Source organism: Astatotilapia calliptera, chromosome 10, assembly GCF_964374335.1.
Source record: "Astatotilapia calliptera chromosome 10, fAstCal68.1, whole genome shotgun sequence".
In the NCBI taxonomy this organism is placed as follows: domain Eukaryota; kingdom Metazoa; phylum Chordata; class Actinopteri; order Cichliformes; family Cichlidae; genus Astatotilapia; species Astatotilapia calliptera.
This window is the reverse complement of record NC_137431.1, coordinates 23,514,403-23,635,913: the sequence shown is the minus strand read 5'-3', so window position 1 is coordinate 23,635,913 and position 121,511 is coordinate 23,514,403. Positions and strand designations below refer to the sequence as shown.

General features: G+C 40.0%; 3 protein-coding genes across 6 annotated transcripts; 2 read left to right on the top strand and 1 right to left on the bottom strand.

The window, feature by feature from the left end:
• The first annotated feature begins 846 nt into the window (after positions 1–846).
• dpysl3 (dihydropyrimidinase like 3) lies at positions 847–45,388 on the top strand. Of its 4 annotated transcripts, none has more exons than XM_026181654.2 (14): positions 847–1,364; positions 25,236–25,324; positions 26,502–26,686; positions 28,048–28,212; positions 28,365–28,426; positions 29,388–29,468; positions 31,604–31,672; positions 32,759–32,879; positions 33,649–33,805; positions 34,220–34,361; positions 35,167–35,337; positions 38,303–38,482; positions 40,098–40,251; positions 43,588–45,388. In XM_026181654.2, the coding sequence occupies exons 1-14, from the start codon at positions 999–1,001 to the stop codon at positions 43,680–43,682; spliced, it is 2,037 nt and encodes a 678-aa protein (XP_026037439.1). In that variant the 5' UTR covers positions 847–998; the 3' UTR covers positions 43,683–45,388. The 4 variants fall into 4 exon arrangements, with proteins under 4 accessions (XP_026037439.1, XP_026037437.1, XP_080163366.1 ...); XM_026181652.2 differs by having other exon boundaries at positions 40,098–40,269; XM_080307240.1 differs by lacking the exon at positions 847–1,364 and adding an exon at positions 10,080–10,320.
• Positions 45,389–50,318: 4,930 nt separating this feature from the next.
• On the bottom strand, positions 50,319–113,608 carry stk32a (serine/threonine kinase 32A). The gene is made up of 12 exons (XM_026181893.2): positions 113,419–113,608; positions 108,493–108,548; positions 106,450–106,601; positions 93,485–93,658; positions 75,840–75,877; positions 69,307–69,396; positions 66,436–66,539; positions 64,061–64,177; positions 62,870–62,995; positions 61,381–61,509; positions 53,266–53,330; positions 50,319–50,585 (listed from the first exon to the last, which is right to left on the bottom strand). Exons 1-12 carry the CDS (start codon positions 113,468–113,470, stop codon positions 50,468–50,470), a joined length of 1,221 nt encoding a protein of 406 aa, XP_026037678.2. The 5' UTR covers positions 113,471–113,608; the 3' UTR covers positions 50,319–50,467.
• Positions 113,609–117,812: 4,204 nt separating this feature from the next.
• Positions 117,813–120,167, top strand: cytl1 (cytokine like 1). Its single transcript, XM_026182706.2, has 4 exons — positions 117,813–118,069; positions 118,302–118,346; positions 118,579–118,725; positions 119,382–120,167. The coding sequence occupies exons 1-4, from the start codon at positions 117,917–117,919 to the stop codon at positions 119,424–119,426; spliced, it is 390 nt and encodes a 129-aa protein (XP_026038491.1). The 5' UTR covers positions 117,813–117,916; the 3' UTR covers positions 119,427–120,167.
• The last annotated feature ends 1,344 nt before the right edge of the window (positions 120,168–121,511 follow it).

The window sequence follows — 121,511 nt, the reverse complement described above, 5'->3', positions numbered from 1 at the left end:
CCCATGCTGTACCAGGATAAAATAAAATACCAAACTGTCATTATTCTGTCCACTTTTTATTAGAAGGCTGTTTTACTCTGACATATGTTATTCATGAGACTTACACGAGGCACAGTTATCAATATACTACAAAGTCCTAACGGAACCAGTGTCCTAAATTTGACCCCATGGAGATTTGTGGAACATGTAGATATTTGGCCGTTACATAATTACGTTCCTGTTTACTGACTTCTTTGACTCCTGCTTCCCTCGTTCGCCCTCTCGACTCAGCAGACCTGCCGCCTGAAAGCTGCGCGTCTGCCGCGCTGCTGACACGATCTTGTCTCGTTTGTGCTGGCCTAAGTATTCTAAGCACCCTGAGGTGTCGCCGGTGAGGGGGCCAGACAAGCACTTGAAGAAACATCAGCATGATCTCGCTGGGAGTTGTTTAAGCGCGCAAGTGCTGAACGGACAGCGCCAAAGTGGACGTCTTTCAGGACACCTGTAATACCTGCTAGGCGCACACCTGTGTCCGCTCAAGTTAATCTAAGTATCAGTGCATCAGCTAGAAGGAATTATATTTTGATTATTAGGTTAATTCTTACCTTTACAGACATAATACGTATGTGTGCATAAATATGGCGAGTGTTCTCTTTAACCAAATGTGTCCCGATCTCTTTCGTTCTCTTTTCAGTGTTATACTATAAACTCAGAGAAACAAAGCCTTCCATTAGTCTTAAGCCACAACCATGAGTGTGCTTGATTTCATTGTAAAATTTAAGATGAATCAAATACACATATATTACCTATGCATCAGGAGCCACTGCAGTACCACCTTTGGCTTTAATTCAACTCCTTCCTGCCTGACTGTCTGCTCAACACACACACACACACACACACACACACACACACACACACACACACACACACACACACACACACACACACACACAAAGAGATACACAGCACTTCAGTACTAGTTTCCCCGTCTTTCTCGGCCACTTGTGCAGGGCTCCACTATGGCAGAGCGCAGGAGAAACTGGGAGAAATCAGGGGACGACCTGCCGGTTTATCTCGCCCGGCCCGGCACGGCCGACCAGGTGCCCAGGCAGAAACACGGAGGCTTGTTTTGCAGCATTGAGGACGCGTTCGAGAGTAAAACGATAGACTTTGATGCCCTTAGCGTCGGGCAAAGGGGATCCCGCACCCCGCGGAGCACCAAACGGCTAACCGGTCTGGAAGCGAAGAGCCCGGCGAGTGACAGTAAGAGCTCCCCTGCTGTGGAAAGTCCCACAGCAGACAAGCAAGAACGCAAAGGCTCCCCTCAGATGAAGATCGGAACCAGCGGCGGAAAAGAAATATTGCAGAACCTGGAAGATGAGAAGGTAAAGAGACTAACTTTTTTTTTTTTTTTTTGCAACAAACTGTTTCAGCATAAATGACAGAGGTGGCTTCCACTGTGTGTCACTGTTTTTCCTACAAGTTCTCTGCAGCTACCCTGAAATTTTTTTTTTTTTAATTATGCTTAAATGAAAATGATAAAATTGTTTCCATTATAAGAGTCCATATTATAGAACTCGCTGTGTCCTTTAGTTGAGTTTTCAAGTTTGTCACTGAATAATCACAATGACATGCCATGAGAGCAAAAACTGAAATAGGAAGTCAAAAACTGTCCAGTCCTTACAATCTACAAAGAGTATAAGAAGCTGAGTTATCCATAATTCTGTTGACTGAATGTGCCATTATGCCACATCACTATGTAATTAAAGACACTATTTTGTTTGGAGAAATAACCTTGGTGTTGAAGTGCATAGAACAAGCCACAGAACGTAAAACAATCATGAAATAAATGGCATTAGGATTTTATGACTTAGCATTATTTCTTAGTAAAAAATATTCATTTGTAAGATTTTACCAAGAAACAATCAGCTGTGTCTGGGAAACAGCCCACTATCCATCCAACATTCATTAACTTTTGTTTTAACTGAGAAATTGTGCAATACAAACTACTTACCACTGTGTAGCATCCCCTCTACTTTTAACAAAAGTCCATAAATGTATGGGTACTGAGGAGACCAGCTGCTGGACTTTCATGAGAGGAGTGTTATCCCATTTTAGCTGCTCAACAGTCTTATCTCTGTCTTATATTTGCTCCAAATGTTTAAATTGGTCTGGACTGCATGCAGGCCAATTCATTACCTAGACTCCTCGAGTATTAAAGTTATGCCATTTCCATAGCTGTAGGATGCAGTTCAGCATTGTTTAGCTGTAATATACAGGACCTTCCCTGGAAAAGAAACCATCTGTATATACCTTTCAGCACTGATGGTGCCTTTTCAGATGTACCACCTACCAGTTCCACATGCACTGACACATCCATCATACCAACAGCAGGGTTTTTAATTCAGTGCTGATAACAAGCCTCTTCTGTAGTATGTAGCATCCATGTTTCACAAAAATAATATCCATTTGGCTGGCCACAGAACAGTTTTCCACTTTGCATCAGCCCATTGTATCATCATCCAGAGATGATGATGGTGTTTCTAGAGCATCTTCACATATGGCTTCTTCTTTGCATGACAGAGCTTTAACCTGCATTTGTGGATGGCACAGTGAACTTTTTTCACAGATAGGGATATTCCTCAGCCCGTGCAGTGATTTCCATGTCAGAATCACACCTGCCAAGGCCGAAGATCACAGTGATCCAATATAATTTTTTTTACCTTGTCTCTTGCATACAGAGATTTCTCTGGATCCTTTTACTGTGATTATGATATTAGATGATGTGAAAATCAAAGTCTGTTTGTGTGTTGAGGAGCATTATTCTGAAATCATTTCACAACTCGTAGAGGCAATATTTTTAGAAGATTCGTGAACCTCTGTGAACCTCCCCTGTTTACTTCTGCCCATGTTTACTTTGAAACCTAGTGGAAACCAACAAACAGTTGGTCTGTTCTCCTAATCAGCTTGGTACACCTAGCATACACCACCAAAGTACGGACAGGGCAAATTGAGCCTGGCACTGAGCCGTCAACTGCTCCAAGCCGTCACTGAGAGCTGTTCATAGCTCAACCGACTGTGATGGGTAGGGTTGGGTCAATGCCTTTGGCAAGAATGCAGGGATGGGCAAGAGGACCACCCCTTTCCAGTCCGGCAACCACCCACAGCAATCCCTATGGCCCAACAGAGCATGGAGCTCACTGACCCTTCTAGACCTACATGGTGGTTCAAAATGAGGACGCTAAAAGGTGCCAAGGAACTGGGTGGAACTGGGTACCCAGGCCTGCAAACTGTAAGCCGCTGGGCTCCCCTCAAGAACTGGGAAACTAAAGAGGAGTCGGCATCGCTAAGTTCTGAGTGACCAACGCAAACGGGCCTGATCGCTGCCACCATGCCAGCAATCAGGGAGTCAGTGAGTGGGGTGAGCCTACCGCTATAGCCTGGTAGCTGCAGAGGATACCGTGATACCCAGTTGAGGCCGAAACTACTGTAATGCCAAGGACAACAACCTGCAACTCCAGTACATTTATGTGCTGGGACACCCAAAAGCCAGTCCAGTGGCTGTTGACCCCACAGTCCTCGTCGACTGCACAAGGCATCTGTGAAGACTAACTAGACTAACTGTGAAGTAGATCTACCGCTTGGCCCTACTCCATGTTGGACAAGTCTCTCCACAAACAGAGAGCTTGGTGGAGCCCTCAAGAGACTACCAGTGTTGTCTTGTGGGACTGCTGCGAGCAGACCCAGGCTCAGCAGGTGCCGTTGGAGAGGTCTCATGTTTAGGAGCACTAACAGAACCACCTACACCATGGGAGCCATGTGGCCCATCAGGTGGAGATAGCCCCCAGCTAACCTGTGAGTGTAACCTGAATTGGTTTAGGAACACCCTGAAGGCCTGCTCTCGCTCCACAGTGAGGGACATGGAGTCCCTGATGGAGTCCAGGGATATGCCCAGAAATGTTGTGACTATTAAAGGCTGCTGCCTGCTCCTTTTCAGATTCAGGCACAACCCCATAGCCAGAACATGCTACACAGAGCTACATGGCTGCGGTATTGTTCTACTGATGTGGCACAGACCAGCCAGTTGTCTGAATAGTTCAGGACCCTGCGGCCCCTGAGCCTAATAGGAGCCAGGACAGCGTCCATGCACTGCATGAAGGTTTGGGATGCAAGAGAGATGCTGAAGGGGAGGATTCAGAATTCGAACACCTTGTCCTCGAATCTGAACTTCAGGAACCGACCGTGCTTCTGCCAGATAGGAATCTGGAAGTAGGTGTCCTTCAGGTCAGTGGTTGCAAACCAGTCCCTGACATTGATGGCCTACCTCACCTTGGGGACCATCAGCATCTTGCACCACTTGCCTTGGCTGTACGTCCTTCAGCTTTCCCCTGCATGTGTGCGCTATGTCTGTGGCTTCAGCTGAGGCCTGAGGTCACCAGGACCCCATGCTGGAAGAGATAGTCTCTCACTCCACTCCACTCCACTCACCAAGGTTACAAAGTAACCGTAAGATATGTTTTTTGTGTACTATTCTGAATAAATCGTGAGTGTACGACATTAGCAGATCATTGCATTCTGTTTTTACTTACATTTTACGCATCATATTCAGAACTAGGTTTGTATGATAAAGTAGAAGACAGAGAGAAAAAAAAAGGAGAATGACTGGAAAGCCTCAAAGCTGGAGAAATTACAATTTTTATCATATCATATCACTACAGGCTTGTGCCACTAAAGACATAAGTCCTGTTTTTAAAAAAAAAAACCCACAGAACTGCTTACTATGATGATGATGGGGCGATCATGGCTCAAGAGTTGGGAGTTCGCCTTGTAATCGGGAGGTTTCTGGTTCAAGCCCTGGCTTGGACAGTCTCGGTCGTTGTGTCCTTGGGCAAGACACTTCACCCGTTGCCTACTGGTGGTGGTCAGAGGGCCCGGTGGCGGCAGTGTCCGGCAGCCTCGCCTCTGTCAGTGCGCCCCAGGGTGGCTGTGGCTACAAAGTAGCTTGCCATCACCAGTGTGTGAATGGGTGGATGACTGGATGTGTAAAGTGCTTTGGGGTCCTTAGGGACTAGAAAAGCGCTATACAAATACAGGCCATTTATGATAGTGATGATGATATTGATATTTTACCAAATGTAGGAGTGTTACTGGGAACAACTGTATGGTTTACTAACAGGTGTAACTGCAGAGAAAGCAATTAAGAACCTTGTTTAGATTAAATATGCTTTATATTCCCAAAATTATATATATATATATATATATATATATATATATATATATATATATATATATATATATATATATATATATATATATATATATATATATATATATATATTATAAAGGTAGTGTGTGCTAGCAATAAGCATCCATATTCTATTGGATCGCCACAAAAGAACCAGTATCTAAATGAATAATGTTTTCTGTGTCTTAGTCTGGTGAAATACTCCTTTAATACTTAACGCTTCTTATATTTATACTTAATAATACTTATACTTATGTTACACTTGAACATCTTTGATACCTTTTCCATTATGCTTAAAGTCCTTACAAATTATTTGGGAAACTCTATACCGTTTAAATATTTGCATTTTAATTTTTGATATTGAGAAAAGGTACGTTTGTGTCTGTTATGTGTGATTAAAAATGACACAAGTCTTTCAGCACCATGGAGAGAGAGACACAAACAAAAGCACCACGGAAAGAATCCAGTGCTAAGTAAAGGTAATAATTACTTTATATTAGTGGTTCACAACCCATTTATCTGAATCAACCCAGTAGACCAGACAACACAACAGCACAGATGGAATTTTCTAAACTCATTTTATATAGTTATACTTTACGCTTAACTACCCAAAAGTGGAAATAAATTTTTCAGCAATTAGTTTATTTTTTTTTATTACTTAACCTCTTAACAAATTAATTCAAGTTATTTTACTGATTTCTGTACTACTTTCAGCTTACCATTGACTCTTAGCTATTACTTCCTACTTATTAGTTTTCTTCACGTAAGCTATTTATTGTCTATTTGAACTCTTTATCTGTGCTACTAAATAAAAAAAATCAGCTGTTGTAATTTAAGCTGGCTCTTTTATTGCTTTTTTTATATTTGTAATTATTCCTTTTTTGTTTAACATTTCTGCTTTGGTCGCACTCAATTAATAAATTTGAATTTTGTCTTTGGCAGATTACTTGAGATAAGCTTTTCACATACTTCATGAACTCCTTGTACCCCTAATTGGAATTTAATTAGAGTTACTCTCTAACTGTGCTATTAGAGAGTACAATTTATTTATTTATTTTAAAAAGGTTGTTTCTGAAGTGTTTCCATATTCTACATTCAAGGAAAGAAAATGATACTTGTAATGCTACTTTTTTGTAAAAAAAAATACATTGGATAAAGTCAATCCATCGGGGCTCTAAATGTATGAGTACTGCTTTTTGCCATAACATAAGTGTGGGACAAGAACTGATGATAATATTTGTATGTGTGACCTAGCAACTATTCTAAAAATTCACTTCATCCACTCTTAATTGACACTGGCTTAGAGCAGTACACTCTAGGCACCAAAAGATGATGATTCATGTCTCGCTCTCTGGCTCTTGTTCAATACACACACACACAATTTTGGCTGAGAGCAGTAGAATCACTGGACTAGACAAAGTGGTGTGATTACCATTTTGCCATTTCATCACCAGAATGTGGTCATTTATTGGCACACAAGAGTACTTCTTTGAAGCACGGACGGAGAAAACAGATTTTAAAAAGACCAGGAAAGAGTTAAGCAGATTACACAATAAGTTAATATAGAGCAAGATGTCATAGATTACAGACAAATGGAATCTAATAAAAGTCATTATGGTGATGTCAACTCTAGAATGAAATTAGTAGCACACCTTGGTAAACATTTTAAAATGATCCCCGCATAGTATGTTTGAGCTGAATTTCAGCTTTAAGGTTTGCTGTTATGTGCTACACAGCATTTAAGAGAATGTGGGGAAGTTCTGGCTGCTAATATACAAAGATTGGAAAACAATGGGATTGTCAGTTTACACTTTAAAAACTTTAAAACTACAAAACTCTCTGACACAGATTGCCTTTCTTGATGATGCAAGTCCTTCATCTTCAGATTGGTCACTAATTAAAATATGACTGCCTGCTGTTGTTTCTGCTGCACAGGCAGATCTGCACTCTTATCCAACTTTCATTTAACAGAGACTCAGCAACAAAGCAGTAGACTGACAGACCTTTGTGTGAGTAATGCAAGTAAACTGACTGAAGCTGTGGAGCTGTATCTCTTTGAGTACAGGTTTTCTACATGCTTTTTCCCCCCACCGTTGCAGTTAAATGGTGTTCCCTTTTTTGTTTACACCTCTGTGGTTCTAGTGCTGTTATTCATTCAGTCTCAGACAGTTTGAGACTAAGCTGCTGCACTCTACATTTATCTGCATTTAAATCTTCACATTATCCTTATGATATATTTGATTCCCGCCTTCTGAATCATTCCCGCCTTTAATTGTCTTAAAATACTGTAAAAAAATAAACATAGATTTCTTCAGCGTGGCATGTGGCCTGATACTGAACTGCAATATTGCTGCTTTCAGGGGACCAGATGATTCAGCAGAAACCAGCAGACAATAGAGTAAGGTTGTGTTTTTGTTTTCCCCCCCCCTGGTTTGGAAATTGTTAGAGGACACAGGGAAGGCAGGATGTGTTTATCCCTTTGTTATTAACTGGTACATTTAGCGTGCCAGTAAAACTTAACAGCATCTTTGTCTGGCAAACAAATGACGAGTGGAAAAGCTGCCCGTTTGTATTTTTATGACAAATGTTGTTACCCCTCCTTCCTATCTGATTACACCTGGTTCACTTTGATTTGAACTACAGTAAGTCATGATATTATTGACATTGTCATGCAAACTCTCAATATCATTCGTTGTTTTGTGGCTATGGTGAACTGAACTGCTCACTATGTGTTCCTGTGTTGTTCCCTGTTCGCTGTAGTAATACTGAACAATAACAATCATAATTATAGATTTTACTGGTTTTCCTCCTGTCTGGTGGGCTAATTAGTCCTGTGAGCTGCTGCAGTGGAGTGAATAATGGAGACTGGCTAACCAGATGTCCAGAGAGAGAGGAAATGGCTCCAACCCCATCTTCTTTTTTTTTTTGTGATGTCCTGCAGGGTGGAAGTCACATTGACACATGTATTCAGAAAGCATAAAACTATACATATACACTGACATGTAGACTTGTCTAAATTAAAACATGCACACACATGCTTCTTTAAGCTGTCACAGAGATACTCTAGGAACAAATGAAATAAGCACTCTACTAATGTTGCATATAACACTCAGTTTAGTCTTTATAATCAGCAGATAGAAACAGAGGATGTCTGTGCCTCCCTCTGGTTAAGTCTGAAAAATAACTCTAATTATATTGGGTGCAGTAAAGAGATGCTTTTGTATCATAAATATATTCAGTGTTTTGGGAGAATGAATCATAAAAGGGACCAAAAATAAACACTAAGAAGAATGCTGCTTCATATGTCTTCATATCGGTCAAGACTGAGCATTGATAGAGCCTTAAATGTTTAGAGTTAAGCAAAATTTTAGGAGGTTTAATTCTGCGTTCTGCGTAGCCTATTTGCTTTATCCTCCCCCCGCATTTTCAGAATTGTCCCACTACCACAAAACAACTCCAGATCATTTAGTCTTCTTCAATTCGCCAATGTCGTCTATATGAAGAGATCACATAGTGGCTGAGGTGGTCAGCATGATTGTGCTTGTGTGTAAACTGATAATATAATTTTATATGATTGTTGGGTAGTGAACTGGAAGCTTCTCACTCCATTCACTGTGGTGTGAAATGTGCTCCAACAGGCTTGATGACCTGACAGAGACTTTTCTGCATCCCTGATCTGTCTGCACCCTGTCTGTCTGTCAGTGTCAGCCGGTTAATGTGGTCTGCAGAGGTAGCAATCCTGCAAACTTGAGTGTGTAGCGCTGATGCATTCTCCAAGTCCTGGAAATGCTGAGGTAATGCCTTTCTGTCTCACTGCCATGAAAGGACATGCCAGGATGAAGGCCCTGTGTCTGCTTGTAGCAACAAAAAAAAAGAGAAAGATTTAAACCCTTATTTTTGTACAACAATTGGGTAGAACTGTGCTGTAAAACCTTCCTACATTACTCTGTAAAGCAATATTTAAAAAAAAAAGACAAAATGAAGCAAATGAAAGTATGATATATATATATACATATTTTAAGTTGCTAGTGTAATATAGACACACAAATAGACACACCCTTTGTCACGCACCTGCTTCTACATGCATGTCACTCTCAGGATCTCATTATGGCTGCATTAGAGCTGAGGAGGGGAGTGGCAGAGCGAAGAGGGACCCACTTTAGGTTCAAACAATGGAGACACATGGCTGGGTGGGAACATGCAGAGAGAGAGAGAAAGAGTGTGTGTGTGTGTGCAATGTTACGGGCAAGCTCTGTGACAGCTGCCACACCATTTTGCTCTTCTGTGTCCCGCAAAACAAAACACACAACCTCCTGGTTATGACTGATATAAATCTACAATTTCAAAGGGAATATTTTTTTTTCTTGCCAATAAATCTATTTAGCAGACTGGCAACATTTTAAACATCCAATATGTATGATTAACACACGGCAGTGAAGTCAGTGGACATGTTTAAAATGAGTAAATCTTTCCATTACATATTGTTTATAATAACGATGGTGATTTCTATCCCATGTTCCTTTGTTTCCTCTTAGTTCTGCCAATTTTCCCCTAATCAATCAGACCTCAGTGACTTCAGCCGTAAACACACAGGCGCAGACTACACCACAAACTAGTGCGCCTCAAAACCAGCTGCTTCAAGGACTTTGCTATTTCTCTCGGATAGGTCAGTGATGACAGATATTGGATACGCAGCACACTTTATGTAAAAAACAAAAAACAAAAACAAAAAAACAACGTGTGACAGCAGTGTAACGCAAAGAAGAGGATGCCTGCTGGAGGCTGTTCACCAGCTTCTCCACTGCGCCCTCCGGTGGAAAGATTGTGACATCACGCTTTCCAAACTGAACATACTGAGGGAGGGGCCGTGTGCCTGGACCACAGACGCTCCTATAGCACTCTGCGAGCCACTCCACATCGCACTGACAAGAGGGGCGACTATTCCTTGAAGCTCCCATCCAGGCGAGGGCCGCTGCAGCATCCATAAACGGAGGAATATCGCTTTTAAAAGCTCGGTATTTTTTAAAAAAAAAAGAAAAGGTGGAATCGAACAGAAGATGTCTTATCAAGGAAAAAAGAACATCCCAAAGATCACAGTGAGTAAAGAGTTATTTCTCCTTCACTGGCTGCAGGAACTTTGATGGCTGCTGCTTCAAATCACTGCAGAAGGTTTCAGCGTTTTTTTGCGCCGCTGCGATGGATCTTTGTCACATACACCGATGCAAGCTCATAGCAACATGAAAATGCTCTTTCTATTGTCAGAGCCGACTGCAGGAAGCCGCTGGAACAATGCGCGCAATGATATGGCATGTCTGGCTACCATAGTGACAGTCAGGCAGGGAGATAAGGCGTTTTCTTAAAGGTGTCCTGCATCCTCTTTGTTGAAGCGATCCATGCCGTTGTGCAGAACGGATACCGGCTCGCCCATTAAAAAAAATCACCGTGCATAACGGAGACTTTATGGTGATTTAAAATATGTAACTCATTCTTATATATTTAGAATAATGCAGTTAATTAGATTTATTCCCCTACACTCCACCTAGATTTACAGCGTAAAGATATTAGAAGAACGTGTCCAACCCTTGTGGGGCTTTTTAAGGCCCAGCCGGTCTTGTTCATGGGAGGATTTTGAACAGTAATGTTGATCTCATTTTTCGAATACCCTTCTTGCCATTTTGGTGCACAGTGATTTCATGACATACATAAAAGTATCAATGCACATTCTGGTCACAATGCCCTGGACGCTTGCAAATGACTGAAAAAGGAGGGGGGAGGGGGTCCTAAAAATAATGGTCACTTATTATACATGAACTCATTGTTTCGCCTGAAGCCCTTAATTGTTTTATTGCAGGAAAAAAAGCCCTCTCTGTGATTTCATAGGGGGGCCTCGGAAATCATAGACAGGGTTTGTCTTTCAGGCTGGTGCAGCAGCAGAGAGTGAGAGGGACAGGGGGAGAAGAGAGGTGGGGTAAATACACGCCCATCTGTGATAAGCTGGCCTTGTGAAGGGGTGCTTGTATTTCTGCATCACCACAAGGAGAAAGATTCAGGGTCGGCTCAGAGCATTCAGGGTGGAGCGGGGTGGGGGGTTGAATTCAGGGCAGACTGGTGTTACACAGCCAGCCAGCTGGGTGTTGGTGTGTGTTACAACTGCAGAGGAACCTCTCCCTCTCCTTTTTTTTCTTTCTGTGTGTGAGCATCTGAAACGCCTGTTTTCCAGCACTCATTGTTGAAGCTCAGGCTGCAGTTCGGGGTGTGTTGCTCAGATGTGGGAGACTTTGCTTTTTTCTTATCTCCTCAGCTAATTGTACACAATTACATTATTACTGTAAAATTAGGAGATGTCGATAATATATGAAAATCTATGAAAATAGTGAAGGCATGTTTAACAGTCACTAGAAGTGCTGCCAATTTGAATGACGATAACCGCTAAGGTAAAGGATGTTTTGTAGGTTTGGGGGTTTTAAAAATACAAAGGGAATGCTAATTGTGTCAAAAATACACACACATGCAGCAATAAAGTAACAGAAAGCATTTAGCAGATCACCAGCCAAAGTAACATGAGTAAGCTATGCTGGTTGATTGCCTCAAGATATATCATATTTGGTTACTGAGCTTGGTTTTTTGTGGATTTAGAAGAGCTCCAGCTGTAAGCGGCACATTAACACAGACTGACAGAAAGTACCACAATACAAGTTTTTCATGGACGTCCTAAAGCTGCTTCATGCAGTTTCAGTTGAAGGGGAGTAATTTATGATGTAAGCAACCACACTTTTCACTGTTTTATGAATTTAATTATAGTTTGATCTCAACATATGGGTGACTATTCCAACAATATTTAAGTGCTTTTGAAAAGTGATTTGAAACAATGTCTGGGTCAACCACTGAGTGGATTGCTCCCAAATCTGTTTGCGTCCAGTTGACAAGGTAGGGTGTACTACGTTCTTTCCTACATCCAAGTTATAACCATAGCCTCTAAGGATGTAGGGGAAAAACAGTTTGGCATATTGGAATATTTTGTGTGGCGATATTGTATAAAAATATTGATAATATTGATATTAATGAATGAATAAATAACAAATACTTGAAAATATATTAGACTAACAACAAGCGATGACCCTGGGCCAAGAGGGCTCGTCTTCTGCACCGTCATCCCGAGACAAGGTTAGTCGAGCAAACTTACCATAAATTGGCTGAAACGACCCTGGACACACTTAGCTTGACAGAGTATAAAATTTCCACTTGATCTTATTCAATTGCAGACTGATATCAGATTCATGGCAGACTGATTCCATCTTATGGCAACATTTATTGCAGGTTTTAGTGACAGTGTTGCTTGACAGTGTCATTTTGGAGCAAAAAAAACCCTCCCCCCAAAAACGACGTCGATAACTTTATGTTATTGGATAAAACCGATATTGACAAATTTTTGTTTTGAGGACATCATTTGCAGTTGAAAAAAGGTGATAAATTGCAGTAGATGTTATTGCAATACTATTGCAATACTGAGCTTATCACCAAATGTCAAAAACTGCAATAATATTGTATCGTGAGTGAAATATTGTGATAGTATCATATCGTCGGGGGTCTGGTGAGTCCCACCTCCAATAACTTTATGAGAAATGTATTTTATGTTCAACAATGTATGGACTAACAACACATGTTGTTGTTTGATTTGGAGTTTATGGTAGTAGTAGTTCCCCTCCAACCATTTGATCAGCTTCTTAGAAATGCAAACACACAATACTTGCATTATTGGTTTATTCAGACGCAGACAAGCCAGGAGAATTGAAAGTGTCACGTTGTTTCAGTAAAGCAGACTAAAGCAAGAACCTCTTGTTACAAGTAATGGATGTTTTTCAAATAAATAACAGAAGCACTGTTGTCTTTGTCTTTTCTGTATCTAAACCATAAACATGTATATAAAAGATGGCCATAGCCTTCTTGTCTGAGAGCTAAAGCCAGTATAGAGGAACTTGAATTCTTTGTTATAGCCAGCAAGGGACGAACTCTTGAGTTACAAAATGAGGTCATACTGTATAGAAGTTTATGAGGAAATGAGCCCATTGCTCACATGAGCCACTGGCCTTTCCTAATGAGTTTATGTTCTTAAACTAGTTTCAAGTCTTATTAAAATCGCATCATGTTAATAGACATTAAGTGGCTCCGCAGTGTAGTGGTTTACATATTTCCCAACAAGTGAAAGAGTCCACTTCAAATCCTTTTGGGGTTGCATCTGGTTTAAAAATCTACCAAATCAACCATGCAGACCTATCTGCTTTGTGACTCCTTGTGAGTAAGAGAGCAGCTGAAACTAAATTTCTTTGATGATAAAGCAGGTTATGCATCAAGGCATGGCTACCTTGTAATTGACAAATTGCTACTGTATGACCAGTCAGTTTCCATCTGGTTTCAAAAAAACAAGATGGCCACAGCCGAAATGTTCAGGCTGCGGCTTCAACACAGAACTTCCCCAACAAAAGGAGCCATGACCGTGGAGTACATCCACGTTTTATACAGAGTGTACGATCGAAATGCAGTTATGGCCCCAAACAACAGGAAACAACAGGCTTTGCTAATTACATGGAAGATCTACTATATACACAAGCAATAAAAAATGGAAATATAATGAATAGCAATTTATTATGCTTGGCGTAGTTAGCTTTTGGTTAGTTGGTTGGTTAATTAGTAATGGGGGCTACACAGACACCAGAGAACTACTTGTGTGCATATCATATCACTATGTTTAGATTTAAAAGGTGATTCTGCCCCATTGCTGCCCCAGAGGTTGGCATCTGTTGCATTAAAATAACCTTTTTTTTCACTGTAAGCCAGGAGTGTCCAACTCCAGGCCTCAAGGGCCGGTGTCCTGCAGGTTTTAGATATCACCCTGGGTCAACACACCTGAATCAGATGATTAGGTTGTTTGTCCAGTTACAGGCCTTTAACTCTGTAACTGGACAAACAACTCTTCATAGAGTTTTGATGCCATGGAATCATTGCGTTTGTAAGCTGTTTTCACATCTGTACTTCAACAGAGGTCCATTTGATGTTGTCGATGCTGGAGTATGCTGGTGTGTGAATATTGTATTGTCTGGTACATTCTTTAGTGGTGAGTGGATGTAGTGTGTGCTGCCTCTTAACCTGATTCCCTAGAAACTGTCTGAAGTTCGTGTGTGAAAGCCGCTATTAATTCTTACACAGGAGGACCTTAAACGCTCTACCTATTTCTAAGCCTCCTTCCTGACACCGACTCCTTATTTCCAAGCCTGTCCATTCTATTACAGCATTTTCATTTCGTTTGGGTTTTAGATCTGCCCTGTCACTTTTCTAGGTGTGGTCCCTTTTATTCCTTATACCCACTCACAGCAGCCACAGTGTTGTTCCAGGCGGTTACATGTCATCCGTAATCCCCTCCAGCTGGAGTGAGCATCTGTGGGTGAAACCCGTTCACCCTGTCGACGCTCCACAAATCAGCTCCCTGCCACACCAGACTGTACCGTCACCATGCAGACTGCAGCAAAGTGGGCTTCAGTGCAAACAAAATACCCCACGGCCACCCAGACATTGCCGCGCAACTCACCATGGAAACAAACATACAGTTGTGATGGCAGGAAAATACAGCCCTTCTTCGGTTTGTCATTGCGGGGATGTGTTTTGACACACATGCGCACAAACAGGCATTTCTCAAACTTCTTGACTGAGAGAGTTAAAAATTCAACCTGTCTGACCCAATCAGATCCAGATTGTTGCACGGTTACACTACTCCAGCCTATCACAAGATCAACATTCCAGACCTTAACTGGCAGGGGCCCCTGCGATTAATTTAGATGGATAAGTCTCATTGTTTTCACTTTTCCAGAATGTGAAAAAAAATCCTGCACACTTTTTGCTGAACAGTAAATATTTTTGACTGCTAGGCAACAGGGCTGCAGCAGAGGCACTGGTGCAGATTCAAGATGACTTCCCTCTTCCACTGGTCCCCGCCTGCCTCCCCATGCCCCCCTCCTTACAGACACGAGGATCTCTGCCACAGCTAATGGAGGTCTCCTCTAATGTCCTCCTCCTCCTCACCCCCTTTGACCTATTTTGTCGCACTCGAGTTTTCCAGGACCGTTCCCTTTCATTAAGCACCATGAAGGAGATATTAGTACTTTGCATCCCACTTTATGAGCGCTTCTCCCTCCAGTCCGGTGAAAGTGGAAAAAACGTGTGTGTCGATGTCAGCATAGTAGTAAGAACAACATCCTGCCGTCTATTTTTTATTACTGCCGGCTTGTGTAACAGAAAATGACAGCTTCCCGTGCAGTAATAGGCGTTTTATTTTTGGCACTTTGTTCTTTGTTAAGAGCTGAATGACAAGTTTGTTTGGATTTCTTTCCATCTGAACTTCACAGTGTTTTGCTTCCAGAAATATAACAGATCAGCACTTGTAAGAAGTTGTATCTGTAGCAGACAAAAGATCTCACTACTGACTGAAGTGTATCAAAAGAAAAAAAGCAGGTGGAAGGAACACATTTCCTTATAATTCAGATTTCTAGCATAATTTCATCAGCTTAGTTTAAAGAAAGGCATTAACAGCCTCTACATTTGTTTGAGCTGAGAATACTACTTGTGAGAGCGACTTTAGATAGTTGTAATGTTTGCATGATTCTTGTGTTAACGCTAATCCACCAGCTGGCCTAAATTAGTGATTAAGACAGCAGTTTAATCAGTGCCAAAGCTTTGAGAATAGGTCATGCGCACTTCATAGAGTGGGCATAAGTTTCTGGTAAAAATTGTGCTTAGATTGTCACCCGCAGGGAAACACAGTGTATTAATTATAAATTTTATCATATCCAGAAAATCTTCCAATAAAACTATATGTATAAAATATTATTTCTTCATTTCAAGCTGTTTCAATGCCACATTCAGGAAATAAACTGAATCATCTGAAAGCTTTTGTAATGTATTATTTTTTAAGACAAATGTAATTTAAGCTCTGCTGATTTGATGCTGAATTTTTTTAATGATTTATGTTTTTTGGCACCTGCAAGGCCAAGCTTGAAACCTGGATCCCCCGTAGCCGGTTACCAAGATTACGTGAAGTACCCTCAGAAGGTCTGCTAGATGATGTTAATGCAGCACTACGGACAATACCTACAACCACGATTACCGACACTAACAAGCTGATCTACAATACGGCAGCAGTGATCAGTGAGATGCTTGGCTACAAGTTGAACAGCCACAAGGGGCAGTACCCTCCATGGAGAAGGAGGCTAGAGGGCAAGATCAAAGTAGCACGGAGGGAGGTTAGCCAACTAACGGAGTTGCAGAAAGGTGCGACAAAGAAGGTGCATAAGAAATACAGCAAGCTGTCCATACCTGAGGCCTTGGAAACTGCCAAGCAAAGACTCACAGCCTTGGCCAGCCGCTTGAGGAGGTACACCAGAGAGATAGAAGGCAGGAGAATAAACCAGCTGTTCTCCACAGAACCAGCAAAGGTGTACTCTCAGTGGCAAGGGAACAATAAGAGAACAGCACCACCAAGGCTGGAGACGGAGCAATACTGGAAGAGCATATGGGAGAAGGACGCAACCCATAACGGCAATGCTCAGTGGCTAGTGGATCTGAGGGCAGACCATAGCGACCTCCCTGAACAGGGTCCAGTAACCATCACAGTGGCAGATATCCAAGAAAGGGTCTCCAGTATGAAGAGTTGGACAGCACCAGGGCCCGACATGGTTCACGCCTACTGGCTAAAGAAGCTGACTGCACTCCACGAGCGTCTGGCAGCACAAATGAACCAGCTGCTAGTTAACGAGAGACACCCGGAATGGCTAACCGAAGGTCGGACGGTCCTGATCCCCAAGGACCCCAAGAAGGGACCGGTCCCCTCCAACTACCGACCAATAACCTGCCTCAGTACTACATGGAAGCTCCTGTCAGGCATCATATCGGCTAAGATGAACAGGCACATGGGTCAATACATGAGTGGGACACAGAAAGGAATTGGCAAGAATACCAGAGGCGCAAAACACAAGCTACTGGTAGACAGAACAGTCAGCCGAGACTGCAAGACCAGACTGACCAACCTGTGCACTGCCTGGATTGATTACAAGAAGGCCTATGACTCAATGCCCCACAGCTGGATACTGGAATGCCTAGAATTGTACAAGATCAATGGGACCCTAAGAGCCTTCATCAGGAACTCAATGGGGATGTGGCGTACAACACTAGAGGCCAACTCCAAGCCCATAGCACAAGTCACCATCAAGTGCGGGATCTACCAAGGAGATGCTCTGTCCCCACTGCTGTTCTGCATAGGCCTGAACCCCCTCAGTGAGATCATTAACAAGACTGGCTACGGATACCGACTACGGAACGGAGCAGTTGTCAGCCACCTCCTGTACATGGATGACATCAAGCTGTATGCCAAGAGTGAACGAGACATCGATTCACTGATCCACACTACCAGGCTATACAGCAATGACATTGGAATGTCGTTCGGACTGGAGAAGTGTAGTCGGATGGTAACAAAGAGAGGGAAGGTAGTCAGAACTGAGGGGATTGAACTACCAGAAGGCAACATTGCAGACATAGAGGACAGTTACAAGTACCTGGGGATCCCGCAGGCAAATGGGAACCATGAAGAGGCCGCTAGAAAGGCTGCAACCACCAAGTACCTGCAGAGGGTCAGGCAAGTCCTGAGGAGTCAGCTGAATGGTAAGAACAAGATCCGGGCCATCAACACCTACGCCCTGCCCGTGATCAGGTACCCTGCTGGGGTAATAGGCTGGCCAAAGGAGGAGATAGAAGCCACTGACATAAAGACAAGAAAGCTCCTTACCATGCATGGAGGGTTTCACCCCAAGTCCAGCACCCTGAGGCTGTACGCTAAGCGGAAGGAAGGGGGCCGGGGACTGGTGAGTGTCAGCACCACAGTCCAGGATGAGACAACGAACATCCAAGAATACATTGGGAAGATGGCCCCAACTGACCGAGTGCTCAGTGAATACCTCAGGCAGCAGAAACCCAAGAAAGAGGAGGGAGACGAGGAACCATCATGGAAGGACAGGCCCCTGCACGGTATGTACCACCGGCAGATAGAGGAGGTGGCTGATATCCAGAAATCCTACCAGTGGCTGGACAAAGCTGGACTGAAAGACAGCACAGAGGCACTAATCATGGCAGCACAAGAACAAGCTCTGAGTACAAGATCCATAGAGGCTGGGGTCTATCACACCAGGGAAGACCCCAGGTGCAGGCTGTGTAAAGATGCCCCAGAGACAATCCAGCACATAACAGCAGGGTGCAAGATGCTAGCAGGCAAGGCATACATGGAACGCCATAACCAAGTGGCCGGCATAGTGTACAGGAACATCTGTGCCGAGTATAACCTGGAAGTCCCGAGGTCAAAATGGGAGATGCCCCCAAGGGTGGTGGAGAATGACCGAGCTAAGATCCTGTGGGACTTCCAGATACAGACGGACAAAATGGTGGTGGCTAACCAACCAGACATAGTGGTGGTAGACAAACAGAAGAAGACGGCCGTAGTGATCGATGTAGCGGTTCCGAATGACAGCAATATCAGGAAGAAGGAACACGAGAAGCTGGAGAAATACCAAGGGCTCAGAGAAGAGCTCGAGAGGATGTGGAGGGTGAAGGTAACGGTGGTCCCCGTGGTAATCGGAGCACTAGCTAGGCGAGTGGCTCCAGCAGATCCCGGGAATAACATCGGAGATCTCTGTCCAGAAGAGCGCAGTCCTGGGAACAGCTAAGATACTGCGCAGGACCCTCAAGCTCCCAGGCCTCTGGTAGAGGACCCGAGCTTGAAGGATAAACCGCCCGTAGGGGCGTGCTGGGTGTTTTTTTTATATTTATATATAACAATGCAAGTACAGTGCAGTATATACTTATACTGGTGTACTGACTTTCATAAATAGTAACTGTAAAAAAAAACTGGAAGGAAAACAACTGGTACACTTTGAGTACTGAATCGGCTGCATGGAGTAGTCCTTGCAAATGTGTAATTTCTAATAGTGGCTACTATTTACTGCCAACCCAGGGAGACCTTTCCATTTCAAAGAGTCGGTGCTGCAATAGTTATGCGATTGACAAATGAGGACATAGTTAGTGACCCTGGGAAGAGCAAGTCAAGATCAAGATCAACATCGTTCATGTCTCTTGTGCATATTCTGAAGAGCCAAATCCCCCCCCCCCCCCCCCACAAAAAAAAATCCCCCAAAAAAACCAGAATAGCATTTATCACCCTTCTAAGGTAAAATAAACATTTTCTTCTTATGTCATTAGATTTTTAGAAGTCTAAGGAGCTTGGAAAGAAAAGCGTCTGGACTTCTTTAAGTGGCTTGAAGACGTGGTTTTGTCTCAGTATGACCATTGACTCAGTCAGGAAACAGCTTAGTGACTAAATTATTTATTTTAGCACTGATATGGATAAAATGCTCTGTTTCCCAGTTTTCTGTAAACTCCAGTATGGTACATATTGAGAAATTAAGTTTATGCAAACAAAAAATATATTTTTATTATGACATTTTTATTTTCATAATAAAATAAATGACAATGAAACTTTACAAAAGAGGAATGAAGTACAAATAATTAACTAAAAAATAGTTTCTATAGCTGGCATATTTTGCCTTACCAGATAAAAGAAGGTTTAACAGATTTATATAACAAAACAAATACCAATTACTTACATTTTCCATTATGTTTATAACTTCAGCAGACAACAGGGCCCTTTTCTCTTTTTCACACACCTTAGTTTTCCTCGTAATTGCTCTCAACCTTTGTCTGCTCATACTGAAGCTCTTTCCGAAGCTGTTTGCTTCTACCTGGCTCTGAGCTTTAGCTAGCTTCAGTGTTAGCCATTTTGCCTTTGTTAGCTTCTTTAAAAATATCCGTGTAGGCATTTTAAGTGTCTTATTATGCTTGTTCTCAGAAACATTTACTTGTACTGAATAGCTTCCTAATGATAGCCTACGTTGGCATGTGGCTGTAAATGATGTGTAGATGACTGTTTGCTTCCAACCCTGTGCGTGCGTTGCGCATGTATGAAAGGGACCAGCTCATAATTGGACACATGGGAGGCTAACCCACCAGTAACCAGTCTGGGTCAAGAATGTTGTCAACCTGGAAATTCTGGTCCCTCACCAGTCGAATGATCCCGTAAGAGAAGAAGTTAATTCAAAACAGTAGCCAGACATTGTATTTTCGAAACTTAAATCAATGGCTATTATAGAAAATCCACAATGACTAGTCTACAGCACCTTTCTTCAGCTATGTGTGAGCACAGGCAACTTTGCTCAACAAAGTTAGAGAAAAAAGTAAAATTATGAGGTCTTCTTTGTCTTAGGACCTCATTAAGCTGTCTTTACTCTCCTTTTTGCATCAAGACTGTCAAAGCATGTTATTAGCCGTGCACTGAATCCACCATCTTAAGCCCGCTGTGGTTATGCAGTCCAATCTTAGACTCAGGACTCGTGAATACCACATTAGCCACTGAATGATATTTAATAGTTCTTGTCGAAGCTGCAGCAAAAAGTAACAGCTGTGGCATGAGTTCATTATGTGGACAGTACTGTCTCGTTAAAGATGTAACAAATGTTTTGGTTTATTCCCGTAACCACAGGATAGCACAGAGGGTTGGAATCCACCAGTGTCACTATTACAAAACCACATTTGTCTTGTGGTATAGACAGACTAACAGACAAAAGTTGGACTAAGAATTTCAGAAATGAGGTGATGAGCTATCTCCCTTCACTCACTACTTACAATTTTCTTTCTTGTATGTTGTTTTGATAATCATGAATGTGATGTAGAAAACACATTTTGAAATATTCCATATCTATTCTTTAACAATCTCACCCGCCATGATGTCACATGACATATATTTGTTATAATAATATGAGCAACATTGCTGTTTGTGGTCAGATGAAATGGTTACTGTCACAGTTTGTGGCTGTTTGTCACAGAATTGATGTAAAAGCCACAGTAAATGTTGAGTCTGAGTTTCTGTTAATGAAGTGTGATGAAGAAATGCCAGTGGAAAACGCGTTGTTTTTATTATGTGTCTTTAAAAAGGCTTGACAGTTTGGCCACGCATTCTGCGTCTAGTTCATGGTTTGTATTATTATTGAAACAATTTTTTGGGCATGCTTTTTGCTTTTTAAAAATATCTGTCTTGTTAGATATTGCACCGATGACATGAGCTGCTGGCATGAAGCGTTTCAGCATCTTAGTTTCCGCTGAGTGTAAAAAGAATCTAATGTGAAATGCAGTCCTGAGCAATTCAGCAATGGCCAGTTACTGGGTTGTAACGGAAATGGAAAGCTATTGATTGTTAAGTGATTGCGGTCTCCTGCATGTTGTCATCAGCCAGTGGCCAGAAATTGAAAAGGGTAAAATGAGTGTGTGTGTTTGTGTGCGTGCCAGAGAGAGAGGACGGGGGAGGGGGTGTAAGCACTTCAGTAAGTCACCCATGCATGATGGCACACCCATCGCTGCAGTATTATAAATCAGGTAAAACCTCTTCTTGTCTGATGCTGCTGATGTAAGCAGGTCTCTATCTGACTATTAATTCAATAATATTTATATTAGTGATTCTTATTCATGTTAATGAAACAGCAGTGACTCTTAACCATATGTTCCGAGTGATTAAAAAAGAAAAACAAAAAAACTTCCAATTTTAGAGATCCGAGGTAGTCCAGTAGCTTTTGAATCCTTGAGGGATTTTCTTTGAGTCTGGCATGGGACTCAAGGATGAACTGATTAGAACTGAGTGGGCGAATGTCAAAGCTACTGAGACCACAAAATAATTTTTTTAATCTACAAAAATCAGAGGTCAACTTCATTGATACATCACAACATTTTACAAAAACTAATGTCTCATATTTAACACCATAAGTCATGACCAGGAGACAAGATCAGATTTCAGATTTTGCAGAATCAGATTTGGTGGCATTAATTTTTTGTGGGCAGCTGCAACTAATGTATTTTTCCTTTGACTCATTACAAGCTGCTTTTCACCACCATTTAAACTGACAGCTGTAGAGCCGCAACAATTGATCATTAACTTGGTTAACATCAAATTCATCAGGAGCTGTCATTATAACAATAACTGAAAAATCTTTTCTGGGTTATGGTCATCTTAGGTTGTTGATCTGTCAAAGAATGTCAAAAAACGATGAGGAAAATACCATTTAGTCACATGCAAAGGCTGATTTTGTTACAATAGTTTTACAACATTGGGCATCTTTTGTACCTTTTTTTGATTAACTGACAAATTTATCGTCTGTTTCCTTTACTGGAATGCTATGAAAGTTGTCTGTGTGCACTCCCTATTCACATTCAGTAATGTTGTCATGTTAAATTATTATGACAGAGCACTCTTTGGAAGGCGTTCTCTCTAAGCTAATGAAGGCATTGAGCTTTGCAGCATGATCTATGCTAGTGTGGTGTTCCAGGAGTTGATGACTGTGTGTTGTAATGTGTTGCTTCAGGGTGTGGTTGCTTGGGAAGACTCTGGGTTCTGGTTCGCACTAGTCCATCACTACCACCACCACCACCTAATATGTGCAATCACTACCACACAACTCATGAATAGCCACATTGTGTGTCTTTTAGCTCAGCAGATATTCGAGCTATGTACACGATAATACTTTTATTTTTCCTGTTGTTATGTTCAAAGGAATTGCTGCAGTTTATTATAATGATGAAACTCTGGGTCCACGGCCAGGGGCTGTAAATTGTTGCACACATCTGCTGATGGGAAAATATGGTGTGTTCCTCTTAGCAGACCAAGGAAAGACCAAGTCTTGCCGTTTTAGAGACTGGGTATATAAATAAGGCTATATTTTTTGGTTTTCAGTGTAATGTCGATGCTTTTTTAAAAGAACTAATTCGATTACTAATCCATTTTAGTAAAAAATTAATAAATATAAAAAATAAAATAACTAATTATCTCGTGAAGGTTACACGGAAGTTAAATACTGCAGGTCGCAACAAATTTTTCAGTATTGATTATTTTATTTGTCATCTATTCGAAAAAATGTCACAAGTCTCACATCACAAGCTCCAACACCTGAGGATGACATGTGCAGAAGCCTTGTTTTGTCCTAAAAACAGTTCTAAACAGAAAAGAATTAAACCTATATCCTGATAATTAAAGCAGTTTTTTAAAATTTGTGAAGCAGATAAGTGCAAATATTTGTTGATTGTGCCTGAAATTCACTGGGTAATTTAACTCAGACATACTTTAAGAAACTGACCATTTATAGCAGCAATGAGGAAGCGGACAGGAGAATGGATTCTCCCAAATAAATATACCTTTGAACCCTATTGTTAAATCATAAGTGTAGAGCTCCACATATAAGGAGAAGATTGGGGTGGTGGAATGAAGTGAAGGGAAAAAAGCTTTGTCATGAAGTCATTGTGATAAGGTTATCCAAGGCTAAATTTCCTAAGGCATTAATATGTTCAATTACTTACATCATATTTGTTTTATTGAGCAAGTCCTGTATGAAGAAGATATCTTGCCCTTGCTCATTTTGTGAGCAAGGGCACGTCTGTAAACCCTTAACCCTGTTGTACAGTCAATTGTACATTCAACCAGTCAGCAAAGCCAGCATATCAGCGAAACCAGGCGCACCCTGTCTCTCCTCTCTTGCTTCTCTCCCTCTCGTCAACCTGTTGCCATGGCAATGGCCTGCTAGAGTCGGCCCATGGTGCAGCAGCAAATTGTTCTTGTCTGACTGTGTGGCGTCATGACAACACCCAAGTCAGGCCACAAAACATCAAAAGGTGTTGGCAAAAGGCTCCTCAGACTTAGTGTTGCTTTTTTAGTTTTACTTTGGAACATGTTCGTTAACACTGTAGGGATTATATAATATTTGCATTATTTTGTAACACAGATCAGAAATTGTCTGCTTTATGAAATGATTGAGTGATCAGTTGGTGATCGCATTCGGTCTATTGGATAAAATGATTACGCTGAGAAAAAAAACATTGACGGTTAAAATTATTGCGTAACAGAATCTGGATAAATGTGGTTACGATGTTAATCCATGACCTTAAAAGCGGCTTGAGCTTCAACGACATCAGCCTCCCAGATGACATCCCTGTCTGGAGAAATTTTCATTTTAAAAGAAGGGAAAGGTCTGCAAATTATGGTGATTTACTGGACCCCCTTTCAAGTAAAGGAGCAAAAGACTGAAGGATGCTGTTTAACCTCCTGACACCAGAGCTGTTGTTTGGGGAGCCTTTTTACTTTTTTCTAGCTATGTGTGAATTCTTTTTACATACTTTGTTACATGCATGTCCCCTTGTGAGAACATGCTCACAAGGGGACATTAGGTTTATTTTACAGCACAACACAAGTAGAATGAAGTGTGTGATGCAAACAAAGCCAGGATGTAATGTCCCCATGTGTGGATGCAGGAGGTTATAATACTCTGTACCCAGAGCTCTTCACATATATATGGGTCCATAGTCAGTTTATGTATCAGTGCAACCAGTATTTTGTCACAGATCTGACATGATCCAGATATTGAATGTCATGTAATCATCTGCCATCTGAAAAGTGGGTAATGAGTTGACACTAGTTGATGTTCATCAAATAAATGAAGACATTTCCTCCCAAATCTTGCTTGTTTTTCTGGGCACGCAGACTTACTGGGTGGTCCATATAGTTATGCTATGTGAGATGTGTTTGCTTGTGACACGGCCACCACACGTACCCCTCTCTAGCAGCCATGAATGAAACATTGTTCATATCCTGTGGGTGGAAAGAAATAAGGAGATAATCTCACTACAGACAAACAGAGTACAGTTCTAATTCTTGTACAGTAATATTGTGACTTAGGCAAGTAAATTTCCAGTAGAGGATGATTTACTATGTCTAAACAAATTTTCTTGGCACAACGTTGCATAGAATCATAATTGTTATCGTATTTCATCCCCTCCAACCCCACCCTCCCTCCTTTTCCCTCCACTCTGCCCATCTCTTTCTCTACAGAGCGACAGGCTTCTGATCAAAGGCGGAAGGATTGTTAATGATGATCAGTCCTTCCATGCCGATATCTACATGGAGGATGGCCTCATTAAGTAAGTATTCCACTGTCCTCTTTTCTGCTCTGCTCACACCTCTTCCCATTTGGTTTCGTCCCTCCACTTATAGTTCACCTCATCAACTATTTTCTATCTGGGCTATGTGGTATCTTACTTGTCCCCTTTATATTTAAATCCTTCTCTCCCCTGAAGGTGCATAGTGCTGCTGTAGAAATTCAAATATTTTACTTTTCTAAAACTCTGAAACACAGATAATTCTAAAGTTCTTGAAGAAATTCAAAATCAAAGGGCTTCTTTTGAAATAATTATCTATACCAGGGTAAAACAGTATTAAAAAATGTGAAAAGAGCACCTTGGGCCTTAAAGATTATCTTCAAGAGTTTAATCATGATTAGATTGTTAGTTTTTGAATGCTATTTGATCCTAAGACAGTAGTGGTTAAAAACTGGTTGCTCCACTTGCAATGATAGTTTTAAAGTTTAAGTGAAGAGCAGATATTACAGTCTAAGTGAACACCAGCTACATAATGAATAGCAGTCTTATAAACACTTCCTCCAAAACACTGATGAGGAAATCTGAAACAATTTAAGAATTACGACATGAATGCAGACTGAATGAATGAAGCTAACAATCTGAACTTGTTGCGGTAACAGTTAAACTGATAACAGCTGTTCTTGACCGGGCTGGGGTAGGACAGTGGAACTGTCTCACTCGCTTTCCCCGTTGTTCTGTTGCCACTTGAATTCCCAGTTGTCCCTGTTGCCCCTAAGTGAGGCAGCTCAGAGAGAGGAGCCCACAGAAAGACTGGTGTTGCATGATAAACACCCACATGCCGGCGGCACTATTGGACTGTTGGCAAACTCACAGAGACTCTGGCTTCTGCCTGCCTGTCTAACTTGTGTCTTCTATAAAAATACTTTTTAGCAGAAGCGAAATGTTAATGTGTTGGGATGGTGACATTGTCCCGCTTCAGGCTAGGTTGACTTTGTTTCAGTTAGTTTTTTTTCTGCTTTAGATTTATACGCATTAAACGTTTTTTTGCCTTTTACTATGTTGTCTTCCTTTCTGGAATAATTTGGTTCCCTGAATTTGAATAATTGGCATCTCAGCTTTGATAAATAATCAAAAAGGGGAAGTAATACTTATATTATGTTTGTGTACATTTATGGACAGGTTTTAATATAGTTACGATAACATCATCTTCACTTGACAGGCAGATTGGTGACAATCTGATTGTGCCTGGTGGTGTGAAAACCATTGAGGCCAACGGGAAGATGGTGATCCCTGGTGGTATCGACATCCACACCCACTTCCAGATGCCGTACCGTGGAACCACAACTGTGGATGACTTTGCCCAGGGATCAAAGGCCGCTCTTGCTGGTGGGACAACCATGATCGGTAAGAGCTGCAGGAAAGGTCACCCACGCAGTGAAGCTGATAATAGTAAAGCTTTTTCAGAAAAAAAGCTAAAAAGAAAATGCAGTGAGGGGAGGGATGGCTGAACGCCAGACAGAGGAAAAGAGAAAGGGAGGCATGGGAAAAGGTTTTGGTCCCACTACGAAAGAGGACCATACAAAAGACTGAGCGTAGGGGGCGATGACTGGTGGGGGTTATAGAGTGAAACACTACTCCCAAAGAAATAGGGCATCAGTGTCGTACTCCCATGTCTGGTTTGACTACAGCCTTTTCTTTTGTGGATTTGTGAACTTCATGTAGGTTAGGGATGAGATGCTGTCACAGTTGGTAGATGCTGCAGTTTCATTAAAACTTCTTTTGGGCTGACTGCTCCTCTGCTGCCTGTTGGCCCTGTTTTCAAACAGACAAAGCCACTAACAGGCGTGCTACTGTAGTAAGCTCTATTCATGAGCTCCATTCATAGAGGGATTATATTCCAAGTGGAAATGTGTACTCTGCTGTCTGCTTGTGTGTTTTTTATTTTTTTATATCGTACATGTCTGTCTTAACTAGCAAATGAGGTTGTGTTGAGAGATGGTGAACAAAAAAAGTGTGGACACTGAGCGTTTGCCATTGTTTTGTGTGTGTGTGTGTCTGTGTGTATGTATGCGACTGCTGTTTTCAGCTATATCCTATTAACATAAGCAGATTGGGTTTTCTTTAATAAGATAAAGAAGGCAGTCAGGTGGCAAGGCAGCAGGAGGCCTTATTTTATTAGAGCTGAGTTAGATGTAGCAGGATATTTTGTGCACTGTGATCCTGTTGTGTCCACAAACAGAAACACAAACTCGTACTGTGTGCTTTTCAATCTGCACAGAAAACCATGCAAATATACACATTATGTATGTAATTATATGTGCTTGTGCTTATGCAAGCAGCATCCATGCAAAGCATTCATGATGCATTTAAGAACTTGCATCGAAATGTGCACCATTCCTATTAATAAAAAATGTGATCGTGGCTACACAGAAAATATAAAAGTAGGTAAAGTCGCTCAATTTTTGTGCAAGGACACCTGTACCCAGATAGAGATGTACAAAATGCAATGTGACATCTGACAAGGTTATTTCCCACTGGCTGAGCACTGCAGGAATTCAGACAGACAGCTGATTATGCAAGATAAACAATGCAGGGAGAAAGTAAAAGCACCAGCAGACAGATCCTGACGCTGCCCTCTCTTTGTTTCCTTACGTGTGACTATGCCCACCCCACTTGTGTCAACTCTTTGCCACTTCATCTGTCATTTCGCTTTTTGCATTCATCTTCTTTCTGTCTGATAATACTTGTCTTCCTTTATTCTTCAGTGGACCATGTGATGTCAGAACCTGATACCAGTCTGATAGAGGCCCATGACCAGTGGAGGCAGTGGGCTGATGAGAAAGCCTGCTGCGACTACTCTCTCCATGTGGACATCACCCACTGGAATGACAGCGTAAAGCAGGAGGTGGATAATCTCATCAAGGAAAAGGGTGGGTCTTGATGGCGTGCTATAAGAGCTTCGTGGGTGAGGGGGGGTGGAGTGCTTTGGGAGATTTTGTTTAAAAGTAGTTAAAGAAATTAAACTTTACATAAAACGTTTCACATTTTATCTTTCTCTCATGTTGACTTACTGTTTTTGCAGGAGTGAACTCATTCCAGGTGTACATGGCGTACAAGGACTACTACCAGATGAGCAACAGTGAGGTAGAGCGCCTTAAATGTAGCACACACTTTAAAGACCAGGTTTTGCTGTTTTAATAGCTGTGTTAAAACTCTTTTTGTTCTCAGCAGTCATCTTTCCCCACATGTTTGATGTGCAGGGATGGGAGAAAAATCAACAGTTTTGAAAAATGCCAGGCTCAGTGCAAAATTTGCTTTGGTGTTGCTATCTTTCCAACTCGGCTCAGCGACGAGATGGTGCCTTTGAAGAGACACAGCTGCAACTTTTTAATTCTGAAAGCTATTTTAAGTTACCGAAGGCCTAATATTAGTTTTGCACTGAATTGTTGAGGACTGTTGCTTTTGTCCTCAATTCATCATACATTAGAAAAGGGCTCACTTCATGGCCTTTATTATTATTTCACCGTGTCACAAACTCCCAGTTGCAGTCAATGTAAAATGAGTCATTGCCAACTTCCTGTAACTTCACAGTCAACATGCAAAAAAGAAATGGCCGTGACTTGGCTCCAATGGTGACAAAGTGTCTAAAAAAGGACTACGTAATTATTGTTCACAGCCTTTGATTTATGCGTACTGCGATTTTATAAGGACTCAAAAAACAGTGGAAAGCCAGAGGGTGTGAGGCAGGACTCTGTTTCTCATACAGCCGTACCTAATTTGGTTGGTCAAAGGAGCACATGTTTCAACTGAAATAGTCCAGCCTGAAAAACTGATGTCATGCAGCTCGCTAAGGAACTGTGGCACAGCAACATAACAACAACTGCAGTTCATCCACATGACTCTCACCATTTCTGGAGACCACACACAATAATTGCAGCGTGTCGGAGTAGACATCATGTAAATTGTGGGCTTCTTTTAAATTGTGGCTTATGGGTGACCTCTGAGTTAAAAAGGAGTGCCCTTTCTTTGAGTAAACAGTGAGGCAGGATTTGAAATATAAAAGAAGTGCCACTGTAATTTCAATCTTTCTATCTTTCTCATCCAGCTCTATGAGGTCTTTACCTTCTTGGCAGAGCGGGGAGGCATCGCTCAGGTCCACGCTGAAAATGGCGAGATCATCGCTGAGGTAACAATGGAAACGAGTGCACTAACAGACACCTTTCTTCTCCATTGCTTCCTCACTGCCTCATTTTTCTTTTTTTCTGAACTTTTGTGCCCGGTCCAACTCTGTGATATGTTTTTGTTTAGTGTGATTTATTTCAGTTTAGTTCACTTCAGTTCACTTTTCTAGTCTTATCACAGTGCATCTCCACTACTTAGAGACTAAACACACTGTCACTGATGAGAGGGAGACTGTTTCCTGTAGGACTGTAATGTGTGGGTGTAGTTTATACAGGGCTGTGCCGTTTTGTGGACAAATGAAAGTGAATCAACCGTAATAGGTGATGGATCGAGAGGGCTGGTATTAGTCAGAGCTCCAGACCATGCCTGGATTCTGTCACTGTGTGTGTATGCGGGTGCGTGTTGGATCTGATTCATCGCAATTCCCAGCTCTCCTATCCAGTTTGCAACTTTAACTTGGAAGTCTGATTTCCATCTGTAAGACCAACATGTCTGAACACTTGATTATGTCATGTACTGTACTTTAGACCACCTAAGATAGAGGTGTCTTGTTTAGATTTGCTGCCAGAGCCGCCCCTGATTATGTTCAAGCTTTTATTACTCAAAGTTCTAGATGCACCCAAGGGGTGGGTCACATCTTTGCTTTTGCAGATGATGTGGTTCTACTGGCTTCAACCTTAAGCATACACTGGAGATGTTTGTGGCCAAGTGCAAAGCTGCAGGGGGAGAAGTAGCAACTCTGAACCTGAGGATATGCTTTACAACCTGATTCACTAGTCCAGGTTGGGGCAGGGTCTTCTTCATATTTGGCAATGAGTTGTGAACAATGGCCAAAAGAATATTAATATAATATTGCTGTTACAAGTGGCAGAAATTAGCTTTCTCCCATGGGTGTCTGGACACATCCTTAGAAGAGTTCAGTCTTTCTTCTTACTCTGCATTAAAAAATCTCTGTTAAGGTGGATTAGGTATCTGACTAGTGTCCCTCCTAGGTGAGTGTTTTGGTCTTTTGGCTGGACCCCACCCCACTTCTCAGCTAGCTTGGGAAGCTCTCTGTTATAACAACAGCCATGGAAAAGCATAGAAACAAATGCCAAAGGACAGCTTCTCATCTTCAAATGGCCAATAAATGCCGGTTTGAGATAAACTCCCCTCTCAAAGCTCATGTACTGAAAGTTCAGTTACTTTTTTCCTGAAAGGGTTTGCAACTTCCATAATTCCCATATCCTATAACTTTTTCCTGACTCTATGTTTCCTTGGAGCGAGATCAGCAATGCTAGATTTCTAAACTTTTCCAAACATATTTAGCCATAGGGCCATTTATTGTAACAACTTCATGAGCATCTCCTGAAGGCAGCATAAGTATTAGAAATGCACCTTGAAAAACTTAGGTTGTAACTGCTTTTGCTTGCCCAATGTAGGCAGCCAGGCAGCCTCTTCTTTGTGAGTTTGGGGAAGGGGAACAGTCTCAGCGCAGCAATGTTGATCAGAGCCACAAATTTGTTTCGTGTAGTAACACAGCTGGGATTCCTCTCATTTGTAGACATGTCTAGATTTTCCGTGTCTGTCATCAACAGGTCCTGCTCCTTGCAACAAAGTTTTTCTCCTCAGATAGCTGAGGGGAGCACTGACCACAGGAATGCCACTAGTTTCTTCAGTTACAGTACAAGTTGTCTTGCCTTTGGCTGATATAGTCTCAGTCTTTAATTTTAGCTGCCTGACCAATCGTAGGCTTCTAAGACAGAGTATTACTGATTTTCCACTGGTATGAGATGCTCCCTTAAAGCCTTATTTGCAGAAGCATGTCACCGTAATACATTTTCAACTCACAGACAGTCGCTCTAAATGACACTATGCAAGGAAAGGTACAAACTAATGCCTAAGAAAACTAACCTGAAAGCAGAGTTTTTGCTTTTAGGTGATGTTCTGAAAGTGAAATTTTCCTTGCTCTGAGCCGTGCACAGACCCACATGTTAAAACTGCTGTTCGTGTACTTAACACACGCAGAACTAATCAGAAACGGTTTATCATTCTGAAGTTTGTAGACTGATGAAGACCTCCCAGAAAGTTCTACATACTGTACATTATGTCTATAAACTGAGCAGCTAACAGTTGACTTTTTGCATGTGTGTTGAACAGGAGCAGGCCCGGATGCTGCAGATGGGTATCACTGGACCAGAGGGGCATGTGCTGAGCAGGCCAGAAGAGGTCTAACATTCACACATCATACACTATATTAAATATTAGCTACTATGCATCATTTGCATGTGCAAGCATTTTGAAAGGGACTGTCCTAAAAAAGTATTCAAATAAATTAGCCATGTTATAATTTATCATTTTTTTGTGCAAACAGTACAAACATGGTTGTACATGTAAAGAATCACATTCTGCACAGTGACATTTTTGGACTGGTCCTCAGACACACACGTTGTTCCTGTTACACACATGTGGTTTCAGATACATTTGAGACACTGGGTGAAAAAAAAGTCTCTTGTTCCATCCAGTTTTTGCTGTGAATGTTTCTTCAGCAAACAACAAAAATCAAAGCCACACTTTCAGCTCAACGACTTGTCTGGGATTTTCCATTCTGTGCTGCTGCAGAGGGTTCCTGTCCCACCAGTATCATAATGTCAAGTAGCTGAGTGGAGTCTTAAGAATCTAGAAATTGGTAACATGATTTTCTTAAGCAGGCAAAGTCAGACAAGTATTTCTCTATTAGTGTACACTATCTTATTCAGTACTAATCCAGTGGTCATTGAAGCCAGACTGAACCTCTGGACTCAAAGAAAACAGTGTTTCCATCATATGGAGGCAGTGACGTTTCTACTTGAAACCTTTGTAGAATTTTGTATTTAAAGTCATTTTTAGTTCTCGTTAGCCAGCATTTACAAATATGGAGATGAAGATTTCAGACACAATAAAACACCAGGTGCTTTTCGTTGTGGACATGTGTCTAAAATGTGTCCAATATGTTTGCTTTTAAAGCCTCCCACCTTAGAAAATCTGCAAGTACTGGGTGTTAGTCTGACCTCACTTAAGTTTCTTTTAAACATTTGTTTGCTGATCGCATTAAATTTAACTACTCAAACACAATATAACTGAAACAATCCTTGACTTTCCCAGTTTTAAAATTATAAGCTTCTCCTTGTCGTTCGGGTTCAAAACAAATTATTCAAATGATACAGCTCCAAAAATGTATAATTTGCTGTGGTCGTGATATTTGAAGTTTGTTTGACAAAATCTTAATGGGAAAAACATTCCCGAGTCAACCGCATTGTGCTCTTTCGTCTGTAGCTGGAGGCAGAGGCGGTATTTCGTGCCATCACCATCGCCAGCCAAACCAACTGTCCGCTCTACGTGACACGGGTCATGAGCAAGAGTGCTGCTGACATCATCTCACAGGCCCGGAAAAAAGGTAAAAAGCAGAATTTGTCCTGGGCCTTTATATGTTTTTTTTTCTTTTTCTGTGTTTTCCAAGACTAGAAATGTGCACGCTGAGTTGTCTCTGTTTGGTATAATGAAAAAAATATCCCACTCTTAGAGTAACATTCAGCTTTGTTGTTCAGGTCTTTTCTGTGGTTGAGCTGTCACACACACTTTTCCTTAGAGGATAGAACAGATGTGAACCAAGAGCCTGCCTGGCGTAGATGGATTGTGAAATTAACAATTTTTGAGAATGTAATGAAAACAAGAAGAGAAGAACAATATGTGTTTGAATGTCTTTGGTGGAAAGCCAAATGAGGTTTTAACACACCAGATTGCTGACCTCAGATAGCCTTCTCTGCACTCAGGTGAATCCATTAGGAGCATTTATGAGCTTGACACATTTGTTTGGCTCCATTCCCGAGCTGTTATATGAAAACCAGGAAATAATAATGTATGTTAGTGCAAGGGACTATGAAGAAGCATAAGAGCACACGTGTTAGTGACAGGACTCAAACCGTGCATGAAAGAGAACAACCTCAGCTGCAACTGAGCAAGTGGAATTTGTGCATTGCCAATGCTGGCATGGTTCCCCTGCTGGAAACTTTCACATGAATTGCCAAAGCTTTTAGCGAGACTAAACTGCTGACAAAATAAAAATAAAGGTGCACTAACGCAATTGATGATTATGCAAATGGATACCCTCACACTTGGCACTTTGTTGACGTCTAACAAAGTTTTGACTGATTTTCTTTTCCCAGGAAATGTTGTGTTTGGGGAGCCAATCACAGCCAGTCTGGGCACTGATGGGACACATTACTGGAGCAAGAATTGGGCCAAAGCAGCTTCTTTTGTAACATCACCTCCTCTTAGCCCCGATCCTACCACTCCAGACTATCTGAACACACTCCTGTCCAGGTACACATCCCCTTTGCAACTTCATTTTGCATGTGCAGAAACGTTGTTGTTTGTAAGTGCCATGAACACCACTGTGTTGTAAAATTATAGCTATTAAAGTTTAGATTTTAGATTTAGATACATCCAAAGTTTGTGTTTCTTATGAAGAATCAGCAATTGTTGTGCAAGAAATGGACTTCATCTGGTAAGTGAGTTACTGCTTCATGTGGAAACAGGAAACATTAGTAATGGTTTACACTGGAAGGACAAACTCTGGCACGCTGCATACTTCTTTACTTTCAGTCCCCCTTCTGTTTTGTTTTGCTTCTCCTGCTGAAGTAGAAGCATATTTACTTATGTTTACAGAACTTTAATGCTGTACACAGACTTTACTGTCCTGGTGTAATACCTTCAGTATGCCTCTTCTCCTCCCAGTGGAGACCTGAGTGTGACTGGCAGCGCTCACTGCACCTTCAGCGTGGCCCAGAAGGCCATTGGCAAGGATGACTTCACCCAGATCCCAGAAGGTGTCAATGGAGTGGAGGAGAGGATGGCTCTCATTTGGGACAAAGCTGTGGTGAGGACAATCACATACTGATAGAGGCGCATGGTGACGTTTATTTTTTATTTTTATCTTGATTCATTTTATTTTTACGATTTTCCCAGAGGAACATCAGCAACTTTATGTCCCTTAGCTTTGTTTTAGCAGTCACCTGTTGTGTTTCACTCAGCAGCTCCACTATGTCACTCTCTGTGCCTCTTTTACATGTCCATCCATGTCTGTTTTTCCCCTTTAAACAGCACTCTAGCCTTATTTTTTTCTCTATATCACTGTGTCCGTATAATTAACATGCAGCCTTGTTTAGCTTTGCCGTAAAGTGCATTGCTGGCTCTGAAATTTGGGTAGGCTTTTAAACATAAAACTCAATACATTTCCTCAGCACAAGTACTTAGAATCCTGGCTCACACCAAACTTGGACCGACTGTCAGTAGGCCTATTTTTAAAAGGTTGACAAAGGTTAGCTGTTTTCCCTGCTTCCACTCATCTTCTAAGAAATCCCCCATTAATGACAGCTTCATAGTTTAATGCTAAAATATTGAACCTTCACTTACACATAGTATCTTATGTTGAGAGATTTAAATGTAAGAAAAATGCATCATCTGAAACTGTTTTTATGGATATTTTCTCAAAGTTTAAAAACGTCCTCCATGCATTTACATTAATACTACAAATACACCATTCAGCTAATTGAATAATGTGTCTTCAGTAGTAGGACTACATGCTGTAGGGTGTGCTCCATAATGCTAATATATGGATAATGGATACAGTCTCAACATTTCCAGTAATATTTGCTCGTGCATTGTGCTTGTTTTGCTCTCAGACTACAGGTAAGATGGATGAGAACATGTTTGTGGGCGTCACCAGCACTAACGCAGCCAAGATCCTGAACCTGTACCCTCGTAAGGGTCGGATTGCTGTGGGCTCTGATGCCGATCTGGTCATCTGGGACACAGACGCCATTCGCACCATCACTGCCAAGACACACAACTCAGTATGTACTCAGACCAAAGTATCAGTTAAATTCAATTCGCAGGTCCTGGCTCTTTTTTTTTTTTTTTTTTTTTTTTTACTTTTTTTGCTTCCCTTTCTACTTGTTTTACATTTATGCTGTAAAACCATAGGCACTGTAATGCTTCACAAGTTCTCACAAAAACCTTATTTGATTTAGTTGGTTAAATATAACAGCTGTGTTACAAAAAAACCCCCCAAAACATCTGGTATTTTTTAAAATAAGAAAAAAAGAAAAATTGTGCTTTAAAGGGTGAGATGTATTTTTGGGCGGGGGGACAGACAAGTAGAATGTACGATCGGAGGTAAGTGTCTGCATCTGTGTGCAAGAGGCAAAGAAAAAGAGAGACTGAGGAAGAGAGAGGGAGAAAGGGAGACTGGGAGTAAGTTAGGGAGGGGAAAAAAAAGCACATTTTTGAGCAGCTTCCAGAGAGGTCTGAGTACCTCGGAACGGAAATGAATTCTCAGTGGATCTTCACTAATTCCACTCCACACTGGGCTCACCACAAGACCAGGTCTCAATGCTGAGACTCAATACATTCAAAACTCCTTAATAATGATGAAGCAGTTATTTATTAAAAAAAAAAAAAAGATTTATGCCGTGCTTATTCAACAAAATCAGACAAACAGCAAACAAACAATGATGCAAATGCTGCCAAAATGTCTAGTTCAGCAGAACTGAAGTTAATCCACAGAGGATGTATGTGCTGTATAATCAAGAGGTATTTCCTTCCTCTATATCACTTTCACTTGCACAGATCCTCCAAAATACATGAATAATTGGAAAAGTGGGTTTAAAGAATGGCTCTCATTGTATGAGATTCTGTTACTGTAAACACTAATATTTCAGCTGGTTTCATAAAACCTTGGAGATTTTGGACATCTGTATACACTGCTTGTTGGCGAGCTGCACGTCTCATAAGTAGAAAGCAACTTTGGTTGAAATGTATTTTTGATTTCATGGGAAACATCTCACACAATATGCAGCCTGGACCAGAGGTGATAGTGCACACCATTTCCTCCTGCTTCCCAATGCACTGACTTATGTATAATATTATAGGTTAGCACTTGGGTTTTTTTTTTCACATTAAAGAAATGTTTTGTCACATTTTCCTAAGAGAGCGGGTGGAAACGAGTGTAAAAAGGTCAGCAGAATGTAAATGAATAACCCTTTTAAACTGCACTTAAGGCCATTCGAAATCTGAGCGTCTTTGTGTGTAGTTATGAGTTCAGAGTTCGATACTGAAAGTGAAATTACATTAGAAATGTGAAACTGCATCCTGTTGTACACTCTTACAGTTTAAGCCGAGGGCCTCGCACACATTGTGCTCCGCACATACACACTATGTGTACAGTATGCACGGTATATATGAGTAATGAGGTTTCTGCCATTACACAGATGTTAAAGATTCCTCTCGGGCCGCTCAGCAGCAGAGGAAGTGTCCGCACAGGAAATTACGGCTTCAGCAGCCTAGGACAAATCCTGCTTTTGCATAAACACTGTCCACGAGCAGGGAGAGTATGCATTAGCTGAAAAGCTAGTAATATCTAAATTGATCGCAGGAATGATGAATTGAAACGTGTAGATTTCAGTTTGTCTTGCTTAAAGGCTCGATGACATTTGTTTTTGTTGGAAGACGAGACTATGGCGCTGTCTCCAGATGGAGGAACAAGACGTGAAACAGAGAGAAGTGGACTAATAATATGCCTTCTCTAAATGTGGAGTACATCCACCGAGGATCCATGGGTTCTTGCATAATGATGTCACCCCTTTCCTTTCCTCCTAGTCGTCCTTCCAGCTGTAAAACCACAGAGAGAAGCAGATGACCAGAATCACAGCAGCTCCCACTTCAAATAAATCTCTCTTAAGGAGAACCATTGCAGGCAAAACAATTGTTTTTTCGTGCCCTGATCAATTTTTAAATGTGGGGCCTGTTTTTCTTCAGCGACATGCTTTCTTTCAGACTACAGAGAAAAAAAGTTTCCAAAACACACGTTCAAGTGCTTATTCAAAGACAACTAGTCTACTGGACATTAATATACATAAGCACACATTTCATTAGATTGTCTAAATGTAAGCTAAGTAGTCTACATTGTATCCTATTGTCTTCAAGTGTCTTGCCTTAATGGGCAGCAAAATCAAACGGGAGCTGACCTGCTTACCAGCGTACTGTGTTGGGGAATGCTTTCCCTGAACTGTGTTATATCTCAGTGTGTTATCAGTAAACCCACATCTGGTTTTGATTGCTTGTTGTTGTCAACATAAAATACATAGATGTGCATAAGGGTATTTGGATACATAGAGAAGAACAGGCAGCATTACTGTTGGACACTGAGAGCCCGCTCAGATTAGTCATGACATCATGTTTGGCATGCAGCGAGTCTTAGTTATGTCCTGTTCTGGCCTGAATTTGGATGGCAGTAGAAAACAGGGCCGTGTGCAGAGGAAATAAGCAACAATGGAATGAGGGGAGGGGACCATCAGAGATTACACATACATACAAAAAAAAAGGAAGTTGGCACAAGGAAAAATGGAGGAGGATGAAAAGCACAACATGGTTAAAAAATGCAAAGGATTACAGAAATCAAGCAAGAGAAGGCAAGGGAGTGAAAACATTAAGAAGTGGACAACTGGAAAGAGCATTAGAAAGAAAAGTGAAAGAGCATACGGAGCCAGAAGAAGGGAAGGGCGGTGATACTACAAAGTACTATGAAGGCATCTGAGCCCAGCTGGATGAGGGCAGCTGTTTGTACATGCCAAACAGACAAGTGTAAAGAACTAGGTGATGAATGATAACGAATTCGAGAAAGAGAGTTAAGTTTTAACCTCTTCTCCTCAGTCATTGAAGAGTACATTTAGCATATAACTAATAGGAAACTTTATCTAATAAACACTAGTTTCTTTGCTGCTGCAACAATCTTTGACAATATCATATGTGTGCTTTTAGGCTGCTGAATACAATATCTTTGAGGGCATGGAGCTGCGTGGCGCCCCACTAGTGGTGATTTGCCAGGGTAAGATCGTTTTGGAAGATGGAAACCTTCACGCCACCTCCGGAGTGGGCCGCTTCATTCCCTGCTCTCCCTTCCCTGACTTTGCCTATAAGCGTATTAAAGCCAGGAAGCAGGTAAGTGCAGTTATTCTTCTTTTAAAGCCTACATTTTACATGTGGTAATATAGTTAGTGTATAAAACTTGAACTGAACAACATGAACTCCGTTACAGCACTGTTAGATTGCCAGAATAACAATAACATAACTAGAAAACCATAGAATACAAAGGAAATGGGGAAAACAACTCAGTGAAGGACTTTAAGGCCTTCTAGGATGTACCTAAAGGAAAGGAGAGTCTAGGGTGAAATGGAAGTAAGGATGGCGGGGAGAAAAGAGGGCAGCCATGGAGGAGGCAATGAAGTGGGATGTGGGGGAGATATAATAACTCTGACATCACCCTCCAAGGTTCAGCCACAGGGCACTGACTGTGCTTACACGCTGTAAGGTCCATACACTGAGGGTGGTCATGGCTTTGTCATCTCGGATTAATAAAGATACATTGACTTTGGATTTGGATAACACTTTTAGAGAGACCTACCGCACACGCTAAGAGGATTACTCATACTATTAAACTTGCATTTTAACTTTAGACTCTCGATTTTAAAAGACATTTAGGAAGGTGGCTTTGATTACAGCAAGAGCCACTGAGTAGCTGAGGTTGGAGAGAACTTGATGCTTTCTTGATACATAGGGAGTTTGTTTTTATGCTAAGCTATACATGCTTGATGCTTCATACTCAGCATACAGACATGGGAGTGGTATCAGTTGGCAGTAAGGTGTAAAACATATTGTCCATATTTATTTCCTGAATAGGTGGGAAATCAAGGAGAACTTGTGAAAATATCCGAATAGAAAAATATATACATGTAGAAACTTAGAGGACCCAAACTAAAGGTAAATTAAATGTTAATGTGCAGTCAGGGCCAAACCCAGAAAGCTACTGTAGTCAAGTAGCACTATTTCATTAGACACCCACCCTAAAGTATTACTCATCTGTTCAAAGTGTGAGAAATGGGCCCATTTAACCATGTGATGTATAGCAGCTTATACTTAAAGCAGCCCCTGCTTACTGCTCTCTTGCCATCTTTCTTACGGCCCGAGAAATCTCATAGCCCAACAGTTTCTTAATTCACAGCTGGCTGCTGATGAAAAAATGGAGCTGTAGTAACAGTGTGCTGTTTGTCTTGGTAGCAGTTACTGTTATGCTTTTCTTCATTCACAGATGTCTCTTTTTAAGTGTTGACCGAGCTTCCAAGATTCCACTGAGTCACGCCACTGACAGACATACAGACAATGGCTTTTCACAGTCAGCTAATAGTTTCAACTTGATTTGAAAGCTTATGAATACATAACTGTATTTTGGTGACTCTTCTGTTCTATAACCTCGAGAAGGGCTTGATTGTGTGTGTTCGTGTTTCAGTTTGCGTGTTTCTGTGTATGTTTGTGTGGATTTGTAAATCTGGAGCTGACTCTTGGCAGGAAAAGATGCATATATAATTTAGACACACAAACAGTTATACAGACAGCCATGTAATGCTAAACATGTGTGAAGCTAGTTGCGTTTAACCTTTTGTTGCACAGCAAAATGCCATAATGTTTCTCCTAGTACCTGCATGTTGGTTCTGTTTCTACATGCTGCCATACTTTATGTTTCTTTTCACCATCTCTGCTCTTTCCGTTTGTCCTGTAGTTGGCTGTTCTGAGGGCAGTGCCCAGGGGAATGTACGATGGGCCAGTTTCTGAATTCTCCATGTCCCGTGGCGGTACCCCCTCGGCCTCAGCCCGTACTTCCCCAACCAAACAGCCTGTCAGAAACCTGCACCAGTCTGGATTTAGTCTAGCAGGTAACCCTGCACCATGCGGTGAGACCACTTTTTTAATAGAACAACAATCCCTGTGTTACCCAGTCATTTCTTCCACGTATCTGTCCACATACTGTACGTACAAACATTAGAGGAGCATCCATGGTCATCAGCTAAACCACCCTCATCCTCTTCTATTTTAACTCAGTTACTAATTCATTATATGAAGTCAGATAACAGTCGTGTGATTCTCATCATGTCTTTGCGTTTTGTCAATGATTTATTAAAAGTCCTTGGCTGACTGGAGAGTAACCCAATAATGTCTTATTATCTCGTTTCATGCATTGCAATTTGCACAGTATGGCATGCATTTGCTTGCAGTACATAATGCTCCAAAAAGAGCTGTTTGATTGTGCATTTCATTAAGGCAGTTGCTTGAATTCTTTTGAGTCTGATTGAAGACTCTATTAAATTAAATTTCTAACACAGTCAGTAAAAGTTTTCACTTTAATGTTGTTTGATGTAAAGTAAACATGACCCTGGATTAAGCACGCCTTTAATGTTAAAAGCGTTTAAAATATGTGCAAAAGTCTTGATCCACTTTATATAACTTTATATTTTGCTCCCAAGAAGCAAGACAGTTTCGTCATTTTTATTTCAAAGGTCTTTCATAGTTTTCACTCATTTCCAGTCTAGTTCTCGTACCTGACTATTTTCAGAGGAATGTTTATATTAAACCACTTAACGCTGACCTATGACTCATTCAAGCATAAATAAGTCACCTAACTCGAGGGATGAACCTGTGTTGTGTTTGCACATAGCAGATAACTTAACAAACAGACATTTTTAAATTGTATCTGTCAGCAATTTCTTTATACGAATCTATGGATATTGGCAAAGATAACACATGTTGACATTAACATCAACTACAGTAATACAGCCTCTCTAATAGAATTCAAGCCCTCTTAATATTTTAGCAACATGAACTGTTGTAGGCTTTGCAAAGCCAGGATATGTGTTAAGATTTGTGTCTGTTTTTTATATTCTTAATTTAGTTTTTTAGTTTTGCTCCGGGTCCTTTACCTCCTGTAATTCCTCTCTGTCGTTCTCGCTCTCATCCTCTTTTCTGTCTCTCTTAAAATGTGTCCGTTAAATAAAGGCAAAAAGCCAACAAATACATTTAACAAGGTAGCATAAAAGAAAATACTTTGAAAAGATTTTTAGAAAGCTGCAGGAAATGAAGTTTTCACCACATTTGAACCTATGTTTCAAGCTTTAAAAAGTACAGCATTTGCAGTCATCTGGACCTGATTTGTTAAGATACTATAATGTGAGAGCTCACAATAACATTCACGTTTGACATCTGTTAAATTTTGCTGGGCTGCTGAGTGACAGTATGATTGTGCCCATTTGTCAGGGCAGCACTAGATTAGCTTCAAGTAAACAAATGTGAGAAATGCACTTTGTCAAGCTACCAAGCAGTGACGCTTCATACGCGTGTTAAAATCCCAAGCCACTCAGTGTTTGCGCTGTTTTACAATCAAACAGAGCGACCGTAGCTGATTCTATCCTCCCTGACTGACTAAACGTGTCCATGTGTAGCATTACATCAGTGAGAGCAACTCTGGTTAACCTGGAGAGACCACAGCTGGGTTCACTGTAGTCTTTGGAAGTCGTTACAAATATATGGATCATTTTTAAAAGCTGATAACTCATTTGGATAAAGAACTGTACTTAATGAAGTTTGGCATTTACTGTATTAAGCAACCTGTCTTTGCAAGTGTTTGAACTCAGAGATGAAAAAAGACAATGACCTCCACTGGAAAGAATTTCTAAATTTGAGTACATGATTTAAGAGGGGAGTAAGACTGCTCCTACTTTCCCAGGCTTTGAAATATTAACATTAAGTAAGTTTGCTGTATAATTGTATGTGCCTTCGTGTGCATGCTCTCTCACTGAGTCTGATCTGTTATAGTTTTCCTTGTTAGTTGCCTGCAGAGTACATTTGCTTGTCTGGAAGAAGTTGGGAAGGATTGTTTGCTTAGACACAGTGTATCATAGTCTGACATCATTCCACTTTCCATTTATACACGCACTGATCATTAGTTAGACCAGGCAACCTGACTTATCATTTGGAAACACCATTCTTTATGTCAGACTTAAGCATCTTTTGTTAATGTTTCACAGTCCTCGTACAGCAGTAGGTCTACTCACACTCACATTTGCATCCCCCTGTCACTTCAGTGATACATACCATATGTCATAGATAATGATGTGTTTCAAGAAGCCCTCTAGTGTTGGGAAAGTAATAACGTGAGTGCATCATGGCAATTATTTGTGTGCCGTGATGACATGAAAGCTGTCCTGTCTGACAGGATTGACAAATGCTGCTACTGGTTTCCAGTGGAGGGCAAAAGGGAGTAAATCCCACCATCAGTTCTCTGATTTATTTAATCTGTCACATGTTTTCACATTACTGTAGTCCCAACATACAAGACTATCTCGGTGGTTTTGTTATGTTACTTTCATCTCAACAAAACGACACAGCATAACCTAATTTGTACAAGGGCAGAGGCGCTCCGACTGCTTTGTACATCTGATCGAGTTACACTCATTTGATATGGTTTAACATTGTTAGAGCTTAAATTCAACCCAGTCACCCTAAGAAATTAATTTAGTTCCATAAAGCCTAACCAATCAGATATGAAGGGGCAAAATATTAGATGATTATATATCTTTGTAACACTTTATGCTAGGGGCTTACTTTCTTTACACCGGAGAACTGATTTGGGGTTCAAATGAGGGGTCTGGTGAGATTTTAATCCTGTTGTGGGATATTTTATTTTTTATTTTAATACAGTAATCATATAACTTTTATACATTCCTGAGACATCACCAATAGCGTAGTATTTCATAGGATTATGACGTTGAGATTAAACAAACATATAATAGGCCAAATGCTCTAGATCTTACATGGTAAAAGAACATTTTACTCATGACTGTATGATAAATATTTACCCTATTACCTATTTTCACAGCTTTAAGAAAAATTGGGGTTTTAAAGTAAACAGTAGACTACACAAAGACATATGTAATTGACACTTTACCATTAATTTCATGAACATGCACTTGAGATTATCAGTGCATAACTAAATTTGTAAATGTATGTTCCTCCCATATCTAAATTGCTTGCCAGTGTTTTCCATGCAAGCACAAGTAATTTATAGGAATTTGATTGGATTTAATTAGAAATCTGTGTTCATTTCTCAGAGAAACCCTGCAGATGTCTTCTTTTTGTACTCTTTGACTCTGCTTTCTGCCCCCACCCCCCAGCCGATATCTTTGGTCTCTTTATCTTGTCCATCTCTCTCTTTGCAGGTCCTCCCACCCCTGATGACATCCCCATCAGGCCTGCTGGAAGGCGCATCGTAGTGCCCCCTGGTGGTCGTTCCAACATCACATCTCTCAGTTAAACAGCAGGACACGCAGAAAGAAAATGACAACAGCCAGAGTGCAGGATTGAAGAGGGGAGGGGGGAGGAGATGCAGAGGACCACGATTATTTCAAAGTTACAAAAACAAACAAAAGAAAAAAGCAAAACACTGAATCCTCATGCCTTACCTGTCACAATGCTACTATGCTCATATGAGAAAAGTATCCCTTTTCCTCTGGAATGTGAACCAGCGTCAAGTATATAGATGGTTGTGTTTTGGGATTTTTTTTTTTTTTTACTGAAAGTGTGAAATTTCCACCAAATTCACATGACTGATCTAAGTCTCATTACTCATCTATGTGGAATAGTTATCTGGTACTTTGGCAATGTGAAAACATCAGGAAAACTCAGTATAATCACACAAAAACAAAACAAAAAAACAAACCCTGTTCGCAAAGGAAAACGGATACCACATGTCTCAGAATGACGCTATCGTTCGTTCATCCTGTTCGGCTTTCAATGTCACCCCTTTTCAGTAGCCTGCTTGCTCCATAGTCAGCAAAACATAACACTAGATTCCACGGTAGCCATGTATTATCTTGCAGTATGTTTGGTTAGCTCTAGGTGGCATTGTACATATGGTAGATGTGATGTAGCTTTGTGGATGATGTTGTTGCAGCTTGTTTGGGTTTCCTGGACCAAGTTAAAGGTAGTTATCGAATCTGAGGGCAGGAGTGCTGTCGGGCATGGAGCTGCATGGGCCACATTAATATGGGTGACGTGATCCATGATACTGCTGCACTCCTCCTCTTTGCTTTTTGGTGACTACCATCCCCATGATGTACTGTACTGATTATTGATGTTTAAAAAAAAAAGGAATATGGACAAATCTGTTTGGGAAAGATTATGTGAAAACAAAAGAATAGAAAGAAGAATTATTAGAAACATTTTTTTTTCCAGATTTTTTTCTTAATCCCAAAAAAACGTTTATATGAGTTTTTTGTTTCCTGCATTCCATCGTCACTAGAAAAAAAGAGCTTTGCGAGAAACCGTCCTTTGCATTTGCTTCTAACTTACTGGCTGTTTCTGCAATCCTGAATCATCTGGAAAAGGATAAAGGGAGGGGAAAAAAGATTATGAAAGGATGATCACACGAATTAAAAATAAATGTAACTGTCCCTTGTAACTACGACTTTAACTGAAGAGCTTTGCAACTGAGGGCAACAAAAAAGACTGATGCAATGAATTGATGAAGTATAACAAACCTGCTTTATGATAACACTTTAGCTCTGGCTTTATTTTTTTCATTCAAGACTAGGACAAGGGGAAGCCCGTCATTCCCTCTGTCATCACAGCATAGCCCTCTAATGCAGCACATTTAACATCAGCACGAATATAACTGAGCCCAGTTCAGTTTACCTAAATACTCTGGATGTGATTGTGTTGGGGGGCGTTTGTGTTTTTTTCATGTCTTTGCTGTTTCTTGATAAGGCAGAGGATTGCAGTGCAGTAAGGTAAGCTTTGTATTCTGTTGTTGGCCCATTGTGGGGGGAGAGGGGAAGACGATTGTGTTTTTTTTAATCTGGCAGGTGGTTTGTTGTATTTATGTTACTTTGACAACCTTTGTTACTGTTTTTATGTTGTTTCTTTTTTACTGTTGTATCGAAACCCAGAGATGGCAGGTCAAAAATACAGTGTGCTTTGGACGTATGATTTGTTTCCAGAATAAACATGAGTTGCAACTTATTGGCTGACTTGTTTTATTTTATAATATTAATTATTTAACATCAAGATGTATGGAAATATTTAATAGACTAGTTTGAGTGTGTAAAGCAGGGAAGGCTTCAAGGCAGTTTTTTTACAACCCTGTTTCCAAAAAAGTTGGCATTTTGCATAAAATGTAAATTTAAAAACAAACAAACAATCGTTTGAAGCAAATATATAATTGAAAATATTACAACAAATGCTCTAGCAGCAAATGAAAGTTGTACGCTACACTATAAAAATGATCTACTTTGATTAACTTTGCTTCTTTCACTTCACATCTGTTTTGCATCCATAATTACTTTTTAATTCTGGATGTTGTTTGGACAAATGTTCTGGCACCATCATGGTATATGCACTTCGCGTGTTAGGTCATTCTTATGTATTTTGTGAAAAGTTGCCATGACTCACTTCCCAATAAATAGTGATTAGAGCCCTGCAGCACTATACCTCTGCATAAACATCTTTATGTGGCCACAGTTTCTGCTTTATTGGCCTGCATATCTCCGGGGATGATCGAAGAACTTCTGACATCTCTACACATGTGCAAGATCTACAGTGCTGTGCTGAAGTAAGTTAGTAGTAGATTAAGATAACCTGAGTAAATACAAAACTTATTTTGAAATCTGATTTTGTTTATTAAGCAAAAAGAGCCTCATCTGCCTCTGTTAGGCTCAGTGTTCATGATTTAGCAAGAATGGTCAGCACTCTAATAATACAGAAGCACTTCCAGGAAGGTTCATGGTTTAAAACATTTATTCTAAGAGCAAAGTTTATTAGTGCCAGATGCCTGTTATCCAGGTTTCTCAGTCAAAGTGTCAGAACTGTGTCTGCTTTTGTCTTAACTATTTGCATGTGTCATGTATTTGCTCATTATGGAAAACTCAGCCTCCTGCAGCTACTGGTATGGAAACATAGCTGTGGCACAGTTTGTGCAGGATTTCAGTATTTCTCTATCCTGAAATCCTAAAAGGTTTTCCACTGCCTTGGAAATGTGAAGCAGCTTATTATGCATTAAACACCTTATTACTGTCAACAATAGAATTAGCATAATCATTGCAGTAAAACTTCAGCAAACATACTGTCAGCGCTGCAGCGAGGAAGGGACTGTAAGAATGACAGTGTGCAGGTCCAGCAGTACAGAAAGGTGTACCACTCACACCTCGAGTGAAATTTAATCATAGTTAAGTCTCAGGATGCCAGGCAATGTTGGCATTTTGTTTAAACAAAGGTTAAGAAAATAACATAATAAAATTACATGTGCTTCCACGACAGAGAAAAAAGAATGAAATCTGACTACTTTGGCTGGACAAAGTGTCCATAGTCTCTCATAGGTCTTTCATAGCGGGGGCTACATACACATGCCCTCAGTTTTATGGTCCAGCAGTAAAACTTCTGCGAGGTCCCTCTTGGATTGTTAGGTAGTGAGTAAATGTCTCATGACATCACTGTGATGATGGGGAAAAGCAGACGGAGCAATGAGTCTGCAACCGCAATCTAAACAGAAGTGTGCATGGTGGCTGTAAGTGCACACTGTGATTTGATTTCACATCATTATCAGAATACTCTCCAGAAATTTGTCAAGCATCTTCAGACATGCACAAAAACTGCAAATACACTTGATGTAAACAAACAACGCTGTAACAGGACGAGTTATGAATATCTCTCCTTCCCTTAACATTTACATTTAACTTACGGAGTTCAGATTGTTTCAGATGAGCCTGTGAGACTCATCCAGTCCTTTCATTTCCCACTTGGTGAAGTAGTGCTGATGCCAGTCATGCAGTAGTAATAAAATAAGGGGTTTGACTGTGTAGTATTATTATTTCCTGTACTTTAAGTGTTATTGGAAATGTATTAATAGTTGAGAGCGTTAATGCGCTCTTATTTGCCTTGGAAAATTATAGATTATAAGTAATAAATCACCTTTATTATCAAACACAGTGGACATTTTCTCATTTTTGCACACGCACTAACAAACTGGCAGCGATTCCCTTACCTTCTTGATAAGCAGAGAGATCATCAAGCTGAGGTTTGCTGATTATATCTGTTTGATGCCCAGCAGATTGGGGAAGTATTTATCAGCTGAGAGTCCCATCCCCACCAACTCAGATCAGCCATTTATGTGGAAAGTGCTGCCTCAGCTCTGGTTTCTATGGAGGAGAGATTGGACTGTGCCTTCGAGATAACCTAGGGAAGGGCTGGTCTCAGGTCTCAGGTCTGTATTTGTAGATGCATGTGGGTGAGAGAAGGGACAGGAAATGCTTTGAGTTTGTTTGATACTGACTGCATTAAAGGAATTCCCTGAGACACTTATCCACTGCCAATTTAGCCTAGTGTCGCACTGACAGTAAACAATGGCCACTGAAGCAGGTTTTTCAATATACATTAGCTTGGTTTTGATTTCTCCACATGTGATACCAAAAATGTTTTCAACTTTCTCCTTTTTGCACATTAACCATAGGTTTCCAATCCAAGACTCACTGTACCTGTAGTCAGTTACCACTAGGGGGCAGCATTATCTTTAGACTGGAGCAGAGTAATCTCCGAATCAAACTTCTTTTCTTTTTTTTAATGGAATAAAGCACAAGGACAGTCAGGTTGGTTCAGAAAAAGAAAGTTATTATTTAAGGCACACCTTAACAGTTTGCAACTCCAACACATTTAATTACAATAAACACACAGTGACAACTGAAGGACAACAAAACCGTAAGAGGGGTGAGATTCACATGTGTGGAACAAGTGTATTCTCAGAATAAATTCTTCTTCTTTTTCTTCTAACACATATGTTTTGTTGAGAAATTATATTACCTGGGTCAAGTACCATTTGCCATTGAGTTTTGTTTTGGGGTTGTTGTTTTTCTTTTGGTTTCTGAAGGTGGCAAATGTGCCACATTGAGGCAATAATTCCAACATTTTGATACCCGTATAAGATCAAATTGAAATACTGTTTGCTTGACGTGTATCCAGGATTATTCCATCTACTGAACTATCCCACCTTATAATATACAGACACCTTTTACAGAAACCCACCTTTGAATTTCTAAAATCACATCTATGACAACAACAACGACACCACAAAAGTAATTTGAAAAACATTGCACCTGTCTTCAGTAGAAAAGTGCCAAGAGTCATTCAATTAGAGATTAAACTACATTTTAAATGTAATTACAAGAGATCATAGACTTGAAAGGATTGAGTGATACTGCAGCTAGACAAGCTCAAGGTCAATAGAGTGGCACAGTGGGATTAGTATAAATCACATTGACTTACAGATTGTGAAAAGAGCTCAGGTTTTTAAAACATGCACATATAGCTATGGGAACCAGCTGTGTGCCATATCTATGGTCTAAGGCACCCCTCTGCAAACCTCAGAGGCAGGTGTGGTTTTCGGATATAATATTGAACAAGTCTATGGCAAATCTTACTGAACGAAAGAAGGGTGTTTTCACGCCTTGTATTCATTTGGATGCTGCCAAATTTTATATCAGTGTTGTAGCAGCTGCACAAATGTGTTGATGCAGCGACAGATTGCAAATGGATTCAGTTTTTTATGGGAGCAATTAAGAGCGATTACAAATTTGCAGACTTATCTGGTGGCACATATGCATTTGGTTGTATCCAACACAAAACAGGAAGAACATAAGTAAAAAATACAAAAACAGACATGAGTGCAGACAATAACTGAAAAATGAATGCAGTCTAGGAGTCAGCTTAATTATCATCTAGAAAACCACCCTAAGGAGATAAATATTCACTCACAGCATAAGATCTTTATTTTTTTTTTGTTTCTCTGTGCATAAATGCTACACTTTATGAAGAAGCATGTGCAAAGCGAGGTTCAGTGCAGAACATATAACATCTACCCTCTAGCTTTTTTCTATGTTTTCATCGCAGTGAACCTTTTTGTGGAGACCCAGTTTGTCATTTGCAGATTGAAGCAAAGGTTAGTCCAAAATGTCAGCGTTTTGATGAAGATTTCCATCAGGACACACTGATTAAAGTCAGCATGAAACGTAAAAGCTCCATATAAACATCCAAGGTTGAGAGAAAAAGCTAGTTTGGTAGCTGCATTTTAAATACACATCATGACTCATAAGCAAGTCAAGGAAACATATGGGATGCTTTGCTTATATCTGCTGTTGATTGGAACTGGGACTTCAAACCAAATGCTAAAATCCTATCATCTTTGTTAACTGGCAAAGCTATGCAACATGACCACTACCAACATGTACCTGCTGCTCTGATAAAATGAGCCATTCGTGCTCAGTTCTACAATTTAGCTACATAGAATTTTTTCTTAGAGGAACTAGTGTTTGCTGTGTTAAATCAAATATCTTGTTTTATGTTTCAAAGTTGTTCAGTTTTAATGTTTTGCACTCCTATTGTCATGCTCATGTCCCGATATTACCGTAAATAGAGCACACTGTACAATGGCGTCATCCTCAGTGTTCTTCAACACCTGCTGCCCACCTGCTATGTTGTCGGTCTAATTCCGTCTTGTTGTCATTTTTTATGTAGCACTGGTGAACCATGTTACACTTACATAACCACCACGGACTAAAAAGTCTCCCATCCAAGCAGCAGCAGCACATATAGCTTTTGGCCATGGTTGACCAGCTGATCAGATGTGGCTTTGTCAGGCAGGGAAGTGACTACCATTTCACCTCAGCAACTGCTCGGAGTAGAGGCTGAGCAGATATTAGAGCACCAGATGGATGTAAGGGAACATTATATGAGTGACACTCTGCTGAGAGCCATTCTTCTTGGTGACAGGAAAAATGCCTCGCTCGGGCATGGCTGCTGCTCCAGGAGTCCATTTCACTCCTGCAGTTCTGGAGTTCTTCGTAATTAATTTTTTGTGAGTGAACAGAGATGCACAAGTGCATACTGTGGCGCATTTGTGTTGTGGATAACAAAGTGGTGCAGGAACACTGAAGGCCAGTTTCGAGTGCCTGTGCTCATAGAATAATATGTGTCTGGGTGCAAATTGCAGATAGATATAAGCCGTGGGCAGGTGCAAGTGATGAGGGAGTAAGCAGGGATCTCGCATCATGAGATCTATCCTGATAAGTAGGCAGCTGGCTCGATATTGTTGTTCTGTCCATCTTCTATTGCCTTGTTCTTCTCACTTGTGGACAATTCAGAGGACTCGGTGTCCGCCACTGCTTTTCTTGACCTGTTGATGAAAGATTTATTTGAGTAGATATAAAGTCTGTTGCTATATTCTGCAAGAATACTGTAAAAGTTAACAATAACACATCTTTTCATCTTCCATGCAATGACTTAGTAACTAATTGCACTGAAATTGGATCATTTTAGCTTGACATTCAACCTGTAATTGCTAGCCTGGCATTTTATGATTTTTTTTTAAATGGATACTTAAGAGGGAAACATGTATCAGCTGGTGGTACAGATATTATTCCCTGTGATGGCAAAAACATGTAGCTGGTCCTATTTTACAGTAATTGTTCTTTTAAAGCTAAACCTACTGACCTTTTCTCCTACCTCATCAACCAAAATTTTAGCTATTTGTTACCTTAAAATTTGGTCTCCTTGTACACTAGTCTAAAAATTGATGTTTTTACAGGAGCATCAATTTTTAGATTAGCGTCCATAGGAATTAAGAGGGTAGGTAGCAAGCAGACGCTGCTAATCAAATGCACTTGATTAGCTAATCACCAACAAGTGTGAACACCTCTGTAAAAGCAGAGCTTTTAGCAGTTTGGTAGTCACAAAATGTAACACAATGACCTTAAAGAAGGAGCTGTTGCTACCCACCAACCTAGGAACCATTATAAGCCATTTCCACCCAATTTGAAGTCAAGTGAGAAAGGTTATTCACAAGTAAAGAACATTGAAGATTCTCGCCAATCTCAGGCATGGACGTCCCAGCAATTTCACTATAAGATCAGACCACAATACTCAGAAAAATTCCCAAAAAGCCAATAGCTACATGAGAGACTCTACAAGCCTTGGTTAGCATGAAAAGAACAAGAACAAGGTTTGTTCAGAAGTGTTCCCAGTAGGAATCTTATTCTCTCTAAAAACAACACAGCAATTCGATTTAGGTTTGCAAAGCTGCATCGAACAAACAATAATAATGGATTGCATTTATATAGCGCTTTACAATTCCACTATTCATTCACACACTGGTGGAGGCAAGCTACAGTTGTAGCCACAGCTGCCCTGGGACCGACTGACAGAAGCGAGGATGCCATATCGCACCATCAGCCCCAATGGCCATCATCAGTAGGCGGTAGGTGAAGTGTCTTGCCCAAGGACACAACGACCAAAACAGCTGGGGATCGAACCAGCAACTTTCCAGTTACAAGATGAGCTTTCCAACCCGCTGAACAACGGTCGCCCACCCAGACCAAATGGCAAACATATTATGCCAAAAGTCAAGCATGGTGTTGGAGGGATGATGATTTGGATCTGTTTTTCAGCCATTCATTGAATCCACCATGAATGCCACTCTATACATAAACAGTAGAGTCTATATGTAGACATTTTAGAATATAATATGAGGACATATGTCTGATTAAAACTCCAAACTGGGTCATGTGATAGGACAATGATCACAAGAACAGCAGCAAATCTACAAAAGAATGGCTGAAAAGAAAAAAAGTAAGGTGGCACAATGGGCCAAAGTCAAGACCTCGATCCACTTGATAAGTTGTGTCAAGAAATCAAGAGAACTGTGCATAAAAGAATGCCTGCAAACTTTAATGACCTGAAGCAACATTGTAAAGAAGAGTGAGCTTTTCATCTCTAGTTTCTACTCTGAGCCGTGGAGTCGGTTATTCCAGCTGCCTGCTGAGCTTGCACACCTGACTCTCCTCACTCTGTGGCATCTATGAGTTGACTTTTATAGACAACTTCAACTTGTTTTAGGAGCACAGAAAGCTTTACTGGAGGGATGATCTACACCCTAATAGAACCCGTTCACAGGACTGTATACATCATTAAGCATACATTATACTGCCAAAAAGTCCATAAGTAATCTAAGTCATACCTTAAATCCTGTAAAATAACAATGGCACTTTGAAATAATACTAAAATATATTTTCTAAATTAAGCTTTTAGGTTTTTTTCTATTGTTGTCTTTTTCCAGCTTTCCAACTGTTTAATTTGTTATTTGTATGTTGATAATACTACATATCATTTAATTTCATATAATGAATATAGAAGTTCATGAAATAAAGTATAAATATTTACACTTTCAGGTTAAGCTAGCTGAAGACTAAATTACCATTTTATTTTACAGCAAATTGAGTCAAACTAATTTCCTCAAAGCAACAATTTCATAGCCTCTAATATCTGTTTTTATGCCTTTTCTGTGTACTATTGGCTTGGCTTGGGATAATAAGGTTTGATAAATGATTTAGATAGACTGAAATAATCATGAAATTATTTTATGTTCTTGTAGAATATGCCACTGCGTGAGTCAACATTGCACCTGCCTGAACATTTCCTTATGCAAATTATGGTGGTGAATCATATCTCTTATTACTTCCAGAAACTTCTGATATACAGGATATATTCAGTACTGGGCAGCCTTTACCAGTTGTTAATTTTTTTAATACCTTCCTTTATGCTTCCACCAAGCAGCAAGGATTATTCTATTATTCCTGGTTACAGCTAGAATATTTATTAAACCGCATATCCAGCAAACCAAACAATCATTATTATTATTGTTGTTATTATTATTACTAATGATGGTGAAAAGGCATAGTATTTACAGTGTTACCTTCATTTTGAGTCATTGTTTCTCATTTTTCATTTACTGAAAGCTACAGTGCTATTTATTCCATGAGAAGGCAGTATTAGCTGGTGAAGAAAGAATAGGCTCTTACTTTTCTCTGTTGAAGACAATGAAGTCTCTCTGGACATTATCCAAACGCTGCTGCAGCTGCCCATTCTGGGGGAGAGACAAATGTAAAAAAAAATCAGCTGTGACTCACTACTGGCAGTTGTGAAGAAGCAACAATAAAATCACATCCAGCCATTAATCATGGTTATTCTTCTTGTCTTGGTGACTTGGATTTGTAATATGTGCTGGTGCACAGTACAGCGCAAATTGTTTGAATTGTCCAAAAAGTGCCAGTTGAAAAAATTCACCCAACTTATAAGACTGCATGTCTGAACCTGCTTAATGCAGGCCTACTCGGGACATATTTGGCCCACTTAATGATGTTAGACTACTCTAATGCCAAGACAAGGAGACAGGTGCTTTCTCACTTTCCCTAGGAGGCAATGAGGAGAGATCACAGAAATACATCATCATTATCACACTGTATTCATTGTGTGTGGGCACTAAAGAGAAACTAGGAGATACAACACAAGAGAGAAAAATAGAGAAAAACTGAATATGTAATAACCCTAAATTAAGTGTAATAAAGCTGCCCCTGCTTCAAACCTTTATTGAATTTCCTAAACTGTTTAATTTTTAGGGTGTCTTAAGGCCTCATCCTTAGTAAAAAGAATCATACTCAAAGTTGCACATGCATGTATGGGCATGTGGTGCTTCCCCCTCAAGCTCAGTTAGATTGGCCCTCTACACTTCGAAATGGCTTACTTCCTGCCAAAGCTGTCACTCACACAGCCTAGCAGAGAGGTTCTGTACAGGTGCTGTCACAGTAGGGGGGGAGCAACTGGCATCCGAAAGCCATCAACTAATTTAGGGCAGGAAGACAGACTGGAGAGTAGAGAGAGGAGAGGCAAAGCTGGAGGAAAGGAGGAGCAGAAAAAGTTGGGAGTGGATTTTGTGATTTTGCAAGCATGCCTGAGAGAGAGAAGGATAAAACAGCCCTATGATTAGTATACATCTTGACTGCAAGCGAGCCTCTGAGTTTTAGTGAAGGGACACTTTCAGTGCAGTATCAGAAAAGAAAAACGGCAGATTTGCATGAACCCAAAAGATACTGACACAACCACCCAGACAGAGACTGTCAGAACAGGGTGTGCTTTTGTGTGAGCGATACAGACAAAAAAAGGACAAAGAAACAAACAGGCAGACACTCAGAGTGGGGGGACGCAGTGTTACACATTATTTGTCAGGCATGAGTTATAGATCTGATACATAACAGACATGATGAGGCATGAAGAAAGATATTGTTTTCTTTCTAACAGTGTCATAATGATGCTTCACATCTAAGATCTAAAGGCATGACAGGACCCATGAAAAAAAGAAAGAAAAACCTTTGTCCAACATTGTCTGTACTGATATAACCCATGATAGGACATATAGTTTCCGTTCAAGTTGCAGAGGGAGCTTGAACAAAAAACGCACTGCTGTAAAGTCATGGAGCTCCTCCTTAGGGTACCGCCGGTCAGACTTGACTGAATACATTTTTTGTGAGCTTATTTTTTTTTTATGTCAAAATATATTTCCAGGGCCTGATTCACACTTTTGACTTTTGTGGTACCTCCTGGTCTTTTCCATGTGATCTCCTGTTGTAAAGCTGTGAAGAACATTTATTATTAATTTATTTATAAAATCCAAATTTGACTTAATACATCCACGTCACGCCAATCCACAGGGTGCTGATAATCAGTATTGACCTGTTCAAGAACAGTGACAGCAATAAGAAGTTAAACAACTATAGACATCTATGATGAACCCAGAAGGAACTGTTATGATTGGACAATTTGACATTTACACACTGTTGATCGTCATGTTTCGCTTTTTTCTTTAGCAGCTTCTAAGTATAGGACATCCTCCTCTTGTCTAGCCTTGTCTCTGTGCCACATGTTTTCTGTTTTGGGGCCTTTACTTTTTTTGATATATTAGATACCTTTTGTTTTACTTCATATGTTTCATATGTTTCATATGTTGTTTGTTTAATTTAAGACAAAAAAAATTTAAATGAATGAGAGGTAAAACTTGAGGGGGTAGGGACAAATAAGTAAATACTTCAGCCTACTCCTTTTCAAACAAATAATGGAATGATATTTTGTAATGATTGTGAAGGCACATGTTTGAAATGTTTGAAATAAAAATGAACTGAACTGAACTGAACACACTCTGAGCACTTTTAAGCATAGTTCTTATCATTTCTATGCAGACAACATTCAGCTATATATCTCTTTTAAGCCCCAAGACGTTTCTAAGCTACAGACTTTGCAGAGGTACTCAGACTCTACTAAAATTTGTAGGAACATTCCTTGCTTGTGCCCCTTACAGATTTGTACCTAAGCTCTCGTTTGCCTTTGCAGCATTAGCTACATCTTCTATCAGAAATGTTTCGGTAACTTTTGTTTCAGCTTCTATTTTGGATGCTCACAGCTTGAATCCTGTCCTAGATCTTGCTTTCATCACTTAAAAAATATTGACAAATTGAGTTCCAGTGTGTCAGGCTCTGCACTGGAAATTGTTATTCATGCATTTATTCAATCACGAGGGTTAGAACATCTAACCCTCGATTCAAAAATCGAGGGGTTAGATGTAAATTGATTCATTCCTCTGTAACTGTACAATATGGGCAGATGTATAAATTGATGGAGACAAGGAATGAGAAGGTCAGAAAGGAATCTGCCAGAAGAAGGCTCTGGCCTTGCTTTAACCGTTGACATTTCACTACTTCTTCTCTCCTCTTTGTCTCTTCCTTCCTTTCTTTATTTAATGCTTTTAAAAAGACAGTTCAGAAGCTAATTGCTCCAAATGGTAGATTAAACTTTCCATTTAATGAGACAAACCAACAGGGAGTGCTCTGTTGGATGAAAGCCTAACAGGAACATTTCTCAAGGTCCATTGCTAAGGCTGAGGCTGATGTTTGTTGTGACTGGTAATGAGCAATAGTATTAAAATATGTAGATTGCCTGACACATAAATGGCATATCGAATCACAGCCATTTGAGAAGATTGAGATGCTGTAATTTGGGAACTGTATGTGACATAATAGTGAAGTTAGTGGTGAATAATGAAATATGGATCGAAGGAATGCTTTAACCATAATTTAAACAGTAAAAATCTTCAGCTCAGATTCAACTGCTGAGTGTAGAAATATCTGCTGTACAAGTAGTACTTCTTAAATTGCATGTGTTTGACTTCTCCTGATGATATTCCCTCAGACCTAAACCAAAGCCAAGTTCTGACTCTGCATTTTTAATCAGTGGCACACACAGAGTTGCTTCCTCAGATGCACATGCAGCTCTCTCTCTATTCCAATGATCCATCAATTTATCTGACATCAGTGCTAATTAACTGGTTTTACACTACTTCTATGAAGCTTTTGTTTACTCAGAACAACCAGACATTCTATTTTTTAAGCTATAATTAAAAGAGAGAGGAAATATTTGAAAGAGATCATTGAAAAAAAATCTGTTCTTCACTTTTTCTTACTTAAAGAAAAAAACTTCATTCAACCACATATAGATTTTGTCACTGTACTATACTTTGTTTCTGTACCCAAAGAACAAAAATTGTTTTCTATCCTGTGAAAACCTTAATGTCAGCCTGAAGACAGCCTTTCCCATCTCTCTGTTTCTCTCCATGGGACTCCGTGATACTGAAACATGGCGCTGATTGCACCTTTTAGTGCCTTATTTCCAACTCACTGCCAATGCCCCACCCAAAAACTGCTGTTTATTTTGAAATTTGCATTGAAAATAATGGATGTACTTTTACTATATTTACAGTTTTAGCAGTAACTTTTTAATCAAGCATTCACTCTCTTTTTAGCCTTATTATTGGTCACTACCAACTACCTGCTATTTACATATTTGATGGCATTTTCATCAAGCTATATCTCATTTTCATTAACTGCTGTTTTGCTGTGTGTGGTAGGTTTTAGCCACTTTTTGAAAATGGATGTAAACAAAAATTATCAACGAGTGGTGAGACTGAACCAAAACCAAAAACATGGCGCAAATGACTTAAGTCGAAAATTCCTCTGAAAATGGTCGGATACAAGGACCGGACTGAAAATGAGTGAAAAAGCATCAATGTCCAAAGAAAAGAACTTTGAAAGAGCTTCAGAAAGCCTGGAGCACTGCTTCTCAAGACCAATTTAAAAAAAATTGGTCTATTCTTCCAAGGTTTGGTTCCTTGGAAGAATAGATTTGAACAAAATCATAAAATAAAGTAAAACAAGTGAGATTGGAATCAGACATACACAAACTCATAATGGTGTAAATGAATGTTTTAAGTCTGAAAGGGAGTAGGTAGAGATCTTAAACAAAAATCTACAAACTAAATGCCTACATTCTCATTAGCTACAGATACATGCACAGAACAATAATAAAGAACAATAGTAGTATCCAGATGAGCAGAATGAGAAGCCCATTTTCCATTAGTACCCAATTATTACTAATTAGGACTCAGTATGGTTAGCCACGGTTTTCAGAGTTTCCATTAGTTGATAGTATCTGGTACCAGGTACTAAAATGGTACCTGCGCCGCTGGGGTTCCAAGCGATCCGAGCAGGTACTAAAATGTGACGTCATCAGACTTCATGCCACCTATTGGCTGGTCAGTGGTGTCACTCGGTGAGTCACGAGAGCATGTCGTTCACGAAAATAAAAACTGCCAATTTTGAAACCCAGCAACAAGGGAAATTGATACCAAAAATCAAAGCCATGGTCCCTGAGTCTGACGAAAAGCCACAGACCAAGCATCAGGTCGACCGAGCAGCAGGACGAACGACCACACACATTAGGTGGTACTCGATCGTAATGGAAAATCAGTCGATCCGAGGTGCGTCATGGTGAGTCGATCCGAGTAGAAACTGATGGAAAAGGGGCTATAATAGTTTTGTTTTTATAGAGTTGTATGAATGTACAGTATACAGCAACAAACAGGTTTTAATTTCCTCTGTGCAGTTATCACACAGCTTTACTCCATTGACTATGATACTGTAGTATTTACTACAAGTTCTTACAGCCAGTTATTAAACATATAGCTTGTGTTTGTCTGCTTGTCTTATTAATGCTTCTTATTGCTCTTTGTTGTAATATGTAAACTGACACACAGACATATAAGGAAATGAGGGATGGCTTAGAACTTTTGCACAATACTGTAGGTGATAATTCTCTGCATGTTCATTTTAACGACTTATTCAACATTAACCCAGTAATCTTCATATAGTCATTTCTCAATATAAAGTTAATCATCATAACCACTGCAGTAAAAACTCTACAACAAGCAAAAATGTTGCACCCAATACAATCACTAGACTATTACGGTAAACGTCAACTTATTGTCACCAGATCAGGCAATTCAAACATACTAGAAACCTCCTGTGATTGCAATATGCTGAGAATCAGATAGAAGATGATTTCACCCATTTCATATTTTAAAACTTTCATGGCATTGTGAAAATAACGTCACCAATGTCACCTATAATAAAACCTAGCCTAGCAAACATAAAATTACAACTTGATGCACACATAGTAACAGCAGCCTGGAGAAACAATGAGAACATACTGAGTAGCAAAAACAGCTCCAGCCCTGAACACATTATACAAATTAATTCTATATGTCAAGTTTCCACTTTATCTCACGCATGCAATAAACTTGAATGGCACCTATGATTAGGCGAGGTGTGTGTGTGTGTGTGTCTGCAAGTTTCAGTGTGACAATTAATTTTGTTCTCACAGCAGTTCAATTTTCTGCTGTATATTATCAGTGGTTTAACGGAGCTAATTCCATGCTACATTATGAGAGCAATGAAAGGAAGAGGGAGGCAAAAAGATAAAAGTTCAACCAGAAAAATTGATGAGGAACGGGACACTTTCTGTACAAGAAAATGTTATAGTGACATATAGATATCTTTGTGCTGGGATACAGCGGAAAGGAGAGAAAAGCAAAGGTTGGAAAGGAGAAGAGGAGAGGAGGAACATAAAAAAAAAGAATACAGATGGCTTTAAGGTAATGAGTAAGAGGCTGGAACAGGCATTAGGGTAGTTTTCTTCATGCAATATTGATCTGCTGTGCTTCAGACCCTCTCTCTTACACACACATACACACATATATCAAACACTCACAATCTTTTTTTGTCTGTCTCTTATAAGCATCCATCACAAGTGGCCCCAGTAGCCCTGCGTAAATGGATATGGTAAAGCACTGCACAAACACAAACTGATATTTATAGCCAGTAAAGTGAGTATTCAACCTGACAGCTAGCACACACTGCAAAATATGATTCCAGAAAAGGATGTTTGGCCACATCATATTGAATAGGCTCCAAACATCAAAAACTGCATGCAAATAGAATCCCTGAATAGATATAAGATGGGAAAACTTGAAATGGGTCTACATGGGAAATAGCAGGAAGACCTGTGCTTTCTGTACACAACATTTATAAAAGAAAAAATCTGTTTGGTATTTGAAAAGCAATTTAAAAGGGAAGACAAATACCCCACTGTTCAGTGACATTATGGCACAAACGTCACAGTGGGCTAAAGTAATGCTTTCCAATCTTTCTCGTGTAATGTGCTCACATAAATGATCACTTCAATCATTCATTCCTTACTTACTATCTAATAAAGTAGGCAGAGTGGGATATTAGCTATTTGCCGATCTTTCTGTATCAGCATTTTTAGCAGCCAATAACTTAAAATAAATAAAGGAAAGGAAAGATGTGAGAAAGATGTGGTTGATTCTGCTCGGATCAATCAGCTGATCTGAGCAGAATCGTGCAGAGTTAACAACTAACTACACATAGAAATATCCATTTCTATGAAAGAGTTATTTATTCCATTGCACTCAGTTACCAAACAACAGTTTATCTATTGTTTTTAGCTAACAATTTTAATTTTACCTGGTTGTTGTAACAGCTAATACATAATCCATACTGTTGGCTAACACCTCAACTGCTAGCCATTCATTTTGGTAAACACATCCCAGATTTTTAATCCCCACATTTGGCTACTAATTTCAAGTACTTATCTATTATGTTTAATTTATTTATTTAATCACCCTATCATCTTATTTTTTCTACATATACGTCCACATCTGCTACTAATCCACACCATTTAGTTAGCTTCTTTACTTCCTTAAAATTGGCTCCAATATCAGTCCTTTAAAACTAAAATGCAGTTTCTGTTTTTACGGCTAATTGTTCCGTGTAACCCAAAGATACCTTTGTTGGGAGTCACTAGCGCTCTAACGTAGCCATCTTACATTTCATTTTGCCTAAATACTACTAGAATGACTCAAAAGTTGCTTCCGTTTAGCCTTCGCTTAGACAGAAGAAACATTTCTTTGAAAGTCTGCTATTATTATTTCTTTAGAACAGGTGACATACTCTCTGACAAAATGGATCAAGTGTTTAGAAATGTTGTTTGGCCACACAGTGAGCTATTACTGATATATACACTTAGACAAGCCTCCACAAGCAGCTGTCAGCTTTCATAAAACATGGTGCACTTTGAGCCAGCTCAGACTTCTTATTGCAAACTGGCAAAGAGTGTGCTCTAGAGTCTAGACCACACAGATTGCTTCACTTCTATTAAAAAAAAGAATTCCATAAATTGTTCCTCTGTGCCAAAGGGTCAGAGTCGAGGCAAACTTTGCAACTTTGGCATTGGCTGTATGCGTGCATGCAACAGGTTAGATCGTGGGCCTTTTTTTGAAGTGTGTGTGCCAACTGTAGGTGTGACGTATCTGATATTTTTCTGTTGTGTGGTAAAGTATAAACATATCCAACACACATTCCTGTACAATTTATATGCATCTTATTCTAGTTTGATCTTTCTGAGTTCATACTGTCGTCATGAAAAAATTGTGTGGGTATGTTCTCCCATATCTCACTTGACCTTTTACCTTCCAGTCTTTTTCTTCATTCCTCATTAATGAAAATAATGAGAGAAAAATATTCTAAACCAAAAACATTAAGTGAAATGTTAGTTTCCTAAGATAAACACAGTTGTAAAAAATGCATTATCGATCATCAATATCAAACATATGTTAACTACCCTAACATAACAGAATGTAAATATGATCTAAATGTATAAATTTATGGCCTTACCTGCGGAGAGCCATCAGAGCCATGCTCCTTGGTTTTTCTAGCAAGTCTTTTCTTCTTCTTGTGAAGTGGTTTGGACTCCAGGATCATTTCCTCTAGCTCAAATGTGGGGTCACAGTTTAGCCTTCGCCTCTACAGTGACATATTCATATAAAGAAAGACATATAATCAAAGGCATAGACGTGGCTATTTTGGTGTCAAAAAGCAAGACAAAAAACAAATGGCAATGCAGGTTTCCGTGTTGTATTAGAAACGTGATGAGGAAAATTTAGAATTTTGCATCAATAAATGTTTTGTACCACTAAATATCTGACAATGAAATGTTCAACAGCGCTTCAGAACACAGTAATATGTGATAAAAAAAACAAACTGAAGCAAGGTAAGACGCTGAGTGCTATAAAGTTAGGAAACAAAACATAAGGGCTGAGTTTTCCCTCAGTGTTCAAACATTAATAGTGTGGAAGGGATTAAAGACTGTGCATGTGCCTATAATTAAACAGAAAGACACTGTCAATTCCCCATCGATCCTCTGTGCCTTTCCTCTGCTGTGGTAGCCTGACCGCTGGGGATACCAGCTGCTCTGCTCTGCTATAGACTGAAACTAGATAAAGTCATTTAGTTAACTGTTTACTTCCAACAGTCATTAATCTCTATTTATTCCATTCTGGAGCAAAGCATTAACAGTTACTGTCACCTTTTAGGAGACTTTTAAAGTTATTTGATCATCACATTATTGTACAGGTTTTCTTTTCTTTCTAAAAGCTCTTCTGTGAGCCTGTCAAATTTACTTTGGACTTGCAGATTCTCATTTACACCCTTCAATCACCAGCTGTAACTTTTGTAACGCTTGGGAGAACCTGACATTACAGAAGATACTACATGAGCTTGTCAGCCAAGCAGCTTGACTCCCTGTCTAATGACATTATTAGCTTTATCCACTTTGCCACAATGACTCATTGACTATATAGCTGCTGGTAGATACACATTTTAGCTTCTTTAGCTGCTTTCAGTTGTGTCTAAGACTCTTTCTGTTGTTCTGCATCTGCACACTCTGCCTGGATATCTACAATAAGTAGTTGGGCCAACTTAAACAGCAGGGGGCAGTGTTTACAGACAGGGTACAAAAGATTAACTGAACAGTGGCTTCATCTTTATTTTTCACTACCCGCTTTAGGGTAAATATCTGAAATACTGGTATGGAAATAAGTATGGGAAAAATATGGCAGAAAAACCTTTGGTATTTATAATCTAATACGTTAAAAAACAAACTTGTGTCATGATACTCTAAATAAGCTTTAAGGTCATTTAAGACTTCTGTGGATGGATTATTTAAAGTGTGGTATATGTTTGTTTAGGTGCTCCTTACCTTGATTTACAGCAATGTTGTATTTGTGTCATTTAAATGTAATACAGCAGAAAAATAAACATTCAGATGTGAGCATTTTGCTGCGCACTACACTGCCACAGTGCTGAGTTTATGTCTGATACTCACATTTGGAATAAAACCTGGAGGGACCTGCTTGCTGAGCACAGCATCCCAGTTGACGTCTGACATGTAGTCCAGATCCTGTAGCTCTGCTAGACAGGAAATGCGTTTCTGGACATCTATGCACAGCAACTGAAAGCGACAAAAGGATTAAAGTAAGAACAACTGTCCACGGGGAGGCATGGCTGAAAAGTTAGGAGGAGAGTCTCACTGAGACATGAGCACATGTTTGCCTTTAAGGATGTGTCTGAGAATGAGGATACAGGGACAAAGGGGGTTGGAAGTACTGGAGAAGGGACATGCGGAGGGAGCTTGAGGAAGAGGGCGGAAACAAAAGGAGGAGGAAAAAAATGAAACTCATATAGAAAGCTAATGGTGATGGGATAACGCAGTGGTTTGTGAAGGATAAAAGATGAAGGACAAATTTGTGGGCCTGAAATTCTTCCCTGGCATTTTCACATTCTTTACATCTCTTTCATCTCTCTCTATACTCTCCTGCTCACTCCCTCATACACATATACACATGCAACTGGAATGCCAATGAGCTTCGAGGAGTCTGAGCACGAAGCAATGCAACAGTTTGACTGCAGTGGATCGCTGCCAAGATAAAAGCCAAATCCTACAACAGCCGTGCATCTTTTAAGCATTACAACAAGACGAAGACACGTTTGACAGCTGAATGACATACTGAATAACACGTAGACTATTCTAATTTTAGGCTGGTATTTAGTGTTTATTCACACATACTGAAGTATAAGCTTCCCTGTGTCTGTTTTTCTGTGTCTCTCTACATTTTCAGCTTTAGCATTTGTTCTGGAATAGTACCTTATTGATTTATGTATGCAAGTAACCGCTAACAGTTAACACTGTCATTCACCTACATCACTAATTTAAATGTTTGAATACTGATTCTACTCCATTATAATTCTAAAGTTGTGCTGCATTCAAGTGAGGCTGTAGCAATGAAAGTGACCTCCTAATTAAGATTCTGTAGCCTCAGTGTGCTGGTGTCAGATATGGATAATGGTCTTCCCAGAGGAGACAAAGATTTCCCACACTGGAGAAAAATTCAAAATAGCGTATGTCATACAAAATAGCAAAGACACCCACTGACAATAAGAGTACCAGGAAAAACAAAGGCATGAACAATATAATTTGTTTATGTTGCTGTTTATTATGCACTTGCTGCTTATTTACCTTTCTGAGAAGAGACTTCATCTCCAAAGACCAGGCTGCTGGGTAACTAGGATGGACCTTGTGAAATGTTTGCAGGATCTCATTGGCTGGTGTACTAGATTTCATCACATATGGCCTCTGAAATAAGGAAAGTAGAGAAAAAGACAGGTGAGGGGATATGGTGTTACTGACATGACAACCTGAGACTGTCACTGGGAAATCAATTGCTAAAGCTCCAGTCACAGAGGCCTCGAGACCAGCAACCACCGTCACGGGGGAAAAATGTGTATTGCCAAACTGATTGGCAAAAACCTCCTTGTGATTACTTTGGTCCCTAGCTGATTGCTGTGATCACCTGTACTTTTACAAACTGGAACCAGAGGCCATGTGCTTTCAAAGAAAAATCTGCATTTTTTTTATTAAATGCACTGGCTGCAGTGCTAAGGTTTGTGTGTCAGTCTTCAAAATTTACTACTGCTCAGCTACTAGTTAGCAAAAAATTGAGGCTGGAGAAATACAGGCTAAGTAACTGTGACCTATTTAGCACTCTCAGCATTCAACCAATGGTCAAACCCAGGGGGAAGTTAAGATTGAATTCAATTATTACAATATTATGAGTAATATATTATAATTAAGAAGTGGCAGGAGTTTAAGAGAGAGAATGGAAGTTGAAAAGATACCTGAAAGTACATAACAGGCAAATAATTTTGTCACATCCAACAGACCAGTTTTCAACACCCAGAAACTGACTTTTGCTTTATGGATGATGTTCGAGCGCGTCAGTCAAATGAAAAACGTGTTAAAACCCAGAGGAGACAGAGGGAAGAGGTGAAAATATATTGTCTTGGTAAAGGTGATGTGCAGAGAGAGGAATAAAAGAAAGTAGGGGAGATAACTAAAGGAACTACCCAAAGACTAGAGAAGTGAAGCTATGTCATTTCTAGGTATTAATAATCTGCTGAATAAGTGATGGTTGTAAAAGCAGAGGACACAGCTTTGTGGGATGATGAAGGCAGAAAGAATATGTCACTTTTTGAGGTCAGATAAAGGACAAAAAATTCAGAGAAGGTAATGGAAGGGTTAGAAAGAAGATATTACAGCCAAGTGAAGACGCAGCTCTAAGGTCAGAAAGAGGACAGAATGCTTTTTTTTATATAAAGGGGAGTGGAAAGTGATTGTTCTGGAAATATTGTGAGAACAGATTTTCCTCATGCAGAAATAATCTTACAGAAGACTCAAATATAAAGTATAAAATATAGATGCACTTATCACGGACACACTTCATATCGAGAAGAAGCGATAGAAGCACACAAGCTACAGTTGCCTGGTGGAGGCAACTGTAGCTTGCCTCCACCAGTGTATGAATGTGAGAGTGAATGAATAGTGGTATTGTAAAGCGCTTTGGGTGCCTTGAAAAGCGCTATATAAATCCAATCCATTATTATTATTATTATATGTTGCAGCTGGTATGAAGGAAGGAAGGCAGTTTATCCTTCCAAAGGGTGTTTTCCTATACCCCCTCCTGTTCCAGTGCTCCAGATAAGAGAACAGAGTGAGTTTCTACACTGTCAAGAAGCACCTGGACTGTCCTTGAAGCCTCTACAGAGACAAACTGATGACACCAAACAGAAGACGGTCAGGTCATAGTGTTCTAAAAAAGACTCCATCATACCTGACCCTTTCAGGCCTCCTGGGAATAGTGAGACCTTACTAAAAAGAGGTGTCAAGTCCCAAAAAATCCATAACATTGACGAGATCTAATAACTTTGAACAGTTAAAGATACATAGATGTGTGAGAAGAGAAAATTTCAGTAAAAGTTCATGACAGTTTCCCATAAGTTTCAAAGACTTAGAATCCTTGTCATTGCAGAGGGAGGTTACTGTAGTTTATGTAATTCTCCTAAAATATGAGAAGAAATTATGCAGCTGCAGTTGGATTTGAGTCCGCAACAAACACACTGCTCTAATAATACTCAGCCTAATGGAGTAGGAGGACCGAGGAAAAAGATCATGTCCTGTGTTTGCTTCCATGACATCAGAACTAAACTCTCCAGGTGGGAAGTGCACAAGATAAATAAATATCATTTTGAAAATCAATTCCAATTATATGGCTCTCTGAATAACTCCGATTCGATTTTCTCACTCTTCTGCAGCGATTGGTCTCGCACCACGACTAAACGATTAAACATCTATCCCAGTAAGGTCAGCTTAAACATAAGATTCAATTATAACTTCATCTTCCTTTTGTTTTGTAGAGGCTGTCTAAACTCCTACTAACAGGATTTTTCTAGCACTCAGCGTCCTATGCATTATTGAATGCAGCTAAGTGTGTCAGACCGCACAGAAGTAATCTGTGATGTAGACATTGTGGTGTACTCCGTATGTGTCTAAATTACCTGTCCTCTTAGTAGCTCATAGGCCGTAATCCCCAGTGACCACCAGTCAACAGAGAAGGAGTAGCCGGGGTGGGACCCCTCAAAGGACTGAAAGAGCTCAGGCGCTGATGGACAAAAAAATATTGTACAACATAAATAATGCATTATAACACTTTATGACATCTTGTGTTATTAATGTTTTTTCATTCCCTTCTCTCGGGCTGTTTGGATGGGTTTATTTTAACTGTAGGATTCCTCCAGACATGAAATAGGGGGAGGCCAGGGATATTGTAGCATTTTTTTTCATCTGTACTTGAATTGTTTGATAAATAAACTTAGCACAAAAAAGATTTGGTTGATCATTTTCATTGCTGTGACAATGCTTATTGGCAATAAATCTTCTACCATTGGAAAGCCTGTTTATTTCCCCTTTTTTAGGGGTGGGGAACTCCAAGCCTCAAGGGCCGGTGTCCTGCAGGTTTTAGATATTACCCTGGGTCAATACAGCTGAATCAAATGATTAGCTCATTACCAGGCCTCTGGAGAACTTCAAGACATGTTGAGGAGGTCATTTAGCCATTTAAATCAGCTGCGTTAGATCAAGGAAATGTCTAAAACCTGCAGGACACTGGCCCTTGAGGCCTGGAATTGCCCACCCCTGCCTTAAATAATGCATTTTGTGGGTTGACCAGCAGAGTTACCACCATGAAAACCTTTTGTCCCAAATCGTTTCTGCCAATGTCAAACAGCCTATTCTGCTATGGGCTCTTGTTTTGAGCTTCTCGTTCCCCAGCTGTTTGAGGTGTCGGATCAGTGCCTGATTCACGTGATGAGTCGAGACTCTGACGTTGGATCGTAGGGTCAATGTGTTTGGAAGACACAGAGCACCTTTTGTTCCAAGACTATTCATTTTAATGCAAGAAGTCAGAGTGCTACAACAGCCTACTTGGTGGGTAAAATGGTAACAATAAAAAACAAGTCATTTTAACCTACTCAAACAGAAGTGACTTTGAAAGTAATCAGTTTATTGTAGTAGCATCTAATAATTAAGAAAATGTAATGTAAATCTTTTTTAGCCTATATACTTAAGAACATATATACTGGGAAAGGTATTTCACTCTTGCTAGGCTAACAATTCTTTGCATGGTAGCACTTTTGTACTCGATCTCAAACAGTGGTCAAGTGAGGTAACGTAAGTGTCATCATCTTAACTGTTATCATTTTGTTGTACCTGTATCTTTTTCAACACTTCCTTTTTTCTTTCTTTCTTTCTTTACTTTTTCTTTAATAATAATAATGAGTTCAGTAAATTATATACTTGGATGTATTTATTTGTTACTTTTTTTTTTTTTACACAATTACCAATCTTTAGGTCAATATTCTCTTGCAGATAAAATAATGATTCCTGGTCTTTTTTCTCAGAGGGTTCAGGTTAGGTAACTTAATTAAAGACTAATTTAAAACAGGCGTAGCATCTGTATCAACATACCCACAGGCGTAACATCTGTACATGTCATTTAAGTTGTCTAGTACACGGTGCCTTGGTTGCTTGTGCACAAAAGAGATTAAGTCATTTTCTGTTGAGTATTTTTTTTAGGGTTCAGTGATGGAAAGCATCAATTTCATTCTTTTTCCCAGGGGTAAAATAAATATTTTGACATGCTCTTTGAACTATATTATATCAGATTATCTCTGTAATGAATAACAGATTAAGAAAAACATCCAATTAAACAAATAAAACTGCTTTTTTTATTCTTCTGTGGAAGCGAATTATCTAGTCAACTGTGATTTTAAATAGTCAGTAGAAAAGCCTTCTGTGGCTAATCTCTTACCGTTTCGTCTGCGGATCTTTATCTATATTACACGCAGGACTGTGAGGAACTATACTCAGAAACATGCAGGCTCTCACACAAATCCCCCACCTCTCCTTTAGGTTTGCTCTGCCTTCTTGCTGAAATGGAAAAAGTGTAGCTTATCTACTAAAGGTTCTTAGAGAAGGGGAGGAAGGGTTCTTTTTTTCCCCAGAGCAGCCATGAATTATCTATTATACTGTAGAGAATTCACCTGGAGTCTGGTCGCACATTGTTCCAAGGTCATTTTCTAACCTGAATGCACAATTTTTAAGGGAAAAAGAAAACAAAAAAGCTCACAATTCACATGTCCCCTTTAAGCATGCACGCAAACACATCCAAATGCATGGTCATCATTCATACTGGCCTCAAATCCTATTCAACCTATCTGATCTCTTTGGAGCTGAATCCACATAAGTCTTATTTAAGACTCACGATAAGGACAAAACTGAAGATGTGCTGGAAACAAGTGAAAGCAAGTCCTTTATTTAATTTTATTATATGATTCTTACAGTATGCAATAAAGACTCAATAATGCACTACATATATATTTACATATATATTAACTACAAATATTTTTGGGGTTTTTTTTGGTCCCATCAAAAAATACAAATGTAGCTTTAACATCCAAAGTTCACCTTAAAATAAAGTTTTATTTATTGGATGTAGTTTTTATTAATAATTTATTAAAGTGACAGATGTAAATTCACTCAGTCAAGCTCTGTGAACTATCCATCTTTCATCTCTTTTTCATGTGTATTTAAATATTTTATGAAAGTATAATTTAAATATTTTTGAAACTAAAGAGTTTTTGTTCTTTTTAAAACTACCGCCTCAATCTCAGAGCCGACCCTGCAACAGCATTTGCACAATTCTTTTTCTAACTGAAAATTGAAGCAGCCTTTGGAACATCCAGCGGTGGAAGTCCACTTCACCGAAAGCTGAGGAAGATTTATTGTGTTGATTTCTTAAGATTAAAGGGCAGAGTTTCAAACCGTTTCAATTCCAGTAGCCTTTTCTTGTCAAAATGTCATTTTCTTACCCATGTATGGTTTGGTTCCAGCAATGGATGTTGCTTTGAGGTCGTCTTTTACAATGGCTGCGATGTTGAAGTCTGTTAGATGGACGTGCCCTAAAGAACAGAGAGATTTTGTTACCTCAAATGTCTCATTCTTGACAACTGACCTGTGTCATATTGCATTGCAATATAACACATACTGCAGGGTTTGCCATGCACACAGATACTGATATAGTGTGTTATAAAACCAAGAAGTTTAACATGTATTTTTCTATTAATTCCCATTTCTTTTGCTGCTTTTTTGCAGTCTGAAGTATTTTCAGGTACTGGTGTGTGACTTTTCTAAAGCACATGGACGAATATTTGGTTTTCTGTTATTATCAAAGGAGCTCTGTTAATGAAGTTGGATCACTGTGACAGCTGTGTAGCAGAGCTTAAACAGCAGTTGACACTCAAATGATGCTTGAGTACGAGTAAGGCTTTATTGTTTTTCTTTGTGTTTCCGCCTATTTTCCTGTGAGTATCATGGTGGTTAGCACCGTCACCTCCCAGAAAGAAGGTTCCTGATTTGAAGCTTGAGGACGGATGTGGCCGTTCTGTATGTCTGCATGTTTGTAAGTCTGCATGTTAGGGCAAGTGGTGTCCCTAATTTGGCTGTGGGTATGAATGTGAGTATTTGTGGTTGTATGTGTCTCTCTGTTAAACCTGTGGTGGACAGGCAAACTGTCCATGGTATACCACACCTCTCACCCTAGCACAGCTTGGAAAAGTCCAAGACCCCTGTATACCTAAAATAGATCAGCAGTTAGAAATTATCTCTCTATGTTTTCATCTGTTTTTGCTTTACAGGAGACAGATTTAGACAGGAAATTTAGACCGCAGGAGTGAGAAGAAAAAGACAGCTGTCCTCAAAATGCTGCATATTATAAGTGATGAAATGTGGAGAATGAATTCAGCTCAGTCTCATAGCCTGAGGAAAGAATTAGCAGAAACTTCTCGATCAACAGGGACGATGGTGGCAGCAGGGTGAACAGGCTGTGGATGACATTGTTTTGGCACTATGCAGACACCTCACTGATATTACTGTGTTAATAGCATTAATCAAAAGATGCAGAGCCTTCTAGCTTTGAGCTATGCACGAGTTTGGGGATTTAGATCCTTCTCCTGCAGAAGTTTACAATAACTTGGCGAAGGACTTTCGCTTTCTACGTTTCCTGTCTTAACTACAGTCTTTTCTGAGCTTTGTTTACAACAATGGAGAAGTGCGATGACAATGACAAGTTCTCTGTGATATAGAAAAACCCAGGAACCTCAAAGAGCTCAGCTTACCCCACTTCACATACACTACATTGCCAAGTATTCACTCGTCTGCCATCACATGCATTTGAACTTGATTGACATCTTGTTCTCAATCCATAGGGTTTAATATCAGTCATAAACTGATGATGGTGAGAAGGCCTGGCCTGCAGTCTCCACTCTGATTCATCCCAAAGGCGTTCTATCAGACTGAGATGAGGACTCTGTGCAGTCTAGTCATGTTCTCCCACACCAAACTTGCTTATCCATGTTTTTATGAACCTTGCTTTGTGCACTGGTGCACAGCCATGTTGGAACAGGAAGGGACCATCCCCAAACTGGGGTGAGCCCAACTCCTAAAAAACAACCCTACACCATAATCACCCCTCCACCAAACTTTACACTTGGCACCCTGCAGTCAAACAATTACCATTCCCCTGGCAGTTGCCAAACCCAGACTCGTCCATTAGGCTTCCAGAAGGAAAAGCATGATTTGTCACTCCAGAAAACACGTCTCCACTGCTTACACTTACACTGCTGCGTTAGACTTTTTTGCATTGCGCTTGATGTTGTAAGGCTTGGATGCAGGTGCTCAGACATGGAAACCAATTCCATGATGAGTGAGTGAGTTAATTTGAAAGCTGTACGAAGTTCGGAGGTCTTTAGTGATTGACTCTGCAGAAAGCTGGTGACCTGTGTGTCCCTCAGCATCTGCTGACTTTCTCCATGATTTTATGTGGCCTAACACTTCGTGGCTGAGTTGCTGTTGCTCTCACTCCCTTTGCTATAATACCGCTAACCGCTGACTGTGGAATATTTAGCAGCAAGGAAATTTCACGACTGGACTTGTTGCACAGGTGGCATCATGTCACGGTACCATGCTACAATTCACTGAGCTCCTGAGAGCGACCCATTCTTTCACAAATATTTGTAGAAGCCGTCTGCATGCCTCAGTAGTTGATCTTATACACCCGTGGCCATGAAAGTGGTTGGAACTGCTGAATTTAATGATTGGGATGAATAAGTGAATACACTTGGCAATGTAGTATACATTGATTTAACAGTGGAGTGTGTATTTGTATTTGTATGAGTACCTTTTTTTTCTCAAATCACCTATCAACTCCCTATTGTTGATCTTGTTAAGCGGCAGGATTTTAATGAATTGCTTTGAATACCTCATAAGAGGTGCGTCACAACAGTTGGGCATCCATGGAATACTTGCCAGTTACAGTGGATGGATTTAATAAAGTAGCGGCTCTTGACTCGTGGGGTGCATTATGAGTTCAGCTTAAGTGGATCCCTGGGTGATTCTTTTTATTTTAAAGTACCATTCCCACTGTCCCTGCTTGTGAGTGTTTAAGTGGCCACTGAACAATGGTTCAGCAGGAGGCCTGGTGGCTTAGTTATCTAATGTGTTTTATGGGATTACCACGACAACTGTCAAGCTTTGCTTAGGCCATATCCTGCTGCTGCATAGCTCTTCTATTTTTAGTATGGCTTTCATTACCAATACCTCACAACATGCACCCAAATCAATTTCTTGGATCCATTTTTGTAGCCACAGTTATATGTATTAACACTTACTGCAGGGCCATACAGCATAAAGTCTGAATTTTTCCCAAAAAGTGACATCATCCAGCAAATTGTGCACTACATGTGAGATGTAAGCAACCAGAGATTTCTTCATTAATACACTTTTAACCAATGACTCTTTTCAGTTGCAATGCCCATCTGAGGACTGAAAGAAAACTACCCCTACAGTTTATTCTTAAGTGTTATTTAAACAGCATAACACAGTGCATCTCTCTTTTTTCCTAATAAAACTAGAGCCTCAACTAAATCAGCACTGGTGCCTCGTTTCAGTCTTTTTTATATTAATATTATTACACTGAAAGCATTTGAGCCAAAAAGGATTTTGTTCTGCATCAGAAATATTTGGAATTAATGTGTTAATATTCATAATCTTTTTGATCTGTGAGCTGTTGTTGAGGTAATGCCAAAACAAAGACCATGGATTGAAGTCTGCTGAAATAAGCTTTTCTCAGTCAGTATCTCGCTAGTGTAATAATCTTTGTTTGTGACATTGGTGTCGGGTTGTCTCACCGCAGTGTGTGTAAACTCTGCAATCAGGTGCCACCTTTTCCACCTTTCAAATCCCCGTGTGCCGAAACGCTGTTGTGCAATCTGATTTATGCCACATAATACCACAATGAACAAGAAGCACTTGAGCTGTCAAATCATAATGGTGAAATAATGAAAAAATAAAGCATATCTAATTGTTTTAATGAAGACATGCTTTGCCTTCACTCAACACATGTAGAGACTGTTAAAGTAACCTCAAGCATACTAATCATTAATGTTCCTCATTAAGGTAAAAGCCAGTATTCCAGAACACCAATTTCAATTTCAAGTGATAGTTTTTCATGCTGTGAAAATTGCTAGTTGACACACACATGGAAGTCATTACTATTTTAGCTTGCAGGTGTGTGTTAGCTTGAAAGCTCCCTGCTTTCTCTAAAACAGAACGATCGCATGCTACCTTTTATGAGTCAGATGTGAGCTGACGTGCCATACGTATGCAGATGCAATTATCAGTGTTTGTTAGGTTGTGGAGAAGAGACCCGTGGTTTCAATCACAATATTCTTTTAATGTGCTGTGTGTTCGTTTTCGTAGGAAAGGTGCATATAATCTCACAGAGGATAAAATAGACCTGGCCCTCCTGGAGCTTCACTCAGCATCCTAAGCGCTATGCTGTTTAACAAAGCAACGTCACATGTGCACGAGTAAATTGTTTTTCTCTATATGAAGCAGCTCCCAGAGGGATACAGGAGCACAGGTCAATTCCAGCTTTCAAAATGCAGAAGCAAACAGCTTGCTACCCCCCTCTGACACCTCATGCTGTTTTAGACTTCAGTGAAGAGGTAAACTAAAGGTCTATGCAGGGAAAAAAAACAAGAGTGTGGGCAGAATGCATGACGAGGAGAGAAGTGCTTAGTGAGTTTTAAAGGACACACACACATACAGGCAGGAACCACAAGTGAACGTCTGTTGTCCTGTGGAAATTAGGCAGGAGCTGTCAATGCTGCCTCCCCCCCCTCCCTCAAATGCTCTTTCTCTCTGCTTTTCGCTTTTATCTCTGTTCTTTCCTTATGCATCTCTGTCTGTCTGTTGCATTTTTTCTCCTTTGATAAATCTTTTCAGAAATGTGTGTTCATCACTTTCCTCCTTTGTGTCGTATCCTCGCCTCACGCTCTTTCTCTGTCTGTCTTTCTTTGTCTGCCTGTTGTGACAGCAGGGCTGCCATCCCACATATCCCTTTGGCTCTCTTGAGCAGCTGCCCCATGCCCTCTGATATCTAAGGAGTTTAGGGGTGTGTGTCTGTGCATGTGTGCACTACACTGCAGTATATGACCAAAACGGACACTTTGATGTGAGGCGGCTTTTTAAAACAAAGGAAATAATTCTCCAGTCTAGTTAGTGAATTAGTTATGCACTGATTTAAATATCAGCAGTGCACTGCTAGACAGCCTTTGCTATAATAACCAACAAAAACACCTTAAAAGTCGTGTCCCTGTTAAGTTAGATTTAAAACCTACTGCAGAGCAATTGATGCATTTGCATCAATTGTAACACGGTGAAACAGAGAAAACAGGAATATGACAAACAAACTAGCATGACCTTAAAAGACAAGTGCAAATAAATATGATATAATAATAAAAATATAATTAATGCATAAATAAGATCGTTTTTTGTTAATAATGCCATGTTTTTACTTGTGTATGAGTGGTACCTGTAGCCCGTTCAGGTTGCACAGATAGTCCAAATCTTTCAAAATTGCACACCCATCACATTCTTCACAAGAAGGTTTGTTGTGTCTCTAAGGACAGTTTAAAAAGTGGTGAAGATACAAAGATGGGTGCTTTCAAACATAGAGAGCTGGACAGGGCCACAAAAGGCCATCGTGTGATCGTGGCTCGAGAGTTGGCAGTTTGTCTTGTAATTGGAAGGTTGCCGGTTCGAGTCTTGGCTCCGACAGTCTCGGTCATTGTGTTCTTGGGCAAGACACTTCACCCGTTGCCTGCTGGTGGTAGTCAGAGGGCCCGGTGGCGCCAATGTCCGGCAGCCTCGCCTCCGTCAGTGTGCCCCAGGGCGGCTGTGGTAGCTTGCCATCACCTGTGTGTGAATGGGTTGATGACTGAATGTGTAAAGTGCTTTGGGGTCCTTAGGGACTAGTAAAGCGCTATACAAATACAGGCCATTTACCATCAACCCAGCAGCAGGATCAGAATCTGCTTTTTTGTACGAGGAACAGGAGGAGCACTACCAGAGCCCAACAAACTGGCCTCCAGCAGGTTAATTATCTGACCAAGATGAAAAAATCCACTAAGGTGGCACCAGAGCCCGATATCCTTTAGTAGGACCTGTTCTCACAATCCACAACTATGCAACCCATTTGTCAAGAATATACCTCACAAAAACATCCACCTGGACGATGCTGCATTTGAAATGTTGTCTCCGGACTCTTTCGCAGCTATCTACTTATGCTTCTAGATTAAATCCCTGAACTTTAAGCGACTGTGTGTCATAGTGTCATGACTGAGTCTTCCCTCGTATAACAACATTTGGAATTCAAGCCTATTTTTGCCGTGCTTACATAAGAACAATTCCCATTCTTTTCTTCACAGTGAAGAATACAGAATAATAAAACATCGTCTACTTACTGAATCGAGAGCTGACACTAAAACCCGTTATGAAACTCTATCGATAATTCCATCCTTCTGACACACACACAAGAATTCTAAGTTTCTCTTTTCGCACATGGAGAAGACATGATGAATATAACCTTGTTTTCCACTCCCCGTTACATCGCTCCATTTTATTTCATCCCATGGTTCAGAGAGAAAGAAAAAAAGCTTCGCTTAAATGTCACACAGCTTCAGCCAACTCAAACTGACAGTTTGGACAAAACATAAGATTTCACTTGTGCAGGCCTTCTCTGGTAAGAGGCATTTTCCCGCTTTGTGCTGCTTTGTGTTGCAAGACCTATCTAGTCAGTAAATGTGAAAGCTGTCTCTGTGCATTGCAGCTACTTTGATCTGTGCAATTGTGCAACCCAGAGGTTAGAAGTTGGGTGAAATTCTTAGTTAGATGCAGTTGAAGTGTTGAATTTTTAACGGTGAGTCTTTTTGATGGAAATTTCATTCACTGACACTGAAATTAATTAATTAATAAAAAAATATAAAGAAACAGGGCATCTTACCATGTTCATCTAGTAGTATGTTGTCAGGTTTGATGTCTCTGAAAAGGGACACAGAGAATACAGTAAAATTAATCTTTGGATATCACAAATCGGAATCAGATTTGTGTTTGTAAATCACAAAGTGATTGTGCAGATATGCAGCACAATTTGTAGAAGAAGCATGATTGGGATTTGCAAACCCCAAAATAAACAAAATGATTTAAAAAAAAACAGTGTTTCTTAAATAAACAGTGGATCAAAGTACTGATTACTTGTTGAACAGACACCTTAGAAAATGACTATGATGCTCGAGATCCAATCAGGAGAATGAAAGCTTACGAGTTTCAAATGCATCAAAATCACAATTATAAGAACGCTTTGACATTCACATTAAACATTTTATCCAACTAAGGCTATAACTTTGAAGCTGTTGTCATTTTAGTGCAATCAGGGGAATTGTGTGATAACGTCTTCTTTAAAGTAGTAATCTGTGAAATCTGAAACGTTGGTGTGTTGCGTCATCCACTGTGATAAGCGCACAAGGCTCTGGTGTGCATAGCAATTCCCGCAGTTCACCTGTGAATAAAACAGCGTGGGTGGTACTCTGATGTCTTATTTGCTGCTGGTGACGTTTGAGTTTCTGTAGGTGGCACTGTCATCTCTGCCAAGGAGCTGAGATTACTCATATTAATTACTTAATTCTTCTCTTCTTTATCCTAAAAAGGCCTTATATCTGCTTAAAAAAGGAGGTGAATGTACAGCTGACTGGCATGCAGTTCTTTTGAATCATTTCACTTAAGCAAAAAACAATATTTAATAAGGAAACTTTAAAATGGTGATCTCTTACATTCGCTGTGTGATGAACACAAATGAATCTTAACCATTTATGAGAGAACGGGGCGTCAGGTTAAACTGTGGGAGCAGAAACCTGAAACCTGAGAAGAGTGGCAGGTGTGGGCCGAGACCCTTTCAAAAGTCACAGCTTCTCCGCACCATGTCCTTGTTTTTCTCCTATTTTCTACCACGTTTTTTTTTTTTTTTTTTGAGGGGGGGGGGGGGGGGCGACATTTTTACATGTTTTTTAACCCAACGTGCACTTACTAGGCACTTTATAGCTGATTAGTACTGGACTATGGAGTTGCTGCAAATTTGCCATCCATGAGGCAAACCTCCCATCCAAGATGGCATACTGAACTGAGATCTGATCACGAGACTCCTCACCGTTTTTCCAATCACCTATTGTCCAATTCTGGTGATCCTATGTGAACTGTGGCCTCAGAATTATTTTCTTAGTTGACAGGAGTGATGCTCAGTGTGCTCTTGTCCAACTGCTACAAGGTTTGACCTGTGTGCTCACAGATTCTTCATACCTTGGTTTAACAAGTGGCTATTTGAGCCTGCCTGTTAGCTTGAAGCAGTCTAGCCAATCTCCTCTGACTTCTGGAATCAACAAGGCATTTTCAGTCAGAGAACTGTGGCTCGCTGGATATTTTTCTCTTTTTCAGATATTCTCTGTACACACTATAGAAGGTTGTGTGGGAAAACACCAACCTGTCTAATACAAACAAACATGCCGTGTTCAAAGTCACTTAAATCACCTTTCTTCCCGATTCTGAAGCCCGCTTTGAACCTCAGCAGGTCGTCTTAAACATTTCTATATGCCCAGATAAACTTAATTGCTGCCAAGCGATGAGACATTTGTGTTAATAAGCAGCTTAACAAGTGTAATCAACAGTGGCTGGTGGATGTTTATCATCAAGAAGCACCACAGTAACACCTCACTGTCCTGCTGAAGCAATGTATGTTTGTGGAATTAGATCTAAATTGTAATTTAAATATAAATAGCCCTATTCTACTCTTATGAGGTATTCAAAGCATTTAAAAGATTATTTAATGAGCAAAAAATAAAATAAAGCACATAAAAAGAAAGAAAGAATCTGCTTCCAGTGAAAGTTTCAATTTCGTTACATTTTATTTATCTTATTATTTTATTTTTTAACTGGAAAAAAATATTCATTTATCACACAGATTATTTTTGCTAGGAGATTTTGTTCCTATTTTTAGTTTTATGTTTTTAATATAGTGTGTTCTTTTCTCCTCTTCATTGAAAACAAGAGGACTCAGTACCGGTAACGTGTACTAAAAAAAAAAGAATCCATAGAACTACAGGAAGTTAACTGTCAGGGTGAAAATTAATTTGAACAGAGAAACACTGACTGCTGATTCCCAAACTGTTATAGTGACAAAAGCATCTGCAACAATACCAAGATCCCTGATGACAATCAGCAACTTCAAAGAACAGTTCAGTGTCCAATGATTTCCCTCCTGGCCATTTTTAAAGTTCAAAGCATCGTTACTCTCCAGTTTTCCTTGTTTTCATTTATCTGTATTTGACACCGTCATCTGTCTTTTCCATACCATGACTCTGTCTGCTCCACTGGGACTACTCCTAATATCCTATGTGCTTACACACTTCTTTGCATTTCACCTTTTCACCTTGGTGCCTTCTAGCAAACACACTGAAACCTAAAACTCTTCAGGCACACACAAAAGCACAAACTTAAAAGTGGCGCACAGTGTCATATTCTGCTAATTACCATCCTCCCTGTGTGAGACTGATGTGCCGGTGTGGCTGCAGACTGGATTCAAAGACTGGAAGGGTACATTGTGTTCTCAACTTCACTCTGTTCTCTTGTCTCTGGAACATATCACCACTGCTCTAAAATGCTTTGAACTGGAGCAATGATATTCAATATTCAGAGCCCTCCTCAAATGTTCCACTGTTGCTTGATGATCTAGCAGCATTCGTTCTGACATCAACTTTACTGAATGAAGACATCTAAGAGGAGCATATTGTGTTTGCATTAAATCGGATCATGATAACACAATCAATTGACCTGAGTGTTTTTCATGTAAAAATGTGATCTGTAATCAGGCTATGGGTTTATTTCATAATGTGAGACAGAAACAGTATAGTAGTAGTCCATGCTAAATGAAGTTTTATCAGTGTTTGAATAATACCTTACACATATTGGGTTGCGCATCCTCACTTTTAGTGGGTGTCTCATAGGGATGGGTATTGATAAGATTTTCACGATTCCGATTCCATTTTCGATTCTGTTTAACGATTCGATTCTTTATCTATTCTCTTATCGATTCTTTTTAAAAAAGGAGAACACTAAGGTCGATTAGCTTAGAACTTTGTTTTATATCTTCTCTTTGAACAAGATAGAAATTTAGGAGTAACATGGCCTTACAAACCCAACAGTGAGATCTTAAGAGATCCACAGCCTACAGCTCTTCAATGGGGTGTCACCGGGTCCCCAGGAAAAAAAATTGTAAATGTAAAATAATAAAATAAATATTCTTCTGTAGCAATAACAAAGCATAACATAAATTATTCTGTAGCAATTACACAAGAATATCCAGTAATGTCCCTGCCTACAATTAAACACATTCACTTACCTAAAATTGGGGGCATCTGCTGTGGCAAATGGTTCAAGCCTTTTACCACAAACTTAGTCACTGCTCGGTGACATTCGTCTATCCTGGCCTGAAAGGAGACGCTACCGGTAGACTGCAGCGAGAACTGCCAGCATCTGAGCCAGACTGGCAGGTTTTGTAATAAGGCAGATCGCGCTAACATAATATGCACTGTTAGTTGATTATTTACCTGCCGCATTAACGGGAGAGGACGTGCAAACGTTACCGCTGCTGCTGCGTTGAGATTCACGAGTCCGGAGCGGAATTAAAAACATGACATTCATTTAAGGTCATCACGTGTTTTGTGAACAAATGCTTTTGCATATTCGTAGTGTTTCCTCCCTTAAATTAAGTATCTACTATGCAAGTATTGCAACTTGCCCTGTTGTCATCCGTTCTCGTAAACTTTTGAGCGTTTGAGCCGCTTACGCGCCGTGTTTCCTGCCAGGTAAATGACGCTCCGCAACGTGGTGACGTCATTCGGGGCAACTGGAATCGATAAGGGAATCGTTTGCAAAAATGGCAAACAATTCCAAGGAATTGAAACAGTGGGAATCGGTTCTCAACAAGAACCGGTTTTCGATACCCATCCCTAGTGTCTCATCTAATTATGTATTTTGCATATAGGAGCACAGCAGGACTTAGCATATCAAAGGCCACACTGACCTGGGCTCTCTGTGTGGCTTTGTGTGCATTTGTGTCTGTGTGTGTTGAACACTCTTGGAGACAAGGAGAACCTGTAGCATTAGACTTGGCTCTCTGGCAGATCGAGTGGCACAGGCCCAGGCGGGGGTAAGAAAGGTCGACCGTGTAACCCTTAATTAGCTGACATTTGCCTCAAAGGCTGGCACTGAGGGGGAGAGGAGGGGCATGTGTCGCCGCTAAAAAAGCACACTGCAAGTGAGAACAAGGGAGCATCTTTTACTGCTAAAGTCCAAGCTGTCATTGTGATGCCACAGGAAGCAGCAGGGGCCGACACACCTGGCTTAAGAGATAAAGCAAAGCGGCAAGTCTCATTAGGAGTTGGTGCATGGTAAAAGCCGAGCTGCTGAGATAGAGGTGATGACCATGATGACCACGAATGACTTTGTCTTTTGGCAGTCGACATAAATGAGCAAGCAAACAGCAAGTTTTGACTTGAAAATATTCCCATTGTATTTTCAAAAACTCACATGATCCATAGAATCCACCCATCCATCCAGCTACAGTTGCAATTACAGGGATTTCTGCTGATTACTTAAAACTCTTCAACTCACCTTCAAGTCACAGTTTTAGACAAGCTAAAGGGAACTAAGCTAATAACATAACATATTCTTGTTTAAAATATAACAAAAGAATGAATTGTCCCACACACTGGTTGGGCTGAACCCTTTATAAAAGTGCTTTTGCAAAAGAAGTGCCAATATTTTTATAAACCTAGGGATTAAAAAACCCATTGACCAATTCTAATTTGCATTCAGTTGAAAGACCCATGAATTAAATGCTAGTTTTCTTTCACAGCAGCTGACATAAATTCAATCACACATAATCAAAAGGAGGTCAGACGGCTCTGCACTAATGTTGTCTAGGGGAAAAAGCAGTGTTAGTATTCACAGTTTTTTTTTTCCTTGACTCAGCACTAAATCAGAGAATGTTTACTCTGCCGTTTACCTTGTTTTTATGACCACATAATCACAGTTGGAGTAGTGGAAGCCCATTGAGTATTCTTGGGATTTTGAAAAATAATTCCCATTATTTTGTTTCCAGTGATCTGGATGTGAGGTATCTGGTCACTATGGCCTAAAATCCAATTTCATTGCAGAGGACATGAGACATCTCACCCGGTCATTTCAGCTAGCTGTTTGTCAGGTGTGCATTAGCCAGGATAACTGCAATGCAGCACCTATTAGTGCTAAAAAACACATGTGTCTGTTTTAGCCTTAGCCACACCAGGACTGTGTGACGACTGGACTGCTTGGTTAAGTTACACCTTAATCCACAGCAAAAGGGATGAAAGAGATATAGTTGTTTCCTTTCCTTTCTATAATGGAAATTGCAGGGGGGGAAAAAACTAATATATTTCGTTCTTGCACTGACAACCACTAAACTGTGAGATAAAAACTTGTAATCATCAGCCATTGTTTGTCACTGCTGGAGTACTGCAGAATTGTTGCTTATATGAACAAGATGTTTTTTAAATAAATTCTCTCAGCCAAAGTAAAAAGTAAAGCATGTATCATGACAGTTTACATATAGTTTGACAGCTGTGACGCTCTGCACAGAGATATTAAGTTTATATCTAAAGTCCTGTATACAAATTTAAATATAGGGGATAAAAGTGCTAAATTTGAAGAAATAGTTTGAGGTCTAATAGCCACACTAAAAGAGTGTTTAAGTCATAAAAGCCAAAAAAAAAAATGAGGCATGCAATTAAAGAGCTAGAGTATTAAATCTGGAGAAACAGCAGGAACAGTGGCGATTTAAGAAAACACAGAATGCATAGATCATTGATATTCTGTATGGATAAACAGAGAAAATGAAGCAAAGGACGAATGAGAGAGTGTGGTATGAATAAGAAATAGGAAGAAATATAGGAAGCTAGGGGAAAATGAAGTAAGAAAGGAACAAAGAGCAAATTAAACAAGTAGGATTAAAGGGATAAAGTGTGAAACAGAAAAAGTGACCAAAATTTTGGGCTCCTTTGAGTGAGGAATTTGATGAAGGGCCAGGGAAAGCTGATCCCCTTAGCTTTTCTCTCAGTTGACTGACCCTACAAGCTATTAGCAGGATCTAATGGCCTCATTACAGCATGCTATGAGAGGCATAGGAGTAACTGAGCCCTGTACCCGGTCATACGACACCACGCTGATACTCGACCAGGCCAACACACCTGAGAACAGAGGCTTGTGCGCACACTCACACCCACACACAGGTCAGACCATTAAAAAAGCACATGTAATAATACACATGCCGAAACCAACAAGACAGAAGCACACCTGCTTACATGTGAACTGTGAAGCAGTAAGGGCTCCTGGGGGGATTTTAGGGGAAGAAAGCCAGACTTGTTCTGACATGTTGCGGTAAAAGTGGCAAACAATCTGCCACATGCGATGACAAAAACACTAAGCAGTCGGTCTAAAATTAGCCCACACGCACATCCTGTGACTATGACTTCATTGTTGTATTTATTGTATTGTTAATTTGCAGGAAGATCTAAAGAATGAAGCCAAATCAAACATTTAAAGCCACATAGCAAATACATTATTACAATTTAACTTGACCATTATCTTCTTGATTATTTAACAGTCGGTTAGTCCATTTAACGTGAAATAATGAAAATCACTATTTTAAGGGGCAAAACCTTAAAATCACTACACACCCAGCCCTGGCATCATGACTTTTCCTTTTAGTTTTTTGTTAAACTTTGAACAAAATGCAAAATTTGTTGCTATGAAACCTTTAAATCTTGCTGTTTTCCACGTTAAAAAGAAAGCGATTCATAGCTTCTACAGTGAAATTGGCGGTACTAGTTTTCTGCTGGCAGTTTAATAACAGGCTCTTTCATGGCTCGGCCGCTTTAGTAGCTTCTCCCCTCTGGAATAAAAGCGGGGAGCTGTATGAGCTCGTGCCGCTCCCCCTCTGTCACAAAGGAGAGTGGAGGAGCTCTGGAAGCCCCAGAAAGCCCTCAGCTCAGCTACATCCCACACTCGCCCAACAAGCAATACACACATGAACACAGATATGCACAGTTTGTGTGCAGAAATATGCACGCGACCACAGATTCACACAGTGTCAGAATCCCTCAGTTCTCAGCACCCACGCCCACCAGCAACTGAAGAGCGAGTCAGACAGCCGCTGCCTTTGAACGTGAATTGAAAGCCCAACTTGATCCACAGAGACTAACTGCTCCAATCCAACAAACTGCTGCATCTCTCATCCACCCTTTCGTCTTCCTGTTAACGGCAAGCAGCTCTGACAAGTGCGAGAAAGAGACAGGTGTGCGTGTGTGTGTGTGTCTGTGCTCTAGTTTATCCACATGTGTAAACAATATTTGGCGTGCACCAACAGTTGAGAAGAGAGACGTTCATTCTTTATTCAACAATAAATGCCGACTGTTACCCGGTTAACAAAGTTGGCCATGACGAGTTCCCGGACTCTGGGAGAGCGGCGAGCAGACACGAGAAGCAGCCAGTCAGCGCTAAAAACTCACATCACAATTACTGGTGATGAATAATTCACAGAGTCAGAAACATTCAGAGATTGTTGCAAAAGAAAAATAATGTCATCTTTTTCTCTCTCTCTGCCTCTTTTCTTTGTCTTTCATCACCTTCTTCTTGTCTCTCAGTCTGCCTCAGATTTCCTGAATGTGCTGCTTTCTCCTTCCTCCTTCTATTTTTTTTTTAATTCTACAGAACACTTGTGAATTAAATACACAAACAGCCAATTAGTGATCTTTTTGGAACAGACTTGCTTGTAAACAGTCTATCGTGTTCACAGCACAAACCTCCTCCCATCCTTTAATCTGTTACTGTGAGCTGAGGCTGAGCTGAAGGAGATTTTCGAAAAAGATAACGCTCAATTCACCGTTTTTTTTTTTTTGTTGTTATTGTTTTTGGGTTGTTGGTTTTTTTTTTGGTGGAAATCAGGAAAGCTAGTACCAGCTGGCACTTTAATCTCCATTTATGAAATATGAGCATATAATTTTCCTCTCCCTCTCTTCCCTCCCTCCTGTTTTTTTTTCTTTTTCTTCATCTGCTGGGAAATAAAACATTAACACGCTCCATGAATAAAGGATACTTCACTTGAAGACCTGACAAATGCTCCCCATTTCAAACAGCTGATGGAGAGTAAGAGTAATGACTTTGTCTGCAACCATGCATACAATTTACTATGTTTTATCCTTTTTTTAGAGCACAAGAAGACCCACTTCCTTTCACCTTCACTTAAGCAGATAGGTGAATTAAGATCATATTCCCTTTCGGCAGCTTAGCAAAAGGTCTCTTGAGGAGAAGAGGGCGGAAAGAGCAAATAAATTATTTGAAGCACAGCTATGTTTGTGCCACTCCCTCTGAGAAAGAAAGAGACCATCCACAAGAAGAAACAAAGAACGAGGATGTACAAGAGTAGAGCATGGATAAGAAATACAGTAGGAAGTTGGAAGAGGAAATGGCACAAGAGGTGAAAAAAGGCAGCAATAATGAAAGAGATTATGAGGGAAAGGTAGAGTGTACTGCATGTGTGTATACATGTGAGAGAGAGGCTCAAAGAGGAGATGAGGGGAAGAGATCAGAGCTTGCAAAGGCAGAGCCTCTTTAGCTGAAATAGGGTTGCTGCTGCAACAGCTGGGTCTCAGTATGCTTCAGTTCATTTAATAAGAAATAGTAATGTCAATAAATAGACTGGTTAGTTTCCACACAGAGGCAACAGCAAACAATGGGATCTGTCAGTTTTTTCAGCATCTTTTGACTCTTTTGACTTAGTTTTTAGGTCCAGAAGATGTTTCATGTCACTTGGTCTGATAGTTACCTATGCTTATGCTCATACTGAGGCTGTTTCTGAGGCTGCTGGCTGACTCTAAGTTCTGGATAGTTTTAGCCACTTAACCTTTGTTGGCTTCTTTCAAATGTTTGTGTTCAGCTGAATGAAAGCAATTTAAGTATTTGATTAAGTTTGTTCTTACAATCTCGTTTGTGGTGTTCATCTTAACTCAGAGGGAAGAGCTTTCACGCTAACAACATAGCATGTGGCTACAAGTGTGTGTGTTTGTGTCTACTTAACGGCAGTACTGTGTGGATGTTGTGCATGCATGAAAGCGATCAGCTAGCAACTGGTTATACATGAGGCTAACCAGCGGGTCAGGGCCAAGAATGCTTAAAAATCTGCCAATATCAATTCCTGTCTGGTTGATCATTGCATCTCTAGTTTAGTTTGAAGCTTTTTAAAATACTTTTTGGACAAGAACAAAGGTCTATCCCACAGGAAACAATACAACATAATAACAATGTAAGACCAATTTAATATTTGTCAAGGCCTTTTAATAAGAAATTGTTTATATTAAAGCAATTAGACTTTGTATTACTGGTTACTTTGTATTATTAGTCTTAGAGCACTGTATTGTTAACTTTAAAGTTATCTATATGAATGACAGAAATCATCTGTATATTAATGGTCCTTACAGCTTTACCAGGCATATCCATGAAAGCATCAGATGGAGCCAAGGTACATACCTGTATGAATTTTTCCATACATGCATTGCAGGATGTAATGTACGTGCAGATTTCTTGTTGTAATGTCAGCATTGATTATATTTAAGTATAGCCACACTTTTGAAAATTTAGTTGTTTCCACCATTTTCACTAAGCACAATCCTCCAGCGTGCTGCACAGCAAGTGAGAGATGCTCCTTCCCCTTGCACAGATTGTCTGAAAGAAAGGTGCTCCTCCCGGATAAGAAGGAGCAAAAATGCTTCATGTCATAAAATGTTAATCTTATTGCAAGTTAAAAAGTGACTTGGTCAAACGAAATGTACCAATATTGTAGTTTGGATCTTTCTCCAAAACAATTAGAATCCCCCCAGCACTCTAGTGCACTGTAGCTATCATGAGGACACAATGGGCAACTGAAGTGGCTGATGAAAAAAAATGTGGTGGTGACCAACTGACTACAGCCCAAAAATCACTCAAATATACCACTTTAACTGAGTCCATGAACCTCTGCTGCCATCCTGGCCAATTGGCATAGCAGCAAACGCATGCTGGCCTGAATACAAACCCTCCTGTTCATCCTTTAATAAACCGCGCATTGTCAAAGCCACTGTCCAGCACCTCGTTGCCATTGTGGTGAGCAGCAAACTCAAAATGCAGCTAGCTGGTACCCTGGTGGGGTTCTGGCTCAAGCTTAGCTAATAAATCATCACATTCTATATCAGTCTGGCTGCCATTAGGCAATCTGATCAAAAGCTCCACGCCTATCTGATGATGCAAGTATATGCAATTTAGACTTTTGCCTTGAAATGAGGAGATGTGATTAGGTGTGACAGACAGAGTTTTGTAGTAAGCTTAATAGAAAAGTGAACAGTGTCCTTGTGAAGCTTCAACATTCGGATGCTGTAAGATGATGGAAATGGAAAAGAGAACATCAACTACAGTTGCTTAAGATGAATATACTGCACTACCAGTCTCACTCAGTCAGAGTTCGTCACATTGCTATCTCTCAGTACATTAAAAAAGCAGTGCAGATAGCAAATGAAGACAACTTTAATAAAAGAATCCATAATTGCATGCACTGCAGCAGCAATCAGTGCTATAGCATATTATTAAAGTTCTACCATATAAGTGCTTGTTTTCATGCACTGCTTGTAATTTTCAGCAACTTTGGCACAGCTGTGGCTCCACGCTGTAGTGGTTAACACACAAAAAGTCCCCCAGTTGAGACTGAGATGAGACACAAACCCAGCTTCAAGGGGTCACAAGCTAGTGTAAGCCTAGTGCCGATCCCAAATCTCTGTCAAATCAAACATGTGGTTCTGCCTCATGTGGGGACCCTTTCAAAATAAAGGAGCATCTGAAGAACCTTTGAACTTAATGCCTCATTTGAATGTCAAGTAACTACCGTATTTCCCGGACTACAAAGCGCACCTGAATATTAGCCGCACAAGCTAAAATCAGGGGAAAATCCTGTTTTGTACATACATTAGCCGCACCTGACTAAAAGCCGCAGGTGTTTCAATGTTGACTCATCATATGTAAGAGAATATGCACAAAGGGAATTGTCAGGAAAGAGATGGCTGTTTGGAGACACACCCCTTTTATTAATATTTTGAAAAACAAGTTATGGGTACATATTTGCACATGTAGTACATAACAATAACCTACAGCACACCAGGAAAATAGATTCGGACTACCTTTTAGGCTCAGGTGCAGTGACACGGCTTTAACAAGAAGAAAAGTCAGTCATTCACCATCATCTTTCTCTTCTTCCTGCGCACTAAAACCACCAAAGTCCTCTTCTCCAGTGTCGGATACAAACAGGCTCAGGATGGCTTCGTCATCCACTCTCCGCTTCTCTCCTTCGTTGTCACTTTCAAAACCAAAGAAATCCTCGTTGTCAGTGTCAGAGTCGAACACCCTCTGAAGGGCCGTGGCGGTGTCCTCCTCTCCATCATGCAGCAGTCCAGCCCTTCAAAATCCGTTGGTGATCGTGGATGTTTTCGCACTTTTCCACGCTGTCAGAATCCACCGGTGGAGTTGGGCATAACTTGCTTTTCGCAAGTTTATCGCCGCTCATCATCCACGCCTCCCGCTGAATGCGTAGCGCTACTTTGAAGTTTGTTTTTCGCGCTACTTCGTACGGCACTACGTTGCCTGGCGGACGGACATGTGACTAACATACCACTCTTGAACCCCGATCCTTCCGCCAGGCAACGTAGTGCCGTACAACAGCGGAACAAACAAAACAAATCGTCTTACGATATCACAAAAATCATGGAAAATCCATAGAAAAGCCGCACCTGACTAAAAGCCGCAGGGTTCAAAGCTTGTGCAAAAAGTAGCGGCTTATAGCCCGACAATTACGGTATTTACTAAACTTGCATGTAGCTCGGGTTTAACTTACTGAGTTGAGTAGGTGACCCATAGTGTTAAAGCAGAGGCCTGGTTTGAATCTGGCCTGCATGCTTTCCCTTGTGGGCTTTCCTGTCTTCTCTCCACTATCCTAACACAATAAAGGCTAAAACCCCAATAAATGCACTTTAAAAACTTAACTCAGGGGAGTCCTAAAAGGCATTTTTAAAAAAGCCAAACGATTAATCCTTTAACGACTTTAATGGGCAGTCTGTTTCCTGACTGCAACATATTGACTCGTTAAGAGCACAGACTGGTTGACAACATGTAAGTTTTTCCATTATGAGGATTCCAAGAAACACTGAAATGCACCCGAGGATGCACAGATAATTGTTGTTGACGTCAAAGAGGATGGGATGAGGTAAACAACCACAGAACACACACACACACACACACACACACACGGACAAACGAATACACACACATCCCCCACCGCATTCTTGCCATTTATCTTTCCACTTGTTTGGAAGGATTTGTCAAGTCTCTGAAGATGTCATATAATTGAGACTCAGTCTAATGTAAATAATTCAGACTTCCCACAGAGATTTATGTTAAACAGTAAGCAATGCAGAATTAGGTTTACAAGATATAGGAGAACCAGAAAATGAGAAATATTAATGGCCCATAAAGCCTATAGACTAGTAAATCCCATTATTTAGTTTTTTAATTAAAATGCAAAAAGTATGGCATAAAAATTTAAATTGAATAAGGTTTTGCTTTAAATAATTTTTTGGACATATTTCAAAAATATTTTTGCTTGCTTGTTTTTATGACAGGTGACTTAATAAACACGTTAAGCACTATGTATATACTATATATGTGCTTTTGAACTAGTCATAGTATGGATACACACATATTCCAACAAGCCTAGGTGTGTAGAGAGTTTTTGTTGTTTAACTGCAAAGGAGGAGGCCCCGGGGCAGACCCAGGACACGCTGGAGAGATTATATCTCTCGGCTGGCCTGGGAACGCCTTGATATTCCCCCGGATAAGCTGGAGGAGGTGGCTGGGGAGAGGGAGGTCTGGGCCTCTTTGCTTAGGCTGCTGCACCCGCGACCCGGCCTCGGATAAGCGGTTGAAAATGGATGGATGGATGGAACTGCAAAAATACCCTTAACTGCTTTATGTGATACTGAACTAAAAACAAAATAAAGGAGTAAAAGGTAGAAGTAAAAGGTATCAGGTAGTTGGGTACAGTTCCCGCTTCAGTTTAATGTCTAAAGGATGTGATGTAGTAGTGCAAGATCTGACCATCTAGAATGTAGAATTGGTATATCTGACAAATGAAATTTAAAGCACTCATACTTGAATAAGCTGTGTCATCTTCATTTTATTGTACAAATCTGTTTTATGGCTCCATGTTTAAAAACCTGTTCAACACCTGTACCTCTGTACTGTAATAGCATATGCAATACCAAACTTACAAAGTCTATTTTAAGGTAATATTATTTTCCATTAAACATATTTCCACTTTGTGTTTCATGCTCAGAGGTTGATCTATTGTCCCTTGATGACACTGAACTAATTTCCCTCCTTACAGGATGAGCTGAAAGACTGTTGCTAAGATTGAATGTTCCCATGGGACCGTTCCTGTTTCCATATAGCAGCAAACTATACCGTGCAAGGACTCATTATTGAAAATTACATAGATATGTCTGCTGATGTTGCCATTGTTGTCTCGTTATTATGGTACCCAGAATATAACTGGGACATAACTGCATAAAAGACATTTACCCTGATCTCAAACCACACCAAAACCTACATACACTATGCAAAAGCCTCGAGCCACCTCCCATTATCTAGTTATCAATATAATGTCATTATCCAGCTTCTAAGGAATCAGACTTTCTTGTAATTTCTTGTAATTCTTGATCAATAGTTCTCTAGTTATGAAGGTCTTTCAAAGCGAGGGGATTTTTTTTTGTTGCTTGTTAAGCTACTTAACACTGACCTATGAATCATTCAAGCATAAAAAAAGGTCCAAACTCAATGGATGAACCAGTGTTGTGTTTACACATAGCGGACATCTTAGCAAATAATTCATTTTAAATGGTATCTTCATTTCTAGTAGCCTGATGTAAAAAAAAAACCATATAATTTCTTCTCATTTCTTTAGTTGAGTTTGAAAAATGCCCAAGATAACATCGTTTTACAGGGATCACATTGTATTTTTGTAACAAAGTGATCCCCGAGGAGCTAGCATCATAAACAGTGTGTGCGGTTTGTCCTCAAAAAATGTAAGAAAACAAGTGGAAGGCAAATTGCCAGGCCTATTTATGGTAGATCTTAAGAAAAAAGCAGTAAAATATCACAGCAGAGATCTGACACGGGACCTGAGAGATGCATTGGCTCTTTATCCATGTACGGTTCATCAAAGGTTCATCAGAAACGCTGTCAGTGGAAGGGCGGCTGTCAAGAAGCCATTCTTGAGGAAGGGAAAGAGGAAGTAAAGACTGAGGTATGCCAAATTGCACAGGAACTGGACTGAAGATCATATGGAGTCATGAATCCAAATTAGAAAATTTTCGCTCACTAGTGATTATTATTAGTGTAATAATAACAGAGGAGGTCAGGAGAGAAATCTAACAGCGAGTGGAACAGTAAAACGGTGTTGGCTCTGTCTTTCAGCATGTAGTGTTGGAGATCTTTTCAAAATGGATGGAATTATGAATACATAAAAGTACTGTCAGATTTTCATCCACCATGCATTACAATCTGGAAAGCATCTGACTGGCTGCGGATTCAAAAAACAAACATAAATATGTTAGGTTTATATTGTTGGATTGTCATTTATGCTTAGAAATATATTCTCATATATGCTTAGATTTTTATAATTGATTGCATAAAGATAGAGGTCTGATCCTTAGCAGTCTGCAAAGACTCTGTGTGCCTCCCAGAGCACTCTGGCATACAGACATATCTTAAGGTCATGAGAGAGGTCGTACCTTCTCTTACTGATTTATGGTATAGGAGGACACCTACTCTGTATCTATTTAAGTATAAGAGCCCTTTGTTTAGGTGGACCGCTGGACTCCTAGCACCAGCTTTGGGGAGTCTTCACAGGGTCACATCTTGACCACACACACACACACATCTATACATACACACAGACAAGGTACTCTTTGTTTACAGCAGTGTTACGAGGGAACAGACGAGAGTGACTGGGGTTCGAGCGGAAGGAACGGCGCTCGTCACAGTTCTCTCCCTCGTGCACGAGATCAAACAAAGAGCTCTGCTTGGTGTCCAGTGCTTTTTGCTGTTGTAGTAGAATTGTGTCGTTCCAGCAACATTATAACAACATACAATATATTTGCTCATACGAGCTGCAACACAAACTCAAACTAGACACAATCCGAGAAATTTTAATGTTCTACCAACTAATAACTTAAATAATATATGTAATAGTAAAGGGGTTTGTGTATGTATGTGTGTGTGTGTGCACGGGTATTAACATCTTCCTGGGGACCAAAAATTGGTAGTTTACTATACCTGTGGGGACAAACAGCCCTCGTGGGGACCCCACGAGTTTGAAGGCATTTTTGAGACTCAAAATGTGGTTTTAGTGTCAGGGTTACAATTAGGTTATGGTTAGGTTTAGGGTAAGGATCAGGGTTAGGCATTCATTTTTGATGGTTAGGGTTAGGGTAAGCGGCCAGGGAAAGCATTATGTCAATGAGATGTCCCCACAACGATATAAATACACACGTGTGTGTAGAAGCATCAGTACCGTATGCTGATATCCAGCCATCATATGGAAGAAGCTAATGCCATGCGTATTTTACCTCTGGCATGATCAAACTTGTAAATGACATAATTAACATGTGATCGTGTTGCATGTGATTAATGTCATTATCATCACTGCTCCCCTAATTATCATCAAAATCATTAAAGACCAGCGGAAAGAGAATCTGTATGTCTCGTATTTATACCCATATAGACAGGTGCATACACACACAAACGTCCACTGAAACGCATTCGCTCGGCAAACCCAAGTCAGCGTGTCCACGTCTGAGTGAGGAAATTATATATTCAATTTCCATACAGATGAGCCGAGAGTTACTTTCAGCTCCTCTTCCTATTTGAAGCTAATGAATGCAGATTGAAAAGATGTTGATTCCATCTAAACAAACGCCCCCAACACCTGCGCATCAACTGGCAAGTCTGTCCTCTCCAGGACTGAAATAGAAAACATAATTTAAATATTCATACCCTCAATGGGCTGAATGAATAAGCAAATTATTAATCCGTCCCACTTATTTCTCCTCCTCTCTTTCCTGTGGAGGTTTAAGAGCGTGGACAAGAGCAAGTAGCCTGCTTAACGTTAAATGGTGTAATTTGTTATCTGGGGGTGTTGATAAATTAGTGTTCTCTGTTACAGTGATGTTTCCTATTAGTCATGATCTGAGAAGGTCTTTTTCCTATGTTTGTGTCTTTGCTCAGACATCAGAGTGGAGGAGTAATTTTAAAGACCAATATACACAGAAAGCATTTTATCAACTGTTTTTGCTGTCAGTCAGTAGTGTCTGGATTTCATCAAGTGTGCCCATCGACACGCAATCTAAAACCTGTCGTGCCCTCTAAAATCAATGAATGAAAAATGGTAAAAGATGATTTATTCTGCTGAGCCATCATCAAAACCGTTTTTATATGGGAAATTTTTCCATCAATCTGGTGTAGACAGTGGGTCTGGCTGCCTTCCTTAAGGTCCGCTTTGGAAGACAGCTTGTTCTCAGGACAGAAACACTAAACAGAGGCCTGAGTCAGTGGGAATTAACTCAGGTAATGTGGATTCCCAGTAAGTGGTGTTCTGAATACAGACATTACATTGCTTCAGTGAACATCATTATTAATAGCTAATTTTCATGGACTGCTAATTCATAAAATGTACAAAAACTATCCTGTAAAGCATAAACCGGGTAAATGAAGAGAGTTCTTTGTATGATACAGGGTTGCTGTATTGTTGTCTGTTACTATGTCACGAGTAAGGCAGTTTTTTTTTAACATTTTGCACACTCAATGTACTTAATGTATTTTGGCAGCAAACGTTAGCCAATAATGGAACATCTCATGCACTTTGAGTTATTCAGCAACTTAAAATAATAACATTTGGCAGTAGGCACACTTTTATTGGCTCTCTGAGTTGTGGTTTTGCCATAACAGCAGATATTTCTGCCTGAAAAGCACTTGACTTGCATTTTGAAAATTAAGTAAGGCATCAACACAGCAACATACATGTAGATGGAACTGGCGCATTTGATAATGGCCGTAGTCTCTGGCAGAGGGTAAACTGTTGTGTCAGGGATGACCTTAATGTCAAGACATCTTGACCTTGCCCTGTGGTGGAGCAGTATTAGAAAACTATGTGGATGAAAACAGCCAAGGAGAAAAGAGGAGTGCGCAATGCCCAAGCTCTGGTGAAAAATGAGGCAGGAAGCATAAGGAGGACGCGTGCTGAAGACTATTTCCGTCCTGTTATTTTTAAAGAGACAGAGGGCAACAAACCCTTAACTGTATCATTAAAGGTAATTACAAAAAACTATATATTGAGTTATAAAAATGTCAGTTTATAGAAACACCTCTTACCTGTGTATGATGCGCTTGGTGCGGAGATATCCCAGAGCCAGAGCCAATTCACAGATGTAGAGTTTGACAGTGCTCTCTGAGAAGTGCACATTCTGCTGGAGGTGGTAGCGCAGGTCTCCGCCCAGAAGCAGATCCACCACCATAAACATGTCCTCCTCATCTTGGAAGGAATACCTATAAAGAAAGATAAGTCACAAAGAAGAGTGACATGGTAACAAAGAGTCAGGGAAATGGCAAAGAAAACTGGAGAAAGAAATAAAAACTGAGGAGACATGTAAGAGGAGGAGGGAAAAGAACTAGGGAATCAAGGGGTGATAAACCCATCAGCAAAAAAATAAGATAACAAGCGCAAATTGAACTCATGCCAGGTTTGTGCACCTCAGGCAAATCAACCTTTTTAAGATAGTGTGTAACACCTTAGTATAAAAAGATTGACAAGAACAAAGAGTTCAGCAAAACCTTTCGGGGTTTTAACAACATGATCTCTATTAAAAACAACCTCGGAAGCCTTGCATACTCTCAGAGGACAGGTGCTCCTCTAAGTCCAGGCCTAAAGAAAAACACTCATCACAGTCTTTCACATTGCAGAAAATGCTGTCTACGTGACGCCTGTGGCAAAGTTCATTAACCTTCTGTCAGGGTTGGGGGTTTTTGTTCTCTCCCTTCCTCTCTCTTGCCTTTTCCCCTTTTCACTGCTCTCAGGTGATGTTTGGGATGGTTCCCTGATCAGTTCCCTAATCTTACTGTAAACTGAATGCTTTGGTCTAGGTCGTTATGACACTTTTAAGGCTCAGAGAAATGAGAAAATCCCACAGAAGTGGCTACACAGGAGGCATGTGAGACAGCTAAAACAACACTCTTGGTTGAGCACTTTTGTACAGCTTAAAGAAGAATTCCAGGTGTTTCCCCCATCCATGTGGCTCCATGGGTACAGGTATGTTTAGGAAAATGTTATGTTGCACAAATGTTACATGAATGGGGTTTATTGGATTGACTGAAAAGCCATAGCTGTCAGGGTCCTGGGTCTCCTGACCCAGCGTTTTAGTTCATTGTGATTTTTGTATTATTGTACTTGGTGTGAGTTTCTATGGTTTCTAGTTTCGATCTCTTGCCCTTCATGTTTCTCTATGTCCCCTCTGTTCTGTGTAAGTCTGTGTCTGCATGTTTGAGTTCCCCTCTGTGCCTCTCGGTTCTTAGAGTCCTCTGCCTTATGGTTTATGTCTCTGTGTTTCTTAGTTGCTGTCTCCACTGTGTCAAGTTCGCGTCTCTGTGTGATCCTTCCTGTTTTACTTTGGTCCGTGTCTTATGTGAATGTGTCCTGCTTTGCTTGTCTCGTCAGTTCTAATTTCCCCCAGCTGTGCCCTCCTTCTGTGTCTCATTCTCCTCGTTACTTCCCAGTGTATTTAGTCCCTGTGTTTCTCTGAGTCAGTGTTGCGTCGTACCCTCAACAAGCTGTGTGTGTTTTGCCTCCGTGTTACCAGTGTTTTGTTTCCAGTTCAGTATTTCTGCTTCAGTGTTTTGTCCACCAGCGTTTTTGTTTGTCCTTTGGTGAGTTTAGTTTAGTAAGAGGTTTTCCCAGCAATAAAGCTGCGCTTTAAGTTGAACTTCTGTGTCTGAGTCCTGCATTTTGGATCCACCACTCCTGCTTGCCTGCCTGCCACACAGCCAACCATGACAATAACAATGGGAAAATCCAGGCTGAAATGCAAAATTCTCCTCTAAGATGACAGTTTACAGAAAATAGACATTGGACAATGTCTACTTTTACAACCTTATTTGTTTGGGTCATAATTATTAATCATAATAACCTGTCAGTCAGTCTTAATAACTATCATTCCATCCATCCATCTTCTTCCGTTTATAAAGACCAAAGTGCTGCACAAAGCCTTCAAATTACATATAAATACACCTGAGATATACTTAAGTACATCATCACTCGATTTAAAAATATAATGTGAGCCACTATCATCCTTACACTTGTATGGCAAGGATAAAAAATGTTCCTTTTTAGTTGTCTCCACATGACATTGTATCATGAATAGCTTGCTAACTATTCTTGTTTCCTCTTAAATTTTCCGTGGGCTCAATTTTGCATAGTTTTTACAGTTTTTACAGTACACGGTAGTTAATATTTGCCTATATATAGTCCTGTATTGGTGTTAATCTGTGAAGAATGCGCTGAGTGTGACTGCGGTCATCAGTCTGCTCATCCCTGAAGCTCCAGCATGCACAGCCAGCCTGTCTCAGCGAGAAGTCCGCTGCGTTGCACTTTGAGTAGCTGTTGCACAAATAATTGATTTTACATGCTGAGCTTCTCACCGGGGATGCACTTTTTGTTCACTCCATTTAAACAATGACTTAATTAGTTTCTCACCCACGACTAATTTATGCAAAAATTGTATAAAAAAATCGCAGATGCCTGCTTTTTTTTCCAAAGCTCGCCTAGGGTTTTGTTCTGCATACAGTTGGCAACACAGTGTCCTACATTTCCACGTTCATATCTTGCATAAAATATCAGATCTGCTGCTACACTCGATTGAAATGTGGATTTAATCGGATGCAAACAGCCTACAGCTGAAATTGTTGCATCTTTGAAAAGAGTATTTCTGTTATTGCCGGCAGAAAAGGATCATCTTGGCTAAAAGTCAAAGTGTAATGACCAAGGATGTCTTTTTTTGGCTGTATTGGTGAACACCCTGAAGGTGAAGCTTTTCTAAACTGGATGGATGGAGATTGATTAAGCTGACTCCAAACTGTCTACTACGGCTCAGATAATGCTGAGACCACTCAACATCTGATTGCCGCAGCCTCCGAGTTTGGAAATACTATCTGTGGCATGGACATCCTGGAGATGCATATATTTATATGCAACAATAAATATTTATCCTAAAGATAATCCTATTTCTGACTCTCTTTAGGATATCCTATTTACCCAAAAGTCAACTACATTGAATCAGGCAAAATATGTTATTTTTGCACCAACGAGGTGATTCCAAAAGAGATCTATGCCAAAAACCTGTCATATCTCAGTATGGTGTGCAAGATATCCTTAAAAATGTGTCAAGCCAAAACAAATCTACAGCAGATTAACAGAATCTGGAAGTCATGTCCTTATGAATAAGAAAATAAAAGCCTCATCAGAAAGTCTCAGTGTGTGTAGATGTAGGAAAGGCTGACACACATCATATTACAGAAGAATTTTAGTGAAAATCAGTGCAACAGTTCTTATGGAGTGAAAAACCCATATTTGAAATTGGCAAGAGGTACAACAGCAAGTGTTTAAAGCCATCTGTAAAACACAGTGGATGCTCTGTCATAGTTTTAAGACTGATGGAACTACGAAGGCAGAAACGCATCAGATTTTAATCCAACAATAATGTCATCTGGAAAGTATCTCTTTGTTAACAGCTTCATTTTTCAGCATAACAACGATATCAAACAAATTGCCAATGTAGTAAAAGCATAGCTGGATGGAAAAACACACAATGGAACGCAATCAGTCATGGATTGGTCTCCCTAGAGCCTGGACTTCAATAATGTGGGGGGTCATCTCGGCACAGAATAGAACAAAAGGCACCCAAACGTCAAAGAAGTACTTTGAAAGTCCTTCAAAAACTCTAAAGAACGATGTCTTAAAGAAATTACAGAGAAGCTTGTCTAACAGAGTTCAGGTTGCGATGAAGAATAAAACTGGTCATAATGAATAATGACGCATTGTACAAAAGCTGTGCTGGGACAATGAGAATAAAAATGTATTCAGAAAAGAGGACCTTTAACAGGAGTCTACCAAGATTTTATTCTGGAAAAGAAAAGTTTCAGCAGATATAACTAGAGTGACAGAGTGGTTTGGCATGTATGCTTGTGTGTGTGCATAAAGATGAAAGAAAGGAAGAGTGAGTTGGAAAACGATATGACGCTTAAGTCTGGCACAGAAGGAAGAGACACACATCAAACCCGCATCATATTAACACCACACTCTCTGCATTGCTTGACTTTGATGCAGGATTTGTAGTTTTTTCGGATGACACAACTCCAACTGTGTTCAGGGAGAGTAAAAATGTTCTAGCTAATTATATTGCTCTAGTTCTGTTTACAAAGATATGTGAAGAACTAATGAACCACACATTTGGATATGCCAGTCTAGGTGCTATCCTGTTACTGCGTACTTCAATTACAGAAGAATTATAGAAAAATAAACTGTAAGGAGTTAAATAGCAGGAACAAGTATGCAAATTTTTAAATGCGATGCTGAAAATGTGTGAAATACTGATGACTGAAAATCTGAAAATCTTGCCAAAGACTCCAAACCAAGATAGGAAAAATAGGCCTTTTTTTGTTTAAAGTGTGCGCCAGATAACTTTTAGTGATTGTCGGATGGACTCTATTTTTACTCCATCTACTAATCGTTTGATTGACTGTCTTTGCTTCTCATTTGCTCTCTTGCGGTCTCCTGTTTCTCTCATCCCTTCTCTCTTATTCTACCTTAGTGTTTTTCTCTTTCTGTCACACACACATGGAGTGTAAATACCTCTAACTGAGCCAATTTAAGGAGGTAAAGAATACAACAGGACTCTGTCACAAGTATTTAGGAGACACAAACGGGACATTAATTGCTCATTTTTCTTGGCCACAAAACAAGAAAAGGAGTTACTTGTTTAATATGTATACAAAGAGATGATTTCTTCTAATGTGCTGAGTTCAGCAACTTTTTTTAAGACAGGGGAATTGATCTTTACATCTGAATTAAATGTGCTTCTTGCTAATTTATTCATTACTACTAACTATTTAATAATTATTTATTTTATGTCATGTATACTAGAGATATCATGAGCCAATCTTATGGATTTCTGTTTGTGTCGATTTAGGTATATTTTAATAGGCTAAAATACAAATATGAGAAAAAAGGGTCACAAATATTGGACATTCCTATTCTTTGCATTTAATTCATTATACATCCAAATAGTTCATTAATTACCAATTACATGCCAGATACCATATGCATTTAGGCATGCAGATATGGTCAAGATCACCTGCAAAAGTTCAAAGCAAACATGCGAATGGGGAAGAAAGGTGACTTAAGCAACTTTGAATGTGGCATGGCTGCTGGTGCCAGATGGGCCAGTCTGAGTATTTCAGAAATTGCTGATCTACTGGAATTTTCATGAAAAACCATCTGTGGGTTTTACAGAGAATGGTCCAAAAAAGAGAAAATATCCAATGAGCATAGATCTCTGGATGAGATTGCAGTGAGGTGATAGGAAGGCAACAATAACTCAAATAACTACTCGTCAAAGGAAAACTGGACAACTGAACTGGTCATTCTTAGTTTCTGCTTCAACATTTGAACAGCAGTGTCAGAATTTGGCATAAAAACAAAATGAGAGCATTGATCCATGCTGCCTTGTATCTTGTATTCAGGATGTTGGCATTGGGGTTATGGTGTGGGGGATAAATGCTTAGCCCTCTTACTACCAACCAAACACCACAGCCTACCTGAATATTGTTGGTGAACATGTGCCTCCATTTATGACCACAGTGTGCTAATCTTCTGTTGCGTCTAGCAGTACAATGCACCATGTTTCAAAGCTCAAATCATCTCAAACTGGATATTGAACATTACAATGAGTTCACTGTACTCATACGGCATCAGTCACCAGATCTCAACCCAGCAGAGAACCTTTGGGATGTGGTAGAGCAGGAGATTTGCATCATGGATGTGCAGCTAAAAATCTGCAGCAATGTTACCGGCACCTTCCAGAATCGAGGCCATGAAGAATTAAAGCAGGTAACAGAAGGACTAAGGTGTATCTAATAAAGCAGTGTGTGAGCATAATTTTTTTTTAAATGTTTCAGAATCAAACTGTGGATGGCGCTCTCACTTTACCTGCATTACAGGATTTAAATGTTCCTGTCATTTGTTAAAGGAAAAAAGAAATACAAGAGTTTTTTGAGGGATGGGTTCAGTTGGTTGGTAGATTATCAATGGTCAGTATAACGATGTATTGTAATAACACATACGTTAATATGAAAGTTCAATGTATTACTTGTTCAACTACTTGATGAGTTCACAACTTTGTGTTGGCTTCAGGGCAGCGAGGCCATCAAGTTAATCGATATCACTCTAGAGCCGTCCGTGAAACCAGTTTAATCGAGTAGAAAACCAACTCTCACGCTTGGCTGAGGTTTCCATGTTTTCCTGTCCCACTAGGATTTCCGTCAAAGAGACAAGGTGGTAAAAACTGAAAGGGCTTAGCCATAAATGGGGGGGTGGGGATGGGGGGGTGGGGTGGAAATGGAGGAGTGACTGACTTGCCAAAGACTTCCACATAAAAGAGACAAACCATCGTACACTCACACAGACCTATCTGTTTTTATGGTTGTGGTTTTTGCGCTGCGATTAGAGTGCATTAAGTATTTTGTTTTTTAATGATAGTTGATAATAATCAACATTGATCTGGAGACGACTGACTTAGTATTAATACAGCTCTATAATTCAGCTATTTCAGCACTCTCTTCAAAAAAGAAAGAAAGAAACGGTGCTTGTGAATGTGCTCTCCCTCTCAGTCGCTCTCTGACCATGGGGAGCTGGTACTTGGAAGGCAGTTGAATATGAATGAAGTCTTTAGTGACCTGCTGCCACTGCTGTCAAAATGAATTAGAAATGGCACTGATTATGTTGTTTGCCACAGGTAGAGTCTGGGTCACAGAAGCTACCTGAGTTACCACTGACGCTGTCTCATATTAAAACTGTGCATTGCGCTGATCACTGTATGTAAACGAAAACAACCCTAGCAACTTAGAGAACCCCCCTTTCTAAATAACCTTGTTTTTAAAAGTGGTATTCCAATCACAGCTGTAGTTGTTTGCTTTTTCTTTTCTGAACACATTTTTTGTTGTATCCTAGATTAATAGCAGCTAGACAGATAAAGTTTCACAAAACTTGTTAATAATGGATGACATAAACAACATAATGGCATGAAGATGAAAAGCTGTACAAGAATGAAATGGAAAATAATCAGCCAGTAATGGGAGTCCCGTCTCCATTTGCCGTTGCACCTGCAGAAAGAACAGACATCCACAAGCAAATAACGCTGTTGATGCTTCAACCACAGTTGTGGGCTGACAGAAGCCAAGAGTCATCAGGCTGCAGATTAGCACCTGTGCATTACGTTGAAACTGTGAAAAACTTTTCATTCGCTTTCCTGGCATCGAGCCTGGTGTCTCTGTGGCGCGCTAGCTCTCTCTGTTTCCTCAGCTTGTCTTTTAACCGCTCCCACCTCCATAATATTCTTTCTTTCTGTACCTAGCTCTACTGTGCCACACATGCATTTCAATGTGACCCTTTGGTGGCTTTCAGGCAGCCGGTCCGATGGGAGAGCATCCGCCATGGAGCTTTTAGAAGCAAAGACACCCCGGGCCATTTTAGTAATGGAAGAAACCACAGGGGCTCACAACCTAATGGTAACGTGTCCTTACAAAAAGACTCCCTTTTCCCTCTGTCAAAGGTAACAGTTATGACATGTAAGGCTACACAGTTAATGAAATAATACTGAATATGCTGCAGTTTCCAAAGGCCTTATATTTTCATCACAATATAAAGCGCCCTGAGATGACTTTGTGTTGAATCAGAGCCATATAAATAAAACTGAGTTGAATTTCTATACGGTATTGAATGAAACTCTCATCTAGTACATACTTAAATAATAAAAGGAAAATAATATAGCCACTGCCTCACTTGTATTTCTAACACTAAATTTAATATTGAAGCACTTACGACAGACTTTTGGTCTTTGCAGTAATCCATCTTCCATACACCTTTTGTGAAGTTAATGAACTAAAACTCCCTCTAAACTGCTGAGTGATTTTTGCTCATTAACATTTATCTATTGAATGCCCGCAGCATAACAACCACACCAGTGAATCTCAGTGATAAAATGCCTAATCAGGACTTTGTTGTTCACCACAGAGTAATGCAATTATAGTGATCAGACATAAATACTATACAGATGCACACACGCCTAATCTGACCACCACACCTTGTTTGAAATGGGCAGAGAGAGTCAACCGCTCAGACTGAGACATGCCGGATCGATGCCGACAGCCCTCCGACCTTCCTCCCACCCAATCTTCCAACACCTCCCTGTGACTGACAGCTTCCATCAGTCTGCGTCTAAAAAAAGAAGTGCATTGCTAAATTCTTGCCCTCAAATATATAAACTATTACACTTAAACAAGCAATAAGAAATACTACTTCAATAATTTAGCAAATGATAAAAATATTAATCAACTAACTTTTTTTGCATTTTTTTATCAGCAGGTTTTCCTACTTGTGTGCTTGAGTCTTCAGGGAATCAGCAACCGTGTTTGATTATCATATTTTCTGATTCAGGTCACCTTGACTGAAGACCAAATAATTGACGTGCTGACATGTTGCCTTCAAGCATTCAGCGATGGCTGCAGTGTTAAAAGTAAATTGAGGATTTCACACACAAATTTCGCAGATACACAAGGATACTGTTTGTACCTGACGTTCAAGAAGGCCTCGTTACAGTAATCGTGATATTCGAGTCTGGAGCTGGGCTTTTCTTTGGTTGTGCCAATCTTCTAAAATGCATCCTGTTTCTAAGCAGACTGTAGTTCTGCAGAATACAATGTGTCTGGTTTGCGGAACCTTTTATATAAGGATTCTTAGATGAATAGTCCTCTTTTTTGCCTTTTTCTGTGTGTGTGTGGGAGGACATCGTGGCTTCTGAGAACAAAGATGCACATGAATGAGAAATGATGAATGATGCCTTTTTCTGCATAGAAATCTAGTGCATTAGTAAGATTACATAATGCAAAAGAGGGACTCCCTAAAGCAAATGAAGCTTTTACTTCACAATGTCTCAGACTTTTGCTAATGTGCTTCTTTCTTTCTGCCTTTGACTGTTATACAACTATTTTTTTTATAATTGGCATGTTATATCATGAAGGTATTGGTTCCAGAATTTAGCAATGTCAATTAGAGGTCAAACTTTATATCAAGGTATTAAATTTGTAATAACATTTTATTGATGCAGGCAACTTACAGGTGTAAGTGTAAGTAAATGAAGAGCATTTTCCTTTCTTCTTTCCCATGAGCTTCTGTCACTGATGACACAGTTCGTAATTGAAACGAGGTGCCAGCAGGAGAAACAACAACATTATCTCCAGTGACACAGCCTAAGGCCTAGCCTGTTTCCCTGGAAATTTTAAGGAATTGTAACATCACCGACAAACACTTCAATATCTAAAGTACAGTAGCCTAACCTTGTAACTCTTCAGGAGTCTGCACGATATTGTCATTTAATAAAACTGAAAAATATTATCTATGCCTGGGATGTTACATTTTAGTTTGAGCTTTTTAACCAGCTGCCTGAAGCCTTGTTTTTCCACCACGTAACCACAGCAGTATTTTCCACCTACTGTTTGCCCTTTCTGTCATATGGAGTATAACTAGTGCTAGTATCTCCTCCTTCGTAGGCTGACTGTACTCATTAGTGTGTGTTCTTGCCTCAAGTGGTGAAACAAGTTTGTTGTTTGCACCTGTAGCTGGAACAATTTTCTTGCATATTTTGCAGCATAATGTGGTTTGCTGGAGGTTATTGAAGTAGCTCCCTTCTTAGCAACTAAACTGCCATCAGAGGCCGCTCTGGCTCTCAGACATGCCTGGGCTGGTCTCATTGTTGTGCGAATTAGCATTGCTATAGCAATGATACAGCGATATGACGTTTTGATAAAATGATACCAGTATTATTGCGGGGATATTGGATCAGCCCTAGATGTCATTATGGAGACTTCTGAAGTACTAAAGTAAGCCCACAACAGTCAAAATTACTGCATGACTGACTTTCTCTGCTTGAGGCTAGTGTTGCTCACAAACAAAACGAGTGCGCAACCAGTGCTCAACATTTCCAATACACTAAGCAACAAACAAGCTCTTTGAAAAAAGTTCTTCCTCTGTGTTATACCCTCGTCAACAAACAAATCGAATGCTAAATCCACAGTTAAACAGGCAGCAAGCCTAAAAGCTGAAACTTGCAGCCTCTCTGTGTTCCTCGCAGCATGACTGTACAGTATCCCTTCCCTTTTAGTCAAAGGATTGTAATGCCAACGAGTGGTTGACACCACAATGTATGACTTTCATGCCCAACTGGCTGCTTTACTGTTTGTGGTGCGATCAAAACCAATACTTTTTACATTTTAAATGCATAACATGGCATAAATAGCTTTGTTTTCACTCCTGTCTCTCAAATGCATTGCTGTTTGGCTGCCCAGTTTCCAGACATTCTGAGGCAATGCCCAGTCGCAAGTGCAGTGGCAGCAAGAGGAGCAAAAAGGAAGTATAGCAGGTGGTGAGGGAGTGAAATAGGAGAGGTGAGAGAAGACACGTAAGAGGTGACTGAAAAGAGGAAGAGGAGAGGACAGCCAGGAGGCAGCTTTCTGCATCTAACTGGCTCAGTGCAGTTCATACGCTTGCAGGTAATCTCTCCCTCTCTCTGACCTTGAGCACTTACCTCAGGACAATCATAACTTATGCCAACTCAACATGAAAGAGAGAGAGAGAGAGGGAGGGAGAGAGGGAGAGAAAGAGAGTGGGCATAGCGCTGACCCAAGCACATCTCTAGAGGATATCACCCCCACCCTGAGGGGCTTACACTGCCAACAGCATTAACTTCCTTTTTTTTTTTTCATCCAACACAGCATGCAATCAAGCAAGAAAGCAAGCACTGGTATTGTTTGTCTGATGAGTCCGTACACTGCACAGACTGCACTGCACTCTGCCTGTGTCTTCTTTTCTTTTTCTGTTTTCATGTGTCCATCTATCCTCTCCTCCTCTCCTTTTTTGAAAAAATGTGCTTAAATGACTTGTTATTCATTCTCACCAAAGTAGGTTTTATTTCCATCATATAGGTAATTAAAAATTAAGCATTAATTTTGTCAAACTAGCAATCAATTATATAAAAGTGACACAATGGATAAAGAGTAGAAAACAAAATACCTGATACCTCACAAGTGTTCAGAAGGACATACCTTAAAATCAAAAAAATATGTAAGAGGAAATGATAATAATAATAATCATCACTATCATTGTAACAGAACTGAACAAACAACTATCTTTCAATCTTTAAAAAACAGACTGTGTGTGTTGTTGCTGTTTTTCTTCGTCTTTGGAAAGACATCTTTCTGCCTCTCAGCTTGACAGAAGACCAGGGTGGCTTCCTTTCAAACGTTGCAGTGTGGGAGTGCTTATCAAGAATTAATGACGCCTTTCAGAAGAAAACTTAACAAGCTATACTTATCAGGCATCTTCAGTACGATTCTTGGTGCTCAATATTATGACGAATGGCTGGTTAAAGGTACCTGATGAGTCATCCTAGATTAGCATTCCCAGTTTGAATGAGCTTGTACAGTTGTCGAGTAAAAGATTTCCTCAAACCGAGATGCGGTGAGGCAAGTGGGAAGCTGCCAAGAGAGGAGATACATTTGCTGTTCTTCAGTGGTCAACAGCTTTCTGGATGAATCTGCAGGCTCACTCCAAGACTGTGTAAAAAGGGTTTGTTTTTGTTGTTTTGTTTAATTGATCACACTCTTTCATTGGGTCTGCGCATTTACTGATTTGATAGGATCCAGTCACCATATAAAATAAATAAGTGAGAAGGAATGCATTACTAAACCAACGACGGGGCATTTATAGCTGATGGCAATAACCAGTGTGAAACACAAGCCTTTGAGATCAGCTGCTGAAATGGAAAGCATTCATAATTTCACAGCAGCCTTTTGTGTACATATTTAATGAATTCAGCAGTATTCTGCTAAAGTCACTTAGTGCTAAATTCAATACACTCTGAGCCAGAATTTAAAAAAAAAAAAAAAACACATTTCTGTCAGAGTCCCCAAAATCTCTGACAGAAATGACCCTGGGAAGATTCATTCATGCATTCATGAATCTATCAGACACACATACAGAATGAAAGAAAGACCCAACCAAACACATCTAAATACAGTTGTTTACAGAAGTTTATATCCACTAATCATGGGCATGAATGTCATGGTAATTTGGGGTTTTTAACGATGCCTTTGAAATGTTCTTCTACCAGGGTGGAATGATTGTACAGCATGCATCTTTACCGACTTTAAGCAGGACGAATTGGATGCACGAGTTTGAAATCATTTTTCTTATCCACATTGGATCAAAAGTATGTATACAGGCTCAAAATATATACACGCACCTCCACTCTTATTTGGTTAGATCACCTTTAGAATGTTGCATCCTGACTAGATGTTTTGGTAGCCTTCAACAAGTGTCTGGCAGAACTCTGCCTGGATATTTGACCACTATTCTTTCAGCATTTAAACTGCTCAGGTTCCTGGCATGGACTCAGCTTTAAGTATAATTCCCAAATTTTCAACAGGGTTCAGGTCGGAGCTTTGGAAAAAGTCTGTAAGCTTAATATAAGAATGCTTTATCCACTTGTGTATTTGAGATCATTGTCCTGTTGAAACACCCATCTGCGCTCGGTCTTGGAATCGGCACTCATTTGGAAAAAGCTCCAGTTAAAATACCTTCCCAACTTGATTAAATATAAAATATAGATAAATCTTCACTGAGTTCCTTGGACATTGTCATTGTTCTGTGCATTGGTCAATCCAATGAGTGCTGTCAAACAAATCCTTTTTATGCTAGCAAAGAGCAACTACCAGTTGTAATCGGCCCTGACAAGTTAAAAGACACTGCAGAACCTTAAGCATCACGTAATAAAAGTAAAGTGTATCGATGTGACTTAGAGAAAATCCAAAATGAATTTAAACTTGTGCGCCCAATTCTTATTGTTCAAAGTCATTAAGGATGTATGCTGATGCATGCTTATTACAATGACATTGCCCATAATGAGTGCATGCAAACTTCTGACCACAACTGCACTTATTACAGCATGATGACTTACCAAAAGTTGACCAGGAAAGGATGTTCAAGGTTCTGCATGATCTGGAGTTCTTTGAGGACGTTCCTCACTTCGTTCCGCTCCACGCATTTTAACTTGTTCATGTACTTCATGGCATACATCTTCTTGGTATCTTTCTTCTGCACAATGCAGACCTTAAGTGACAAGATCACATGTGACAACATGGCGTAAGGTAAATTCCTGTTGATTATTAATTCATTATTTGTGATATGAATCAAAAAACAGCATTCTGTTTTTAAAAATACTCAGACTAACAAATTTACAGTATGACTTATGTTTCCATCATTCATCCATACTTATCTAAAAACTTTTTTTCCACCAACAAAGGAAGAGGTGGACCATTTGAAACACTTCTGCAATAACCAGAAACACAGTCTACCAAAAAAGGTTGGATGGAAAGTTGGGGAGGAAAAGATTTGTCTTTAAGCCAGTGATCAAGAATTTAATCCCCTCTTAAGATGTTTAACTTTTCACACCAGCATATTTAGCATTTTAGAGATGGGAAACATCAGGTTAGCACTCATTAGAATTGCTAGTGTGTGTCAGTGGGGAATGCAGTCAGTTTTCTCAAATAAATAGCATTAATTATATGATCCAGCAAAAAGAAACAGCGGAATATAACAACCCATTACGATGTGAAAAGCTGCTGTTGTGTATCAAATGCATACAGACGGTATATGACAACTCAAACAGGGAAACACATGCATTTTTATTAACATGTAGAGTTGTAATAACACTACACTTTTTTGTTGTCATGTTTGTCTGAGCTACAAGCGTCAATAAGCCAGTGATTGCTGCTAAGAGAGTGATCTGCGGACCAGCTGGCACAGTTAATCAGCCAAACCCTGATCACATCACTCCTCCCATTGAACAGCTTGCCATCTACTATGATTAGACTGCTTATCTGTCACTGGACACAGTGTCGATATTGTGCGGGTCTCTGTTGTGTGTGAAGGTTATTGCATGTGCATGGGAGTGCCTGCATCTCTATATGTGCTTACATGTACTGTAGGTGCTGATGTGAATTACTATGCAGCACTTGGCTTAACATGGTGCTGCTGTTAAAACTTTTACCACGTCTCGGGGTGTGGTTTTATTTACGACAACATGCTGTGCTCTGTGCAGAACTCAAACAAGTGGTTGATTTGCTGAAAGAAAAATGGGGACCATACTGAGAATTCATTATTAGTTTTATTATCAGTTTGTAAGCAAAACATCAAATTTTCCTCATTTCAGCCTCTACATTGTGCAGATTCTATCAGATAATCTGACGGTAAACTGGATGGACTATTGGTCAAAAAACATCCATCTACTTTGGCTTTAGGGAATTAAAATGGCCATTAATTTCACAGTGAATAATGTAGAAAATTAGCAAATTAATAAGCCATGACATTAATCAGTGGCTGCAGCTCTAGGATTACATGGAACTTAGGAACAACCTGAGAGGTTTGCCTGCATGCTGTCACAACAAACACAGACTTAGTTTTATATGTAATAACTTTTTTTTTTTTCATTTTGTGACTGATTTTTTACATTTCAATAATCCAACCATAAAATTGATAGTTTTATAGTTCCATTATATATTTGTTGTTGCAGTTTTCTCTCAAATTATTGGCTGGGCGACATCTTAAGCAACACCAGTCTTCTGGAAGTGTGCATTGTCAAGTTGAGTCAAGTCAAGTCAAGTGGCTTTATTGTCATTTCAACCATGTGCAGTGGTACAGTGCACAGTGAAGCGAGACGCTCCTCCAAGACCATGGCGGTACATATAACAGACAATCAACACAGGACAACATAAAGTACAAGTGTGCAAAAATTGCTAGAAAACAAAACAAAGACAGATAGTGCAACTCCAGAACAAGGTGGGTGTGTGTGTGTGTGTGTGTGTGTGTGTGTGTGTGTGTGTGTGTGTGTGTGTGTGTGTGTGTGTGTGTGTGTGTGTGTGTGTGTGTGTGTGTGTTTTACTGTTGTTTCCAGCTAATCTGGGTTTATATTCCATCTAATTTCTTATGAAAAGAAACTTACCTTTCCGAAGCTCCCTTTTCCTATTGCCCTTAAGATCTGGAAATGGTCGAAATTAACTGTTGGCATAAACAAGGAGAAAAAAAACAGTTTCTTAGAATCAACACAAAACTAAAACAGAAATTAAGACCTAAAATATTATGTATGTAACTGTAACAAGATGGTGTTATAGATTTGTGACAGGGGATTTCTTTAAATCACCCCAGTAATTCTTCAGCTAAGACACCTGAGTTAGACACCTGTGTTGTTTTTACTCATTCACTATCAAAGTGAGTCCGTGGCATGACATTGTATCCTCGGTTGCAGAGCTGTGTTCATGAAAGTCATTGGATCACAACCTGTAAGGTTTATACCCTAAATTTACAGTATTGACAATTACCAAAATAACTTTTTTTATTTTTCTGTAAAGGTTAAGCCACAAGTATGCGAACACTCTTAAATTAAAATGTTATTTTTAATACTAAAATATATTTGTAGTTATCCAGAATTTTCCAAATTTGTTGTTTTATAAAAAAAAATTCAAAGCTTGTTTTTGGCAGATTTCTAAAGCATTTCTGTTTTGTTGTTTTCATGATAGGTGGGCTAGTAAACATGATAAGAACTGTGCTTGAGAAAGCTTCATGAATTTGCTCCTGGAGGACTAAAAGTGAACTACTTGCAAATAACTTAGGGGCAGATACAAACCTTTAGGAAGTGAAATTACAAGTGTGCATCCTTTAAAACTAGGTCACTGATGTATTATAAATGCAAAAACCTGCATGTGTCACACCAGTTACAGTAGGTTCACTGTGAGGTTTGCTTTAAGCTCATTTTAGAACAATGCACCAGTCATGCTGAAACAGATGGAGGTCTCCCGGGCAACCAGAAGTCGCAGGTTTCTAATGTGACAGAGAAATGAAATAACCTTCAGCCACAAAGATGTCTGATATGATGTCTGTTCCTAAACACCCATTTCAGACAACCTAAGCATTTCAGTAGCTCTGCTTCTTTGCTGCCAGCTTTTGCGTCCTTCCCTCGCTCCCTGTGTCTCACCCACACACAAAGACAGACGCAACCTGAACCGCAGCTTAACTCCATATCTCAGTATCCATTTATCAGCAACATTTATCGCCAATTGGAACCGGATGGGGATGTTTGTTTCTTGCTGTCATGACAACCAGGACAGAAGGTTTTCCCTCTCCGCTGTTTCCCCGAGGATGGAACAGCTGCTGCCCACTCTTTCCACTCATCTGTCTGTGCGCGAGCGTGGTCACACACTCACACACAGACAGAGGGAAGAGGCACGCGCACGTGAATTATCGGCTGCATTCACAATCATTATCAAAAACACGCTTGCTTTTTGACATATAGCGCTGACCTAAAACATTACCTGCCTCTTTTGCAGCAGTGTACCGTGCGTACACGCACTCACTCAGCCTGCAGTCACTAGATGTATTGGATGTGACAGTTAATGTTATGCTCTGTTAGTCACGTATATCTGGCACATCCTCGTCTCATACTATCGGCACTGGAGTGTTTACACAACCTATTCCATATGAGGTCTGCTTTGTGATGCACATGCATGCTTGTAGCAGCCAATATACTGATGCACTTGCATGAACTCATCATATAGAGCCACACTTTTAGTAAACATAGTCATTTTTTTCTGCTGAGCTTATGCTTTTTGTTTATTTTTTTATTTAGTTTTTTATAAAGACAGCTGTGATCGTGGTTGGAAGCAGACAGACTACAGAGAGAGCAAGAGATTGAGCGATAGAGACAAAGGCAGACACAGAAAGAGAGGCTGTGAGAGCAAGGTGGAGACTCATAATTTACTAGCAGTGCTTTGAATGGTTTAATGTGATGGACACATGAGTAACAGAGCATGTAATGATTCAAGTCTGCATATGAGTGGAATTGGCAAATTGACAGTGTTTCCATGACTTAAACTAGCTGAGGAAGTCATGTGACTGACTCTGGCACTCATCTGCTAGTCAATTTGAATCTGACTGACATGTGCTTATCAGTTTGGATTGAAATAATCACGCTTGGTCAGTTTGAGCCTCGCACAGTCTCTCACACTCTCAGCATGACTGGTACGTACTCTTTCTTACTCGGTCCGAGTTTGCCCAGGCTGGGAACATTTCAAATATCATCCTTTTCTAGAACAGTTGCTCTGACAACTGAAACAGAATCAGCTGGTCAGTCTGCTCTAATCTCACTAAAGTACGGGAAGGTGTAAACAGGACTCATCAATATACTATTGCACAAGGTAGCACGTGCACGTGTCATAAGGGACACATGAAGCACACCCATCATTCCCCAGGGGAGATAAACGTGTCTTGACAGAGTTCACCTTCATGCACACACCTCTGTGTAAATCACCTAATATGGGTTGAGTGTAAGCTAGAAAATATGCACTGACGCCAGCCCAGAAAACAGATTATTCCACAGATAAATTGATTACAGGGTCGGATTTATCAATGAGCAACAAATACATTTAAAAAATGTTTGTGTTTAGTTTATGTCTATTTTTTTCTACGTTTTCTTACTATTGCTTTAAATGCATTTGCGGTTGAGTGTGGAAAAAGAAAGGGGATGCACATGAAAATGGCACAAACTGAAATATATCTATATTTGCATAGCTGCGTATTTAGCTTAAGCGCGCAATCTCACATTCATTTGTGTCAGTTACTAATCTCCATAAATCTCTGCATGTGAGTATAAATAACCTGTAGATAAGTAGAAGGTTTCTGGTTTCCGTTTGCAGTCTGGGCTGCACTGACCAATCATGTTTGACCAGGCTTCAGCTGCATGAACTGAGAGCAAACAACAGATTGCATCTATTTAAGTGCACTTTTGAAACGATCGGCTGTTATCTAGCAACTATTTAGTTTTTTAATAGGTTTTTAAATGTAAATTAGCTGCATGTGCAAACAGTGGCAACAGACACAACAGGAAGCCTTGGGCCTGATATTTGTTGGCAGTGTTAGAAGCTCCAAACTACTGTTAGCTCCCTTATGGCTAACAACAGAATAAACGAGAAATCATTTATCTCTTTATATACAGGTGTAATGTATAGAGAATCAACACATTATTTTTTTATCTGACACACAATGATAGTCTAAGATTTTGAAATATGACCATTTATAAATGTTGACTTTACAAACAAACTGGTTTGCGACTGGTATCACCTCACAGTGACCTTTGACGCTTCTGAAGCATGAAGCGATACTTCAATTTGCATCTTTATTGCTACTCAAAGCAGCGAGCACATTATTAACATGCGGACCACCAACAATTGTCAAAAGAAAAGATTAGAAGTGGAGATTCTTGGCAGGTTAGGAGGTTGAATAATTTTGGAAGTCGTGCTTGCCCTACCTTTAAGCCATGCAAAAAAAACCCCCAAAAAAACCCAACTTGTACCATTGTATGTGGAGCAGTCTCTCACTTTTCTGTCTCTCCAATAATCTTTCCTCGCCTTCTTTAGTATCCCCCTTGTTCCCCTAATTACACTGGGTTTCAGGTATCTTAGGTAATCTAGACAGTATAGAGCAATGAGGGGATACAAAAGTAAAGTAAGGGACACCTATCTCTTCCTGTCGCTCACGGGACTTTCATCAGTGACGGGATGACTTTTTTTCGAGGATGCAGGGCTATTAAAAAAAATCAAAACAATGTTTCTCAACAATGTGTTTTATATTCACCCTCTCTCAGTGAAATCAATTCAATTCAATTCAATTTTATTTATATAGCGCCAAATCACAACAAAAGTCGCCTCAAGGCGCTTCATAACCCACGCTTTATTTGTGAGAAAGAGAAGTGTCAAAGAAGGTACACTATGGCATTAACTCGAGAGTTCAGAGGAGCTCCGATATGAATGACATTTCCAGAATAGCACACGAGATGACTAAGCATCAGGGTTAACCATGAATAATTACTTGATCTTTGATAAAGGTTGCCTCGATTGAAAAAGAGAAAACAACAGATTTCATTAGAGAGTGTGGGCCAGAGTGAAAAATCGGACTCTGGTTGGTCGCATAATAGCTATGTTTCTAAAATTCTAATGATAATTAGGAGAGTAGAGTAGCATCCTGCCCTGGCTTAAACCTTTGGCTAAATGCAGCCTTAGTCTGCAACTTTATAAAAAGACACAAATATATCACATCACCTGATATACTGGATATAGAGAAGAAGGTAAGAAAACCTGGAAAAACCACTCCACTTCTGACTAAATTACTGACTCATGTAACACAGACTTTTTTGAAGGCCTTGGGGTTCCGCCAGAGTGGAATTAATTTCCGAGACTGACTCAGATCAATAACATCACAGACTATTATCTACTCAGGACACAAAGAAAAAGAAAATTTATTCAAACCAGGAGCTTCCGAGTTAAAGTACTAGTCCTATCAAAGGCTCCCTTGACTGCAATCAGCCTGAAAAAGAAAAACAATTCCTAACCATGCAAGACTTGGGTGATCAATAATGATAGATGTAAAGAATAAAGAATTAAAGAAAAAAACAGATGAGTTTTGATGAATGTCTTTGGCATTCAGTAAACAGCTTTTGTTTTTCTCTCCTGTACGCCTAACTATAAGAATATTTGCAAAAAATATATACACTGTTGTGGTCATATTAAAGCTAAACAGTTGTATATCAAGAGGTATTCCTCTTTTTCCTTACTGATGAGGAGTGGCTGCAGACCTAATCAGCATGTTACACTTCTATGCATTAACTGTAAGTGCTCTTAATCTTGGAAAGAGGATGGAAACATCTTTGCACATCAAAAAAAGCTGAAGAAAAGACGGGTTAAGCCAATCACTCAGTGGTGGTGAATCCTGCTCCCATCCTTTGCTGTCTTTGGTTTCGTTTAGATGTTAATCTCAAAGTAAAGACACTAAAAGTAGAAAAGAAGTGAAACAAGAACTATTTTAAAGGTTTAATACTCACCCTCATCTGTGTCTTCTGTGACTGGAGCCTTGCTGGACTGGCCAAGCCCCATGGTTGCTTCTCTTGTGGATTTTTCCTGTTGTGCTCAACTCAACTCAGCACCGAACAGCTCTCCCTCTGAGACTCACTCATAGCCTGGTCAACAACTGGCCCCAAACACACACACATACACACAGACAGCCTCACGTGCTCGATTGCGTTTTGCTGACTTGAATAGGTCCCGTCTTCCTCTTAACTGCCCACCTCGACACAACCACACATCACTGGATCCATACACGCGCCCACAGAGAGTGAAAGACTTGGGGAAAACACTAAAGGCACTGAAGTGCTGACACGCACACATAAACACACAGACACACACACACAGGCAGCACAACTACAGCGTACGTTCCCTGTCTGTCTTCGCTGCTGTTCAGGCGACTGCAGGCAGACGGGCAGCTCGTCCAAGCCAGGAGGCGGGTGGGTGATGTGCCTCTGCCTCTGACCCTCTGATGACTGAGAGTCTAACCTGTGCAGGAAGGCAGGCAAACATGACACCGCCATCGGAGTGAGAGAAGGCGGGACAGAGAGGAAGAGGGGGAAGAGGCAGCAGACTTTAAAGATACCAATAAACAAACTTTAATAGCAGCAGTACATAAACAACTCACTGAGGCTTGATTAGGAAATTTACTTAGTTAGTGAAAGAGGTAAAAAAAATAACTGCTATTTGCATTTCTTACATATCCAGATCTCTTTTCCACTTCCTACCCCTTCATTCCTTCCTCCTTTACTTTTCCCATCATTTATCAATAATTGAATTTATATATTTTAATCATAAGCACATCCCACAGAACAGTGCAAGTGTGATGAATGGTAAGGTTTTTTCCATTAAGAGCAAAAAAGCTGCAGGCTTGATTTAGGGTGGTGTTATGTACTGTGAATGGAAGCCATTCAGATGCCTTTTTAGGACAGGAGATTTCAAAAGTTTCTCTATTTTTTTTTTCCAGAAAGAAAAGAAAAGAAAAATTCAGTTTTTACAGAACAGTTATGCACAATGCAATTATGAGTTGCAAAGAAGTGACTTGAAGTGATTAAATGGCATGATAATTTCCTAACACATCGTATCATATTTCAGTGGTTTTCCATTAAATCCTTTAATGTCACGCTTTAGTGCCTGTCAGTATCTTCAGGAAGAACGAGGGTCTAAAATGTGATATGTAGGTAAACTGCCTGCATGCAGTCCTTTGGGGAAGCCCGTTAATGAATGTCATCCTGAGACTGCGTGATAAGGTCACCACCGCGAAGGTGAATGTCCCTCTTGGGTAAATATGAAATATTCAAAAAAGTAGTGCGGGAAGCCGCAGTGCTGAGCACCCCGCAGAGGACATTGTGCCGGGAGCCCTTATCTGATCAAATAGGAAAGCATGCGCTGAATATAAAGTATCCCCACGCTTCCATGCAGGACAGCCGTGGGCACCTACCTACCTTAGTTGAGCATAGGACCATTTCTAGTCCGCTTTGCTGCAGAGAGGTGAAGAGCAACAGTGCTGCTCAAAGCATCACTTGTAGTCCCGTGTTCGGACGACGACGCACCGGGACATCTGCCACGGGAAACAAATGGTACCACACGGGAAGACGTGACTTGCGGGATGTGCCGACAATGCGAAATCCTGCGCTGTGCTTCTGGAGGACAACAGGACAGACGACAGAGCCGACGAAACACAGATATTTTGGCGGCGGGGGGGGGTTGCTGCTACTGGGCTGCTTACACTGATGAGCGGCTGACCTCCTGTTCAAGAGCTGGCCACCCGCGTGCGCCTTGGGAGAGGCACGTTTCGTGGGCTGCTGTAGTGGGGGCTGAGGTTTCCCTCGGTTTTTTTCCACGAATCCTTAGTCATTAATACTTCTCTAGTGAAATTCCACATTGAGAAAAATCAGATTTCCCATTCAGTCCCCCCCCCGCTCAGCTATTAAAACTCACCCAATGCTGATCTTCTCTTACTGTATAGACCATCACTTTGAAATTGCCTCATATTGCTCATTTCCCTATAGTTGCCACCATGGAGTCAGTGTTCATACTGTGTTGACAAGAAGTTGTAACCACTTCTTGGCACCAGAACTGTTTCCACCAGGTGCCCCAGGTGAAAGTCTCTTTATAGTCCAGCTGAGCCTGCTGCACCATAATAGCTTTTAAAATTATATGGAAATAGTAATTAGCGTCCATAATTCTCCATGTATAATGTCCCTCTAGTGTTCCATTCTGAGTCTGTGCAGATCTTAGTGTACTTTATTGTATTGTTTCATGCCAGCTATCAATACAGAGTTCATATTCTTGAATAGTCAAAAGCGTTATAAGTTTTCTTATTGCCTACCTGTGAGAACAGACACATAGGTAGTGACAGTCTTTCCACATTTTATAATATATAATTATGCAGAGACCTACATCTTTACCTATACATGATGATGTAGATGATGATCTTCATTAAATATGTGAAGTATGTTGCTTACTGCAATGCAGTTGGATTTCCTTTTGGCCATAGTTCTTTAGTGCAGCCACTGATTATATATTAACATTTGCAGCCATTAACTACTAACTGTAAAACACATCCATCCATAGTCAGGACTGCACTATTTCCTGCCTCCCCCTGCTAATTGAGCAAGCCAAGGTCGAGAGGAGAATGGCTGAGTAGTGGGACTGGGGCATGCAAGACATGCTTACATTGCACTTCCTCTTTATGCCCGTCATGCTAAGATGCTCAGAGTTGGTCATCCATCTTACTGACAAGATCGCCCCACGCTATGAAGTGGGAGCAGATATCATTCAAAACCAGGCCAGTCCCTTATTGGGCATTTGACAGCATTGGGAAGTTTACATGTTTTTTAGATGTGATGAATAACGGCAGGCTCAGATCACACAGGGGCAGAGATGAAGTCAAGCTACATAACATGCCTGAGGTCATAAAATGCGTCCCTGTTTTCCCAGTTTTGTAAGTGAAAATGGGAGATTTTTATTTGGAAAAGGGAAGCTGTCATTGTTATGCCCATTTATACTGGATACAGATTTGAATAGAGGAGTGGTGATTTTTTTTTTTTTTTTTTGCAGAACTTTTATGCAGAAACTATAGAGCCTACAAGTCTGTGAAATTAGCCCCATCTAATGGATAAAAATGAGATTGTTGCCTAACTGCAGTCAAACTTTATACAGCAAGGGTAGTTGGCAAGGCTAGGCTAAGTAACTGTTATATGCCAGCTTTTTTTTTTTTTTTTTTTTTCCGCCTGTCCCATTTGGTTCTTTAGCCATCAGAATTGTTGTCTGAAGACCAACAAGGATACCCAATGGATTTACTTTGCCAAATGGATCATCGTGGCATTGCCGTATTGGTCCATTTGGTCGATCTTTGTTTTTATTATTTATTATATTTTATTTTCAGATGTTACAGACGGGACAGACATGAGTGAGAGATAGGAAAGGGAGAAAGAAAGAGGAAGGAAAGGAAAAACAGAAGGGGAGAGGGACAGTGAGAAAGGGGGGGAGAAAATGCCAGCTTTAAAAAAAGTGTACAACTCATCTGCTTTACATTCTGAAAATTGATAGTTGTTGCAGTGAAGCTATTTGGTATGACCACACATGACATTAACAACCACTTGTTCCCATATTCATAAACAAATGCTTTTTTTTCTAAATTAACCAGTAATATATAGTGATTTTTTAAAGTCCATCACTAGCTCTTACATTAGCTTGTTAAAGAAGAGTTTGCTATGTTTCTTCTTTACTTATTCATTTGTTTATTTGGTATTTTAGTTTAGTTCTGATGAGGCAATTAGTAAAAATCATTGTGAAGCTGATGCTCCAGCCATTAATGGAAAACTAATTCAATGCCTTCATTGGGATATTCAACATCTAAACTATCTGGACTCCTCTCCTCCTGCATAGAAGATATTAAAAACATATATACAGACTAAGACATGCGCCAATTTAATGCGAAAAGTACTCTATGCTGAGTTGGAAAATTCATAGTGTGCAGTTAGCTTCACAGTTTGTATGTATTATACAAATAAAAATTGTTGACATAAAAAAGTGTATGAAAATGTATCATCTGTGGTGGAGAGAACACTTACCAAATGCTACACATAATCAGAATCTGTAGTTCATTTCCCAACAGTTATCACTGTCAGTGAAAAAAAACACTGTTTCTAAAGATTCATATATAACAATAAAAAAAAATATTTTCTAGCTACTGAGCAGTAATGCAGATACAACTTCAAAGTTGTATCTTTTACTTTATTTTAAATTTGTATCCATTAGAAGAGGAGAATCGATGCTGAACTCAAATGCACACAATGCATGCAAATCTGCGTTATTGCATCACAAAGGATCTTCCCCTGTCATTCCTTCACAGTTATTTTGGAGTAAACAAAGGGTGTGTTAAAATCCATCCAGATGCATACGTGGCTCCATGTGAGCGTTGGTCACACAACCAAACCAAAGCTCTGCTGGTACACAAGGTGTCAGTGAGTCATGGCGATCTTTAAACACGTGTTGTTTATCTCATCTTTGATGCCGCTGATATTGAGCTACCCTTTCTACCCTCCAACATGCTATACTAAGGTGCTGAGCATGGCCCGGGACCTCACCCAGTGGGCAGCAGATTTGAAAAGGGACCCAGAGACTGTAAGTCAGCTTGGTAATTTTTTATTTTACTTTACACTTAAGTGGTATTTTATAACTATTCTAACTGTTTAAAAACTTGTAAATAATAAAGATTCTGTACTTTACATACATAATTGTATATTATTTCAGCTGGCTTTAGTGACACGAGGAACATAATTTCAAAGAAATCATGGAAAGTCAGGAAAGGTTGTAAAATCTGTGAGACTTGATAGCTGTCATTCTTTTCATCCAGAGTTACTGCATGGCACACATGCCAAATCTCTACATTGATGTTCATGTAAGTATGTCTTTATTATTAAAAAAGAATAATAAAATGGCATGATTTTTGCCATATAACATTCCGAAAAGAAAATGTTTTCTGCGCTCTCCGTTCTGTCGATTATCTACACACATTGTTTTGAGTAATCTGGCCGTCCCTGCATTTTTGACGCTCACTTATGTGGTATTTTGACTCCAAACTTTAGCTGCAGTAAATCATGCGCAGGGACACTAATTGTTACTCATGACAGAATGGTTGTGTGATGTACAAAATGAGCACCTACCTCCAAATGGTGGAGGGCCTGCGACAGCGCCGCTGTGCTTACACCAGAGACGTAAGGAAGCTGGGTGTCACTATGCGACAGCTCTTCATCATCATGTCAGAGAGATGCCACGGGGTAAGACAAGACAAGCTGTCTAAATAAGTGTAAACTGTGCCATACTCAATCATATATCAGATATTAACATCCCATCTTGTGGGACTTAAGTGTGGTGTAGTGCATTTTCGCCTGGAAACTCTAGAAACGTCATAAAGTAAATTACAATTCATAGTTAAGATCAAACGTATAGCTCTGATTAAACCAGATTTTTATTGAATATGTAGTCACTGAGCTGCGTTTTAACTCACCCATGCACCTGATATAGTTTCATAAACTGAAAACAGGCTAACAGTGATGAGATGCATTCAAACTAACTGCTGTTTACTGGGTCACTCACTTGGTGATTTCGCAGGATTAAGCAGGGTTTATGATGCAGATTATGAATAACCTTCTGTGCTCTGTGAGCATTTGATCCCACTCACCTGATCTGTGATGTCAGACCCATCTGGGTCTGCTACTGGTGTCCTGACATGACTGATCTGCCCGTCTAGCCGAGGCCACAATGCCTCAGAGAAGGGTCAGAGTAAATTCACTTACATTAGAGAGAAAGGTAACCTTCTGCTGTGGCTTACATAAAGCATATACAAACATTATTTATCAAGTGAAAAACAAGTCACTGCTAAAATGTTCACACCTCCCTCACCGGTGTCCCATGGTGTGTTTTGTTTTCATAGGACTTGGTGTTCACAGCCTTTGACTGCTCTGCCCTGGAGCGCTGACATCCTGGATGCTGAAATATTTCAAGCTGCTCACCGAGAACGTTGATAGACAGCGAGAGTCTCAGTGGACATTCTTTATTTCTTCAAGTAATGACAGAAAAAAAAAAACCTGGAAGACATGAGTATGAGATCACCTCAGTAAACCATATTGTGATTCTGATGTTATAAGCATGCATTCTCTTTGTAATGACATTTATTACCAACTAGATGATAAAGCAAAATATTTTACAGAATAAGATGCATTATTTTTTTTAATATTACACAGGCTTCTTATAGAATGAATAGAGTCACATGTTTGGTTGATAGACAGTTGTTTGAATAAGTATGCAAAAACTTTTAATGCTGACTAATGAGTTAAACCCCTATGGAAGCAAATTAAAACTGAGCCTTCTGAGTACCTTTGATCTGCCAAATGTGATAAAAGACAGCATTCATTATATTTCTTGCAGGGGTTTTTTCACACACAGGGTGCCAGATAAGCATATTGCATAGTGCATAGTGGAGGTCATACTGACTGTATTAGGGCAGCGCTTAAGTAACAGTAACAGACAAGTAAAACATCTGTCAGCCAAGACACTTCTATCTTGCTTTTGTCGTCTTTAAAAACATCTGTAATAGCCACAAACAAGCTACTAAATTGACGCTGAGGTGTGACTGTTCTGCTTTTATATGTTCCCAATGTGTAAAATGGACTTTGCAACACAATATAAGGTTTGGTATTAAAAGTAAGCTCCAGCATGATCCAGCAGTAAGCTTTATTGCATCTTACGATGGAAATATCACAGTAATTCTTTTGTGCCTTACATGTTTTAAATACAGTCAAAACTGGAACACATGACACGCAACAGTAAGGATTGTGAGGTATCTGCAACCGTCATTTTCATTTGCCATAGCAGGAAAATATCATTTGTGCCCCAGTAAGACAGTGCACCGGTCTTTTTCACTTCATAAGTCATTACATTTTTGAAACAAACATCCCTCTGTTTTATCTACTGTGTGAAACAAGCTGATTTATTCAGAACTGGTGATTTAGTTCTTATACTTTTAAGTATAAGACACATTTTCTTGTACCTAATATACAAGCTGGTATTCTAGGACATTCAGAGGGTTGGTGTGACAGAAGAGGATGGGACAGGGCGAGATAGAGGCAGATGATCTGCTGTGGCAACCCCTAAAGGGAGCCGCTGAAAGAAGAAGATGCAAGCTGGCTTCCTAAGAATAGAAGTTAAATCAGTTGAGTTGTCCAAAAATGTATTCTCCTTATGTCTCTAGCCATGCAAATAAAAAAGAAGATGACTAGGTTTCAAGAGAGGTTTAATTTTTCAACATGATTCCAAATGCACTGCCATTGCAGTAAAAGCATACATGGATGGAAAAACACACAATGGTACACACATCAGTCATGGATTGGTCTCCCCAAAGCCCAAGCCTGAACATTATTGAAGCTGTGTGGGACAGAGAACAGAGCAGAAGAGAGCCAATATCCAAGGAAGAGCTTTGAATGTCCTGCGAGAAGCATGGAGAACTAATCCTGAAGACCATTTAAAGAAATTAGTAGAAAGTCTGGCTAAGAGAGTTCATGAATAAAATACTGACTTTTAAGCTTGTTAGAATTATACACACTCTGTTTTTGCCTTAAATATTGCATTTCCATGCATGTTTACACGTTTTTATATATATTACTTGTTTTATTTCTCACCGATATTTCAACACTCAAAGAAATTTTACAATACTCATACAATAATCTTTAAAACAATCTTACTCAGTTGTCATGGAAGGTCATTTTCAGAAACATAGATAACCTCCCTGATATTCTGTTTGATGTGGACGGCTGGCTGTGTGTCAGATTGCCACCTCCAAGTCCACCTCTTCTCTTTTTATCAGTGCCACCGTCTCCAAGCTTACATTATAACAGTTCACACTACCATGTTGTAAACATTGTCTTTCACACGATAATGTGAAGTCATGGAAAATGTGTCAGGTGATAGGATCTTCAGAGAAAATGAGATAATGGCAGTGAATTAGAGGTTGAAATAATAATAAATTACATTATTTTTCTTTTGGGAAAGGGCCCCACGGACACCA

Excerpts from the sequence above, each read along its gene's own strand:
- cytl1 (XM_026182706.2), top strand. The coding sequence starts at position 117,917 with ATGGCGATCTTTAAACACGTGTTGTTTATCTCATCTTTGATGCCGCTG. Across the intron at positions 118,347-118,578 it reads ATCTCTACATTGATGTTCAT|AATGGTTGTGTGATGTACAA; the intron begins GTAAGTATGTCT and ends TACTCATGACAG. Across the intron at positions 118,726-119,381 it reads TGTCAGAGAGATGCCACGGG|GACTTGGTGTTCACAGCCTT; the intron begins GTAAGACAAGAC and ends TTGTTTTCATAG.
- stk32a (XM_026181893.2), bottom strand. The coding sequence starts at position 113,470 with ATGGGGCTTGGCCAGTCCAGCAAGGCTCCAGTCACAGAAGACACAGAT. Across the intron at positions 108,549-113,418 it reads CACAGAAGACACAGATGAGG|TTAATTTCGACCATTTCCAG; the intron begins GTGAGTATTAAA and ends TTATGCCAACAG. Across the intron at positions 75,878-93,484 it reads ACCAAGCGCATCATACACAG|AGACATCAAACCTGACAACA; the intron begins GTAAGAGGTGTT and ends GTCCCTTTTCAG.
- dpysl3 (XM_026181652.2), top strand. The coding sequence starts at position 999 with ATGGCAGAGCGCAGGAGAAACTGGGAGAAATCAGGGGACGACCTGCCG. Across the intron at positions 25,325-26,501 it reads ATGGAGGATGGCCTCATTAA|GCAGATTGGTGACAATCTGA; the intron begins GTAAGTATTCCA and ends TTCACTTGACAG. Across the intron at positions 32,880-33,648 it reads CTCACAGGCCCGGAAAAAAG|GAAATGTTGTGTTTGGGGAG; the intron begins GTAAAAAGCAGA and ends TTCTTTTCCCAG.